Source organism: Oryctolagus cuniculus, chromosome 13, assembly GCF_964237555.1.
Source record: "Oryctolagus cuniculus chromosome 13, mOryCun1.1, whole genome shotgun sequence".
Taxonomy (NCBI): domain Eukaryota; kingdom Metazoa; phylum Chordata; class Mammalia; order Lagomorpha; family Leporidae; genus Oryctolagus; species Oryctolagus cuniculus.
In genome coordinates this window covers 85493493-85637671 of record NC_091444.1, presented here as the reverse complement: position 1 = coordinate 85637671, position 144179 = coordinate 85493493, and positions in this window count along the sequence as shown.

Genomic DNA, 144179 nt, shown 5'->3' with positions numbered 1-144179 from the left:
ATGGAACCCTTTTGCAGAGGGGAACGATAATTAATTCCCCAAATCAGTTTGCCAGCGATGTTCAGGGGAATTGAATGAGTTTTCCAAAGCCAGTCAGCTGGGAGGGGTGGATGAATCCGGAAACAGCCTGTTTCCTTGTGACTCAATCAAGCACACTATCAAAAAGGACTGTTGCATTTCTTTGGCTCTTTTCACATTTTTCTTCTTTATCATGGTTTGTAATGAATTTTCTGATGTGAGCTTTGATTGTGAGGCTGGAATATGGAGTTCAAGACACGGAAGGAATGGTCTTTTTCAATCAGGGCACAGCTGTTGGCTTGCTCCAATTCTGGCTTTCTGTCATGGTTTTGGGTGCCTCAGCCGAGTTTTGGTTTCTTGAGCGGCAATTTCCTAAAGGATTTCTGGGTCTGAGTTGGTTTTGCCTTCTTCCTTCCCAAATTTTGTATTCTGACGCAATACACACACGAGTTTAGACAGCAGATCCATTATGAAATAAAAAAAAAACAAAACCAATTAGCGTGTCATGCTTAGAATTCTAGAGGCAGCACGACCAACATGAGTTTTTGTGTTTTGGACAAAGAAATGGAAGCCTTTTGCAGAGGGGAACGATAATTCATTCCCCAAATCAGTTTGCCAGCGATTTTCAGGTGAATTGAATGAGTTTTCCAAAGCCAGTCAGCTGGGAGGGGTGGATGAATCCGGAAACAGCCTGTTTCCTTTGACTAAATCAAGCCCACTCTCAACAAGGACTCTTCCATTTCTTTGGCTCTTTTCACATTTTTCCTCTTTATCGTGGTTTCTATTGAATTTTCTGATGTGAGGTTTGATTTTGAAGCTGGAATATGGAGTTCAAGACCCAGAAGGAATGGTCTTTTTCAATCAGGGCACAGCTGTTGGCTTGCTCCAATTCTGGCTTTCTGTCATGGTTTTGGGTGCCTCAGCCGAGTTTGGGTTTCCTGAGCGGCAATTTCCTAAAGGATTTCAGGATCTGAGTTGGTTTTGTCTTCTTCCTTCCCAAATTTTGTATTCTGATGCAATACACACACGAGTTAAGACAGCAGCTCCATTATGAAATAAATAAAACAAAACCAATTCGCATGTCATGCTTTGAATTCTAGAGGCAGCACGACCAACATGAGTTTTTGTGTTTTGGACAAAGAAATGGAACCCTTTTGCAGAGGGGAACGATCATTAATTCCCCAAATCAGTTTGCCAGCGATTTTCAGGTGAATTGAATGAGTTTTCCAAAGCCAGTCAGCTGGGAGGGGTGGATGAATCCGGAAACAGCCTGTTTCCTTGGGACTAAATCAAGCACACTATCAAAAAGGACTCTTGCATTTCTTTGGCTCTTTTCACATTTTTCTTCTTTATCATGGTTTGTAATGAATTTTCTGATGTGAGCTTTGATTTTGAGGCTGGAATATGGAGATCAAGAGACGGAAGGAATGGTCTTTTTCAATCAGGTCACAGCTGTTGGCTTGCTCCAATTCTGGCTTCCTGTCATGCTTTTGGGTGCCTCAGCCGAGTTTTGGTTTCTTGAGCGGCAATTTCCTAAAGGATTTCTGGGTCTGAGTTGGTTTTGCCTTCTTCCTTCCCAAATTTTGTATTCTGACGCAATACAAACACGAGTTTAGACAGCAGATCCATTATGAAAGAAAAAGCAAACCAATTAGCGTGTCATGCTTAGAATTCTAGAGGCAGCACGACCAACATGAGTTTTTGTGTTTTGTAAAAAGAAATGGAACCCTTTTGCAGAGGGGAACGATAATTAATTCCCCAAATCAGTTTGCCAGCGATTTTCAGGTGAATTGAATGAGTTTTCCAAAGCCAGTCAGCTGGGAGGGTGGATGAATGTGGAAACAGCCTGTTTCCTTGTGACTAAATCAAGCCCACTATCAAAAAGGACTCTTCCATTTCTTTGGCTCTTTTCACATTTTTCTTCTTTATCATGGTTTGTAATGAATTGTCTGATGTGAGCTTTGATTTTGAGGCTGGAATATGGAGTTCAAGACCCGGAAGGCATGGTCTTTTCAGGGCACAGCTGTTGGCTTGATCCAATTCTGGCTTTCTGTCATGGTTTTGGGTGCCTCAGCCGAGGTTTGGTTTCTTGAGCGGCAATTTCCTAAAGGATTTCTGGGTCTGAGTTGGTTTTGCCTTCTTCCTTCCCAAATTTTGTATTCTGACGCAATACAAACACGAGTTTAGACAGCAGATCCATTATGAAATAAAAAAAAAACAAAACCAATGAGCGTGTCATGCTTAGAATTCTAGAGGCAGCACGACCAACATGAGTTTTTGTGTTTTGGACAAAGAAATGGAACCCTTTTGCAGAGGGGAACGATAATTCATTCCCCAAATCAGTTTGCCAGCGATTTTCAGGTGAATTGAATGAGTTTTCCAAAGCCAGTCAGCTGGGAGGGGTGGATGAATCCGGAAACAGCCTGTTTCCTTGGGACTAAATCAAGCACACTATCAAAAAGGACTCTTCCATTTCTTTGGCTCTTTTCACATTTTTCTTCTTTATCATGGTTTGTAATGAATTTTCTGATGTGAGCTTTGATTTTGAGGCTGGAATATGGAGTCCAAGACACGGAAGGAATGGTCTTTTTCAATCAGGGCACAGCTGTTGGCTTGCTCCAATTCTGGCTTTCTGTCATGGTTTTGGGTGCCTCAGCCGAGTTTTGGTTTCTTGAGCGGCAATTTCCTAAAGGATTTCTGGGTCTGAGTTAGTTTTGCCTTCTTCCTTCCCAAATTTTGTATTCTGACACAATACACACACGAGTTAAGACAGCAGCTCCATTATGAAATAAAAAAAAAAACAAAACCAATGAGCGTGTCATGCTTAGAATTCTAGAGGCAGCACGACCAACATGAGTTTTTGTGTTTTGTAAAAAGAAATGGAACACTTTTGCAGAGGGGAACGATAATTAATTCCCCAAATCAGTTTGCCAGCGATTTTCAGGTGAATTGAATGAGTTTTCCAAAGCCAGTCAGCTGGAAGGGGTGGATGAATGTGGAAACAGCCTGTTTCCTTGTGACTAAATCAAGCCCACTATCAAAAAGGACTCTTACATTTCTTTGGCTCTTTTCACATTTTTCTTCTTTATCATGGTTTGTAATGAATTGTCTGATGTGAGCTTTGATTTTGAGGCTGGAATATGGAGTTCAAGACCCGGAAGGCATGGTCTTTTCAGGGCACAGCTGTTGGCTTGATCCAATTCTGGCTTTCTGTCATGGTTTTGGGTGCCTCAGCCGAGGTTTGGTTTCCTGAGCGGCAATTTCCTAAAGGATTTCTGGGTCTGAGTTGGTTTTGCCTTCTTCCTTCCCAAATTTTGTATTCTGACGCAATACAAACACGAGTTTAGACAGCAGATCCATTATGAAATAAAAAAAAAACAAAACCAATGAGCGTGTCATGCTTAGAATTCTAGAGGCAGCACGACCAACATGAGTTTTTGTGTTTTGGACAAAGAAATGGAAGCCTTTTGCAGAGGGGAACGATAATTCATTCCCCAAATCAGTTTGCCAGCGATTTTCAGGTGAATTGAATGAGTTTTCCAAAGCCAGTCAGCTGGGAGGGGTGGATGAATCCGGAAACAGCCTGTTTCCTTGGGACTAAATCAAGCCCACTATCAACAAGGACTCTTCCATTTCTTTGGCTCTTTTCACATTTTTCTTCTTTATCATGGTTTGTAATGAATTTTCTGATGTGAGCTTTGATTTTGAGGCTGGAATATGGAGTCCAAGACACGGAAGGAATGGTCTTTTTCAATCAGGGCACAGCTGTTGGCTTGCTCCAATTCTGGCTTTCTGTCATGGTTTTGGGTGCCTCAGCCGAGTTTTGGTTTCTTGAGCGGCAATTTCCTAAAGGATTTCTGGGTCTGAGTTAGTTTTGCCTTCTTCCTTCCCAAATTTTGTATTCTGACACAATACACACACGAGTTAAGACAGCAGCTCCATTATGAAATAAAAAAAAAAAAACAAAACCAATGAGCGTGTCATGCTTAGAATTCTAGAGGCAGCACTACCAACATGAGTTTTTGTGTTTTGGACAAAGAAATGGAACCCTTTTGCAGAGGGGAATGATAATTAATTCCCCAAATCAGTTTGCCAGCGATTTTCAGGTGAATTGAATGAGTTTTCCAAAGCCAGTCAGCTGGGAGGGGTGGATGAATCCGGAAACAGCCTGTTTCCTTGTGACTAAATCGAGCCCACTATCAAAAAGGACTCTTCCATTTCTTTGGCTCTTTTCACATTTTTCTTCTTTATCATGGTTTGTAATGAATTTTCTGATGTGAGCTTTGATTTTGAGGCTGGAATATGGAGTTCAAGACACGGAAGGAATGGTCTTTTTCAATCAGGGCACAGCTGTTGGCTTGCTCCAATTCTGGCTTTCTGTCATGGTTTTGGGTGCCTCAGCCGAGTTTTGGTTTCTTGAGCGGCAATTTCCTAAAGGATTTCTGGGTCTGAGTTGGTTTTGCCTTCTTCCTTCCCAAATTTTGTATTCTGACGCAATAGAAACATGAGTTTAGACAGCAGATCCATTATGAAATAAAAAAAAACAAAACCAATGAGCGTGTCATGCTTAGAATTCTAGAGGCAGCACGACCAACATGAGTTTTTGTGTTTTGGACAAAGAAATGGAACCCTTTTGCAGAGGGGAACGATAATTAATTCCCCAAATCAGTTTGCCAGCGATTTTCAGGTGAATTGAATGAGTTTTCCAAAGCCAGTCAGCTGGGAGGGGTGGATGAATCCGGAAACAGCCTGTTTCCTTGTGACTAAATCAAGCCCACTATCAAAAAGGACTCTTCCATTGCTTTGGCTCTTTTCATATTTTTCTTCTTTATCATGGTTTGTAATGAATTTTCTGATGTGAGCTTTGATTTTGAGGCTGGAATATGGAATTCAAGACACGGAAGGAATGGTCTTTTTCAATCAGGGCACAGCTGTTGGCTTGCTCCAATTCTGGCTTTCTGTCATGGTTTTGGGTGCCTCAGCAGAGTTTTGGTTTCTTGAGCGCCAATTTCCTAAAGGATTTCTGGGTCTGAGTTGGTTTTGCCTTCTTCCTTTCCAAATTTTGTATTCTGATGCAATACAAACATGAGTTTAGACAGCAGATCCACCATGAAAGAAAAAACAAAACCAATTAGCGTGTCATGCTTAGAATTCTAGAGGCAGCACGACCAACATGAGTTTTTGTGTTTTGGAAAAAGAAATGGAAGCCTTTTGCAGAGGGGGACGATAATTAATTCCGCAAATCAGTTTGCCAGCGATTTTCAGGTGAATTGAATGAGTTTTCCAAAGCCAGTCAGCTGGGAGGGGTGGATGAATCCGGAAACAGCCTGTTTCCTTGTGACTCAATCAAGCCCACTATCAAAAAGGACTCTTGCATTTCTTTGGCTCTTTTCACATTTTTCTTCTTTATCATGGTTTGTAATGAATTTTCTGATGTGAGCTTTGATTTTGAGGCTGGAATATGGAGTTCAAGACACAGAAGGCATGGTCTTTTTCAATCAGGGCACAGCTGTTGGCTTGCTCCAATTCTGGCTTTCTGTCATGGTTTTGGGTGCCTCAGCCGAATTTTGGTTTCCTGAGCGGCAATTTCCTAAAGGATTTCTGGATCTCAGTTGGTTTTGCCTTCTTCCTTCCCAAATTTTATATTCTGACACAATACAAACACGAGTTAAGCAGCAGATCCATTATGAAAGAAAAAACAAAACCAATTAGCGTGTCATGCTTAGAATTCTAGAGGCAGCACGAACAACGTTTGAAGCTACAAGTAACATGACCAATGTGAGATTTTTTGTTTTGGAAAATAAAATGGAACACTTTGGCTGTGGTGACAGATAGTAATTGCCTCCGTTCAGGTTATTTCAGTCAATATTCCACAGGCAGTCAGCTGGAGGGGTGGATGAATCGGGGAATAGCCGCTTTCCTTGCGACTAAATCAAGCCCAATATCATTATGGATTCTTGAATTTTTGGCTTTTTTCTCATTTTTCTTATTTATCATGGTTTGTAATGAATTTTCTGATGTGAGCTTTGGTTTTGAAGCTGGCATATTGAGTTCAGTGCACAAGAGGGATGTTCTTTTTCAATCAGGGCACAGCTGTTGGCTTGCTCCAATTCTGGCTTCCTTTCATTGCTTTGGGTGCCTCAGCTGACCTTTGGTTTCTTGAGTGGCAATTTCCTTAATGTTTTCTGGGTCTGAATTGGTTTTGCCTTGATCCTTCCCAAATTTTGTATTCTGACACAATACAAACAAGAGTTTGGACAGAGTAGCCATTATGAAATAAAAAACACAACACATAAGCGTTTGACGCTTATACATCTACAGGTAACACGAGCAAGGTGAGTTTTTGTGTTTTGGAAAATAAAATGGAACACTTTGGCTGAGGTGACAGATATTAATTGCCTCCAAACTCAATTTCACTGCAATTTTCAGGTTAATTCAGTCAGAATTCCACAGGCAGTCAGCTGGAGGGGTGGATGAATCCGGGAACAGCCGGTTTCCTTGCGACTAAATCCAGCCCAATATCATTATGGATTCTTGCATTTCTTTGTCTTTTTTCTCTTTTTTCTTATTTATCATGGTTTGCAATGAATTTTCTGATGTGAGCTTTGGTTTTGAGGCTGCAATATGGAGTTCAGGGCACCGGAGGAACGGTCTTTTTCAAACTGGGCACAGCTGTTGGCTTGCTCCAATTCTGGCTTGCTGTCATTGGTTTGGGTGCCTCAGCTGACTTTTAGTTTCTTGAACGGCAATTTCCTAAATGTTTTCTGGGTCTGAGTTGGTTTTGCCTTCTTCCTTCCCAAATGTTGTATTCTGATGCAATACAAACAAGACTTTGGACAGAGTACCATTATGAAAGAAAAAAAAAATTGCCCTTTCAGGAGTAGAAATCTACAGGATACACAACCAAGGTGAGTTTTTGTGTCTTGGAAAATCAAATGGAACACTTTGGCTGAGGTGACAGATATTAATTTTCTCCAAACCGACTTTCACTGCGAATTTCATTTTAATTCAGTCAGAAACCACAGACACTCAGCTGGGAGGTGTGGAAAAATCTGGAAACAGACATTAACAAGGGAGTAAATCAAGCCCAATATCACTAAGAACTCCTGCATTTCTTTGGATTTTCTCTGATTTTTCTTATTTATCATGGTTTCTAATGAATTTCCTGATGTGAGGTTTGGTTTTGAGGTTGCAATATCGAGTTCAGGGCACAAGAGGAAGGTTCTTTTTCAATCAGGGCACAGCTGTTGGCTTGCTCCAATTCTGGCTTGCTTTCAAGGTTTTGCATGCCTCCGCGGCCCTTTGTTTCTTGAGCGGCAATTTCCTAAATGTTTTCTGGGTCTGAGTTGGTTTTGACTTCTTCCTTCCCAAAATTTGTATTCTGCCCAAATACAAACAAAAGTTTGGGCAGAGTAGCCATTATGAAACAAAAAACACAACAAATAGGCGTTTGAAGCTTAGAAATCTACAGGTAACACGACCAAGGTGAGTTTTTGTGTTTTGGAAAATCAAATGGAACACTTTGGCTGAGGTGGCAGATATTAATTGCCTCCAAACTGAGTTTCACTGCGATTTTCAGGTTAATTCAGTCCGAATTCCACAGGCAGTCAGCTGGAGGCGTGGATGAATCCTGGAACAGCCGGTTTCCTTGCGACTAAATCAAGCCCAATATCATTATGGATTCTTGCATTTCTTTGGCTTTTTTCTCATCTTTCTTATTTATCATGGTTTGTAATGAATTTTCTGATGTGAGCTTTGGTTTTGAGGTTGGCATATTGAGTTCAGGTCACTTTTTCCATCAGGGCACAGCTGTTTGCTTGCTCCAATTCTGGCTTACTGTCATTGTTTTGGATGTCTCAGCTGACTTCTGGTTCCTTGAGCGTCAATTTCCTAAATGTTTTCTGGTTCTGAGTTGGTTTTACCTTCTTCCTTCCCAAATTTTGTATTCTGACCCAATACAAACAAGAGTTTGGACACAGGAGCCATTAAGAAATAAAAAACACAACAAATAAGCATTTGAAGCTTATACATCTACAGGTAACACAACCAAGGTGAGTTTTTGTGTTTTGGAAAATCAAATGGAACACTTTGGCTGAGGTGACAGATATTAATTGCCTCCAAACTGAGTTTCACTGCGATTTTCAGGTTAATTCAGTCAGAATTCCACAGGCAGTCAGCTGGAGGGGTGGATGAATCCGGGAACAGCCGGTTTCCATTAGACTAAATCAAGCCCAATATCATTATAGATTCTTGCATTTCTTTGGCTTTTTTCTCATTTTTCTTATTTACCATGGTTTGTAATGAATTTTCTGATGTGAGCTTTGGTTTTGAGGCTGCAATATGGAGTTCAGGGCACCGGAGGAATGGTCTCTTTCAAACAGCCACAGCTGTTGGCCTGCTCCAATTCTGGCTTGCTGTCATTGTTTTGAGTGCCTCAGCCGATCTGTGTTTCCTTGAGCAGCAATTTCCTAAATGTTTTCTGGGTCTGATTTGGTTTTGCCTTCTTCCTTCCCAAATTTTGTATTCTGATGCAATAGAAACAAGAGTTTGGGCAGAGTTTCCATTATGAAATTAAAACACAACAAATAGGCGTTTGAAGCTTATACATCTACAGGTAACACGACCAAGGTGAGTTTTTGTGTTTTGGAAAATCAAATGGAACACTTTGGCTGAGGTGACAGATATTAATTGCCTCCAAACTGAGTTTCACTGCGATTTTCAGGTTAATTCAGTCGGAATTCTACGGGCAGTCAGCTGGAGGGGTGGATGAATCCTGGAACAGCCGGTTTCCTTGCGACTAAATCAAGCCCAATATCATTATGGATTCTTGAATTTCTTTTGCTTTTTTCTCCGTTTTGTTATTTATCATGGTTTGTAATGAGTTTTCTAATGTGAGTTTTGGTTTTGAGGCTGCAATATGGAGTTCAGGGTACCGGGGGAATGGTCTTTTTCAATCAGGGCACAGCTGTTGGCCTGCTCCAATTCTGGCTTTCTGTCATGGTTTTGGGTGCCTCAGCCGAGTTTTGGTTTACTGAGCGGCAATTTCCTAAATGATTTCTGGGTCTGAGTTGGTTTTGCCTTCTTCCTTCCCAAATTTTGTATTCTGACGGCATACATACAAAGTTTCTGCAGAGTAGCCATTATGAACTAAAAAACACAACAAATAGGCATTTGAAGCATTGAAATCTACAGGTCACACGACCTAGGTGAGTTTTTGTGTTTTGGAAAATAAATTGGAACACTTTGGCTGAGGTGACAGATAGTAATTGCCTCCAAACTGAGTTTCACTGCGATTTTCAGGTTAATTCTGTCCGAATTCCACAGGCAGTCAGCTGGGAGGTGTGGATGCATCTGGGAACAGCCGGTTTCCATGCTACTAAATCCAGCCCAATATCATTATGGATTCTTGCATTTCTTTGGCTTTTTTCTCATCTTTCTTATTTATCATGGTTTGTAATGAATTTTCTGATGTGAGCTTTGGTTTTGAGGTTGGCATATTGAGTTCAGGTCACTTTTTCCATCAGGGCACAGCTGTTTGCTTGCTCCAATTCTGGCTTGCTGTCATTGTTTTGGATGTCTCAGCTGACTTCTGGTTCCTTGAGCGTCAATTTCCTAAATGTTTTCTGGTTCTGAGTTGGTTTTACCTTCTTCCTTCCCAAATTTTGTATTCTGACCCAATACAAACAAGAGTTTGGACACAGGAGCCATTAAGAAATAAAAAACACAACAAATAAGCATTTGAAGCTTATACATCTACAGGTAACACAACCAAGGTGAGTTTTTGTGTTTTGGAAAATCAAATGGAACACTTTGGCTGAGGTGACAGATATTAATTGCTTCCAAACTGAGTTTCACTGCGATTTTCAGGTTAATTCAGTCAGAATTCCACAGGCAGTCAGTTGGAGGGGTGGATGAATCCGGGAACAGCAGGTTTCTTGTGACTAAATCCAGCCTAACATCATTATGGATTCTTGCATTTCTTTGGCTTTTTTCTCTTTTTTCTCATTTACCATGGTTTGTAATGAATTTTCAGATGTGAGCTTTGGTTTTGAGGCTGCTATATGTAGTTCAGGGAACAAGAGGAAGGTTCTTTTTCAATCAGGGCACAGCTGTTGGCCTGCTCCAATTCTGGCTTGCTGTCATTGTTTTGAGTGCCTCAGCCGATTATTGGTTTCTTGAGCGGCAATTTCTTAAATGATTTCTGGGTCTGAGTTGGTTTTGCATTCTTCCTTCCCAAATTTTGTATTCTGACGCAATACAAACAAGAGTTTGGACAGAGTAGCCATTATGAAATAAAAAACACAACAAATAGGCTTTTGAAGCTTAGAAATCTACAGGTAACATGACCAAGGTGAGTTTTTGTGTTTTGGAAAATTAAATGGAACACTTTGGCTGAGGTGACAGATATTAATTGCCTCCAAACTGAGTTTCACTGCGATATTCAGGTTAATTCAGTCAAAATTCCACAGGCAGTCAGCTGGAGGGGTGGATGAATCCGGGAACAGCCAGTTTCCTTGCGACTGAATCAAGCCCAATATCATTATGTATTCTTGCATTTCTTTGGCTTTTTTCTCATTTTTCTTATTTATCGTGGTTTCTAATTAATTTTCTGATGTGAGCTATGGTTTTGAGGCTGCAATATGGAGTTCAGGGCACAAGAGAAAGGTTCTTTCAATCAGGGCACAGCTGTTGGCTTGCTCAAATTCTGGCTTGCTGGCATTGTTTTGGGTGCCTCAGCTGACTTTTGGTTTCTTTTTTTTTTTTTTTTTTTTTTTTGACAGGCAGAGTGGACAGTGAGAGAGAGAGACAGAGAGAGAAAGGTCTTCCTTTGCCGCTGGTTCACCCTCCAATGGCCGCCGCTGCAGCCGGCGCACCGCGCTGATCCTGGCAGGAGCCAGGAGCCAGGTGCTTTTCCTGGTCTCCCATGGGGTGCAGGGCCCAAGCACCTGGGCCATCCTCCACTGCACTCCCTGGCCATAGCAGAGAGCTGGCCTGGAAGAGGGGCAACCGGGACAGAATCCGGCACCCCAACCGGGACTAGAACCCGGTGTGCCGGCGCCGCAAGGTGGAGGATTAGCCTATTGAGCCATGGCGCCGGCTCGACTTTTGGTTTCTTGAGCGGCAATTTCCTAAATGTTTTCTGGGTCTGAGTTGGTTTTGCCTTCTTCCTTCCCAAATTTTGTATTCTGACGCCATACAAACAAGAGTTTGGACAGAGTAGCCATTATGAATTAAAAAACACAACAAATAGGCGTTTGAAGCTTAGAAATCTACAGGTAACACGATGAAGGTGACTTTTTGTGTTTTGGAAAATAAAGTGGAACACTTTGGCTCAGGTTGCAGATATTAATTGCCTCCACAATGAGTTTCACTGCGATTTTCAGGTGAATTCCGTCAGAATTCCACAGGCAGTCAGCTGGAGGGGTGGATGAATCCGGGAACAGCCGGTTTCCTTGCGACTAAATCCAGCCCAATATCATTATGGATTCTTGCATTTCTTTGGCTTTTTTCTCATATTCTTATGTATCATGGTTTGTAATGAATTTTCTGATGTGAGCTTTGGTTTTGAGGCTGGCATATTGAGTTCAGGGCACCGGAGGAATGGTCTTTTTCAAACTGGGCACAACTGTTGGCCTGCTCCAATTCTGGCTTGCTGTCATGGTTTTGTGGGCCTCAGCCGATTATTCGTTTCTTGAGCGGCAATTTCCTAAATGTTTTCTGGGTCTGAGTTGGTTTTGCCTTCTTCCTTCCCAAATGTTGTATTCTGATGCAATACAAACAAGACTTTGGACAGAGTACCATTATGAAAGAAAAAAAAATTTGCCCTTTCAGGAGTAGAAATCTACAGGTAACATCACCAAGATGAGTTTCTGTGTTTTGGAAAAAGACATGGAACACTTTGGCTGAGGTGACAGATATTAATTGCCTCCAAACCGAGTTTCACTGCGAATTTCATTTTAATTCAGTCAGAAACCACAGACACTCAGCTGGGAGGTGTGGAAAAATCTGGAAACAGACATTAACAAGGGAGTAAATCAAGCCCAATATCACTAAGAACTCCTGCATTTCTTTGGATTTTTTCTGATTTTTCTTATTTATCATGGTTTGTAATGAATTTCCTGATGTGAGGTTTGGTTTTGAGGTTGCAATATCGAGTTCAGGGCACAAGAGGAAGGTTCTTTTTCAATCAGGGCATAGCTGTTGGCTTGCTCCAATTCTGTCTTGCTTTCAAGGTTTTGGATGCCTCCGCGGCCCTTTGTTTCTTGAGCGGCAATTTCCTAAATGTTTTCTGGGTCTGAGTTGGTTTTGCTTTCTTCCTTCCCAAAATTTATATTCTGCCCAAATACAAACAAGAGTTTGGGCAGAGTAGCCATTATGAAACAAAAAACACAACAAATAGGCGTTTGAAGCTTAGAAATCTACAGGTAACACAACCAAGGTGAGTTTTTGTGTTTTGGAAAATCAAATGGAACACTTTGGCTGAGGTGGCAGATATTAATTGCCTCCAAACTGAGTTTCACTGCGATTTTCAGGTTAATTCAGTCAGAATTCCACAGGAACTCAGCAGGAGGGTTGGATGAATCTGGGAATATCCGGTTTCCTTGCGACTAAATCAAGTCCAATATCATTATGGATTCTTGCGTTTCTTTGGCTTTTTTCTCATTTTTCTTATTTATCATGGTTTGTAATGAATTTTCTGATGTGAGCTTTGGTTTTGAGGCTGCAATATCGAGTTCAAGGCACAAGAGGAAGGTTCTTTTTCAATCAGGGCACAGCTGCTGGCTTGCTCCAATTCTGGCTTGCTGTCATTGTTTTCAGTGCCTCAGCCAATTTGTGGTTTCTAGTGTGGCAATTTCCTAAATGTTTTCTGAGTCTCAGTTGATTTTGCCTTCTTCCTTCCCAAATTTTGTATTCTGACCCAATACAAACAAGAGTTTGAACAGAATAGCCATTATGAAATAAAAAAAACAACAAATAGGCTTTTGAAGCTACAGGTAACATGACCAAGGTGAGATTTTTTGTTTTGGAAAATAAAATGGAACACTCTTGCTGTGGTGACAGATATTAACTGCCTCCAAACTGAGTTTCACTGCAATGTTCAGGTTAATTCAGTCAGAATTCCACAGGCAGTCAGCTGGAGGAGTGGATGCATCTGGGAACAGCCGGTTTTCTTGCGACTAAATCCAGCCCAATATCATCATGGATTCTTGCATCTCTTTGGCTTTTTTCTCATTTTTCTTATTTTTCGTGGTTTGTAATGAATTTTCTGATGTGAGCTTTGGATTTGAGGCTGCCATATGGACTTCAGGGCATAAGAGGAAGGTTCTTATTCAATCAGGGCACAGCTGTTGGCTAGCTCCAATTTTGGCTTGCTGTCATTGTTTTGGGTGCCTCAGCTGACTTTTGGGTTCTTGAACGGCAATTATCTAAACGTTTTCTGGGTCTGAGTCGGTTTTGCCTTCTTCCTTCCCAAATTTTGTATTCTCACGCAATACAAACAAGAGTTTGGACAGAGTAGCAATTATGAAATAAAAAACACAACAAATAGGCATTTGAAGCTTTGAAATCTACAGGTAACACGACCAAGTGAGTTTTTGTGTTTTGGAAAATCAAATGGAACACGTTGGCTGAGGTGACAGATATTAACTGCCTCCGTTCAGGTTAATTCAGTCAATATTCCAGAGGCAGTCAGCTGGATGGGTGGATGAATCCGGGAATAGCCGGTTTCCTTGCGACTAAATGAAGCCAAATATCATTATGGATTCTTGCATTTCTTTCTCTTTTTTCTCATATTCTTATGTATCATGGTTTGTAATGGATTTTCTGATGTGAGCTTTGGTTTTTAGGCTGCAATATGGAGTTCAAGGCACCGGGGGAATGGTCTTTTTCAAACAGGGCACAGCTGTTGGCCTGCTCCAATTCTGGCTTGCTGTCATTGTTTTGAGTGCCTCAGCTGACTTTTGGTTTGTTGAGCAGCAATTTCCTAAATGTTTTCTGGGTCTGAGTTGGTTTTGCCTTCTTCCTTCCCAAATTTTGTATTCTGCCGCAATACAAACAAGAGTTTGGGCAGAGTTTCCATTATGAAATAAAAAACACAACCAATAAGCGTTTGAAGCTTATACATCTACAGGTAACACGACCAAGGTGAGTTTTTGTGTTTTGGAAAATCAAATGGAACACTTTGGCTGAGGTGACAGATATTAATTGCCTCCAAACTGAGTTTCACTGCGATTTTCAAGTTAATTCAGTCGGAATTCCACAGGCAGTCAGCTGGAGGGGTGGATGAATCTGGGAACAGCCAGTTACCTTGCGACTAAATCAAGACCAATATCATTATAGATTCTTGCATTTCTTTGGCTTTTTTCTCATTTTTCTTATTTACCATGGTTTGTAATGAATTTTCTGATGTGAACTATGATTTTGAGGCTGCAATATGGAGTTCAGGGCACCGGAGGAATCGTCTTTTTCAAACAGCCACAGCTGTTGGCCTGCTCCAATTCTGGCTTGCTGTCATGGTTTTGAGTGCCTCAGCCGATCTTTGTTTCCTTGAGTGGTAATTTCCTAAATGTTTTCTGGGTCTGAGTTGGTTTTGCCTTCTTCCTTCCCAAATTTTGTATTCTGCCGCAATACAAACAAGAGTTTGGGCAGAGTTTCCATTATGAAATAAAAAACAAAACCAATAAGCGTTTGAAGCTTATACATCTACAGGTAACACGACCTAGGTGAGTTTTTGTGTTTTGGAAAATCAAATGGAACACTTTGGCTGAGGTGACAGATATTAATTTCCTCCAAACTGAGTTTCACTGCGATTTTCAGGTTAATTCGGTCGGAATTCTACGGGCAGTCAGCAGGAGGGGTGGATGAATCTGGGAACAGCCAGTTACCTTGCGACTAAATCAAGCCCAATATCATTATGGATTCTAGAATTTATTTGGCTTTTTTCTCTGTTTTTTTATTTATCATGGTTTGTAATGAATTTTCTAATGTGAGTTTTGGTTTTGAGGCTGCAATATGGAGTTCAGGGCACCGGGGGAATGGTCTTTTTCAATCAGGGCACAGCTGTTGGCCTGCTCCAATTCTGGCTTGCTGTCATTGTTTTGGGTGCTTCAGCTGACTTTTGGTTTCTTGAGTGGAAATTTTAAATGTTTTCTGGGTCCGAGTTGGTTTTGCCTTCTTCCTTTCCAAATTTTGTATTCTGACGCAATACAAACAAGAGTTTCTGCAGAGTAGCCATTATGAAATAAAAAACACAACAAATAGGCATTTGAAGCTTTGATATCTACAGGTAACACGACCTAGGTGAGTTTTTGTGTTTTGGAAAATCAAATGTAACAATTTGGCTGAGGTCACAGATATTAATTGCCTCCAATTAATATTTTCAGGTTAATTCTGTCCGAATTCCACAGGCAGTCAGCTGGAGGGGTGGATGAATCTGGGAACAGCAGGTTTCTTGTGACTAAATCCAGCCAAACATCATTATGGATTCTTGCATTTCTTTGGCTTTTTTCTCTTTTTTCTTATTTACCATGCTTTGTAATGAATTTTCAGATGTGAGCTTTGGTATTGAGGCTGCAATATGGAGTTCAGGGAACAAGAGGAAGGTTCTTTTTCAATCAGGGCACAGCCGTTGGCCTGCTCCAATTCTGGCTTTCTGTCATGGTTTTGAGTGCATCAGCCGATTTGTGGTTTCTTGAGCGGCAATTTCCTAAATGTTTTCTGGGTCTGAGTTGGTTTTGCCTCCTTCCTTCCCAAATTTTGTATTCTGACGCCATACAAACAAGAGTTTGGGCAGAGTAGCCTTTATGAAATAAAAAACACAACAAATAGGCGTTTGAAGCTTAGAAATCTACAGGTAACACGACCAAGGTGAGTTTTAGTGTTTTGGAAAATAAAGTGGAACACTTTGGCTCAGGTTGCAGATATTAATTACCTCCAAAATGAGTTTCACTGCGATTTTCAGGTCAATTCAGTCCGAATTCCACAGGCAGTCAGCTGGAGGGGTGGATGAATCCGGGAACAGCCGGTTTCCTTGCGAGTAAATCAAGCCCAATATCATTATGGATTCTTGCATTTCTTTGGCTTTTTTCTCATATTCTTATGTATCATGGTTTGTAATGAATTTTTTGATGTAAGCTTTGGTTTTGAGGCTGGCATATTGAGTTCAGGGCACCGGAGGAATGGTCTTTTTCAAACTGGGCACAGCTGTTGGCCTGCTCCAATTCTGGCTTGCTGTCATGGTTTTGTGGGCCTCAGCCGATTATTCGTTTCTTGAGCGGCAATTTCCTAAATGTTTTCTGGGTCTGAGTTGGTTTTGCCTTCTTCCTTCCCAAATTTTGTATTCTGACGCCATAGAAACAAGAGTTTTGGCAGAGTAGCCATTATGAAATAATAATAAAAAAAAAAAAGGCATTTGAAGCTTAGAAATCTACAGGTAACACGACCAAGGTGAGTTTTTGTGTTTTGGAAAATCAAATGGAACACTTTGGCTGAGGTGACAGATATTAATTGCCTCCAAACTGAGTTTCACTGCGATTTTCAGGTTAATTCTGTCCAAATTCCACAGGCAGTCAGCTGGAGGGGTGGATGAATCCGGGAACAGCCGGTTTCCTTGCGACTGAATCAAGCCCAATATCATTATGGATTCTTGCATTTCTTTGGCTTTTTTCTCCTTTTTCTTATTTATCATGGTTTGTAATGAATTTTCTGATGTGAGCTTTGGTTTTCAGGCTGCAATATGGAGTTCCGTGTACCGGGGGATTGGTCTTTTTCAAACAGGGCACAGCTGTTGGCCAGGTCCAATTCTGGCTTGCTCTCATTATTTTGGGTGCTTCAGCAGACTTTTGGTTTCTTGAGCAGCAATTTCCTAAATGTTTTCTGGGTCTGAGTTGGTTTTGCCTTCTTCCTTCCCAAATTTTGTATTCTGACGCAATACAAACAAGAGTTTCGGCAGAGTAGCCATTATGAAATAAAAAACACAACAAATAGGCGTTTGAAGCTTAGAAATCAACAGGTAAAACGACCAAGGTGAGTTTTTGTGTTTTGGAAAATAAAGTGGAACACTTTGGCTGATGTTGCAGATATTAATTGCCTCCAAACTGAGTTTCACTGCGATTTTCAGGTGAATTCCATCAGAATTCCACAGGCAGTCATCTGGAGGGGTGGATGAATCCGGGAAGAGCCGGTTTCCTTGTAACTAAATCAAGCCAAATATCATTATGGATTCTTGCATTTCTTTGGCATTTTTCTCCTTTTTCTTATTTATCATGGTTTGTAATGAATTTTCTGATGTGAGCTTTGGTTTTGAGGTTGGCATATTGAGTTCAGGTCACTTTTTCAATCAGGGCACAGCTGTTTGCTTGCTCCAATTCTGGCTTGCTGTCATGGTTTTGAGTGCCTTAGCTAACTTTTGTTTCTTGAGGGCAATTTCCTAAATGTTTTCTGCGTCTGAGTTGGTTTTACCTTCTTCCTTCCCAAATTTTCTATTCTGAGGCCACACAAACAAGAATTTGGGCAGAGTAGCCATTATGAAATAAAAAACACAACAAATAGGCGTTTGAAGCTTAGAAATCTACAGGTAACACGACCAACGTTAGTTTTGGAGTTTTGGAAAATCAAATGGAACACTTTGGATGAGGTGACAGATATTAATTGCCTCCAAACTGAGTTTCACTGCGATTTTCAGGTTAATTAGGTCAGAATTTCACAGGCAGTCAGCTGGAGGGGTGGATGAATCCGGGAACAGCCGGTTTCCTTGCGACTAAATCAAGCCCAATATCATTATGGATTCTTGCATTTCTTTGGCTTTTTTCTCCTTTTTCTTATTTATCATTGTTTTTAATGAATTTTCTGATGTGAGCTTTGGTTTTGAGGCTGCAATATGGAGTTCAGGGCACCGGGGGAATGGTCTTTTTCAAACAGCCACAGCTGTTGGCCTGCTCCAATTCTAGCTTGCTGTCATTGTTTTGAGTGCCTCAGCCGATCTGTGGTTCCTTGAGTGGCAATTTCCTAAATGTTTTCTGGGTCTGAGTTGGTTTTGCCTTCTTCCTTCCCAAATTTTGTATTCTGACGCAATACAAACAAGAGTTTGGGCAGAGTTTCCATTATGAAATAAAAAACACAACCAATAGGCGTTTGAAGCGTAGAAATCTACAGGATACACAACCAAGGTGAGTATTTGTGTCTTGGAAAATCAAATGGAACACTTTGGCTGAGGTGACAGATATTAATTGCCTCCAAACTGAGTTTCACTGCGATTTTCAGGTTAATTCAATCGGAATTCTATGGGCAGTCAGCTGGAGGGGTGGATGAATCCAGGAATAGCCAGTTTCCTTGCGACTAAATCAAGCCCAATATCATTATGGATTCTTGCATTTCTTTGGCTTTTTTCTCCGTTTTCTTATTTATCATGGTTTTTAATGAATTTTCTGATGTGAATTTTGGTTTTGAGGCTGCAATATGGAGTTCAGGGCACCGGAGGAATGGTCTTTTTCAAACAGGGCACAGCTGTTGGCCTGCTCCAGTTCTGGCTTGCTGTCATTGTTTTGAGTGCCTCAGCCGATTTGTGGTTTCTTTAGTGGAAATTTTAAATGTTTTCTGGATCCAAGTTGGTATTGCCTTCTTCCTTCCCAAATTTTGTATTCTGACAGCATACAAACAAGAGTTTCGGCAGAGTAGCCATTATGAAATAAAAAACACAACAAATAGGCATTTGAAGCTTTGAAATCTACAGGTAACAGGACCTAGGTGAGTTTTTGTGTTTTGGAAAATAAAGTGGAACACTTTGGCTGAGGTTACAGATATTGATTGCCTCCAAACTTAATTTCACTGTGATTTTCAGGTTAATTCTGTCCGAATTCCACAGGCAGTCAGCTGGAGGGGTGGATGAATCCGGGAACAGCCGGTTTCCTTGCGACTGAATCAAGGCCAATATCATTATGGTTTCTTGCATTTCTTTCTCTTTTTTCTCATTTTTCTTATTTATCATGGTTTGGAATGAATTTTCAGATGTAAGCTTTGGTTTTGAGGCTGCAATATGGAGTTCAGGGCACCAGGGGAATGGTCTTTTTCAAACAGGGCACAGCTGTTGGCCTGCTCCAATTCTGGCTTGCTGTCATTGTTTTGAGTGCATCAGCCGATTTGTGGTTTCTTGAGCAGCAATTTCCTAAATGTTTTCTGGGTCTGAGTTGGTTTTGCCTTCTTCCTTCCCAAATTTTATATTCTGACGCCATAGAAACAAGAGTTTGGGCAGAGTAGCCATTATGAAATAAAAAACACAACAAATAGGCTTTTGAAGCTTAGAAATCTACAGGTAACACGACCTAGGTGAGTTTTTGTGTTTTGGAAAATCAAATGGAACACTTTGGCTGAGGTGACAGATATTAATTGCCTCCAAACTGAGTTTCACTGCGATTTTCAGGTTAATTCTGTCCGAATTCCACAGGCAGTCAGCTGGAGGGGTGGATGAATCCGGGAACAGCCGGTTTCCTTGCGACTAAATGAAGCCGAATATCATTATGGATTCTTGCATTTCTTTGGCTTTTTTCTCATCTTTCTTATTTATCATGGTTTGTAATGAATTTTCTGATGTGAGCTTTGGTTTTAAGGTTGGCATATTGAGTTCAGGTCACTTTTTCCATCAGGGCACAGCTGTTTGCTTGCTCCAATTCTGGCTTGCTGTCATTATTTTGGGTGTCTCAGCTGACTTCTGGTTCCTTGAGCGTCAATTTCCTAAATGTTTTCTGGTTCTGAGTTCGTTTTACCTTCTTCCTTCCCTAATTTTGTATTCTGACCCAATACAAACAAGCGTTTGCACACAGTAGCCATTATGAAATAAAAAACACAACAAATATGCATTTGAAGGTTATACATGTACAGGTAACACAACCAAGGTGAGTTTTTGTGTTTTGGAAAATCAAATGGAACACTTTGGCTGAGGTGACAGATATTAATTGCCTCCAAACTGAGTTTCACTGCGATTATCAGGTTAATTCAGGCAGAATTCCACAGGCAGTCAGCTGGAGGGGTGGATGAATCTGGGAACAGCCAGTTACCTTGCGACTAATTCAAGCCCAATATCATTATGGATTCTAGAATTTATTTGGCATTTTTCTCCGTTTTGTTATTTATCATGGTTTGTAATGAATTTTCTAATGTGAGTTTTGGTTTTGAGGCTGCAATATGGAGTTCAGGACACCGGGGGAATGGTCTTTTTCAAACAGGGCACAGCTGTTGTCCTGCTCCAATTCTGGCTTGCTGTCATTGTTTTGGGTGCTTCAGCTGACTTTTGGTTTCTTGAGCGGAAATTTTAAATGTTTTCTGGGTCTGAGTTGGTATTGCCTTCTTCCTTTCCAAATTTTGTATTCTGACGGCATACAAACAAAGTTTCTGCAGAGTAGCCATTATGAAATAAAAAACACAACAAATAGGCATTTGAAGCTTTGAAATCTACAGGTCACACGACCTAGGTGAGTTTTTGTGTTTTGGAAAATAAATTGGAACACTTTGGCTGAGGTGACAGATAGTAATTGCCTCCAAACTGAGTTTCACTGCGATTTTCAGGTTAATTCTGTCCGAATTCCACAGGCAGTCAGCTGGAGGGGTGGATGAATCTGGGAACAGCAGGTTTCTTGTGACTAAATCCAGCCTAACATCATTATGGATTTTTGCATTTCTTTGGCTTTTTTCTCTTTTTTCTTATTTATCATGGTTTGTAATGAATTTTCTGATATGAGCTTTTGTTTTGAGGCTGGCATATGGAGTTCAGGGAACAAGAGGAAGGTTCTTTTTCAATCAGGGCACAGCGGTTGGCCTGCTCCAATTCTGGCTTGCTGTCATTGTTTTCAGTGCCTCAGCCGATTTGTGGTTTCTTGAGCGGCAATTTCCTAAATGTTTTCTGGGTCTGAGTTGGTTTTGCCTTCTTTCTTCCCAAATTTTGTATTCTCACACCATACAAACAAGAGTTTGGACAGAGTAGCCTTTATGAAATAAAAAAAACACAACAAATAGGCGTTTGAAGCTTATACATCTACAGGTAACACGACCAAGGTGAGTTTTTGTGTTTTGGAAAATCAAATGGAACACTTTGGCTGAGGTGGCAGATAGTAATTGACTCCAAACTGAGTTTCACTGCGATTTTCAGGTCAATTCAGTCCGAATTCCACAGGCAGTCAGCTGGAGGGGTGGATGAATCCGGGAATAGCCGGTTTCCTTGCAACTAAATGAAGCCGAATTTCATTATGGATTCTTGCATTTCTTTGGCTTTTTTCTCATATTCTTATGTATCATGGTTTGTAATGAATTTTGTGATGTGAGCTTTGGTTTTGAGGCTGGCATATTGAGTTCAGGGCACCGGAGGAATGGTCTTTTTCAAACTGGGCACAGCTGTTGGCCTGCTCCAATTCTGGCTTGCTGTCATGGTTTTGTGGGCCTCAGCCGATTTGTGGTTTCTTGAGCGGCAATTTCCTAAATGTTTTCTGGGTCTGAGTTGGTTTTGCCTCCTTCCTTCCCAAATTTTGTATTCTGATGCAATACAAACAAGAGTTTTGGCAGAGTAGCCATTATGAAATAAAAAACAAAACAAATAGGCGTTTGAAGCTTAGAAATCTACAGGTAACACAACCAAGGTGAGTTTTTGTGTTTTGGAAAATCAAATGGAACACTTTGGCTGAGGTGACAGATATTAATTGCCTCCAAACTGAGTTTCACTGCGATTTTCAGGTTAATTCTGTCCAAATTCCACAGGCAGTCAGCTGGAGGGGTGGATGAATCCGGGAACAGCCGGTTTCCTTGCGACTGAATCAAGCCCAATATCATTATGGATTCTTGCATTTCTTTGGCTTTTTTCTCCTTTTTCTTATTTATCATGGTTTGTAATGAATTTTCTGATGTGAGCTTTGGTTTTGAGGTTGGCATATTGAGTTCAGGTCACTTTTTCAATCAGGGCACAGCTGTTTGCTTGCTCCAATTCTGGCTTGCTGTCATGGTTTTGAGTGCCTTAGCTAACTTTTGTTTCTTGAGGATAATTTCCTAAATGTTTTCTGCGTCTGAGTTGGTTTTACCTTCTTCCTTCCCAAATTTTCTATTCTGAGGCCACACAAACAAGAATTTGGGCAGAGTAGCCATTATGAAATAAAAAACACAACAAATAGGCGTTTGAAGCTTAGAAATCTACAGGTAACACGACCAACGTTAGTTTTGGAGTTTTGGAAAATCAAATGGAACACTTTGGATGAGGTGACAGATATTAATTGCCTCCAAACTGAGTTTCACTGCGATTTTCAGGTTAATTAGGTCAGAATTTCACAGGCAGTCAGCTGGAGGGGTGGATGAATCCGGGAACAGCCGGTTTCCTTGCGACTAAATCAAGCCCAATATCATTATGGATTCTTGCATTTCTTTGGCTTTTTTCTCCTTTTTCTTATTTATCATTGTTTTTAATGAATTTTCTGATGTGAGCTTTGGTTTTGAGGCTGCAATATGGAGTTCAGGGCACCGGGGGAATGGTCTGTTTCAAACAGGGCACAGCTGTTGGCCTGCTCCAATTCTGGCTTGCTGTCATGGTTTTGAGTGCCTCAGCTGACTTTTGGTTTCTTGAGAGGCAATTTCCTAAATGTTTTCTGGGTCTGAGTTGGTTTTGCCTTCTTCCTTCCCAAATTTTGTATTCTGACGCCATACAAACAAGAGTTTGGACAGAGTAGCCATTATGAAATAAAAAACACAATAAATAGGCATTTGAAGCTTAGAAATCTACAGGTAACACGACCAAGGTGAGCTTTTGTGTTTTGGAAAATCAAATGGAACACTTTGGCTGAGGTGACAGATATTAATTGCCTCCAAACTGAGTTTCACTGCGATTTTCAGGTTAATTCAGTCAGAATTCCACAGGCAGTCAGCTGGAGGGGTGGATGAATCCGGGAACAGCCAGTTTCCTTGCGACTAAATGAAGCCCAATATCTTTATGGATTCTTGCATTTCTTTGGCTTTTTTCTCCTTTTTCTTATGTATCATGGTTTGTAATGAATTTTCTGATGTGAACTTTGGTTTTGAGGCTGCAATATGGAGTTTAGGGCACTGGAGGAATTGTCTTTTTGAAACAGGTCACAGCTTTTGGCTTGCTCCAATTCTGGCTTGCTGTATTGTTTTGGGTGCCTCAGCTGACTTTTGGTTTCTTGAGCAGCAATTTCCTACATGTTTTCTGGGTCTGAGTCGGTTTTGCATTCTTATTCTCAAATTTTGTATTCTGATTCAATACAAGCAAGATTTTGGACAGAGTAGCCATTAGGAAAGAAAAAAAAAAACACAGCAAATTGCCCTTTCGGGATTAAAAATCTACAGGCAACACGACCAAGATGAGTTTCTGTTTTTGGGAAATGACATGGAACCCTTTTCCTGAGGGGACAAATTCTAACTCCCTAAAAATTGAGTGTGAGTGTGATTTTGAGGTGAATTCACTCAGAATTCCAAAGTCAGTCTGAGGAAGGGGGCAATGAATCTGGAAACAGCCAGTTTCCTTGTGTCTAAATCCAGCCAAATATCACGAAGGACTCTTGCATTTCTTTGGCTTTTTCACATTTCCCTTATTTATCGTGGTTTGTAATGAATTTTGTGATGTGAGCTTTGGTTTTGAGGCTGGCATATTGAGTTCAGGGCACCGGAGGAATGGTCTTTTTCAAACTGGGCACAGCTGTTGGCCTGCTCCAATTCTGGCTTGCTGTCATGGTTTTGTGGGCCACAGCCGATTATTCGTTTCTTGAGCGGCAATTTCCTACATGTTTTCTGGGTCTGAGTCGGTTCTTGCCTTCTTATTCCCAAATTTTGTATTCTGATGCAATACAAACAAGAGTTTGGACAGAGTAGCCATTATGAAATAAAAAACACAACAAATAGGCGTTTGAAGCTTAGAAATCTACAGGTAACACGACCAAGGTGAGTTTTTGTGTTTTGGAAAATCAAATGGAACACTTTGGCTGAGGTGATAGATATTTATTGCCTCTAAACTGAGCTTCCCTGCGATTTTCATGTTAATTCAGTCAGAATTCCACAGGCAATCAGCCGGAGGGGTGGATGAATCCGGGAATGGCTGGTTTCCTTGCGACTAAATCAAGTCCAATATCATTATGGATTCTTGCATTTTTTTGGCTTTTTTCTCTTTTTTCTTATGTATCATGGTTTGTAATGAATTTTCTGATGTGAGCTTTGGTTTTGAGGCTGCAATATGGAGTTCAGGGCACAAGAGGAAGGTTCTTTTTCAATCAGGGCACAGCTGTTGGCTTACACCAATTCTGGGTTGCTGTCATTGTTTTGGGTGCCTCAGCCGATTTGTGGTTTCTTGAGTGGCAATTTCCTACATATTTTCTGGGCCTGAGTCGGTTTTGCCTTCTTATTCCCAAATTTTGTATTCTGATGCAATACAAGCAAGATTTTGGACAGAGTAGCCATTAGGAAAGAAGAAAAAAACACAGTAAATTGGCCTTTCAGGATTAGAAATCTACAGGCAACACGACCAAGATGAGTTTCCGTGTTTTGGAAAATGACTTGGAACCCTTCTGCTGAGGGGACAGATACTAACACCCTCCAAATTGAGTGTGAGTGCGATTTTCAGGTGAATTCAATCAGATTCCAAAATCAGTCTGTGGAAGGGGGACGAATCTGAAAACAGCCAGTTTCCTTGTGTCTAAATCCAATCAAATATTACAAAGGACTCTTGCATTTCTTTGGTTTTTTTCACATTTCCCTTATTTATCATGGTTTGTAATGAATTTTGTGATGTGAGCTTTGGTTTTGAAGCTGGAATATGGAGTTCAGGGCATGGGAGGAATGGTCTTTTTCAAACTGGGCACAGCTGTTGGCTTGCTCCAATTCTGGCTTGCTGTCCTGGTTTTGGGTGCCTCAGCTGATTTTGGTTTCTTGAGCGTCAATTTCCTAAATGTTTTCTGGGTCTGAGTTGGTTTTGCCATCTTCCTTCCCAAATTTTGTATTCTGACACAATACAAACAAGAGTTTGGACAGAGTAGCCATTATGAAATAAAAAACACAACAAATAGGCGTTTGAAGCTTAGGAATCTACAGGTAACACGACCAAGGTGAGCTTTTGTGTTTTGGAAAATCAAATGGAACACTTTGGCTGAGGTGACAGATATTAATTGCCTCCAAACTGAGTTTCACTGCGATTTTCAGGTTAATTCAGTCAGAATTCCACAGGCAGTCAGCTGGAGGGGTGGATGAATCCGGGAACAGCCAGTTTCCTTGCGACTAAGTGAAGCCCAATATCTTTATGGATTCTTGCATTTCTTTGGCTTTTTTCTCCTTTTTCTTATGTATCATGGTTTGTAATGAATTTTATGATGTGAGCTTTGGTTTTGAGGCTGCAATATGGAGTTTAGGGCACTGGAGGAATTGTCTTTTTGAAACAGGTCACAGCTTTTGGCTTGCTCCAATTCTGGCTTGCTGTATTGTTTTGGGTGCCTCAGCTGACTTTTGGTTTCTTGAGCAGCAATTTCCTACATGTTTTCTGGGTCTGAGTCGGTTTTGCATTCTTATTCTCAAATTTTGTATTCTGATTCAATACAAGCAAGATTTTGGACAGAGTAGCCATTAGGAAAGAAAAAAAAAACACAGCAAATTGCCCTTTCGGGATTAAAAATCTACAGGCAACACGACCAAGATGAGTTTCTGTTTTTGGGAAATGACATGGAACCCTTTTCCTGAGGGGACAAATTCTAACTCCCTAAAAATTGAGTGTGAGTGTGATTTTGAGGTGAATTCACTCAGAATTCCAAAGTCAGTCTGAGGAAGGGGGCAATGAATCTGGAAACAGCCAGTTTCCTTGTGTCTAAATCCAGCCAAATATCACGAAGGACTCTTGCATTTCTTTGGCTTTTTCACATTTCCCTTATTTATCATGGTTTGTAATGAATTTTGTGATGTGAGCTTTGGTTTTGAGGCTGGCATATTGAGTTCAGGGCACCGGAGGAATGGTCTTTTTCAAACTGGGCACAGCTGTTGGCCTGCTCCAATTCTGGCTTGCTGTCATGGTTTTGTGGGCCACAGCCGATTATTCGTTTCTTGAGCGGCAATTTCCTACATGTTTTCTGGGTCTGAGTCGGTTCTTGCCTTCTTATTCCCAAATTTTGTATTCTGATGCAATACAAACAAGAGTTTGGACAGAGTAGCCATTATGAAATAAAAAACACAACAAATAGGCGTTTGAAGCTTAGAAATCTACAGGTAACACGACCAAGGTGAGTTTTTGTGTTTTGGAAAATCAAATGGAACACTTTGGCTGAGGTGATAGATATTTATTGCCTCTAAACTGAGCTTCCCTGCGATTTTCATGTTAATTCAGTCAGAATTCCACAGGCAATCAGCCGGAGGGGTGGATGAATCCGGGAATGGCTGGTTTCCTTGCGACTAAATCAAGTCCAATATCATTATGGATTCTTGCATTTTTTGGCTTTTTTCTCTTTTTTCTTATGTATCATGGTTTGTAATGAATTTTCTGATGTGAGCTTTGGTTTTGAGGCTGCAATATGGAGTTCAGGGCACAAGAGGAAGGTTCTTTTTCAATCAGGGCACAGCTGTTGGCTTACACCAATTCTGGGTTGCTGTCATTGTTTTGGGTGCCTCAGCCGATTTGTGGTTTCTTGAGTGGCAATTTCCTACATATTTTCTGGGCCTGAGTCGGTTTTGCCTTCTTATTCCCAAATTTTGTATTCTGATGCAATACAAGCAAGATTTTGGACAGAGTAGCCATTAGGAAAGAAGAAAAAAACACAGTAAATTGGCCTTTCAGGATTAGAAATCTACAGGCAACACGACCAAGATGAGTTTCCGTGTTTTGGAAAATGACTTGGAACCCTTCTGCTGAGGGGACAGATACTAATACCCTCCAAATTGAGTGTGAGTGCGATTTTCAGGTGAATTCAATCAGATTCCAAAATCAGTCTGTGGAAGGGGGACGAATCTGAAAACAGCCAGTTTCCTTGTGTCTAAATCCAATCAAATATTACAAAGGACTCTTGCATTTCTTTGGTTTTTTTCACATTTCCCTTATTTATCATGGTTTGTAATGAATTTTGTGATGTGAGCTTTGGTTTTGAAGCTGGAATATGGAGTTCAGGGCATGGGAGGAATGGTCTTTTTCAAACAGGGCACAGCTGTTGGCTTGCTCCAATTCTGGCTTGCTGTCATGGTTTTGGGTGCCTCAGCTGATTTTGGTTTCTTGAGCGTCAATTTCCTAAATGTTTTCTGGGTCTGAGTTGGTTTTGCCATCTTCCTTCCCAAATTTTGTATTCTGACACAATACAAACAAGAGTTTGGACAGAGTAGCCATTATGAAATAAAAAACACAACAAATAGGCGTTTGAAGCTTAGGAATCTACAGGTAACACGACCAAGGTGAGCTTTTGTGTTTTGGAAAATCAAATGGAACACTTTGGCTGAGGTGACAGATATTAATTGCCTCCAAATTGAGTTTCACTGTGATTTTCAGGTTAATTCAGTCAGAATTCCACAGGCAGTCAGCTGGAGCGGTGGATGAATCCGGGAACGGTCGGTTTCCCTGCGACTAAATCAAGCCCAATAACATTATGGATTCTTGCATTTCTTTGGATTTTTTCTCTTTTTTCTTATGTATCATGGTTTGTAATGAATTTTCTGATGTGAGCTTTGGTTTTGAGGCGGCAATATTGAGTTCAGGGCACAAGAGTAATGGTCTTTTTCAATCAGGGCACAGGTGTTTCCTTGCTCCAATTCTGGCTTGCTGTCATTGTTTTGGGTGCCTCAGATGACTTTTGGTTTCTTGAGCGTCAATTTCCTACATGTTTTCTGGGTCTGAGTCGGTTTTGCCTTCTTCTTTCCCAAATTTTGTATTCTGATGCAATACAAGCAAGATTTTGGATAGTGTTAGCTCTGTGTCCATTCTTCTGTTTCTGCACTAGATGAATAAAAAGACAATGTAAAATGATTTGAAAAGAACTATAAGGGGTCGGCGCTGTGGTGCTGCTGCCAATTGGGGAGTGAACCAGCAGATGGAAAACACCTCTCTCTCTCTCTCTCTCTCTCTCTCTGTGCCTCTCCTTCCCTGTAACTCTGACTTCCAAATAAATAAATGAATCTTAAAGTAAGTATAAACATCAATAAAACACAAATGAAAATTGTATTCTCAAAACTGGATATTAAACCATGCCTTCTACACCTCTGTTAAAAGTTACATTCTATCATAGTCATTTATGATTTCTAGGGCCAAAGTAGTAAATAAGATTTTTCTGGAAGAGAAAGAGGTTATGAGGGAGCCAGGATTTGGGGTCAGTTAGCAGAAGTGAGTGTCACTCTTTCAGATTTGATGCAGGAAAGGAACAGCAACTGATCCCTGAGATTTTGGTGTGGGAAGGAAAGGAAGGAGGGACTTAACAAAAGCAAATGCCCTCTGGTTGTGGGCACCCACCCCTGACTGCAGCTTTTCGGAGGAACAGCTGGTGTCTCTATGAATGCTGCAGCCTGGACTCCATTTCCCAGAGTTCCCAGTAGCTCTGAGGTATTCTGCTTTCCAAATACCTGTGGGCATGCACCTGCCACTGCCAGTCCCTGGGGCTCAGAGTTGGACCAGGGGAGTTCATTCCTTGATCAGTGTCAGCCCTGGGGGCTGTGCTGCTCCTTCTCTGGCATTTACTGCAACTCCTGCTCTGCATGTGCGATCCCAGGCAGTTTCCGAGTGCTCACCCTGAGCCTGCCTCCTGCTGCTTCTTCCCTCTTCATCCACCAACTGTGGGTCCCACATGTCAGGGCCTCTCTTCCCCACACTCCCAATTTCACTCCCCGTGTGTCCGGAAGAAAGGGTACCTGCTCCAGGGACTTTCTGCTGCAGGTTTGGCATGCAGGAAGGGGCGGAGACACATGTGGGAGAAGTGTGCCAGCGATCCTGGCAGCTTCTCCCGAGGTCAGGGCTGGGACCCAGGCTGCTCTGTCTCCCACCTCTATTTCCCAGGCTCAAAGTGCCCAGACTCTCTCCTGCAGAACCTCACCTAAACTGTCCCTAATGCACTTTATTTAGTGGTTACAGGAGAGAGGGGGCAGCGTTCTGGGAACCTGCACTCACAGGGAAGGAAGGCAGAAAGACTCCTGATCTCCACAGTTAAATAAGCCAGGTTCCCACTGTGGGTGGTCTCAGAATGCAGTCTGGCCTGGTCTCTTGATGTTTCCTGGGCTGGTTCCTGCAGGGTGGGGCTGGATGGCCCTCAGGAGGGAGCCTGGGGCAGCAGAGGGGTGGGCAGGAGGATCTGTCTAGGATCTGCCCCACTGCTCTCATCCTGCACCTCATCTTCCTGGTGGGGATCAGTGTGAAGCGTGAATAGCTGCTTTGTGTGTTGATCCCTCTCAAGTATTAATTATCAAATTTTTCCAATGTGGAATTTGAAGCTGTTCCAGAAACCTGGGGTGGGAAAACTCCCTTCTTTCAAACAGGCACAAAGACAGTGGAAGATCCAAGGAGTTTCTATTAATGGACCTAGGCTCAGCTGGAATGATTTCCTGAGAACTGAGCATCAAATTCAAGTTTCTTAGCTGTTACAGCATTGGTGGGTTTAAATGGCAGCCTACATGATTAGAACCACATTTCCAATGGTCAATGGGTCCAGTATGTTTGTAAAAGAGATTTGGAATCTTACCCAAAACTGTTGTCTATGCTTATGTTTTATAGTTTCTCATATGTTTACTTAGTTTCTGGTTTTATATTTAGACTTTTAATTCACCTTGAGTTGCTTTTACATAGTGTATGAGGTTTTGGGTATATTTTCAGGCTTCTACATATGGATTTATTAGGACAGATTTATGACTGGAGTTTACAAAAGCAGAACTTAGGACATCTTCCCTCCCTAGACAAGATTTCAGTGGGCAGCTGTTTCACTCATTAATTGTGAGCATCCACTTTTAAAGGTTTGTGTTGGATGGGGTCCACTTCTCTTTCTTTGATGATGTATTTGGCTGCTTTTCATTTTCTGTCTTCAGCTATCACTTCTCCTGTTAGCAAGGCTGTCAACTGTTTTGACCTGCCACTGATCCCTTTGCAAAGTGAGAAGGGAACCAAAATTAATGCAAGTCTACTGTGTTGTCAATAACTGGAGCTACTTTTTTAAAGATTTATTTATTCATTTGAAAGAGTTACACAGAGAGAGGAGAGAGAGAGAGAGAGAAAGAGAGAGAGGTCTTCCATCCGATGGTTCATTCCCCAATTGGCAGCAATAGCTGGAGGTATGCCAATTTGAAGCCAGTAGCCAGGAGCTCCTTCTGAGATGAAGCTGTTTTTTTAAATAATTATTTATTTATTTGAAAGGCAGAACTTTGTCCAGGTCTCATAGGTGGGTGCAGGAATTGAGGGATTTGGGCCAACTTCTACTGTTTTCCCAGTCCACAGCAGAGAGCTGGATGGGAAGTGCAGCAGCCAGGATCCCAACCGGCACCCATATAGGATGATGACAAGGCAGGCAGTAGCTTTACCCACTATGCAATAGTGCTGCCCACTAACGGGAGCTCTTTTAATCTGAGTTTGCATAAAGAGAAGAATTACAGCATCATAAATACAGATAAGAAACAGTTTTTCTCTGCCCAGCACTTTACATTACCCAGTGCTCCACTGAGAATCTTACATTTCACACTGTGTAATGAAGAAGGCCAGTTACTTATCTTATTTTGGGTTCTGTGTTTAAACCCATGACACTTTTGACATGGGAGGATATTAGTTCTACAATTTCATAGAGACTGGTCTTTGGAAGCATCGATAGAAGTTATAACTGTGAGAGTGGTAAGAAAGAAGAGGGGAAGAAATAAGTGCCCCTTACCCCCCACAGAGATGTCCACAAGTGCAGTAGAAGATATGGCCTTATGGTTGACTTTCTGGGACAAACTGTGTTTGAGTGCTTCACATGTTCTGATAGAAAGGTGTTGCCACCAGGTTATTAGTATATTTATTTAGTTAGTTTTTAAAGATTTATTTATTTATTTGAAAATCAGAACTACACAGAGAGAGAAGGAGAGGCAGAGAGAGAGAGAGAGAGAGAGAGAGAGAGAGAGAGGTCTTCCATCAGGTTCATTTCCCCAATGGCTTCATCATTGTGAACTTTGCTCAGTTCCTGACCTATACCTTTCCTTTAACCTAGTACTTTGCCATGAAGTAGCCCATGAAAACTGCAGACTGCATAAATGAATGAATACTTGGAGGGTTGTGATTTCTTAGAGGAACATCATGAGACAGAAGGAATAAAACAAAACAAAAGTATCCTCCATATATAGAAGGTACACTGTTTTTACAAGCCACAGAGAAGAGGAAGAAGCAGGGAAGTAGTGAGACTGGAAAGTTTGTGGCAAAGGTAATAGGCACTGGTCAAGAATTTAACAAGCCCATTAGGAAAACATTAAGGTTTCCTTACTTCCATGTAGACTCTGCCCTCTAATGGTGAACAGGGTCCTCTAAACCCACTTGTTGCACAAATGAAAACCCAAGCATTGTCTTCTCCTACAGATGGAGTCTGCTATTGGTTTTGATTTACATTTCCCTAATGGCTAGTGATATTGGGCATGTTCATATATGTCTTGACCATTGAGATTTCTTCTTCTGAGAAACATCTGTTTTGATCCTTGCCCATTTCTTAGCTGTACATTTTGCTTCTTATTTGGAGATTTTCCCAGTTCTATATATGTATGTTCTGGCTATCAATCTTTTGTCATAATCAGAGTTTTCAATGTTTCCTGCCATTCTGTCCATTGTATGTTCACTCTGTTGATTACTTTGTAGTGAAGATGTATCTTAATATGATATGCTCAAATTTCTATATTTTATTTTTTTTACTTGTGATTTGGAATCTTATCCAAAACTGTTGTCTATGCTTATGTTTTATAGTTTCTCATATGTTTACTTAGTTTTTGGTTTTATATTTAGACTTTTAATTCACCTTGAGTTGCTTTTACATAGTGTATGAGGTTTTGGGTATATTTTCAGGCTTATACATATGTATAATCACTTTCCTTTAAACCATTTGCTAAAGGGGTTCTTCTTTCTCCTGTTTGTTTTCTTTCCTTTGTTATATAGGAGTTGCCTGTAGAAAAGTCGGTTTATTTCAGCTGCCTATACTTTTACATTGAACTATGAGTCTGTTTTCCAACAGTGCTAACATTGTTTCTATATTTTAAAGATTTATTTATTTATTGGAAAGGCCAGATGCTTCTTCCAAGTCTCTCATGTGGGTGCCAGCACCGTAGAACACAATCCATCTTCCACCAATTTCCCAGGTGCATTAGTAGGGAGCTGGATTGGAAGTGGAGCACCTGGTCTCCTAGCAGCAACATATGGGACGCATGCACAGCAGATCAAGGCTTTAACCCACTACACCACAGAACCAAACCCTTCCTTATTTACTTCTGCTGTGATCTTTCATTATTCACTTTTTTCTACTGCCCTGCATCTTGACTCCTTCCTGTTTTTTTTCTGGGTCCTGGAGGATGGTAGTAGGTTGCTTCTGGGATATCTTTTTGTGTTAGTAGATACTTGGTAATCTAAAATCACAGTTTTTAGTTTCTATATTTCTCTGCTAATCACTAGGACCTTCTGGATGACAATAGAAAATGCTGGCAGAAATGAGGATATATTAATTTGCTAAGAAAATACCACAGAGAATATGATTTAAATCATGGAATTTTACTTCTCAGAGTTGTAGAGCTTGAAAATATCAGATCAAGGTGCTTAAATAGGCTCGATTTTTCCAGAAGCCTTTCTCCGATGTGACAGACACATCTACCATTTGATCTACTTAAAAGCACTTTCTTCAGGTAGAGTCATGTTGGTGGTTAGCACTTCCGTGTTAGAGTTTTAGGGAGGCACATTTCAGTCCATAACAGCAAAAGGGACCCTGTGGTCTACTTCAATGACAGCCATCTCTGTGGAGGACACAAAGTTTGGAATCAGCGTTAGGATTTCTCACAGTATTAGTGTCAGTGCTATCTCCATCAAATGTGCATTCATGTACACACAAATCTACCTGTACTCATAAACACATTCAACAGTGGAAATGCCTGATGGTTGTGTACGGGTAACATCAATATAATAATCCATAAGATGGCCTATTAGCAGACATTAAAAAGAGAATTAGAAAGAATGACAACAAAATCTGCAGTTACCTATATTTATGTCTATATGTATGATATTCAGTATTTATAGTTGCTAAAAGATGAATACTGATGTGTGGGAATAAAAGCTAAACCTTACCTTGCAATATTGCAGCCTAGTCTACATGAAAGCTGTCTTCCTAAAACCATTCTCTGGGCCCACTCTGTGGCATAGTAGATTAAGCATCCACCTGCAGCACCAGCATCCCACATGGGCACCAGTTTGAGTCCCTGCTCCTGCACTTCCAATCCAGCTCTTTACTAATGGCCTAGGAAAGTAGTGCAATATGCCCTGAGTGCTTGGGCCCCTGCACCCATGTGAGAGACCTGCAGGAAGCTGCTGACTCCTGGATTCTGGCACCTGGCTTCAGATCGGCCCAGCTCCAGCCATTCTGGCCATTTAGGGGTGAACCAGTCGATAGAAGACCTCTCTTTCTCTTCCTCTCTATATCTGTAACTCTGCCTCACAATAAAGAAATACATTTTTTAAAAACCTTTCACATGTTAAATTTCTTAATTGTTTTAAAGATTTATTTATTTATGTACAAGTCGAGTTACAGAGAGGAGAGCCAGAGAGAAAGAGAGAGGTCTTCCATCTGATGTTCACTCCCTAATTGATTGCAACTGCCAGAGCTGTGCTGATCCGAAGCCAGGAGCCAGGAGCTAGTTCCCAGTCTCCCAGATGGGTACAGGGGCCCAAAGACTTGGGCCATCTTGTACTACTTTGCCAGGCCATAGCAGAGAGCAGGATCAGAAGTGGAGCAGCTGAGTATTGAACCGGCCCCCATATGGGATGCTGGCGCTTCAGACCAGGGAGTTAACCTGCTCCACCACAGCACCAGTCCAGCATTTTAAATTTCTGATACTCTAAAGTAGTACAGGACTGCATTACATCTAGGAAAGATGCATTTAAAAATTATAAATCTAGTGCATTTTAGCAGAAGTTTTAACAAATACTTCTGATTTTCTCAGCATTATATATAAATAAATGACATAATGAGTCATTGTCAGATTTTTAGCTTTTGACAGCCACTTATAATATTTCACAGCTTTTTGAAATGTATTGCTAGTGTGTTTTTCTCAACACATGCACTGGATTTTACCTATAAGGTTGCCTCTTATAGGATTTGCATTTTAATGGGTTTTCATGGCACATGTAATCAACATCTGCAAAGCCTCTAAAACACATAAATAATAACATGAATCAGGCTTTTTTCTTAAATATTAATTTATTTATTTGAAAGAGTTGCACAAATAGAGGAGAGGTAGAGAGAGAGAGACAGACAGACAGAGACAGAGAGGTCTTCCATCTGCTGGTTTACTCCCAGTTGGCCGCAATGGGTGGTCTGTGTCAATCTGAAGCCAGGAGCTTCTTCAGGGTCTTTCACATGTGTGCAAGGCCCCAAGGACTTGGGCCACCTTCTACTGCTTTCCCAGGCCATAGCAGAGAGCTGGTTCAGAAGTGGAGCAGCCACAACTTGAACTGGCACCCATATGGCTTGCCAGCACTGCAGGCAACAACTTTATCTGCTATGCCACAGCGCCAGCCCCACATTGCATCTTTTTAAGATGATATGGATTTAAGTTCATGAGAAATTATTAGCATCGTGGGAACTGATAGATATGGATGAAGCAGGATGGACTTGTTAGGAATGGTGATGTTAATTTTTTTATAAAATAAATAAGAAATTAAATATGGTCAGACATAAATGAAGACTAAATTTTATTAGTGGTAATCCAGAAAACACTGATCTCTGGTCTTTTTCTTCCAGTGTTAAGTTTATATTTTTAAATGCATATTAAGTGAACAAATTTCATGTAATTTATATATACAGATTGAAGAGCAAACTGATAACATCCTATCCTATCTTCCCTTGTTCTCATATTTCCAGCTCCCTCCTTCTTGTTTTATTTTCTTTTAATTTTGACAGCTGCATGCTTTGATTTTATTTTAGAATCACAAGCTTTAACCCTCTACAAAATAAAGAATTCAGCAAGTAGTAGCAGAAATATCAATGAGTATATGTTGTGTACTCTATCAAAGAGTACAGAAAAGTGCTATGAACAATACTCAAATCTCAAAATGTCAATTTAACTCATATGCTGCTTTTTGTTGTCTATATATTAATTACCACCAGTCAGAGAAAACATATGGTGTGGGGAGCAACTTGGACTAGACTAAGTTACTGGAATTAAGACTTATTCTATGCATCTGCTCTCCCACAATATGGCGCTGGGAGAGGAGAAAACAGCTTCTACACAGCTGCCTCCAGTTCAGCCAATAAACTGTAGGACTTGCTCCTGATTGGAGGAGAGCAGCGTACTCGGCGTGTGGGCAGCCGAGTTAGGATTGGCGGAGGAGGACTATAAAGGAGGAGAGAGATGGCATGCACCAGGAACATCTAAGGGGAACATCTAAGGGGAACACCTGTGCAGCCCCCGAGAGAGCCGGCCGGTGGTGTGCCACTCCCCCACGGAAGTGGGGAAGGTGGCAGGGGGAACCGCCCTTCCACGGAGGTGGAAGGGACAGTAGCCAACCCGGGAAGAACCAGCAGCAAACCCGGGGAGGGCCGAGCAGACGAAAGAACAGCGCAGGGTACTGTGTCGTTCCTCCACGAAGACGGGGAGCGACATAATGGTGCCGTGACTCGGATATGAAGCCTAGGCAGGACTTAGTGTCGTTCCTCCATGAAGAGGGGGAGCGACAATATGGTATTTGTCTTTTGGGGACTGGCTTCTTTCATGGAGCATACTTGTTTCCAGTTCATCCATTTAGTTACAGAAGATGGGATTTCATTCTCAATTATGGCTGAATAGTATTTTACACTGTATATATAGCTCATATTTTTGTTCCAGTCACCAGCTGATGGACATCTGGGTTGATTCCATGTTAGCTATTGTGAATTGAGCTGTAATAAACATGAGGGTACAGATAACTCATGCCTGTGCATATTCTATTTCATTTCATGCGGATAAATTCCCAGTAGTCAGATGGCAGGATCACATGGTATGTTTGTTTTCAGATTTCTGAGGAACTTTGATACTGCCTTCCATAATGGTTGCACTAGCTTCATTCCCACCAACAGTGGGTTAGGGTACCTTTTTCTCTCCCTCTCCACCAGCCTTTATTGTTTGTTGACCTTTTCAAAAGAATTATTTATTTGAAAGATTGAGTTACAGAGATGGAGAGGCAGAGGCAGAGAGACATAAGTATTTTATCTGCTTGTTTATGCTCCATATGGCCCAAGAGGTAGTGCTGGTCCAATCGGAAGCCAGAGTCAGGAGCATCTCCCTGGTCACCCATGCGGGTGCAGGGACCCAGGCACTTGGGCCATCCTCCACTGCCCTCCCAGTCCAGTGCAGAAAGCTGGACTGGAAGAGGAGCAACCGGGACCAGAACTGGCACCCATATGGAATGCCGTCTCCACGGGTGGAGGATCAACCCAGTGTGCTATGGCACTGGCCCCCATCAGGGATATTTTTCTATAGTACTCTCTCTCAACTGTATCTTTTTCTAGTTGAAGAATTAAGGTGATGCAGGATTAATCGAAGGAGTTTGAGAGGATTGTCTCTCTTTCAATTGTGTTGAATAGTTTGAGAAGCATTAGTTCTTTAAAAGTCCTGTAGAATTCAATAGTGAGGCTGTCTGATCCTGGACTTTTCCTTGTTGGGAGGGTCTTTATTACTCATCCAATCTCTGTCTTGGTTTTTGATTTGTTTAGCTTTTCTATGTGTCTTCATGACTCAATTTTGGTATATTGTGTATGTCCAGGAATCTGTTGACTTTTCCTCTAGGATTTCCAATTTGTTAGCAGTCACAACAGATGCCCACATCCTATATTGCAGTGCTAATCTGAGTTTTGGGTACTACACTTCCAAATCAGCTTCATGTTAATATCCCTGGAAAGCAATGTATAATAGCTCAAATTCTTTCATTCCTGTCGTCAAATTGGAGAACTGTAACCTATATGGGGACTTGAGAACCTGGTCTTGCACAGTGGTAGCCATATAGAAAGTGAACCAGCAGATGGGCGATCTCTCTGCTTCTCTTTCCTTCTCTCTTTGTCTCTGTGTCTCTCTGCCTTTTTTATCATATTAAAATATTTAATTACTTACTTGAAAGAGTTACAGAGAGAGGGAGAGACAGAAATTTTCCACCACCTAATTCATTTATGAGATGACTTTAATAGCCAGAGTGTGGCCAGGTTGAAGCCAGGAGCTTTCCCTCCGATGTGCATGGCAGCAAGGAGCTTTTCCTGCAATGTGCGTGGCAGCATCCCAGGCACTTGGGCCATCTTCCCCTGCTTTTTCAGTCCATTGGTAAGGAGCTGGATCAGAAATGGAATAGCTGGTACTTGAACTGGTGCACATACAGGATGCCAATGTAACAGATAGCAACTTTGTCCACTGCACCACAACCACCAGCTCTTCTATCTGCCTTTCCAATAAATAAATCTTTTGAAAAAGAACTGAAGGTAGTAAAAGTCATCATGACTGAGCAATGGCAAATTTATTGAAGTGATCTATTTTCTTAAAGATCCTTTTATGAATTTGAAAGGCAGCACTAGAAAGAGAGAGTGGGAGAGATGGATCTTCCTCCTGGTTTGTTCACTCCTCAAATGGCTGCAATGGCTGCGGCTAGGCCAGACTGATATCAGGAGCCAGGGGCTTCTTCCAGGTCTCTCACAAGGGTGCAGGAGCCCCAATATTTGTGTCACCCTGTGCTGCTTTTCCAGACACATTAGCAGAGAACTGGATCTGTTTGGAGCATTAATGTCTATGATACTCTCCTTGCAGTTGAAGGATTTAGAATCCATTTTGATTATGGGTGGGCCAAGTACAATGTCTTCCAATTGTCCAAGGTTTGGATTAGATGGGTTCTGAGAAATTTTGTTAAAATAGTTATTAATCATAACTCTCAGTTTAAGCTTTTCTTACCAAATTTTCATGTTTGCTGATGTTTATATCTATGGGAAAATTGGGTCTCTGGATTGCAACCAATGAAAGCATCCAGACTAACAGTAATAAGGTCAACAGTCAGCAGAATGATGTCCAGCTGAACTGAAATAGCTTTTCTTATTTGGTAGAGGGGTTACCTCCTGCATTATGCTGACATACTGACATAGACAGTAGATATTGGAGCCTTTCCCTTCTGCCAAATGGAGAATACCATATTTTGGTCCATCATATATATATTTATATATTATAATATATATTATATTATATATTTCTATACATAATATAGAATTACATATAATAATTATAAATATATAATTGTATATAATTATTATATATGAATTTGTTATTTATATATAAATAATTATTTCTGATCCAGCTCCTTACCAATGGATTGAAAAAGCAGTGAAAGATGCTCCAAGTACCTGGGTTCCTGGGACACACATCAGAGGAAAAGCTCCTGGTTTCAACCTGGCCACACTCAATAATATATATATATATATTATATATATATATATTTTATATATATAATACATATAATAAATTATATAATATTATCTGTTTATAATTACATATTATATAATATATTGTATGATAAATTATAATATATTTATATATTTTATATATGAATATATTTATATACATAAATATATAAATAAATGTAAATATATATATAAAGAATTTATTTATGTAGTTGACAGGTTTACTTACAGAGAGTGAGAAGAAGAGACACAGAAAGGTCTTCCATATGCTCATTTACTCCCCTAATGACTGCAATGTCTGCAGCTGGGCCAATCTGAGCTAGGAGCTTCCAGGTCTCCCATATTTTGGCAGGGACCAAAGCACTTGGAACAGCTTCTACTGCTTTCCCAGGCTATTGCAGAGAGCTGGATGGGAAAAGGAGAAATGGGGACTAGAACTGGTGCTCATATGGGGTGCCAGCACTGCAGGTAAAGGATTACACCACTGCACCACAGTGCTGGCCCCAGTCTATCCTTTATTAAGGAGATCTCAGTAATCATGTTCAGGTATTGCTGTCCTATATTCATGGCCAAAGTCCTAGCAGGCAACATGGTTTGGAGAATCATAAGCACAAGGTGTGTAGGAGACTTCATTTCTCATACAGCACAGTTAATAACAAGGTTCCAAGAGGGGAAATTACTTGCATCATAGTCTTTGAGAACTAATGGACATCACAGGTGATCTAAAGAATTTAGAAGGTTTGTGAGCCCCTAGAGTGAAAAAGTCACTGGGAGCACAAGGACAGTGCCTAGAGTTTATTTTGATGGATTTTAGCCCCTTTCATTGGAGGGAGGCCCAAAGAAGCTGGACTGATTTGTAAACCTCAGAAGTGTCTTTTCAAGGTGAAGGCAAACTTAAGACTGAGGGGTTTTTGGAAAAACTTGGAGCAAAATGCATTTGCACACTTGGTTAAGACACAGCATTTATCTATTGATTTTCATCAGATCTGTTAACATTAAATATAAGGTACAGGGGACATGGTGGATTTCATATAGCAATATGATTTTAGTAACATATCATGAGGTGCTTTTTTCTTTTAATGGATTTAGCAGGTAAAATTGGGCTACCTAATGGGATATAGCTGGAATAATCACCTTTTTGTTAAATAAATCTGAGGTAATAAATGTTAGTATATGAATACATTGAGTTTTCTTTTATTGGGCCTTCTTGGCTATTTTAATCTGGGATCTGCGAATTCTCATTTTCTCTAGGCAAGTTGTAACTGAAAATCTTTATTTTATTCTTCATCATGTTGGACCAACTGTGCTGCTTCTGGGATTTTTTTAGTACACCGGACAATTGGAAATTTAGACAATAGTATAGTTAATATGAGATGTACCAAGTAAAGTACTTATTTTTATTCAGATAACATATTTTTGAACTCTTCTAAAATTCCTATTGAGTATCCTTGTTAAATTTAGTTGCATCCCAGGTTAAGACTTATTGGAGACAGGTGCCATGGCTCAATAGGCTAATCCTCCACCTGCGGTGTAGGCACACCGAGTTCTAGTCCTGGTGGGAGCACCAGATTCTGTCCCAGTTGCTCCTCTTCCAGTCCAGCTCTCTGCTATGGCCCAGGAGTGCAGTGGAGGATGGCCCAAGTGCTTGGGCCCTGCACCTGCATGGGAGATCAGGAGGAAGCACCCCGCTCCTGCTTTTGGATCAGCGCATTGTGCCGGCCGCAGCACACTGGCCGCAGCGGCCACTGGGGGGTAAACCAACAGAAAAAGGAAGACCTTTCTCTCTGTCTCTCTCTCTCACTGTCTCTCTGCCTGTCAAACTAAAAAATAATTTTTATAAAAAGACTTATTGGAGCCACTCTAGTGATTATACCCATGAAACTTTGTTAATTAATGCAAATAGAACCTGGGAAAATTCATGTATATCTTATGCTGTAGAGACTTAAGATTGAACATCATTTTTTATCTTTTTTAATTATATAATTTAAAAACAAATTTGAGATTTTTTTTTTCACTTTACTAAGCCACAGCTCTGGCCCCATTAATATGTCTTAACAATGTTTTTTCCTCTCAGACTTATCTCTATTGGTTCAGTTAACTGCATGCCTTTTCTTTAGATTCAGATTCTCTCAGCTGTCAAAGCTTATTCATCTTAATTCTGTTGTTCCTATTTCCCTCCATTTTATTCTGTCCCTAGGCTAATTGAGGTCATGATTCTCCATTCCTTCTGTGTGGTGTCACAGTAGCCTTGAAGTGTTCTTTTTCTCTTCTGATTTCTAAAGAAAGAAATTATGTATTCACCCAGTTTAGATATTTTAATAATTCATTCCAAAACAAAGGTTAAATGTTCTTAATTTGACAAGAATTTTCAGGGCCAGTGGTGTGGCATAGTGGGTAGAGCCACCACTTGTAGTGCTGGCAGCTCATATGCATCCCGTTCTCTGCTAAAGTCTGGGAAAGCAGTAGAAGATGGCCCAAGTCCTTGGCCCCTGCACCCATGTGGGAGACCTGGAAGAAGCTCCTTGCTCCTGGCTTTGGATCGGCGCAACTCTAGCCATTGCAGCCAACTGGGGAGTGAACCAGTGGATGGAAGACCCCTCTCTCTTCTCTGCCTCTCTCTGTGTAACTCTGACTTTCAAATAAATAAATAAATCTTTAAAAAAAGAAGTTTTTCTAATTTTAGATTTGTTCTAATTCATTGCCACTTCATTGTATGTGTAAAGAGTGCATATCCAGTTTTTCTATTTTAGATTTTGGGAATTTTGTATTAGCTCTGCTGTGTATTCATTTTTCTTGAGCATTGGTGATATCTTCTCCTTAGTTGTATTAAGAGAGAGAGCAATAGCCCTCATGTCTTTTTAGGTAAGTAAGACATATTAAAAACAGAGCATTCAGTATACATTCATAGTAGTTTGACTTGTTCAATTGATTTTCCTGAACTCCCTTGGATATTCTTGGTTTTTGCTGTACAAGTTTGTATACTCATTAATTCTTTGATATTCCCAAATCCAGGAAATAAATGACTCAACAGCTGTGTTCCTGTATTTGCTGGGACTCAGGGTAAGAAGCAAAGTGGAGGTGTTCAGGAATCTAAAGTTACATGCTACATAGCAAAGCACATCATTTCCTATACAAAGTGACTGGGAAATCCAGAATCTTTTGCACACATATTGGATCCTGAACTATTACTGGACATTAAGATTTTAATGTATTTATTTTCTGTGTGTGTGTTTGTATTTCTAAATAAACTCTGCTGCGCTACTTAACATTAACATGTATTGCAGAATTCTTTCATCAGTTTTTACTTTTAAAAAGTTTCTCTTTCAGTTTTATGGGAGAGGGTAGAAGTTTTCTGCTATGTAACTGAAAATTCATTCATTCATTAAACTTAAAATATTTGTTTGAAATGGGTGGAATACTATTAATTCTTGTGTGATTTACATGAAACTAAATACATTCTCTATTTTGTTTTGCTTAAAATTTCTGCATGTGTGGACTTCTTTTTTCCTTCTTGCCCCAAATCCCTTTGTGTATTGGGATGGCAAATGGGTTTTACACTGGAGAAAACATGTTATTTTGGCAAAGAAGTACTTAGCCTTTCTGCTTCAAGTATTCAAATATTACATGAGAAATCAGTATATTTGTTTACTGTACAAATGTCCTTCATACAATTTTGTAATCTTCTGGGATGGGAGAGGGAGCAGGAAATAGGAGGGTTATGGGTGGGGGGGAAGTTATGATTGTCAGTATAAATTATTGCCCTACACTTTTTATAGACACTCTTCAAAGCATATCCTCAAACTAATTCAATTAATTTAAAGGATTTATTAAATGATAGACTACATGAAATTTATCGATGTATTTTATCAAGCAATCATCCAATGTAAATGATTACCATATGTTTGCACTTCAGGGAATCATTCTATTGTGAATATTTTGGCATCAATATAATTTTGTTTAAAATTTCTTTATGAAAAAATATCTGGACTAGAATTCAATTGAATGCATTGCATGGTTTTGTTACCTAATGACAAATTGCCTTCACTGAGGTTTATAATTATTTATTCTTTCAACACTAATGTTATGTGTTTACCAAATACAGTAATGTTAATATACATTTGGGGTTGGCACTGTGGCATAGCAGGTAAAGCTGCAGCCTGGCAGTGCTAGCATCCCAAATGGATGCCAGTTTGAGTCCCAGCTGCTCCATTTCTAAGCCACCTCTCTGCTAAGGCCTGGGAAAGCACTGGAAGATGGTCCAAGTCCATGAGCCCCAGAACTCGCATGGGGGACCCAGAAGATGCTCCTGGCTCCTGGCTTTGGGTCGGTGCAGCTCTAGTCATTGCAGCCAATTGGGGAGTGAACCAGCAGATGGAAGACCTCCCTCTCTCCTTTCTGCCTCTTCTCTCTCTGTGTAACTCTGGCTTTCAAATAAATAAGTAAATAGATAAATAATTTTTAAAAAGATACATTTGTTTGCAAACAATATGTGACATCAATACAACTACTTAAATTTTCTCATACAAGTAGTTTAATTTGGAGGCCTGAATTATGGCTGATTGGTTCTGTAGTCTAATGATATCTTTGAACCCAACTATTTTCCCCTTCTTTATGAATTTCAGTGTTGTATATTACTAGAATTCTGAAAAAAATTCACAGAAACTTTAGGCATCATCTAAACATCATAATCTCCAAAGAGCAAAAATCATTGCAAACTATGATTTTCTAGAATTATTTCTTTGGATAATGCTACAATTTTATTGTAGCTTTAAATTGAGCACACACACACACACACACACACACCCATGTACCATACATACATTCACAAATGTACATACACAATCAGCAAGTCTCCAATGCATTTACCAAAGTGCATCAATGTGCTAGTTTCAGATTACTGCCAAAGAATAGTCCCTTTCTTTAAATACCAATTTACTCTATTGATTTATTTTTGACCAAAAATGATGCAGTTTAGTTACTGTTTTGACAAAGAGGCAGGTATCATCGCAAAGCACAAATGAGTGAATAAGTTACATTATCCAGGGAATTAGATAAGAAATGGCTCACTCATCAAATTAAAAGGAATTGAATCTAGTTTGAGTTACCATGTCAAGCAAAATATGAAGTTTTACAAAACTTGAATGTATATAATTTCAAATAAATTTTGAGTTGTATCTAAATGTGTACACTACAACATTAAGCATAAAGGCACAGATATTTAAATACCTTTATTTAGGAAAATGTGAATAGATAATAATAATAATTGCTAACATTTATTTTATACCAGGTGATGTTTCCTGAATTTTATGTTTCCAGAAAAATGGAGGTAGCTCCTGTTATTTTAACTTTAAAGAAAATGCAACTGAGGCATGAAGAGGTAAGTAACTGGTTTGCCCAAGGATATATAATCATGAAGTGGCAAAGCCTTAGACTTGGCATGATCTGAATGGCAGCCATTTTTTTTTCACAAATTCAATGTTTGATCTATTTCATATATTCACTAAAAGGATTTACTATCAAATGATACTTTCTGATAAAACCTATGAAAACTGCAGATGAGTATTGCTCCAAAGCAAATACTTGAGGCTAGCATTACGTGTAGCAGGTAAAGCCATTGTCTTTAAATTTAGCAAAGATATGCCTTGTTAGATGAGTGTACTTTGTGTAATTCTTCTTGTCAGTGTATACACTTTAGAAATTGATTACAGGGGCCAGTGCTGTGGCACAGCATGTTAAAACCCCAACCTAGGGTGCCAGCATCCCATATGGGTGCTGGTTTGAGTTCCAGTTGCTCCACTTCTGATCTGGCTCCTTGCTAATGCACCTGGGAAAGCATCAGAGGATGGCTCAAGTCCTTGGGCCCCTGCACCTGTGTGGGAGACCTGAGAAAAGCTCCTGGCTCCGGGCTTCAGATCAGCTCAGCTCCGGCTTTTGCAGTCAATTGGGAAGTGAACCAGCAGATTGAAGACTTTTCTCTCTGTCTCTACCTCTCTATATAACTCTGTCTTTCAAATAAATAAAAATAAATCTAGAAAAAAAGAAATTGATTACATCAGGCAACACATATGAACTTTTTTATAGAAAGATTGACCTTTAGAAAAATTTTAGACCTACAGAAAAAAAATGTGGTACAAATGTGAACTTTTGAATAAAAATCTATTTTTCATGAAAGCATGGTGTTATAAAACAGAGCAATACCTCACTGAGAACCAAAAATAAATTGGACTATCTCATTCTGTGATTTGAAATCTAGGGACAAATGTCCTTTATTTTTCTTACAGAGAATGTAAATAGTGTTGTGATATCAAACTCATTCTAAGTTTAGGTACCCCATGGAAAGTTTGATCTAATGAAAACAAATCTGTTGGATCATTTACCTCATACATTCCACTACCATGAAAATAATATATCTGTCATGATACATCAAGAAGAAAACATATTTATGCCTAAAAATACAAATTCAACTATTACAAGCTGTTCAGCAAAATTTAAATTGTATGTTTTCAATATTCTAAAATGGAACATTTTTCTTTGCTTCTCAATAAAAATGTGATACACTTTAACATCTTCAGAATAAGAACTGAGAGTGTACAAGGCAAAATTTATTTATTTATTTATTTATTTATTTTTTGCCAGACAGAGTTAGACAGTGAGAGAGACAGAGAGAAAGGTCTTCCTTCCATTGGTTCACCCACCAAATGGCCACCATGGCCTCCTGATCTCCCATGTGGGTGCAGGGCCCAAGCACTTGGGCCATCCTCCATTGCTCTCCTGGGCCACAGCAGAGAGATGGACTGGAAGAGGAGCAACCGGGACTAGAACCTGGGGTGCCAGCACTGCAGGCGGAGGATTAGCCTTGTGAGCCACGTACCCAGTGAAATATAGTTTAAGGAGAGAATTTATAACATTCATTTTTAAAGTAACAAAAACATTTTTCACTTCTTGGTTTGCATTTTAAATTTGTACATATATATATATATATATATATATATATTAGCCATCCTTACTGGTTATTGCAAATTACCACATCCCAAAATTAATTGCTTCTCAACATTTACAATTTGTTTCTTCACTTTAAAGAAAAATATTTGTGTCTCTTGAGTAAACAAGTAAATATAATGATTTGGCATCATTTTATAAAACTCAAATCTGTAAGAACTCAAAAACCACTGCAGAAATATTCTATAAGAATGTACTCATGCATATTGTTCTTACAATAGATTCACCCATGTCATAGGAGAGCAACTCCTTGCTCAACATTCAAAATGTTCACAGTCTTCGAAATATTCCTTTTAGCATAGTGACCACAGTTGGACACAAGAGAGTCTTTAAAATTAAAAGAAACAATTTGGGTATGCTGACTTTCCTAGTCTTCTTGTTTTCCTGGGACAGAGTATCTTTTTTGAATGTAGGCTGACAAGGATACAACCCCCTCCACAAAGTAAAATGCCTAAACATTAGAGCACTGCTCCTGACCCCTGCTCACTTGTTCCTCTATGTGGGATTTATGAATGACTTGCATGAATGGAGAGATGAAAGAGGCAATGAGCTACCACCCCCCTGCTGCACAAGGGCCCAGTGTGCCTCCAGCACCCTCCTACCAAACGCTTCCCCCTGTCTGCCCATGCAGACCACATAGATGCTGCGTCAGTGAGCAAATTAGCACCACACACTTGGTTTTCCTGCTGAGACTCAGCCTTCATTGCTTCCCCAACTGCAGCACATGCTGCAAGCCTCAGCCAGCAGGGCTGGTGGGAGAGGTGGGCAGTTGCACTCACCAGGTCTCTCTCTTCTTCTCTTGTCCCTCCTGACTCTCGGGCCACCACCTGCATTCTAGCCACAAGGTACAAAATGGGACGGCCAAGAACCTAACACCACCCACATCACCCACACACACCACAACTACTAGCTGCCCACCAATGACCACCGCCTTTATAGCCAGCCTATCATGGGGTGGGTCTTGCAGCTCTAGTCCTGCCCCAGGGCAGCAATGATTGGCCTGATGCCCCCTGCTGGGCTGAGCCTGAGCTGCCCTGCAGCAGATTCTGGAAGCAAGAGAGCTGCTGATGGCTGTGGCCCTGGCTCAGAGCACACTTAGGGAGAACCCATGACCGGCAAGGGCGCTGGGGCTCTGGACTTTCCTAGGGTGGAGGCTGGCTCAGCCCTTCTTCCCCCAGCCCTGCCCGCAGGTGGAGTGGGGTTCCCACGGGGGCATCATCCCTCGTGGGAGAACGGGTGAACCCCAAATGCCGCAACTGTGAGTGCTGGGTGCTGGCCTACACCCTTCCGGGAGGGAGTAGAAGACAGTGACTTTGTGGGGAAGTGACACTTGAGCTGGGCCTGTATTTTGGGTTAGCTCTGGACACACATTCCAGTCTGCAGGTCTGTTGCAGGCTTCCTGGAGGCTCTGGGAGCCGAATTCCTGGTGGGGAGGGCAGGAGGGCAGGAAGTCGAGGCGCTGAGCTCCCGCTGGGTGCACCAGGCACTTTGGAGCTGTTCAGAGTAAGGAGTCAAGGTCACCTCCTGAACCACTGCTGGTCCCAAACTGCTGGTTTGGGATTTGCCAGAACCCTGAAGTAGGGGTGTGGTGGGGGTGGTAGTGGTTGGCTTCAATGCACTGTATTTGTGAATTCTTCAAACACAGCTTCTCCCTACTCCTGCAGGCTTTCAGGTGATTGACGAGAACAGAGTCCCGCTGCTGCAAAGTGACTGAAGTTTGGAAACTACGTCCAGAACTTCAGTGTGTATTCAGCTGGTCATCCTTCAGGCATGCAAGTGGACAGCAAGAGCAACAGTAAGATATTTATTACTGTAGATACACTCCTTTCTTTCCGGTAGGCCCACCAAAAGAGAATGGGAGATGAGTACTTGAACATTGGAACCAGTCAGTTTACTAGGGTGAGCTGCCAGTACTGGGAGCTCAGGAGTGGACATGGAGAGCAAAACATGCACTGTTACTAAAGAGGACAGTTAGGTATTTTATTGTGAAAAGGGAACTCATTTAGATGTGAACAAGACACCTTAAGAAAAGGTCTGTATAGTTATTTTTGTTTATTTGCAAGGCAGAGAGAGCCCTTCCATTTACTGCTCATTCCTCAAATGTCTGCACCAACCAGAGCTGGTTCAAGCTAAAGCCAGGAACTCAGTGTGGGTCTCCCACACAGGTGGCAGAGACTCAAGTACTTGAGCCATCAGCTGCTGCCTCCCAGGGTTCTGTTAGCAGGAAGCCAGAAGCAGAAGCAGGGCTAGGGCTTGAGGCCTGGGCATTCTGACTGGGATGTGGAAGGCTTTACCACTATGCCAAACACATGCTCCAGTAAGGTGTTTCAACACGTTTGCAAAATGTAAGAATGTGGTTTTAAATATATGCTCTTTATCTTAAAAATTTGCATAATCTTATATTCAGTTTCATGTGATTCAATACTTATTATTAAATACAAGTAACATTTAGACACATGCTTTCCTCACCAATACAAACCTCAGTAATTTTTTCACTTAGAACCTTGAATATTAGCATTCATTCAGACTGAAGTTCACTCACAGGCTGGGAATTCTGACAGAGACAGTAGGGAAAAAAAATCTAGATGTGTATCTGATACCTAATAAGATTCTGAACCTGACTGACAGAATCTGAGTAACTGTTCAGAGAGTGACTTCATACCTCTCCCCTCTGTAATGAGAAGACTGTGTCCTTTGGCCACTTTCACACGATGTTATGTAAATCTTACCTGAAAAGCCTTTTATAAATTCTGAAGTACCATACAGAAGCATATTATGCATTTCCATATGAGTGAAAAAAAGCAATGTCAAAGGCATAGCTTTTCCAGAGAGAAGTTAGGAGGATTAGCTCAGTTTGTAAGTGTGTAAGTACCATTAAATATCTACATATTTGAAATAGATTTATAGAGTGTGGAGTTCATGATAGATATTGAATAAATGCACTCTGGATAATAAGCAAATATCAGAAATAATGCCACACCCATCAGTGTTTAAACTCTTCAGACAGCTCCATGCCAGGGAAGTGCAGTGATCCCTGTAAATTAACAAAAATCAATCTGTGTATATCCATGGAAGCCACTGGTTTATATGCAGCCTATATTAGAGGTTTTTGTGTTTAGTAAAATAACTTGATTTTTTAATGAATGCTTTCAGACTGATACCTGATGCTGAGTGGCAGACAATTTTTTCTGAAAAGTATGTGGTTGAGAAATATAAATATAAATCAGTTTATAATTTTTGTGTCTGAATATTTTTATGCATTGAGACAATACCCTGCAATAATCAGAAGACTTTTCCTCAACAAGTTGCTATATTGATGCATCTTCATTTATGTATGTAATGTATGCTTAGGTAAAGGGAATAGAGAGAGAGATCTCTATCTTCCATCTGCTGGCTCACTTCCAGATGGCCACAAAAGCTGGGGCTGAGCCAGGCTGAAGCCAGGACCCTGGAACTCTGTCCCAGTCCCCCATGTGGGTGCAGGAACCCAAACTCTTGGGCAATCTTTGCTGCTTTCCCAAGCAAAGAGCTGGATGAGAAGTGAAGGTGGTGAGTCTCAAAGCAGTGCCATAAGGCATGCTGCTGTTGCAGTTGGCAACTTACCTCTTTGTACCACAATGCTGTCCCTGGATTGATGACATATTGAAGTGCTGCCACTGGCTTTTGGCTAAATAGGATGACTTAACATGTTTTCCACTCTGTGGAAGAGGAACAAATAAGGCAGTTGGTTGTAAAAGTTGCCCATGGAAACCACAGCCTGAGAAAGATGAATCAACTCACCTTGCATTTTCCACCTTGCATCTACACCACCCTTTTCTGGACAAACATCTGATTGTATGCCCTTGTGATGGAGGTTCTCAGGGTGCTGGAACATTTTGTAATTTTTTAAAAATATAGATTAAGAAGAAGGCAAATAAACAAAAAATTACAAACTGCTGCCAATACCAAGAAGAGATTATTGAGAGTAAAAGGTCACCTGTTGGAGCCAGCACTGTGGCACATCAGGTTAAAGCCCTGGCCTGAAATACAGGCATCCCATATGAGTGCTGGTAGAGTTCCGGCTGCTCCACTTCCAGTCCAGCCTCCTGCTAATGCACCTGGGAAAGCAGTAGAGGATGGCCCAAGTCCTTGGGCCCTTTTGCTCATGTGGGAGACCCAGAAGAAGCTCCTGGCTCCTGGCTTCAGAGCAGCTCAGCTCTGTCCATTGTAGCCATTTGGGCAGTGAACCAGCAGACAGAATATTCTCTCTCTCTTTCTCTCTCTCTCTCTCTACATCTCTATATAACATTTTCAAATAAATAAAATATTTTTTCTAATAAAAAGGTATCCTGCCATACTTCTTTCATCCCTGTGAATTCCTAGGAATTAAAAATTGTCGGGGCCAGCACTGTGGCAAAAATGGGTTATACCAACAGCTGCAGCACTAGCATCCTCTATGGGCACCAATTGCATGTTCTACTTCTGATCCAGCTCCCTGCTAACATACCTGGGAAAGCAGCAGAATATGGTACAAATCCTTGGGTCCTGCACCCAAGCGAGGGACCTGGATGAAATTTCCCTGACTCCTGGCTTTTTTTTTTTAAAGATTTGTTTATTTATTTGAAAGAGTTACAGACACACACACACACACACACACACACAGAGAGAGAGAGAGAGAGAGAGAGAGGTCTTCCATCTGATGGTTTACCCCCAACTGGTTGCAATGGCTGGAGCTGTGCTGTTCTGAAGCCAGGAACCAGGAGCTTCTTCCAGGTCTCCCACTTAGGCTTGGGCCCAAGGACTTGGGCCATCTCCTACTGCTTTCCCAGACCATAAGCTGTAAGCTTGATCAGAAGTGGAGCAGCCCCGTCTTTCACCAGCACCCTTATGGGAGCCAGTGCTTCAAGCTAAGGTTGTAAATCTGCTGTGCCATAGCATTGACCCCTACTCCTGGCTTTGCCCTGGCCCAGCCCCAGGTTTTCAGTAAGTTGGGGAGTGAAGCCACAGATGGAAGACCTTTCTCAAGTAAATAAAACAATTCTTAAAAATATATAAATATATTTATGTAATAATCATGTTCATGGTTTAGAAATTTAGGGATCAAAATATATGCTTTTGAAAACCCACTCAGTATCATTCTGTATATTGCTCTTTGCTTTGCTTTTTTCACTCATGAAGATGGTTTAGGTCCTGAATTTATCAGTGCTGTATACTTCTTTCTTGTATACCTTTGAAAGCTTAAATGGTTTTCGTTTTTATTTTTTAAAGGAAGATTGATGCATATATTTGAAAATGTAGCAGAGTGGAAGAGACAGATTATCTATCTGCTGGTGTACTCCTCAGGTGGCTGCAGTGGCCTGGGCTGGGCCAGACTGAAGACAGGAACTTCATCTGGGTGTCCCATTGGGTGGCAGGGCCCCAGTTATCTTCTGTTGCTTTTCTGGGACCATTAGCAGGAAGCCGGATTGGAAGGGGAGCTGCTGGGACTCAGCTAGCACCCATATGGGATACCCACATTGCAGGCAGTGTCTTACCTCATGCTACAGCACTGGCACCAAGTGGTCACATTTTACCTAGGGAAAAGAAAAATTAAAACCTAGGAAATTAAATGCCATGGGCAAAGGATGTGGTGAGTGGAAAAACTGAAAACTTTTAGTACCTAGTTGTTGGTCATATGAAAGAAGTGGGACACTTACCTATATTATTTCCTTTAGTCCAGTTTGAGTGTCTTTAATTTTTTTTTACTTAATTAGGAGGCAGAGGGAGAGAGAATGAAAATGCACTCTGATTCTCTGCTTTACTCCCCAAAATGCCTGCAACAGCCAGAACTGGGTCAGGCTGAAGCCAGGAGTGTGAACTCAATTTTTTTGATTATTTGACAGGTAGAGATAAAGACAGTGAGAGAAACAGAAAGAAAGGCCTTCCATCTGCTGGTTCATTCCCCAAATGGCCACTACAGCTGGCATTATGCCAATTCAAAGCCCGGAGCCAGGTGCTTCTTCCTGGTTTTCCATGAAGGTGCAGGAGCCCAAGCACTTGGGCCATCCTCCACTGCCCTCCCATGCCACAGCAGAGAGCTGGACTGGAAGAAGAATAACCAGGACTAGAACACGGCACACAAATGGAATGCTGGTGCTGCAGGCAGAGGATTTACCAAGTGAGCCATTGCGCCAGCCCATGAACTCATTCTTAATCTCCCATGTGTGGGCAGAAACCTGAATACTTGAGCCATCAGTGCTGCCTTATAGGATCAGTATTTGCATGAAGCTGGAGTTAGGAACCAGAGCTAGGCACTGAAGCCCAGTACTCTGATGTAAGACTTGGACATCTTTTTTTTTCCCAAAGATTGATTTATTTATTTGAAAGGCAGAGTTGCATAGAGAGAGAGAAGTCTTCCATCTGCTGGTTCACTTTCCAGTTGGCTGCAACAGCTGGAGCTGGGCTCATCCGAAGCCAAGAGCCAGGAGCTTCAAGGTCTCCCATGCATGTGCATGGGCCCAAGCACTTGGGCCATTTTCTACTGCTTTCCCAGGCCATAGCAAGGAGCTGCATTAGAAGTGCAGCAGCAAGGACTCCAACCAGTGCCCATATGGGATGCCCATAATGTTTTCTTTAATTGGAGAAATGTTCCTTTGATAGAATGAGCGTATGACCCCACAATATTCTCTACTTACTCATAATAGGGTCTGAGATGTAAAAGTCATGATTAATTTCTTAGAAGAAAATTTACATACCCACAAGCAAAGAGTGAAAATTAACCTTTTGTTTTTCTCATGAATGAATCAGAGTTTCAAAACTAATACTTAACTTGTATTTTAGAGGAGTTAATGACTTAACCAACTCTTCTATTAGAAATACTACATTGTGGCCAGTGCTGTGGCACAGTGGGTTAAAGCACTGGCCTGAAGTTTCAGCATCCCATATGGGCTCTGGCTCTAGTCCCGGCTGCTCCTCTTCTGATCCAGCTCTCTGCTATGGCCTGGGAAAGCAGTAGAAGATGGCCCAAGTCTTTGGGCTGTTCTGAGGCTCTTAGCATAGTGAAGATATTTTAGATTCTCATTAGTGAAATCTTTAGAAATTTCATAAAGCATCAACTTTCTTTAATGATCTGAAACAGAGATGAGATCCATAAGGGCAGAACTGCTCAGCAGCCACAATGCAGGAATATGTATCTTTCTGATGATATCTTCATCTGCTTCTTGCAGTTGCAGCCAGTCTATGAGCTCTTGGTCAGTTTTCTGCCCTTGGGAGGACCTAGGGTGCTCTATATTATCTGTAAGGATTCAAAATTTGTTGTATATTAGTGTCTAATCATAAAATTTCCAAAGTGACAAGCTGGATATAATAAACTATGCCAGACTGCCAAAAAAAAAATACAAACATGGTGTACTGTCTATAAAGTACAGCGGTAAATCTCTATTATAGAGATACACATCTCTACACTATTCTCTCTTTCTTTCAATTTGAAAGTCTACATTCAGCTCTCGATGTTATGATTACTTAGGAAGAGATTTTTTATACTTACTTTCATAATCAGTGAACTCCGAAATATTAGTGTAGTATTGAGGATTGTACTGACTAAAACACTATGTTTATTCCATGTTAAATAACATCATCCTATCTTTGGATTCCATTTGTTCTGCTACTGATGTATTCACAGGAGAGGGGAGGTGGGAGGAAAACCCAAGATCCATCAGGGTGGAGGAGGAATGTCAGAGGCTGTGGTTCTATTGTACTGCAGCTTGGGTTCTGGAAGAACACATGAATGGACCCAGATGGTTTGAAGCTAACTGAGGGCCTATGTTCTGTACACTTGTCTGTGGTACTGCATTTTCATTTATGTAAAATTTATTTTCTTCAAGCAATATATTAATTTGGATGAAAATGAAGATGTTAAGGAATTTTCAGAATGGGTCTGTTTAACCCTCATTGGCTTTGTTTTTAGGCACTTAACTCAGAAAAGAAAAGATAGAAAAATACATTTTGGGTTCTCTTCATCTGTACCATGGAACTCTTTGGTTAAGATTTGTCATTTTGTCATATTTGATTCTCTAGACTCCCTGAAAAATCCCCTACTTCATTAGATGGAGTCCGTGTCTCACCATGGCAGTGAAAAGTTTAAAATGTCCCAGCTGTGCATTTAGCTAGGTCATGGACACATGCCATGGCACTTGCCAGCCAATTGTGTCAGGGGCATCATCTGAATCAGAATTACTTGCATGAAAACAAGGAGTTGCAGATTCTTGCAGTGAAAGTGGAGAGGAGCAGGAGCTGCAGAACATTGCCAGGGGTGAGTGTGCCATGGGATGCCATGTGGTGGCTGGTGTCTGGGGTGCTGGTTCTGCAGAAGATAGGGCTTATGGGGGCTGGTGCTGTGGTGTAGCAGGTAAGGCTGCCTCCTGCAGTGCCAGCATCCCATATGGTCACTGGTTCAAGTCCCAGCTTCTCCTCTTATGATCCAGCTGTGCTATGGCCTGAGAAAGCAAAATAAGATGACCCACGTCTTTGCACCCCTGAACCCACATGGGAGACCTGGAAGAAACTCCTAGCTCCTGGCTTTGGATCAGCTCAGCTCTGGCCATTGCATCCAATTGGGGAGTAAACCAGCAGATGGAAGATTCTCTCTCTCTCTTTCTCTCTCTCTCTCTGTGCCTCTCCTCTCTCTGTGTAACTCTGACTTTCAAATAAATAAATCTTTTTTTAAAAGAGCTTATGCTGATGGATAGTGGTCATGGAAAATGTATGGGACATTTTTCAGCAAGATTTTGGATGAATTTTCCAACCCCTGAACCTCCTAGAGATTAGAATAGACTTCTAATGCGTAACTTCCTCTTATGCTTAATTAGGTTTTTGTTTTGAATTGTTTTTGATGAAACAGCAAGGAATTCTGAGTTATAGACTTCCTATTTCAGGAGAACACTGATGCCTGCATTATAATTAAATAATGCCTATCACCCTTTCTTAAGCAACAAATGATCACAGATTCCCTCTTTGCTGCTAAGTAATGAGCATGGTGATTCTTCCCTCCGTAACCACCTCCCCACCTACACTCCCTCCCCTCTTCCTCCTTCCTCTCCTATTGACATGGAGTGCCATACATAGCTAGGGTGAACATTTATCCCGCTTGGCCCTAGGTGTTCATACACTTCAACTGTGTGTAATTATTCATATTCCCTTTTTATGACCAAGCTTATGTCAGAACGACAAATTATATATTCACCTAATACTGAGAATCATCAAATTGATTTCTATTTTCTTCTCTCTTAGGCAGTTCTTGAGGGGCAGAAATATTTATTTTGTATATCATGTATTTATTCAACTAAAAGACTGACTGTCAAGATGCTGAGTTTTAGTGTCAAAGCAAATATGTTTCTAGACCCCATGAAGTTTACAGTCTGGCAAGAAAGAGCCATCTACCCCAAGAATATTGTTTAACATAGTAAATACTGATGTGAAGTCAGTGGATAAAGATTGAAGCATTCTTAATCTAGCACTAACTCTAATCCCATGATCTCTAATTGAGAGAAGTAATCAGAAACACATAACTCCATGTTACCCAGTTATCTCTTTGAATTTCTGCTTAAAAATAAAACATATCAAACAACACACAAATACCTAGGAGTGCATAATATTTATATACTATCTTGATATTAAAAATAAGAAAAAATAACCATGAAATAATAGCAACTTTGAATCTCCTTTGTTTTCTAGACAAGTTATAATCCTATATGGTTCTTTACAGCAAATTATTACAGTAAATTACAGTACATCATTACAGTAAATAATTACAGTAAATAATTACAGTAAATTATTTTTGTCGGTATACTTCATCTCTCTCACATTTTTTCCCTTTGAGAAATCAGATTTTAAAAACTGAGACACAAGACAAAAGAAAGATTTTTATGCTAGTGTTATATGTTGATTGGCTCTCTAAAAAAGATTTATTTATTTATTTGAAAGTCAGAGTTACACAGAGTAGAAAGGGAGAGAGAGAGAGAGAGAGACATCTTCCATCTTTTGGTTCACCCACCAATTGGTTACAATGGCTGGAGCTGTACAGCTCCAATGCCAGCAGCCAGGAGCTTCTTCTGGGTCTCTCACACAGGTGCAGCTGCCCAAGGACTTGGGCCATCTTCCACTGCTTTCCCTGGCCATAGCAGAGAGTTGGATTGAAAGCAGAGTAGCCGGGCTCAACCTCCACCCATATGGAATGTCCATGCTGGCAGTAGCTTTACCTGCTATTTCACAGTGCTGGCCCCTTGATTGGCCTTTTTAATGATATTAAAAAACACCGTATTTTTCTAAGCTCTTTCCATTCAGTTTCTACTTTGTAAACTCCAGATAATACTGTCCCCAGAATTAATCTAAGGTATAAATGATATGATATGAGGCATTTAACCCCTTAACCTGTCTCCTTGAATACTCAGCTATGTTAGCTCTGTGTCCATTCTTCTGTCTCTGTACTAGATGAATAAAAAGACAGTGTAAAATGATTTGAAAAGAACTATAAGGAGTCGGTGCTGTGGTGCTGCTGCCAATTGGGGAGTGAACCAGCCAATGGAAAACACCCCCCTCTCTCTCTCTCTCTGTCTCTGCCTCTCCTTCTCTGTAACTCTGACTTCCAAATAAATCAATAAATCTTAAAAGAACTATAAACATCAATAAAATACAAATGAAAATTGTATTCTCAAAACTGGATATTAACCCATGCCTTCCACACCTCTGTTAAAAGTTACATTCTATCATAGTCATTTATGATTTCTAGGGCCAAAGTAGTAAATAAGATTTTTCTGGAAGAGACAGAGGTTATGAGGGAGCCAGGATTTGGGGTCAGTTAGCAGCAGTGAGTGTCACTCTTTCAGATTTGATTCAGGAAAGGAAGAATAGCAACTGATCCCTGAGATTTTGGGTTGGGAAGGAAAGGAAGGAGGGACTTAACAAAAGCAAAGGCCCTCTGGTTGTGGGCACCCACCCCCGACTGCAGCCTTTGGGGAGGCCCAGCTGGTGTCTCTAGGGATGCTGCAGCCTGGACTCCATTTCCCAGAGTTCCCAGGAGCTCCAATCTATTCTGCCTTCCAAATGCCTGTGCCCATGTGCCTGCTAACAGCCAGTCCCTGGGGGTCTGAGTTGGACCAGAGGGAGTTCATTCCCTGATCAGGGTCAGCCCTAGGGGCTGTGCTGCTCCTTCTCTGGCATTTACTGCAACTCCTGCTCTGCACGTGCAATCCCAGGCAGTTTCCAAGTGTTCATCAGAGCCTGCCTCCTGCTGCTTCTTCCCTCTTCATCTTCTGCCTGTGGGTCCCATGTACCAGGGACTCTCTTCCCCACACTGCCCGCTTCACTCCCCATGTTTCTGGAAGAAAGCGTACCTGCTCCAGGGACTTTCTGCTGCAGATTTGACATGCAGTAAGGGGTGGGGACATGTGTGGGAGAAGGGTGGGTGCCAGGGCACCAGTGATCCTGGCAATTTCCCCTGAGGTCAGGGCTGGGACCTGGGCTGTTCTGTCTCCCACCTCTGCTTCTCAGGCTCCCAGTGCCTGGACTCTCTCCTGCAGAACCTCATCCAAACTGTCCCTAATGTGCTTTATTTAGTGGTTACAGGAGAGAGAGGGCAGCGTTCTGGGAACCTGCATATGCAGGGAAGAAAGGCAGAAAGACTCCCACTCTCTACAGTTAAATAAGCTGGGTTCCCACTGTGGGTGTTTTCAGAATGCAGTCTGGCCTGGTCTCTTGATGTTTCCTGGGCTGGTTCCTGCAGGGTGGGGCTGGATGGTCTTCAGCAGGGAGTCTGGGGCAGCAGAGGGGTGGGAAGGAGGATCTGACAAGGATCTGCCCCACTGCTCTCATCCTGCACCTCATCTTCCTGGTGGGGAGCAGTGTGAAGCGTGAATAGCTGCTTTGTGCATTGATCCCTCTCAAGTATTAATTATCAGATTTTTCCAATGTGGAATTTGAAGCTGTTCCAGAAACCTGGGGTGGGAAAACTCTCTTCTTTCAAACAGGCACAGAGACAGTGGAGGATCCAAGGAGTTTCTATTAATGGCCCTAGGCTCAGCTGGAATGATTTCCTGAGAACTGAGCATCAAATTCAAGTTTCTTAGCTGTTACGGCATTGGTGGGTTTAAATGGCAGCCTACATGACTTAGGACCACAATTTCCAATGGTCAGTGGGTCCAGTATGTTTGTAAAAGAGATGCCAGGGACAGATTTATTAGGACAGATTTATGACTGGAGTTTACAGAAGCAGAACTTAGGATATCTTCCCTCCCTAGACAAGATTTCAGTGGGCAGCTGTTTCACTCGTTAATTGTGAGCATCCACTTTTAAAGGTTTGTGTTGGATGGGGTCCACTTCTCTTTCTTTGATGATGTATTTGGCTGCTTTTCATATTCTGTCTTCAGCTATCTCTTCTCCTGTTAGCAAGGCTGTCAACTGTTTTGACCTGCCACTGATCCCTTTGCAAAGTGAGAAGGGAACTAAAATTAATGCAAGTCTACTGTGTTGTCAATAACTGGAGCTACATTTTTAAAGATTTATTTATTCATTTGAAAGAGTTACACAGAGAGAGGAGAGAGACAGAGAGAGAGAGAGAGAGAGACGTCTTCCGTCCGATGGTTCACTCCCCAATTGGCAGCAACAGCTGGAGCTGTGCCAGTCTGAAGCCTGTAGCCAGGAGCTTCTTCTGGGATGAAGCTGCTTTTTGAAATAATTATTTATTTAATTGAAAGGCCGAGTTACAGAGTGGCAGAAACAGAGATCAATGGCTGGAGCTGTTTGGATCCAAAACCAGAAGAGAGGAGCTTTGTCCAGGTCTCATAGGTGGGTGCAGGAGATGAGGGATTTGGGCCATCTTCTACTGTTTTCCCAGGCCACAGCAGAGAGCTGGATGGTAAGTGCAGCAGCCAGGATCCCAACCGGCACCCATATAGGATGCTGACACTGCAGGCAGTAGCTTTACCCACTAAGCAACAGTGCTGCCCACTAACGGGAGCTCATTTAATCTGAGTATGCATAAAGTGGAGAATTACAGCATCATAAATACAGATAAGTTACAGTTTTTCTCTGCGCAGTACTTTACAGTTACCCAGTGATCCACTGAGAATCTTACTTTCCACACTGTGTAAATAAGAAGGTCAGTTACTTGTCTTATTTTGGGTTCTGTGTTTAAACCCATGACACTTTTGACATGGGAGGATATTAGTTCTACAATTTCATAGAGACTGGTCTGTGGAAGCATCGATAGAAGTTATAACTGTGAGAGTGGTAAGAAAGAAGAAGGGAAGAAATAAGTGCCCCTTACGCCACACAGAGGTGTCCACAAATGGAGTAGAAGACGTGCCCTTGAAAACTATGGCTGACTTTCTGGGACAAACTGTGTTTGAGTGCTTCACATGTTCTGATAGAAAGGTGTTGCCACCAGGTTATTAGTATATTTATTTAGTTAGTTTTTAAAGATTTATTTATTTATTTGAAAATCAGAGCTACACAGAGAGAGAAGGAGAGGCAGAGAGAGAGAGAGAGAGAGAGAGGTCTTCCATCAGGTTCATTTCCCCAATGGCTTCATCATTGTGAACTTTGCTCAGTTCCTGACCTATACCTTTCCTTTAACCTAGTACTTTGCCATGTAGTAGCCCATGAAAACTGCAGACTGCATAAATGAATGAATACTTGGAGGGTTGTGATTTCTTAGAGGAACATCATGAGACAGAAGGAATAAAACAAAACAAAAGTATCCTCCGTATATAGAAGGTATACTGTTTTTGCAAGCCACAGCGAAGAGGAAGAAGCAGGAAAGTAGTGAGACTGGAAAGTTTGTGGCAAAGGTAATAGGCACTGGTCAAGAATTTAACAAGCCCATTAGGAAAACATTAAGGTTTCCTTACTTCCATGTAGACTCTGCCCTCTTATGGTGAACAGGGTCCTCTAAACCCACTTGTTGCACAAATGAAAACCCAAGCATTGTCTTCTCCCACAGATGGAGTCTGCTATTGGTTTTGATTTACATTTCCCTAATGGCTAGTGATATTGGGCATGTTCATATATGTCTTGACCATTGAGATTTCTTCTTCTGAGAAACATCTATTCTGATCATTGCCCATTTCTTAGCTGTACATTTTGCTTCTTATTTGGAGATTTTCCAGTTCTATATATGTATGTTCTGGCTATCAATCTTTTGTCATAGTCAGAGTTTTCAATGTTTCCTGCCATTCTGTCCATTGTATCTTCACTCTGTTGAATACTTTGTTGTGAAGATGTATCTTAATTTGATATGCTCAAATTTCTATATTTTATTTTTGTTACTTGTGCTTTTGGAATCTTACGCAAACTGTTGTCTCTGCTAATGTTTTACAGTTTCTCATATGTTCACTTAGTTTTTGGTTTTATATTTAGACTTTTAATTCACCATGAGTTGCTTTTACATATTGTATGAGGTGTTGGGTATATTTTCAGGCTTATACATATGGATAATCACTTTCCTTTAAACCATTTGCTAAAGGGATTCTTCTTTTTCCTGTTTGTTTTCTTTCCTTTGTTAAATAGGAGTTGCCTGTAGAAAAGTCGGTAAATTTCAGCTGCCTATTCTTTTCCATTGAACTATGTGTCTGTTTTCCAATAGTGCTAACACTGCTTCTATTTTTTTTAAGATTTATTTATTTATTTGCAAGGCCAGATGCTTCTTCCAAGTCTCTCATGTGGGTGCCAGCACCGTAGAACACGGTCCATCTTCCACCAATTTCCGAGGTGCATTAGTAGGGAGCTGGATTGGAAGTGGAGCACCTGGTCTCCTAGCAGCAACATATGGGATGCATGCACAGCAGGTCAAGGCTTTAACCCACTACACCACATAAACAAACCCTTCCTTATTTACTTCTGCTGTGATCTTTCATTATTCACTTTTTTTCTACTGCCCTGCATCTTGACTCATTCCTTTTTTTTTTTTTTTCTGGGTCCTGGAGGATGGTAGTAGGTTGCTTCTGGGATATCTTTTTTGTGTTAGTAGATAATTGGTAATCAAAAATCATAGTTATTAGTTTCTATATTTCTCTGCTAATCACGAGGACCTTCTACATGACAGCAGAAAATGCTGGCAGAAATGAGGATATATTAATTTGCTAAGAAAATACCACAGAGAATATGATTTACATCATAGTTGTAGAGGTTGAAAATATCAGATCAAGGTGCTAATAGGCTCGAGTTTTCCAGAAGCCTTTCTCCGATGTGACAGACACATCTATCATTTGATCTGATTAAAACTACTTTCTTCAGGTAAAGTCATGTTGGTGATTAGCACTTCAGTGTTTGAGTTTTAGGGAGGCACATTTCAGTTCACAACAGCAAAAGGGGCCCTGTGGTCTACTTCAATGACAGCCATCTCTGCGGAGGACAGAAAGTTTGAAATCAGCGTTAGGAATTCTCACAGTATTACTGTCAGTGCTATCGCCATCAAATGTGCATTCATGTACACACAAAAAAAACTACCTGTACACATAAACACATTCAACAGCGGAAATGCCTGATGGTTGTGTACGGGTAACATCAATATAATAATCCATAAGATGGCCTATTAGCAGACATTAAAAAGAGAATTAGAAAGAATGACAACAAAATCTGCAGTTACCTATATTTATGTCTATATGTATGATATTCAGTATTTATAGTTGCTAAAAGATGAATACTGATGTGTGGGAATAAAAGCTAAACCTTACCTTGCAATATTGCAGCCTAGTCTACATGAAAGATGTCTTCCTAAAACCTTTCCCTGGGCCCACTCTGTGGCATAGTAGATTAAGCATCCACCTGCAGCACCAGCATCCCACATGGGCACCAGTTGGAGTCCCTGCTCCTGCACTTCCAATCCAGCTCTTTACTAATGGCCTAGGAAAGCAGTGCAATATGCCCTGAGTGCTTGGGCCCCTGCACCCATGTGAGAGACCTGGAGGAAGCTGCTGACTCCTGGCTTTTGGCACCTGGCTTCAGATCGGCCCAGCTCCAGCCATTCTGGCCAGTTAGGGGTGAACCAGTCGATAGAAGACCTCTCTTTCTCTTCCTCTCTATATCTGTAACTCTGCCTCACAATAAATAAATACATTTTTAAAAACCTTTCACATTTTAAATTTCTTAATTGTTTTAAAGATTTATTTATTTATTTATTTACAAGTCGAGTTACAGACAGAGAGGAGAGCCAGAGAGAAAGAGAGAGGTCTTCCATCTGATGTTCACTCCCTAATTGATTGCAACTGCCAGAGCTGTGCTGATCCGAAGCCAGGAGCCAGGAGCTAGTTCCAGGTCTCCCAGATCGGTACAGGGGCCCAAGAACTTGGGCCACCTTCTACTACTTTCCCAGTCCATAGCAGAGAGCAGGATCAGAAGTGGAGCAGCTGAGTATTGAACCGGCCCCCATATGGGATGCTGGTGCTTCAGGCCAGGGAGTTAACCTGCTCCACCCCAGCACAAGTCCAGCATTTTAAATTTCTGATACTCTAAAGTAGTACAGGACTGCATTACATCTAGGAAAGATGCATTTAAAAATTATAAATCTAGTGCATTTCAGCAGTTTTAACAAATACTTCTGATTTTCTCAGCATTATGTATAAATAAATGACATAATGAGTCATTGTCAGATTTTTAGCTTTTGACAGCCACTTATAATATTTCACAGCTTTTTGAAATTTATTGCTAGTGTGTTTTTCTCAACACACACTGGATTTTATCAGTTTAGTGCACATGGAGTTGCCTCTTATAGGATTTGCATTTTGATGGGTTTTCATGGCACATGTAATCAACATCTGCAAAGCCTCTAAAACACATAAATAATGACATGATTCAGGCTTTTTTCTTAAAGATTTATTTATTTGAAAGAGTTGCACAAATAGGGGAGAGGTAGAGAGAGAGAGAGACAGACAGAAACAGAGAGGTCTTCCATCTGCTGGTTTACTCCCAGTTGGCCGCAATGGGTGGTCTGTGTCGATCCGAAGCCAGGAGCTACTTCCAGATCTCTCATGTGTGCAAGGCCCCAAGGACTTGGGCCACCTTCTACTGCTTTCCAAGGCCATAGCAGAGAGATGGTTCAGAAGTGGAGCAGCCACGTCTTGAACTGGCACCCACATGGCTTGCCAGCATTGCAGGAAGCAACTTTATCTGCTATGCCACAGCGCCTGCCCCACATTACATCACTTTAAGATGATATGGATTTAAGTTCATGAGAAATTATTAGCATAGTGGGAACTGATAGACATGGATGAAGCAGGATGGACTTGTTAGGAATGGTGATGTTAATTTTCTTATAAAATAAATAAATAAGAAATTAAATATGATCAGACATAAATGAAGACTAAATTTTTTTAATGGTGATCCAGAAAACACTGATCTCAGGTCTTTTTCTTCCAGTCTTAAGTTTATATTTTTAAATGCATATTAAGTGAACAAACTTCATGTAATTTATATATACAGATTGAAGAGCTAACTGATAACATCCTACCCTAACTTCCCTTGGTCTCATATTTCCAACTCCCTCCTTCTCGTTTTATTTTCTTTTAATTTTGACAGCTGCATGCTTTGATTTTATTTTAGAATCACAAGCTTTAACCCTCTACAAAATAAAGAATTCAGCAAGTAGTAGCAGAAATATCAATGAGTATATGTTGTATACTCTATCAAAGAGTTCAGAAAAGTGCTATGAACAATACTCAAATCTCAAAATATCAATTTAACTCATATACTACTTTTTGTTGTCTATATCTTAATTACCACGAGTCAGAGAAAACATATGGTATTTGTCTTTTGGGGGCTGGCTTCTTTCATGAAGCATACTTGTTTCCAGTTCATCCATTTAGTTACAGAAGATGGGATTTCATTCACAATTATGGCTGAATAGTATTTTACACTCTATATATAGCTCATATTCTTTTTCCAGTCACCAGTTGATGGACTTCTGGGTTGATTCCATGTTAGCTATTATGAATTGAGCTGTAATAAACATGAGGGTACAGATAACTCATGCCTATGCATATTCTATTTCATTTCATGTGGATAAATTCCTAGGAGTCAGATGGCAGGATCATATGGTATGTTTGTTTTCAGATTTCTGAGGAACTTTGATACTGCCTTCCATAATGGCTTCATTCCCACCAACAGTGGGTTAGGGTACCTTTTTCTCTCCCTCTCCACCAGCCTTTATTGTTTGTTGACTTTTTCCAAAGAATTATTTATTTGAAAGGTGGAGTTAATTATAGGGAGAGGCAGTGGCAGAGAGACATAAGTATTTTATCTGCTTGTTTATTCTCCATATGGCACAACAGGTGGTGCTGGTCCAATCGGAAGCCAGAGTTAGGAGCATCTCCCTGGTCACCCAAGTGGGTGCAGGGACCCAGGCACTTGGGCCATCCTCCACTGCCCTCCCAGTGCAGAGCAGAAAGCTGGACTGGAAGAGGAGCAACCAGGACCAGAACTGGCACCCATATGGGATGCCGTCTCCATGGGTGGAGGATCAACCCAGTGTGCCACAGCACTGGCTCCCATCAGGGATATTTTTCTATAGTACTCTCTATCCACTGTATCTTTTTCTAGTTGAAGAATTAGGGTGATGCAGGATTAATCGAAGGAGTTTGAGAGGATTGTCTCTCTTTCAATTGTGTTGAATAGTTTGAGAAGCATTAGTTCTTTAAAAGTCCTGTAGAATTCAATAGTGAGGCTGTCTGATCCTGGACTTTTCCTTGTTGGGAGGGTCTTTATTACTCATCCAATCTCTGTCTTGGTTTTTGATTTGTTTAGCTTTTCTATGTGTCTTCATGACTCAATTTTGGTATATTGTGTATGTCCAGGAATCTGTTGATTTTTCCTCTAGGATTTCCAATTTGTTAGCCATCACAACCAATGCCCACATCCTATATTGCAGTGCTAATCTGAGTTTTGGGTACTCCACTTCCAAACCAATTTCATGTTAATACCCCTAGGAAGCAATGGATAATACCTCAAATTCTTTCCTTCTTGTCATCTAATTTGGAGAACTGTAACCTCAATGGGGACTTGAAACCTGGTCTTGCACAGTTGTAGCCATATAGAAAGTGAACCAGCAGATGGGATATCTCTCTGCTTCTCTTTCCTTCTTTCTTTATCTATGTGTCTCTCTGCCTTTTTTTTAATCATATTAAAATATTTAATTACTTATTTGAAAGAGTTACAGAGAGAGGGATAGACAGAAATCTTCCACCACCTAATTCATTTTTGAGATGACTTTAATAGCCAGAGTGTGGCCAGGTTGAAGCCAGGAGCTTTTCCTCTGATGTGTGTGGCAGCATCCCAGGCACTTGGGCCATCTTCCCCTGCTTTTTCAGTCCATTGGTAAGGAGCTGGATCAAATATGGAATAGCTGGTACTTTAACTGGTGCACGGAGAGAATGGCAATGTAACAGATAGCAGCTTTGTCCACTGCACCACAACCACCAGCTCCTCTATCTGCCTTTCCAATAAATAAATCTTTTGAAAAAGAACTGAAGGTAGTAAAAGTCATCATGACTGAGCAATGGCAAATTTATTGAAGTGATCTATTTTCTTAAAGATCTATTTATGAATTTGAAAGGCAGCACTAGAAAGAGAGAGTGGGAGAGATGGATCTTCCTCCTGGTTTGTTCACTCCTCAAATGGCTGCAATGACTGTGGCTAGGACAGACTGATATCAGGAGCCAGGGGCTTCTTCCAGGTCTCTCACATGGGTGCAGGAGCCCCAATATTTGAGTCACCCTGTGCTGCTTTTCCAGACACATTAGCAGGGAACTGGATCCATTTGGAGCATCAATGTCTATGATACTCTCCTTGCAGTTGAAGGATTTAGAATCCATTTCAATTATGGGTGGGCCAAGTACAATGTCTTCCAATTGTCCTAGGTTTGGATTAGATGGGTTCTGATAAATTTTGTTAAAATAGTTATTAAAAAATATATATTATATATAATACTTATAATAAATTATATAATATTATCTGTTTTTAACTAACATATATAATATATTATATGCTAAATTATAATATATTTTATATATGAATATATTTATATACATAAATATATATGAATAAATGTAAATATATATATAAAGAATTTATTTATGTATTTGACAGGTGTACTTACAGAGAGTGAGAAGAAGAGACACAGAAAGGTCTTCCATATGCTCATTTACTCCCCTAATGACTGCAATGTCTGCAGCTGGGCCAATCTGAGCTAGGAGCTTCCAGGTCTCCCATATTTTGGCAGGGACCAAAGCACTTGGAACAGCTTCTACTGCTTTCCCAGGCTATTGCAGAGAGCTGGATGGGAAAAGGAGAAATGGGGACTAGAACTGGTGCTCATATGGGGTGCCAGCACTGCAGGTAAAGGATTACACCACTGCACCACAGTGCTGGCCCCAGTCTATCCTTTATTAAGGAGATCTCAGTAATCATGTTCAGGTATTGCTGTCCTATATTCATGGCCAAAGTCCTAGCAGGCAACATGGTTTGGAGAATCATAAGCACAAGGTGTGTAGGAGACTTCATTTCTCATACAGCACAGTTAATAACAAGGTTCCAAGAGGGGAAATTACTTGCATCATAGTCTTTGAGAACTAATGGACATCACAGGTGATCTAAAGAATTTAGAAGGTTTGTGAGCCCCTAGAGTGAAAAAGTCACTGGGAGCACAAGGACAGTGCCTAGAGTTTATTTTGATGGATTTTAGCCCCTTGCATTGGAGGGAGGCCCGAAGAAGCTAGACTGATTTGTAAACCTCAAAAGTGTCTTTTCAAGGTGAAGGCAAACTGAGACTCTGGATTTTTGGAAAAACTTTGAACAAAACGCATTTGCCACACTTGGTTAAGACACATCATTTATCTATTGATTTTCATCAGATCTGTTAACATTAGGTATAAGGTTCAGTGGACATTGTGGATGGTATATAGCAGTATGATTTTAGTAATATATCATGAGGTGCTTTTTTTTTAATTGGATTTAGCAGCTAAAATTGGGTTACCTAATGGGATATAGCTGGAATAATCACCTTTTTGTTAAACACATCTGAGGTAATAAATGTTAGTGTATGAAGACATTGAGTTTTATTTTATTGGGTTTTCTTGGTTATTTTAATCTGGGATCTGAGAATTCTCATTTTCTCTAGGTAAGTTGTAACTGAAAAACTTAATTGTATTCCTCATCATGTCGGACCAACTCTGCTGCTTCTGGGATTTTTTTAGTACATCTGACAATTGGAAATTTGGACAATAGTATAGTTAAAAAGAGATGTACCAAGTAAAGTATTTATTTTTATTCTGATACATATTTTTGAATTCTTCTAAAATTCCTATTGAGTATCCTTGTTAAATTTAGTTGCATCTCAGGTTAAGAGTTATTGGAGGCTGGCGCCATGGCTCAATAGGCTAATCCTCCACCTGCAGCACAGGCACACCGAGTTCTAGTCCTGCTGGGAGTGCCAGATTCTGTCCCAGTTGCTCCTCTTCAAGTCCAGCAAACTGGCTGCAGCAGCCACTGGGGGGTAAACCAACAGAAAAAGGAAGACCTTTCTCTCTGTCTCTGTCACTATCCATTCTGCCTGTCAAAATAAAAAATAATTTTTATCAAAAGACTTATTGGAGTCACTGTAGTGATTATACCCATGTAACTTTGTTAATAAATGCAAATAGAACCTGGGAAAATTGATGTATATCTTATGCTATAGAGACTTAAGATTGAACATCTTTTTTTTAATCTTTTTTAATTATATAATTTAAAAACAAATTTTAGATTTTTTTTGACTTTACTAAGCCACAGCTCTGGCCCCATTAATATGTCTTAACAATGTTTTTTCCTCTCAGACTTATCTCTATTGGTTCAGTTAACTGCATGTCTTTTCTTTAGATTCAGATTCTCTCAGCTGTCAAAGCTTATTCATCTTAATTCTGTTGTTCCTATTTCCCTCCATTTTATTCTGTCCCTAGGCTAATTGAGGTCATGATTCTCCATTCCTTCTGTGTGGTGTCACAGTAGGCTTGAAGTGTTCTTTTTCTCTTCTGATTTCTAAAGAAAGAAATTATGTATTCACCCAGTTTAGATATTTTAATAATTCATTCCAAAACAAAGGTTAAATGTTCTTAATTTGACAAGAATTTTTAGGGCCAGTGGTGTGGCGTAGTGGGTAGAGCCACCACTTGCAGTGCTGGCATCTCATATGGATCCAGATCTCTGCTATAGCCTGGGAAAGCAGTAGAAGATGGCCCAAGTCCTGGGCCCCTGCACCCATGTGGGAGACCTGGAAGAAGCTCCTTGCTCCTGGCTTTGGATTGGCACAACTCTGGCCATTGCAGCCAACTGGGCAGTAAACCAGTGAATGGAAGACCCCTCTCTCTTCTCTGCCTCTCTCTGTGTAACTCTGACTTTCAAATAAATAAATAAATCTTTAAAAAAAGAAGTTTTTCTAATTTTAGATTTGTTCTACTTCATTGTCACTTCAGGGTGTGTGTAAAGAGTGTATATCCAGTTTTTCTATTTTAGATTTTTGGGATTTTGTATTAGCTCTGCTGTCTATTAATTTTTTCTGGAGCATTGGTGATATCTTCTCCTTAGTTGTATTAAGAGAGAGAGAGCAATAGCCCTCATGTCTTTTTAGGTAAGTAAGACATATTAAACACAGAGCATTCAGTATACATTCATAGTAGTTTGACTTGTTCAATTGATTTTCCTGAACTCCCTTGGATATTTGGTCTCTGCTGTACAATTTTCTATACTGATTAATTCTTTGATATTTCCAAATCCAGAAAATGAATGATTCAACAGCTGTGTTCCTGTATTTGCTAGGACTCAGGGTAAGAAGCAAAGTGGAGGTGTTCAGGAATCTACAGGTATATGCTACATAGCAAAGCACATCATTTCCTATACAAAGTGACTGGGAAATCCAGAATCTTTTGCACACTATATTGGATCCTGAACTATTACTGGAGTATTCAGTAAGATTTTAATGTATTTATTTTCTGTGTGTGTGTTTGTATTTCTAAATAAACTCTGCTGGGCTACTTAACATTAACATGTATTGCAGAATTCTTTCATCAGCTTTTACTTTTAAAAAGTTTCTCTTTCAGTTTTATGGGAGAGGGTAGAAGTTTTCTGCTATGTAACTGAAAATTCATTCATTCATTAAACTTAAAAATATTTGTTGGAAATGAGTGGAATACTATTAATTCTTGTGTGATTTTCATGAAACTAAATACATTCTCTATTTTGTTTTGCTTAAAATTTCTGCATGTGTGGACTTCTTTTTTCCTTCTTGCCCCAAATCCCTTTGTGTATTGGGATGGCAAATGGGTTTTACACTGGAGGAAACATGTTATTTTGGCAAAGAAGTACTTAGCCTTCCTGCTTCAAGTATTCAAATATTACATTAGAAATCAGTAAATTTGTTTACTGTACAAATGTCTTTTATACAATTTTGTAATCTTCTGGGATATGAGAGGGAGCAGGAAATAGGAGGGTTATGGGTGGGAGGGAAGTTATGGGGTAGGGGAACCTACTGTAATCCAAAAGCTGTACTTTGGAAATTTATATTTATTAAACAATTTTATAATATTCATCTTCCTTTTTATTTCGTCCTTTTTTTAAAAAAAGATTCATTTATTTTCCTTGAAAGTCAGTGTTACACACACAGAGAAGGAGAGAGAGAGAGAGAGCAGTCTTCCAACCACTAGTTCACTCCCCATTTGGCCACAATGGCTGGAGCTGTGCCGATCCATAGCCAGGAGCTAGCAGCATCTTTTGGGTCCCCTATGCAGATGCAGGAGCCCAAGGGCCTGGGCCATCCTCTACTGCTGGATAGTAAGTCTTACTTGCATAAAAAGATGGATAGTAATTTGAGTAGCCAGGACTTGAACTGGCACCCATGTGGGATGTCAGCACTGCAAGCCACAGCTTTACTTGCTACACCACAGCATCGGATCCTTTATTCTTATGACTATTGCTACACTATTGGAATTTATAATTGATAATGCTGAACAATTGAAACTGTCTTATTTACAATTGTAGGACTGGATATGGCAATTTTACTTGAAGTACAGTATGTAGCCTGCTTATTGTATGATTTTTGGAAAAGCATGTATTTATATATAACAGCAGATCTGTTAATCATTTAAAAGTGAATTATCATGATTACCCAGATGTAAAGAATGCAATATGTGCTAATGAGTTAGCAGTCACAGACATTTAGAATTAGAGGGATTTTGGAACCTTTTCAATACTGCAGTTTTTATGAAAAACTAATAATTTTTTTTATTTGACAGGTAGAGTTATAGACAGTGAGAAAGACAGAAAGGTCTTCCTTCCGTTGGTTCACTCCCCAAATGGCTGCCACAGTTGGAGCTGTGCCCATCCAAAGCCAGGAGTCAGGTGCTTTCTCCTGGTCTCCCATCTGGGTGCAGGGCCCAAGCACTTGGGCCATCCTCCACTGCCTTCCTGGGCCATAGCAGAGAGCTGGACTGAAAGAGGAGCAACCAGGACTAGAACACTTTGCCCATATGGGATACCCACACTACAGGCGGAGAATTAACCAAGTGAGCCATGGTGCTGGCCTCCGATAAATTTACTTTTAACAAAATATCAAAATATCTTATTCAGTATAAAGTTAGTAGTGAAAAAGAGACTACCTTGTTGAACACAGAAATTTGAGATTATATTTCTTGGTATTAATTTGCATCTTAAGGCTTATTGCCTAGTTTATTTCAACATTTTAATCTAATATTACTAATAATATCTTGTACTTAGTGGTTCACTGTGTGCCAGACAATATTCTTTTGATTTTTTAAAGGATTTATTTATTTATTTATTTATTTGGAAGTCAGAGTTACACAGATAGTGAACAAGAGGAAGAGAGAGAGAGAGGTCCTCCATCTGCTGGTTCACTCCCCAGATGGCCTAAAAGGTCAGAGATATGCCAATCTGAAGCCAGGAGCCAGGATCTCTTCAGGGTCTCCCATGCAGATTCAGGGGCCCAAGGACTTGGGCCAACTTCCTACTGCTCTCCCAGGCTATAGCAGAGAGCTGGATGGAAAGTGGAGCAGCTGGGACTTGAACCAGCCTCCATATGGGATGCCCCCACTGCATGCAGTGGCTTTACTGGCTACACCACAGCACTGGCCTCAAGACAATGCTCTAAAATGATGCATTAATTATTCCCAAATATTGAAAAGTGGCATGGTACACATTTGAATGTGTTGTTTTGTACTAGTTGTAGAAACAGTTTAAAATATATTTAGATTTAAAAATGTAAGCTTTGATCTAAAGGTTTACTTTCCCCTAAGGTGCCTGTTCGGAAACTGAGAGATCGTTGAAGTCTCAAGATAGAGTACAACTGATCTTATCCAAGCCTTCTTTATCACATGAGGATGCTAAATGCCAAGGCCCAGAGAAGTAAAGTGAATTGTTCAAGGTCACATAGGTAAGTTGTAGCAGGGATAATTCTGTATTAGCATTAGGTATCCTAATACATAGGCCACTGTTCTGTCAATTTTGTACTCCTTCTGGAGTTAAAGATTCTAAGTTGTGGAAAATTAAGTTTGGAAATTTAGTGGTTGCTATGTTGTTATGGTGAGAAATTTCTGTGTATAGCTATGAGTTGCTTAAATTTTATTCAATATATTTTTCTAGTATGTTTGCTATTTATTTGAAATGTATAACAAGTAGCTTCATCTATTTGCCAAAAGAATTTTTTAAAGATTTATTTATATTATTTGAAAATCAGAATTACACAGAGAGAGAAGGAGAGGCAGAGAGAGTGGTCTTCCATTCACTGGTTCACTCCACAGTTGGCCTCCATGGCTGGAGCTGTGCCAACTGGAAGGCAGGAGCCAGGAGCCTCTTCCTGGTCTCCTATGCAGGTGCAGGGGCCCAAGGATTTGGATCATTTTATAGTGCTTTCCCAGGCCGTAGCAGAGAGCTGGATAGGAAGTGGAGCAGCCAGGTCTTGAACTGATGCCCCTATGGAATACCAGCACTGCAGGTGGCAGCCTCACCCACTATGCCACAGTGCCAGCCCTTGCCAAAAGAATTTATAGAAGCTATTCCATATATACACTTCACAATTATTTAGTTACTTGACACGAACTATCCCTGCATATTTGAAAATTTTGAATGGTATCACTTGGGTTTTAAGAATTTTATATTTTAGGTCTCTTAATATTTTTAGTGATGATGTTTTAAAGGCCCTTTCTGTTTTATGAAAAATGATAAGGATTTTGTTTTACAATGGCCATAGTATTACCACTTAAAGCAATAGATTAAATAACACTTTTAAACAAAGTCATTTAATACTGAATTCTAAAACACTGGTATATTTTAAGTGAGAAGCCGGATTTCTTTCAGATATTCTAAATAAGAATGATAATCAAAATTGAAGACATCTACAGTTTTTAATCACTTCTTTTAAATATTAGTCATAATGGTCCAATTTAGAGTTTTAATTTTCATTAGCTTTTAAAAGATTCAGCACGGTTTATAGAAAAAATTAAGAGAACATAATTATATACTCAACCTCCCTCCCTTCTTTTTCCTTCTTTGTCATTTTTTTTTAGCTTATGATATGACATTTTCCATTTACATTACGTTAAAAAAGGGTGTTGAATCAAGGGACAAGTTTAACAGGCAAAAAGCAGAAAGATCGTAATTTAGAGGGAATACAGACAATGGCTCTAAACAATATTTGAATATCACATCTAAACAATATTTGAAGAAATTGATAAAATAAATATTTTAATTTCTCCTACTAAAATGCTCAGAGAAAGTCTTTCATTATTTATCAAATATTAGTGCAAATATATGGATTTAAATGATCCCAAAAAGTGGTAATTTTTGTGTAATAAAGTCCAATTTTTGTCAAGGCTTTTTGACAGTCTCACAGAAAACTTGTGTTTGTGAATGGGAAGAATAATATCAAAATGTCCATACTACCAAAAGCAATTTGCAAATTCAATGCAATTCCAATCAACATACCAACGATGTTCTCAGAGCTAGAAAAAATGATGCTAAAATTCATATAGAAACATGAGAGATGCTTAACATCTAAAGAAATGTTATAAAACAAAAAAAAAGCTGGAGACATCACACCATATTTTAAGACATATTACAGGGGTCAGCACTATGACAAAGCAGGTAAAGTCACCGTCTGCAGTGCCGGCATCTCATATGGGTGCCAGTATGTTTCCCAGCTGCTCCACTTCTTATACCCCTCTCTGGTATAGCCTGAGAAAAAAGTAGAAAATGGCCAAAGTCTTTGGGCCCCTGCACCTGCATAGAGACCTGGAAGAAGCTCCTGACACTTGGATTCAGATCAACGGAGCTCTGGCCATTGTGGCCATTTGGGGAGTAAACCAGTGGATGGAAGACCTCTCTCTCTCTCTGCCTCTACCTCTCTGTGACCCTGCCTTTCAAATAAATAAATAAACTGCAAAAAAAAAAAAACACAAAAAGAAGAAGTGTTAGCACTGATATAATAACAGACACATAGTTCAATGGAAAAGACTAGGTAGCATAGAAATAAACCCAAATTTCTACCAGCAACTCATATTTAACAAAGGAACTAAAATGAACTGGAGAAAGAAGAATCTCTTTCACAAGTGGTGCAGAGGAACTTGATGATCCAAATGTAGAAGCCTGAAAATAAACTCCAACATCACTTACACTATGTGAAAGTGAACTCACAGTGAATGAAAAATCTAATCATAAGACCCAAACCCAAGTAAGCATAGGGAAACTCTAAATATTGTCAACACACAATAGCTTTTCGGTAAGATTCCAATAGCAATAGTCACAAAAATAAAAACAGAGACATCTGAGTATATCCAACTAAGATACTTCTTCACAACAAAGTAAACATCAAAGTGTAGATACAATGAACAGATGGCAGGAAAAATTAAAACTCTGAATGTTTACAGATTTCCAGAACATTTACATGAATTGGAAAAACTCCAAAAAATACAGTGAAGAAACAGGCAAGGATCTGAATAGACATTTCTCAGAAGAAATGTAAATGGTCAAAACATGTGAATATGCCCGATGTCACTAGCCATTATGTAAATATAAATCAGAACACCATATCAGTCTCCAACACCTGTGGGAGAATACAACACTCAGGTGTTTGTGTGTGCAGCAAGTGGGTTTAGAGGACCCTGTTCACCTCTGGAGAGCAGAGTCTACGGGGAGACAAAGAAACCTTACTGCTTTCCTAATGGGCTTATTAAATTCTTGACCAGTGCCTGTTAGTCTTGCCACAAACTTTCTAGTCTCACTACTTTCCTTCTTCTTCCTCTTCTCTGTGACTTGTAAAATAGTATACATTCTGTATGCTGTGGATACTTTAGATTTATTTTATTCCTTCGGTCTCCTATGAAGTTCCTCCACAAAAACACAGCCCTCAAAATATTCATTCATTTATGCAGTCTGCAGATTTCATGAGCTACTAAATTCCAAATAGTATATTAAAGGCAAGATCTAGGCCTAAGAGAAAAGTGGTCTGAATTCTGTGCCTAGAAGAGGATTTGGGACATAGTAGAATTTCGGTGAAGTGCTATGTGAATGACATGCACTCAGTAAATGAGTAATCTAAAGCATACACTGCATTCAAGCAACACAGCAGCCCTACTCACCTCAGGTAGAGCAATTGAGAGGAATAATGTGAACAAAAATAAGACATCAATAAGTTGAATAATAACAGAGAAAAAACAAAATGAGATAGATGCCAACATTACTGACCTATTTTTGAGGAATTAAATTGATAGAGGGGCTGGCATTGTGGCTAAGTGGGGTAAGCTGCAATCTGTGAGGCCAGCATATCATGTGAGTTCCACTTTGAGCTTAGGAATCTCCACTTCCAATTTAGCTCACTGCTAAACACCTGGGAAACCAGCAGAAGATGGACGAAGGACTTGGGTCCTTGCCACTGATGTGGGAGACTTGGATGAAGCTCCTGACTTCAGCATGCCCCAGGCTCAACTGTTGAAACTCTCTGGGGTGTGAGCCAGCAGATGAAAGCTATCTCTGTCTTTCCCCCTCTCTCTAAATCCACTTTTCAAATAAACAAAGATTTAATAAACAAATTAACTGATTTCAAAATACACAAAAACATGAACAATACTATATCATCTTGATGCCAAACTGATAAAAAATAACAAATGCTAGAGAGCACATGGGAAAAGAAAACCGTCATATATGGTGGGTGAAAACACAAGTTAGTACAGATGTTATGCAGAACAGTATGGCCATTCCTTAAAAAGGATAAAAATTGGGCCGGCGCTGTTGTGCAGCGCCTGAGGGGCCAGCATCCCATTTGGGTGCCAGTTCTAGTTCCAGCTGCTCTTCTTCCAATACAGCTCTCTGCTATCTCCTGGGATAGCAGTAGAAGATGGCCCAAGTCCTTGGGCCCATGCACCCATGTGGGAGACCCAGAGGAAGCTCCTGTCTCCAGGTTTCAGAATGGCATAACTCTGGCCTTTGTAGTCATCTGTAGAGCGAACCAGCTAATGGAGGACCTCTCTGTGTCCCTATCTCTATTGTAACTCTTTCAAATAAATAACAAAAATTTAAAATAAGATAAAAATTGACCTACCATGTGAGAGTTATCTTGCTCTTGGCTATATATAATAAGGAAATTTTATTAGAAGGAAAGGAGAAGAGCATATCAAAGATACAGCAATTTTCCCATAACACAGCCACTATAACACAGTTCACTGCAGCCAGGATTTGAAACCAATCTAGCTATCCATCAATGAAAAAAATGGACAGGGGAACTTCATTTAGATACAAAAAAGAACAAAATATTATTAAATTAATTGAAATAAGCCAGAAGCAGGAACACAAATGTCACCTGGTCCTTGTCACATGTGGAAGTGAAAGAAAATAATGGATCTGAACACAGAACTGTGATTACTAGAGGCTGAGAAGGGAAGCAGCTAGGGATAGAGGGGGATTGGATAATAGGTAACAAAATACAAAGAGGCAGAAAGAACTTCTGGTGTCCCATAATATAATGAGATGACTACATTCAACCATATTAGGTTCTGTGTAAAGAACTGAAAGAGAGGAGCTGGTAGTCTCAAATCATGGAGAAGAATTAGAAACTGTACTTGCTTGGGGGCCAGCATTATGGCACAGTGGGCTAACGCCCTGGCCTGAAGCACCAGCATCCCCTGTGGGTACCAGTTCTAGTCCTGGCTGCTCCTCTTCTGATCCAACTCTCTGCTATGGCCTGGGAAAGCAGTAGAAGATGGCCCAAGTCCTTGGGTCCCTGCACCCAAGTGGGAGATCTGGAAGAAGCTCCTGGTTCCTGGCATCAGATTGGCAGAGCTCCGGCCATTGCGGCCACCTGGGGAGTGAACCAGCAGAGGAAGACCTCTCTCTCTCTCTGCTGCTACTTCTCTCTGTAACTCTGTCTTTCAAATAAATAACTCTTTAAAAAATTAATAAAACTGTAGTTGCTTAGCTTGATCACTTTTTACTGCATAAATGTGTGCAAATATTGCACTACACCCTGTAATAATGCATGACTAGGACACATTAATCACAAATTATTTCAATGAAATTTTAAAAATTAGAAGCATTTCTTTATATTAACAATGAACTATTTGAAAATGAAATTAGAGAAACATTTCCATGCATAGCAGCATAAGAACCAGGAACCAATGTCTTCAATGTTATCAGTGATGAATCAGATTCACAGACCCCAGCACTCAGTTTTTGCCATAGACCTTACCATGGCAATTGTGGGCATATAGTAGTAAATCAATGGACACGAATCCTTTGTCTCTATATCTGTTAAATAAATAAACAAGGAATTCATCAAAGAAAAAGAGATATCAATTTGGATGCCAGGTCACAAAAACACATGCACTTGAGCTATCCTCCAGTTTGTGATGCCAACAAATCTTTCAGACATGTTACATTTTCAGAGACTTTTCTGTAATCTTGCTAAGCTTTCTGGAAATCTGCCTTATAGCAAAGCGATTCCCAATTCCATTACACTCATGATTTTTCTTTTGTGTGAGTTATTAGTTTACCATCTAGAGATAATTTATGGTACAAAACTTTTCTATGCATGCATGTTTTCTCATTTGTGAGTCTATTCATGGGAATTGAAGACTGATTTATAGCAGAAATACATTTTCCAAATTCATTGCATAGACTTTTGTTCCTTATGAATTCTCTGAAGTCTGTTGATGTCTAATTTCTGGCTAAAGGTTTTATCGTATTTACAGCATGCAAAGAGTACCACCTTTTGTGAATTCTGTATCTATACAAGCCTGAAACAAAGAAAATGTTTTTATACAATCAGTATACTCCTAAGAAACCACCTGTGTCAATTCTCTGATGTACCATTGACTTCTGACTCTAATAATATTTATAAGCTTTCTCCTTTACATGAGTCTCTGTTGGATAGGATGTGATTTCCAGCAAAAGGTTTTGTCACAATACTTACATGAATTTTGGAGAAAAGCTCTTCCACATTCATTATATTGTTAAGGTCTCTCCCTTGTTCAAATTCCATGATGGATTATGAGGCATTACCTATGTGAAATGACTTTCTCACATTTATTTCATTCATTAGATATATATGTTGTGCATTCTGATATAAGGAGAGATTTGGGCAGAGCTTTCCAACACTCATTACACCCATAAGGTTTCTCTCCCACGTGAATTCCCTGTTGTCGTATGAGGTATGGCTTCTAATTAAAGGGATTTTACTTTCAAAGGAGTTTTTCCCTATATGAATTTGATGATGTACAATGAGGGCTGAATTATGGTAAAAGGCTCTGAGTCATTACATTCATAAAATTGCTCCCCATGAGAATTCTTTTATGTTTGATGAGGTCTGATTTGCACCACAAAGGCTTATTCACATGTATTACATTCATGCATTTCTCCCCTTGGTGAATTCTCTAATATTTCATGAGATATAACTTGCACAAAAAGGTCATGTAGAAAATTCCTTGTGTGGATTCTCTGATATCTTATGAGTTATGAAGTAGAGCAAAGAGGCTTTCCACCATCCTTCGATCCATAAAACCTACCTAAATTGAGCAACAAAGATATAGAAAACGTAAACACACACATAACCGGATGGAAATGATATCAGTAATAAAGACCCTCACCGCCAAGAAAACCCCAGGACTGGATGGCTTCACTGCTGAATTCTAACAGACATTTAAAGCACTAACTGCAATTCTTCTCAAGTTATTCAAAACAATTGAGAGAGAGGCGATTCTCCCAAATTCTTTCTATGAAGCCAGCATCACCTTCATTCCTAAACCTGAAAAAAGTGCAACAAAGAAAGTAATTATAGACCAACTTCCCTGATGAACATACATGCAAAGATCTGCAACAGAATTCTGGCCAATTGAATCCAACAATGCATCAGAAAGATCATCCACCCAGACCAAGTGGGATTTATCCTTGGTATGCAAGGATGGGACCAAAGGCATTTCCACAGTCATTTCCTTTATAAGCTTTCTCCATGGTGTGAAGGCTCTGATACTTTCTGAGGTTTGACTTCTCAGCAAAGGTTTTTCCACAGTCATTGCACTCATAAGGTTTCCCCCAGTACAAATTGTCTGATGCTTTGTGAGCTTTGACTTCTCAGCAAAGGCATTTCCACAATGATTGCATTCATAAGGTTTCTCCCCTGTGTGACTTCTCTGATGCATTTTGAGTTGTGATTTCTGGCCAAAGCTTTTTCCGCAGGCATTGCATTCATAATGCTTGTCTTCTGTGTGAATTCTCTGATGCTTTCTGAGGTTTGAATTCTGGCCTAAGGTTTTTCCACAGTCATTGCATTCATAAGCTTTCTCCCCTGTGTGAATTCTCTGATGCTTTCTGAGGTTTGCCTTCTGGCCAAAGGCTTTTCCACAGTCATTGCATTCATAAGGCATATCCCCTGTGTGAATTATCTGATGATTTATGAGGTGTGGCTTCTGGCCAAAGAGTTTTACATAGTCATTGCACTCATAAACGCTTATCCCCTGTGTGACTTCTCTGATGATTTATGAGGTTTGACTTCTGGCCCAAGGTTTTTCCACAGTCATTGCATTCATAAGGTTTCTCCCCTGTGTGACTTCTCTGATGATTTGTGAGTGTTGATTTCTGGCCAAAAGCTTTTCCACAATGATTACACTCATAAGGTTTCTCCCCTGTGTGAATTCTCTGATGATTTAGGAGGTTTGCCTTCTGGCCAAAGGATTTTCCACAGTCATTACATTCATAAGGTTTCTCACCTGTGTGAATTCTCTGATGATTTATGAGGTGTTTCTTCTGGCCAAAGAACTTCCCACAGTCATTACATTTATAAGATTTCAACCCTGTGTGAATTCTCTGATGTCTAATGAGATCTGACTTCTGGTGAGTGGTTTCTCCACAATCATTACACACATGAGGGTTTTCCACTTATATGAGTGCTGTGATGGAGGGTATGGCAGAATTTAATACTGAATGACTTCCCACAAGGTTTACATGCATAGGATTTCTTCCCTATATTTGGTCTATGATTCAGTCTAACATGTGATTGGTAAATAACAGGTTCCACAGGCCCAATATACTTATAAACGTTCTCTCTTTTGGGACTTTGTTGATGTATACTGAGGTTAGAATTCTTATGGAAATCTTGTACTATTTGAGTTGTCTTGCCAATAGTGGCAATTGACTTATTACAGGTTTCTACCATAAAAAGCTTCTCAGATTCACAGAATATATTCTTGCTTTTGAAGACTTTCCCTTGTCCAATTTGTTCAAGTGCCTGCTCCATGGTCTGAATATTGTGCTGTTGATTAAGAGGTTCACAGAACTGGAGAGTGTTCCCAGGTACCTTAGTAGCACAAAATTTCTCTCCAGCTTGTAGTTGATCAGGCCCACAATGGGGACACATATTGTGACATATACTGCATTCTTCAGGTTTTATTCCTGAATAGTTTCTCTTTTTGATGCTCAGTTTTGGAATATGGCTTATACTTAAATTAAGTGTTTTTCTGAATTCATGTTAGTCATAACATCCTGATTCAGATTTTTCTCCAGACTGTTCTGGTTGGTCTTAATCAGTTCATCCAGTTTCATGGCAACTGAAGTGAGGAAAAAAATGATGTCACTACATCAAATATAATTGTTTCTTCTAGCATACTCGTGTAAAAGGAATGAAGTTACTTGTATTTAAGAGGGATAAGATGTTAGGAAAAGTTCTGCATTTGTGCCTCCTCACACAGGGCACCAAAATGTTAGGAAAAGAGTTGTAGAATAGAGGAGAAAGTGTATGAATTTACAGCCAGACAGAATTTATTCAGAGAAAATTAATCTACAGAGGTGGGTGACCAACTGCCTGTCTGTACAAGATGGAGCATGAAGGCCCCAATTCCCAGGGGCCAGACCTTTTTGAGGAGGGCTAAGGCTGGGCATGAGGGTAGGGGGCAGCAGTGGAGGGGAATTCCAGGAACTGGGTGGGGGCCTTAGGAACCTGGAAAATAATGCAGGGTGGGGTATGAAGGCAATAGGCTGTGAGACCCAATTGAGTTTCAAGGGCAAGGAATACATTCCAAAGTTTATCTACTTTGGGCAATGAGGGAGAATGGCTCAGGCTTATATCCTCATTCCATCATAAGATTTTCAAAAAATGATTAGAAGATACATATTTATGAATATACAGGTTTTCTCCATTATACATTAATATATTAAATTGTATCCATAGATTTTCCAATGTTCATCCATGATCCTGTTTACTACCAGAATTTTTTCCAAGTATGATTGAATGGTTTTTGTGGTAAGATGTCTTAAGTCACTGCTTGGGATGCCTGTATCTCAAAACAGTGCCAGTTTAAGCCGAGGCTACTCTGCTTCCAATACAGCTCTGAGATAATAGATACTGGAAAGCAGCAGATAATGGTTCATGTGCTTGGGACCCTGTGATAGAGATGAGTAGGTGAAATTCCAGGCTTCTGGCTTCAGATTAGTCATAACTGTTGATAGTATTTGGGGAGAGAGTTAATAGAAAATCTATTCCTCACTGTTTCTCTCTCACTTTCTACTTTCACAAAAATGAATAAGGCTTCACAGAATGGACTAATATTTGATAAATATATTCACCTGTAATCTAGAAACCAATTTTTCCCTGCCACTTCTTCAGTTCATTTTTTAATGTATTTTTATTTCTTTATTTGTGAGAGTTAGACTGTGAGAGACAGAGACAAAGATCTTCCTTCCATTGGCTCACCCCTCAAATGGCAAATACATTTGGATCTATGCCAATCCAAATCCAGGAGCCAGGTGCTTCCTCCTTATCTCCATTGTAGGTGCAGGGGCCCAAGCATTTGGGCCATCCTCCACTGCCCTCCCGGGCCACAGCAGAGAGCTGGACTGGAAGAGGAGCAACCAGGACTAGAACCTGGGGCCCATATGGGATGCTGGTGCTGCAGGGGGAGGATTAACCATGTGAGCCACGGCGCCAGCCCCTTTTTCAATTCATTTTTAAAAAATTGTGGGTTTTGTACTTCTGTGATATTTCAACCATAAATATGGGGAAGTTTTACTAGATCATTTCCTTGAAGGTAAAGAGTGAAATGTGTCTATACTCTAAGCAGGATCACATTCATGGGACAAGATTTGAATATGTGGTTGTCTTGTGTTCTGTCTTCCCAGGCAAACAGCATTTGTGGGATTTTTCTAATGAAAATCTCTGTTTTATCTGCACTATTATAGTTTCCCCATATTTCTAAGGAAACCTGACATCCTAATCTTCTTAGAACTACAACAGTTACAGAAAGTTCCAATATACCACCTTGGCTATACATTCCCACCAGTTGAAATAATTTATTCCTGCAACCCAGAGTCTGCTCAATTATTGAAAATTGATTTCTAACTCATTGTGAAGACGTCAGCCCTGGTTACCTCCTCTTGTTTCTTTCTATAAACACTCCTCTATGATAATTTGAGTTTCTGGAGGTTTGTTGATTTTCACAGAAAACTTCATTTCCTTTGCCTTTACCAGAGATACTGATCTCCATAGATACTGTAGAATGTCTGTGTCTGAATCACAGGACCAGCTGTCTTCAGGAGTAAGACTTGGGAAAAACTCGTGGAAAGAACACCAGTCAATATCTGTTGCACTGCTTCTGCTTTGGCCTCCCTGCCCGTTATGTACACACTGATATGGAAGGCTCTGATGTAGGCATTCTTCCCCCATCCATGGCTCTGCTCCTTGCTCCAACTTGAAGATCAAGTCAGGTTTGGTCCTGCAGTGCCCTACTAATGGAAACAATATAGACTTTGTGAAATCACTATCTTGGGTTAATGAAAGGAGTACAGCTTGGTCCAGGAGCTATGCAACAAATGTTCCAATGTGAAATCCTTCCCAGGTGGTAGATATTCAGATTCTTCATGGACTCAAATTCTATACCTGTCCCTCATTCAACTTTATGAATAGTGCTCACTTAGTTGTCAAATAGCAAGAAAATGTTACCATTGGGCATGTGATGAGTGTCACTCACCCAGGGAGAACAGGCTGCTGTAGGTCTCCAGCATCACATCCCTGTACAGGATTTTCTGAGCTTGGTTCATGTTCTGCCATTCCTCCCAGGTAAAGTACACAGCCAGGTCTTCAAATGCTATCATCCCCTGTGACAGAACACTCCTGGTCAACATGTCAACTCTGTCACCTAACAAACAATGGCAGTTGTATATCTTCTACATGGGTATGGATGAAGAAGCAAGAATGCCATTTCATTTCAGATTTGTGAGCATTTGGGCAGCCACACAGAAGCATTCAACAGGGGATCAAACCTATGGTATAAAGGCTGTGAAAATTGTCCAAGCTGGAGGGAAACAGGAATTTCTGTTCACAAAGGCCAGACTATGTCAAGGGCAATTGCACAGTAGGCTGAAAGGGGGACAAGAGTCACTCTGGAATGAGCAGTGTTCAGAAGAATGTAGAAGTATTCAGGAAAAAAGACAAGAAACCATCAGGGAAGTTATGAAGGGATTGAACAGCGAAGAATTTCCAGAAAAACACTGTACACAGTCAATGCAATTATGGCAGAGAAAAAAATTTTTAAAAGAGACAGTAGGCATTTAACTTAGTGTTTATGATGCCAGCTCAGATACTCTCTCTCTGCATCAAATTTCCAAAGTTGGATTTCAGTGCCAGCTCCAGTTTCCAGCTCCCAGCTAATGCAGACCAGGGGAAGCAATGGTGATGCCAACCAAGAGGGAGGCCTAGATTCCATTCCTGACTCTTGGCTTCAGTTGTGCCCCACCTCTGCTTGATATTTTTATTTAGGCAGTGAAGAAGTGCATGGGAGCTTTCTAGCTTTCTCTCACTCCATCAATTTCTTTCTCTATCAGGCTCATAAATATTTTAAGTAAGGGAGGAGATTCAAGAAAGAATAGAAAGTAGCTTTTGCTTTTTCTATAATTATTCTACTCATAAACATTTAAAGAACTGAAATAACATGATAACAAATTAAAGTAAAAGCTATGGAGTTATTTACCCAAGAACAGAACCTGAGAAATTCTGTACTGTAATCTGCATTTGTGACTGAGGGAAATACAGAGAGCTTTGAGAACCTGCAGTAGGCACCAGCATTGTGGTACAGCAGGTAAGTCTCCACCTGCAATTCAGGCATCCCATGTGGACAGACAATTTGAGTCCTTAGTGCTCCACTTCCAATTGAGTTCCCTGCTAAAGTGGCTGAAAGAGCAGTGAAAGATGGCCTGAGTATTTGGGCCAATTCCACAAATATGGGAGACCCAGATAGAGTTCCAGACTCCTGGCTTTGGCCTGGCCAACCATTGTGGCCATTTGTTGAATGAACCAGCAGATGGAAGATATCTCTTTCTCACTACCCATCTCTCCCTATCTCTATTACTCTGCCTTTCAAATAAGTTAATAAATAAACCTTGGGGCTGGCACTGTGGCACAGTGGGTTAATGCCCTGGCCTAAAGCACCAGCATCCCATATGGGCACCGTTTCAAGACCCAGCTGCTCTAATTTTGATCCAGCTCTCTGCTATGACCTGGGAAAGCAGTAGAAGAAGGCCCACGGATTTGGGCCTTTGTAGCTGTGTGGGAGACCCAGAAAAACCTCCTGGCTTTAGATGGGTGCAGACCGGCCAGTGCAGCCAATTGGAGAGTGAAATGTTGAATGAAAGATCTCTCCTCTGTCTCTTTCTCTCTGCCTCTCCTCTCTCTGTGTAACTCTTTTAAATAAATAAATAAATTGTTAAATACAATCTTAAAACCTGAAAGAACATGCAGTAGATTATTTTCCCCACTGTGTTCTTACTCTAGCTGGGAATCAAGTTCATCTCCTCAAACTATTAAGGACTGCATTACTCTAACAATTAAAAAAATAAATGCAGCCAGCTCCGTGGCTCACTAGGCTAATCCTCCGCCTTGTGGCGCTGGCACACTTCATTCTAGTCCCAGTCAGGTTGCCAGATTCTGTCCCAGTTGCCCCTCTTCCAGGCCAGCTCTCTGCTGTGACCAGGGAGTGCAGTGGAGGATGGCCCAAGTCCTTGGGCCCTGCACCCCATGGGAGACCAGGATAAGTACCTGGTTCCTGCCATCAGATCAGCACAGTGGGCCGGCTGCAGTGCACCAGCCATGGTGGCCATTGGAGGGTGAACCAACGGCAAAGGAAGACCTTTCTCTCTGTCTCTCTCTCTCTCACTGTCCACTCTGCCTGTCAAAAAAAATAATAAATGTCACTGATTTGTGGTTTAGCCCTAGGTAAGTAATTCTCTTGCAGAATGCTAAGTGTTTATTTCCAGGGTGGAACTAAAACACTGCCCACTACATCATCTGTATAACACTAAAGAATGTGTTGGACATTATGACCCCAAAATTTAGAATATTGTCCTTGACTTCAATTGAAATCATATAACAAATATATATTTTGCTATGGCAACAGAAAATGAGACATGACATTGCCTTTTCTTGGATAAATGCAATGATTGATAGTCATGACAAATTCATCATACATCTTGTTTCTATATATTCCCTGAGAATAAAATTTACCTTCCTACATCCATTTTCATTAATAAATTATTATAAATCTAAAAACAAAACAGACAGAAAGCTGGGAATAATTAAGAAAACCACTTACAGGGGCCAGTGCTATCGCACGGTGGGTTAAAGCCACAGTCCGCAGAACCACCACCAGATATTAATTCCCACCAAATCAGGTGTGAGTGCGATTTTCAGGTGAATTCAATCAGAATTCCACAGCCATTCAGCTGGGAGGGGTGGATGAATCCAGAAACAGCCAGTTTACATGGGACTAAATCAAGCCTAATATCACAAAGGACTCTTGCATTTCTTTGGCTTTTTTCACATTTGTCTTATTTATCATGATTTGTAATGAATTTTCTGATGTGAGCTTTAGTTTTCAGACTGGAATATGGAGCCCAGGGCACGGGAGGAATGGTCTTTTTCATTCAGGGCACAGATGTTGGCTTGCTCCAATTCTGGCTTGCTGTCATTGTTTTGGTTGCCTCAGCCAATTTTTGGTTTTGAGCAGCAATTTTCTAAATGTTTTCTTGGTCTGAGTTTCTTTTGCCTTCTTCCATCCCAAATTTTGTATTCTGACGCAGTACAAACAAGAAGTTAGACAGAGGATCCATTATGAAATAAAAAAAAAAAACACAATAAATTGGCTTTTCAGGCTTAGAAATCTAAAGGCAGGATGACTAAGATGAATTTTTGTGTTTTGGAAAATGAAATGGAACCAATTTGCTGTGGGGACAGATATTAATTCCCTCCAAATCGAGTTTGACTGTGATTTTCAGGAATATTCAATCAGAATTCCACAGCAAGTCAGCTGGGAGGGGTGGATGTATCCAGAAACAGCCGGTTTCCTTGTGACTAAATCAAGCCCAATATCACTAAGGACTCTTGCATTTCTTTGGCTTTTTTCACAGTTTTCTTATTTATCATGGTTTGTAATGAATTTTATGATGTTAGCTTTGGTTTGGAGGCTGGAATAAGGAGTTCAGGGTACAGCAGGAATCGTCTTTTTGAATCAGGGCATAGCTGTTGGCTTGCTCCAATTCTGGCTTTCTGTCACTGTTTTGTGTGCCTCTGCTAATTTTGGTACTTAAGCAGCAATTTTCTAAATGTTTTCTGGGTCTGAGTTGGTTTTGCCTTCTTCCTCCCAAAATTTTGTATTCTGATGCAATACAAACAAGAGTTCAGACAGAGTAGCTATTATGAAATAAAAAAAAAATTGGTGTTTCATGCTTAGAAATTTACAGGCAACGCAACCAACATGAGTTTTTGTGGTTTGGAAAAAGAAATGGAACCCTTTTACTTAGGGGACAGATATTAATTCCCTCCAAATCAAGTGGGAGTGGGATTTTCAGGTGAATTCAATCAGAATTCCACAGCCAGTCAGCTGGGAGGGGTGGATGAATCCAGAAACAGCCGGTTTCCTTGTGACTAAATCAAGCTGCTGCTCCCTGTGGACTTGTCCTCCTCAGCCTCTGACTAGAGCACAGCCACCTCTCCAATGTTGACATCCTCTGACACATGTTTCACTCTTCTGTTCTCTCTAAACTGCAGACTCTTGGGCAACATATGTAACTCTAATGCATCAACTTGCATAGAAGCACACACCTGAGCACTCCAGAGTCTTGGATTTCAGGTTGTAATTAACTTTCCTTTTCAGAGGACTGGTGAAAAAACAAGTCTGGGAGCCAGGGTGTAGCCTTGTGGTTCAAATGCCTATGTCTCATATTGGAGTTTCTTGGTTTGATTCCTGGTTCCAGTACCTGCCTCCAAATTCCTGATAATGTAGACCCTGGGAGCTAGCAAGAAATGGCTCAGATGATTGGGTTCCCTACTCCTGGGACAGCCCTGGCCACTGGGGACATTTCAGCAGTGAACTAGAGGGTGAATACTACTTCTCTGTCTACTTGTTCATTTCTTTGCATCTCCAATTAAAAAACAAAAAAAGTATGTTTGTATCATCCATTAAAATAACTTCCTCAATGGAAAAAAAGAGTTTCATTGTTAAATTGGGGAAAAATAATGCTTCTTGGTTGTGATATTAGAATAATGCATAACTGTACATCGGACATCCATTGTGGACAAGGAAGAGAAAGATGGAAGCAATAATTTTTATTTCTGGCTTTGGTACTTGTCATGTAACCTTGAAAAATTCATTTAAACTCATGGTGCCTGAGTGTCCTTAAAATTACAGGCTCATCTAGTTGAGGCAGGTGGTGTAAGGGGAGGTGGCAGGAAGCTGAGAGCTTTCCTTGTTTCTGTGCCAACAGAGCTAAGTGACATTAGCAAGTCATTTGACCCCTCTGGATCTTCCTCCCTTGTGAGATAAGATTGTCTTTATAGTTAAAGGATTTATTCTACACAGTCCTATCTTATGGTTAGGCTCACATGACTGTGAAGTGTTTTATAAACTGGCAGTGTAATAATCAAGTTGGCACTGAAGATGAAATGCTAAACAGCATAGAACTTCTAAGGCTTGTAGTTCTATGAGGAGCTACACAGAAACATTCAAGTTCATGGGCATTTTTAAATTTAAAAACAGAAACATTGAATCACTGTTCAGAATCAGTATAGTTGCTAAAATTCTTATTTATAATCACTGAGATTGGCAGTGTAATTACTGATAGCATACTCCTAGTGTTGTATATTTTAGTTTATACAATACTTAGACTATATAAAATATAGGTAGCATGGGAAGTGCGATACACAGCAGTCTTGTAGAATGGCAGATGTCCTAAACAGCACTCTGGCCTCAGAATCAGCCCTTAAGGCACTCAGATCTAGCTGAAGAGCCCATGAGAGTATTTTAGGTATGGAAAGCCACTCTGGCAAAAAAGAAAAAAAAGGACCTAAATAAAAGATCTCTGTGAGTGAGATCCCAGTAGAAAGAACGGGCCATCAAAGAAGGAGGTACCTTTCTCTGAAGGGAGGAGAGAACTTCCACTTTGACTATGACCTTGTCTAAATAAGATGGAAGTCAGTGAACTCAAGAGGCTTCCATAGCCTTGGCAACTCATGACTAGAGCCCAGGGAGATTTCTGATGCCATAAACAAGAGTGTCAGATTGTTCAGTCAACAACAGGAATCACTGTGTGCTTACTCCTTTTGTGGGATCTCTGTCCTTAATGTGTTGTCCAATGTGAAGTAATGCTATAACTAGTACTCAAACAGTATTTTACACTTTATGTTCTGTGTGCTGCAAACTGATGAAAACTTAATATAAACTAAATCGATCTTCTTTGTATAAAGATGATTGAAAAAGAATCTTGATGTAAATGGAATGGGAGAGGGAGTGGGAGATGGGCGGGGTGCTGGTGGGAGGGGAGTTATGGGGGGAAGCCTTTGTAATCCATACACTGTACTTTGGAAAATTATATTCACTAAATAAAAGTTTAAAAATATTAAAAAATAAAAATATAGGTAGCAATATTTAATGCTTCTCTTACTGTTCCTGGATTGGATTATAGCATACATTAATAAACCTTTTTTAAAGATTTATTTATTTATTTATTTGAAAGACAGCATTATAGAGAGTGACACATAAATAGAGATGATCTGTCTGCTGTTTTAATCCACACGTGGCTGCAAGCAGCTGGAGCTGGGCTAATCCAAAGCCAGGTGCTTCTTCCAGCTCTCTCACATGGATTCAGGCACCCAAGTATTTGGGCCACCTCCTGCTGCTTTCCCAGGCACATTAGCAGGGAGCTAGATTAGAAGCAGAGCAGCTGAGACATGAACTAGTGCCCATAGGGAATGCCAGCACTGCAGGTGGTGGCTTTACCTTATATGCCACAGCACCATCTACAGCCTATTCATTTTAAATTAATAACTAAAGATTATCTGCTGTTCAGCCTCAAGGCTTTGGCTTGGCCCAGCCTCTGCTGTTGTGGACATTTGGGGAGTGAAACAGAGGTTGAAAGATCTCTCTTCTTATGTCTCTCCCTCTCTAACCTTGCCTTTCAAATAAATAAATGAGTCTTTGAAATAAAAATACATGCATAAATACACACACACACATACACACACACACACGGTACCAACACAGTGGGTAAAGCCATGGCCTGCTGTGCCAGCATTCCATATGGGTGCTGATTCAACTCCCAGCTGCTCCACTTCCAATCTAGCTCCCTGCTAATGTGCCTGGGAAAGCATCAGAAGGTGGCCCAAGTGCTTGAACCACTGCATTCATGTGGGAGGCCTGGCAGAAGCGCCTGGCTTTAGATTGGCTCAGCTGAGGCCAATTTGGGAAGTGAACCAGCAGATGGAAGATCTGTCTCTACCCCTTCTCTATAACTCTGCCTTTCAAATAAATAATAGATTTTTAAAATGGGGGAAAAGGGCAGTTTTGTTGCCTTCCCTTTACCTAGAGTAACATAATCAAAATCTGTTAGGCAAAGAATAAGGGAAATTCTGAGATCATGTATTGACCATAGAAGAGAATGGATTCCTTGTGCATTTTCTGGAAGCCCATGCTAGTTGGAACCAAGGGAAGGATAACAAAAAAGGGGAGGCCTATATCCCTCTTATTTGTCTTCTTTGTTCATTGGAGCAGTGGAGAGTTGAGTAATGTAATATTGGTGTTTGTCTCCATACAGTTCATGTCTATTTAGCTGGTTCTTTTTATTTGCATTTCTTTTTTATTTATTTTAAGAGATTTATTTGAAAGGCATAGAGACAGGGGTCTTCGATCTGCTGGTTTGATTCCCCAGTGTTTGGGTGAGGCTGAAGGCCCATGAGCCCCCTCCCATCTCCATGTCGTGTGGGGTCCAAGCACCTGTCCATCACCACTGCACTCGTTGGCTGGAGTTGGAGAGGAAGTAGGGCGTCAGGGAATGGAACTGGTGCCCATGATGTGGGCCATGCAGGCTGTGGTTGCACCCCCATGCCATGAGTCCGTCCTCGATGAACCTTTCTTTAAAGTGGAATTAGGGGTAAAAATTGTCTGAGGTGCATGCACGTTTCTGTTGTGAGAGAGGCTGAGGCCCCGTGGGTGCCTGGGGGCCAACAGAAACACCTGAAGCCTTGGCCCCCAGGTCCCGGTTTCTCCCCTCTGCTTCTGCCCTGCCTGCAGGCCTGGCCCCGGGCTCCAGTGGTGCCTCAGGGATTTCGGCACCAAACTGGTCACTTTAGGTCACTTTGTGATGCCTGACTTCTGCCCAAAGAAGGAAGCAAGAAGGGGCCCAGCAGGCTTCCCCCGACCTCTGGAGCCCCGAGCCATGGTGCCGGCCCATGACCCAGGGAGCCCGTGATGATTCTGGACCAGACATTGGGACCCACGACCCCTGACCCCAGGCTCCAACCCCTTCGAGGTCACCACCGCAGCCTCCTATTTAGCTGGTTCTTAATCCTCAAGAAGGGATTTAGGTCAATGTTCTATTCTCATCAAAGACCTTAATGTTTAATTAAAGATTCTGTTAGTAATTTTAACCCTGGGTCGTTCTAAAGATGTGCTGTGACTTAGGTTTAGAAAAGAGCATCTTCCTTGCCACCCTCATCTCAGCTCTGGGGGCTGTCAGTTCTCCCTGCACAGATTCAGTAATGCATGCTTCTTCTCTACTACAAAGATCTTATGTTGGTCATATTTCCAGTTACCAAAATCAAATCAACTCACACCTGGACTCTGAGTATTCAATGACATTAGTTATCAAAATAAATGTATTCAAATATTCGAAGACCACTTCAAAGCTTAACTGCCTTCAAGAGTGTTTGGCACTTGGAACAGCCACTGTGGTTTTCTACACATGAGCACTCACTATTTTATATACCATTTAACAATTCAAACATCACTTCAGCTTCAGCAATACACAACAATAGAATGGATGATTCTACATAATAAACATGTTACATTAGTTTGGACTTAAAACCTAGAATTAAAACCATGTGGTAATATGGATGGATTTAAGGAAAGATGTATAGCTAGGTAGCTAAGGCTACAGAATCCCAGACCTATTGATTTTAAGTGAGTCTGGAACAACAGCATTCCATTGCATTATCTTCCATCTCAGAGTCCTGCTTTTCCAGTGAGACCCACCCCACTCAGACCACGTATTTCCTGCCTGTGTCTTCACGGTGGTGGAAGCTGTTCTCATACAGGCATCTCCTGGACAGTCACCAGCTTCCTGATTTACTACCTGAACTGGAATCCCCAGTTGCGAGGTATATTTCCCAAACACCCAGGCTGAACTGAATGTTCGTCTCTGGCAGTCAAAAACTTCTGCCTTAGGAAACAGAACATGTCCTCTACTCTGGGGCTCCTTTTTCTTCTCATGGGGTTCTGTGGTGATCTGTGGTTTTCAACACAAGTCTGGGAGCATTCTGACTCAAAAGAAAGACCAGGGATAAGAGTTCTTTCTGGGGGCTGGTGTTGTGGCATAGCAAGTTACACTGCTGCCTGCAGCACTAACAACCCACATGGATGCCGGTTTGACTCCCAGCTGCTCTACTTCTTCCACAACTCCTTGCTGGGTAAAGCAGCAGAGAATGGCCCAAGCGCTTGGTCCTCTGCCCCCACATGGGAGACCTGGAGGAAGCTGCTGGCTTCAGCCTGACCCAGCCCTGGCCATTGTGGCCATTTAGGGAGTGAGCCAGCAGATGGACCGCTGTCTTTCCCTCTCTTTTTCTCTCTGTAACTCTGCCTTGCAAAAAAATACAACTTCAGAAAGTTATTCTCCATCAAGCAATACACCCTTTTCCAGGCAGTTGTAAAGCTGGGAGTCATAGCTTCTCTTATATTTTGGATAATAAGAGTTTTGTTTTGAAAGCATGTTCATCTGAAACAAAGATCACTCATTGTCCTTTGTTAGAGAAGGGGACTCTGCTCTTTGAAAGTGAAAATCAGAAGCTGTAATGTGTGATGAGCTCCACCTGCCAGGTCTGGGGAGACTTATTTGAAAGACAGGGCATCAGGAGAGGAAGCTTTTCAGATTCCCTGGCCCTTGCTTTAGTCTTATGTCTTTACTTCTTTTGTTGCTTCTTGATGTCAAGAGTGTACACTTTATGCTGAAATGAGGAATTGTGTCTAACCTCTTTTGGGCCTTTTTCTAAGAAGAGTGTATATATTTTTCTTGCATATAAGGATAGCTTCTGGGGTGGGTGGATTTTTTTGGAAGTTTTCACAAGCTAGCCAGTAGCCTATATTTTCTTCACAGAATTCAGTTTTTAAAAAAGCTTCCAATACAGCCAGACCATTGTAGGTAGGGAAGAGCAGGCAGAAAAATAAAAAGAAACATGAGGAATATGAGGAAGCTAATGATCAAACATTCCCTTGTGCTTTTCTAGTACTAGGATTAGCTATTCTCTTCTTTTTACTCAATCCTGTAATCCTGCGGATTTAGCTCTTTAAAGACAAAGATGCCTGTAGGCAAAATACTTAAGTTGGTTCCATACTACTAAAACAGAAATACTTCAGTTTGTTTTAGTGCCAAAAATGTATTTACAGGAGAGGCATAAATCCTCAGGGAACTAAGTCTCTTGCAAACACTGCATGCAATGAAAAGCATCCTCAGCCTCAACCAAGAGCACTGCCATTACAGAGCTTAAGGCTGATTTATCTTCCCCACCTGGTGTGAATATGTTGAGAAATAAGCGGAGATAAACAGACCTTCTAGGTTAAGTCAAATTCTCCTTGGTGAGCTGCTCATTTGAGGACACAGCCTTTCTGCACTCTTGTGATATTTGCAATGGATTCAATTCAAGCCTAATTCACAATTGCTGGCCAGCAGCTCCTGGAATGCTTCTGACCACAACAGTGCTTCCTTCGGGGAAGGTCTGCAAGAGCAGTTCTCTAATGAGTTGTGCTCAGAGCAGTTCCCCTCCCAGCTCAGCAGTGAGCTCTTCAGATTGCAAACACAGGAATCTCAACTTACTTGATGAAAGCTTGCTACCTGCTTTTCTTGCCAATTGTGGCCTTCCCAGGAATGGTGGAGTTTTGCCATAGGTAGCTCAACCCAGTCTTCAATACTCTTATTCTTCCAAAAAAAAAAAAAAAAAAAGACAATTCACTAAGTGGTCATCCTTGAATACACTACTGAGCCTGAATGCATTTTTACCAAATAAAGTTGCCCAATAGCTATAAACCAAAAGCCAACAACAGGCTTGCCCACCTAATATTACACTCAGCCCCGAAGTACTGAGCAGTTTCATCAGTTCCTCAGAATGTAACTACGCTGTGAGGACTACAGATAGGGATACCCAAATTTTAATTATCAATACACTGCACAGCTAATAAAGCAGATGCTGTCTCTTGCCCACAAAAGGAGACAGTTTCTCTGCAAGGTTAACCGCAATGGGGAGACATTTTGCACCTGATGGAACCCGCAGCGGGACTGCTTTGAGCCAGCTCCTCTCCTTCCCTTTCCACCTTCGGTCCTGGATGGGACAGAGACCATGCACAGGAGGTGCCACCAGTCACCCGTTTCCCCCTGTCCACCTGCAATGCTCCTGGGAGGCAGATGCCACAAAACAGTGATTTGTTCCATGATTGTCACTGTGTGAGATCAGCCCATCATGAGAAAATGACCATGGATTCCAATGAGATATGAACTGCAGAAGCACTGTCCCCAGCATCAGTACAGGAGGGTGGATGATGGAAGGCACAGCATGGCCAGGATCTCTAGGGACCCCGCAGGACTCTGCTGCCCTGGATGCCTACAGCAGGCAGCAGCACAAAGGCCCAGTGCACCTCCAGCACCCTTCTACCAAACCCTTCCCCCTGTCTGCCCATGCAGACCACACAGATGCTGTGTCAGTGAGTAAATCAGCACCACACACTTGGTTTTCCTGATGAGACTTGGCCTTCATTGCTTCCCCAAGTGCAGCACGTGCTGCAAGCCTCAGCCAGCAGGGCTGGCAGGAGAGGTGGGCAGTCGCACTCACCAGGTCTGTCTCTTCTTCTCCTGCCCCTCCTGACTCAGGGGCCACCGCCGGCATTTTAGCCCCAAGGCACGAAACGGGACGGCCAAGAACCTAACACCACCCATGTCATGCGCACACACTGCAAATACCAGCTGCCCACCAATGTCCACCAACTTTATAGCCAGCCTAACATGGGGCGGGTCTGGCAGCACTGGTCCTGCCTCAGGGCAGCAACGATTGTCCTGTGGCCCCCTGCTGGACTGAGCCTGAACTGCCCTGCAGCAGATTCTGGAAGCAAGAGAGCTGCTGATGGCTGAGGCCCTGGCTCAGAGTACACTTAGAGAGACCCTATGCCTGGCAAGGGCACTGGGGCCCTGGACTTTCCCAGGCTGCAGTCCTAGGGTGGAGGCTGGCTTGGCCTTTCCTCCCCCAGCCCTGCCGCAGGTGGAGCGGGGTTCTCACGGGGGCATCTTCCTTCGAGGGAGAGCGGGTGAACCCCAAATGCCATGACTCCCGGTGCCGGGTGCTGGCCTGCAGCCTTCCGGGAGGGAGTAGGTGACAGTGACTTTGTGGGGAGGTGACACTTAAGCTGGGCCTGTATTTTGGGTTAGTTCTGGATGCACATCCCAGTGCACCTGGACCTGCGGGTCTGCTGCAGGCCTCCTGGAGGCTCTGGGAGCTGGGCATCATGGTGGCAAGGGCAGGAGGGTGGGAGTTCGAGGTGCTGAGCTCCCGCTGGGTGCACCAGACACTTTGGAGCTGTTCAGAGTAAGGAGTCGAGGTCACCTCCTGAACCACTGCTGGTCCCAAACTCCTGGTTTGGGATTTGCCAGAACCCTGAAGTAGGGGTGTGGTGGGGGTGGTAGTGGTTGGCTTCAATGCACTGTATTTGTGAATTCTTCAAACACAGCTTCTCCCTACTCCTGCAGGCTTTCAAGTGATTGACGAGGACAGAGTCCCTCAGCTGCAAAGTGACTGAAGTTTGAAAACTACGTCCAGAACTTCACAGTGTGTATTCAGGTGGTCATCCTTCAGGCCTGCAGGTGGACACCAAGAGCCACAGTAAGATATTAATTACTGTAGATACTCTCCTTTCTTTCCGGTAGACCCACCAAAAGAGAATGGGAGATGAGTACTTGAACATTGGAACCAGTCAGCATGCTAGGTTGAGCTGCCAGTACTTGGAGCTCAGGAGTGGACATGGAGAGCAAAACATGCATTGTTACTAAAGAGGACAGTTAGGCATTTTACTGTGAAAAGGGAAATCATTTAGATGTGAACAAGACACCTTAAGAAAAGGTCTGTATAGTTATTTTTGTTTATTTGCAAGGCAGAGAGAGCCCTTCCATTTACTGCTCATTCCTCAAATGTCTGCACCAACCAGAGCTGGGTCAGGCTGAAGCCAGGAACTCAATGTGGGTCTCCCACACAGGTGGCAGGGACTCAAGTACTTGAGCCATCAGCTGCTGCCTCCCAGGGTTCTGTTAGCAGGAAGCCAGAAGCAGAAGCAGGGCTAGGGCTTGAGGCCTGGGCATTCTGACTGGGATGTGGAAGGCTTTACCACTATGCCAAACACATGCTCCAGTAAGGTGTTTCAACACATTTGCAAAATGTAAGAATGTGGTTTTAAATATATGCTCTTCATCTTAAAAATTTGCATAATCTTATATTCAGTTTCATATGATTCAATACTTATTATTAAATACAAGTAACATTTAGACACATGCTTTCCTCACCAATACAAACCTCAGTAATTTTTTCACTTAGAACCTTGAATATTAGCATTCATTCAGACTGAAGTTCACTCATAGGCTGGGAATTCTGACAGAGACAGTAGGGAAAAAAATCTAGATGTGTATCTGATACCTAATAAGATTCTGAACCTGACTGATAGAATCTCAGTAACTGTTCAGAGAGTCACTTCATACTTCTCCCCTCTGTAATGAGAAGACTGTGTCCTTTGGCCACTTTCACATGATGTTATGTAAATCTAACCTGAAAAGCCTTTTATAAATTCTGAAGTACCATACAGAAGCATATTATGCATTTCCATATGTGTGAAAAAAGGCAATGTCAAAGGCATAGCTATTCCAGAGAGAAGTTAGGAGGATTAGCTCAGTTTGTAAATGTGTAAGTACCATTAAATATCTACATATTTGAAATAGATTTATAGAGTGTGGAGTTCATGATAGATATTGAATAAATGCACTCTGGATAATAAGCAAATATCAGAAATAATGCCACACCCATCAGTGTTTAAACTCTTCAGACAGCTCCATGCCAGGGAAGTGCAGTGATCCCTGTAAATTAACAAAAATCAATCTGTGTATACCCATGGAAGCCACTGGTTTATATGCAGTCTATACTAGAGGTTTTTGTGTTTAGTAAAATTACTTGATTTTTTAATGAATGCTTTCAGACTGATACCTGATGCTGAGTGGCAGACAATTTTTTCTGAAAAGTATGTGGTTGAGAAATATAAATATAAATCAGTTTATAATTTTTGTGTCTGAATATTTTTCTGCATTGAAACAAAACCTGCAATAATCAGAAGACTTTTCCTCAACAAGTTGCTATATTGATGCATCTTCATTTATGTATGTAATGTATGCTTAGGTAAAAGGAATAGAGAGAGAGATCTCTATCTTCCATCTGCTGGCTCACTTCCAGATGGCCACAAAAGCTGGGGCTGAGCCAGGCTGAAGCCAGGACCCTGGAACTCTGTCCCAGTCCCCCATGTTGGTGCAGGAACCCAAACTCTTGGGCAATCTTTGCTGCTTTCCCAAGCAAAGAGCTGGATGAGAAGTGAAGGTGGTGAGTCTCAAAGCAGTGCCATAAGGCATGCTGCTGTTGCAGTTGGCAACTTACCTCTTTGTACCACAATGCTGTCCCTGGATTGATGACATATTGAAGTGCTGCCACTGGCTTTTGGCTAAATAGGATGACTTAACATGTTTTCCACTCTGTGGAAGAGGAACAAATAAGGCAGTTGGTTGTAAAAGTTGCCCATGGAAACCACAGCCTGAGAAAGATGAATCAACTCACCTTGCATTTTCCACCTTGCATCTACACCACCCTTTTCTGGACAAACATCTGATTGTATGCCCTTGTGATGGAGGTTCTCAGGGTGCTGGAACTTTTTGTAATTTTTTAAAAATATAGATTAAGAAGAAGGCAAATAAACAAAAAATTACAAACTGCTGCCAATACCAAGAAGAGATTATTGAGAGTAAAAGGTCACCTGTTGGAGCCAGCACTGTGGCACATCAGGTTAAAGCCCTGGCCTGAAATACAGGCATCCCATATGAGTGCTGGTAGAGTTCCGGCTGCACCACTTCCAGTCCAGCCTTCTGCTAATGCACCTGGGAAAGCAGTAGAGGATGGCCCAAGTCCTTGAGACCTTTTGCACATGTGGGAGACCCAGAAGAAACTCCTGGCTCCTGGCTTCAGTTCAGCTCAGCTCTGTCCATTGTAGCCATTTGGGCAGTGAACCAGCAGATAGAAGATTCTCTCTCTCTCTCTCTCTCTCTCTCTCTCTCTCCCTATCTATATAACTTTTTCAAATAAATAAAATAATTTTTCTAAAAAAAGGTATCCTGCCATACTTCTTTCTTCCCTGTTAATTACTAGGAATTATAAATTGTTATGGGGCCAGCACTGTGGCAAAATGGGTTATACCAACAACTGCAGCACTAGCATCCTCTATGGGCACCAATTGCATGTTCTACTTCTGATCCAGCTCCCTGCTAACATACCTGGGAAAGCAGCAGAATATGGTACAAATCCTTGGGTCCTGCACCCAAGCTGGGACCTGGATGAAATTTCCCTGACTCCTGGCTTTTTTTTTAAAGATTTGTTTATTTATTTGAAAGAGTTACACACACACAGAGAGAGAGAGAGAGAAAGAGAGAGAGAGGGAGGGAAGACTTCCATCTGATGGTTTACTCCCCAACTGGTTGTAATGGCTGGAGCTGCACTGATCTGAAGCCAGGAACGAGGAACTTCTTCCACGTCTCCCACTTAGGCTTGGGCCCAAGGACTTGGGCCTTCTCCTACTGCTTTCCCAGGCCATAAGCTGAAAGCTTGATCAGAAGTTGAGCAGCCCGGTCTTGAACCAGCGCCCTTATGGGATGCCAGTGCTTCAGGCCAGGGTGTTAATCTGCTGGGCCATAGCTCTGGCCTCCCATGCATGTGCATGGGCCCAAGCACTTGGGGCATTTTCTACTGCTTTCCCAGGCCATAGCAAGTAGCTGGATCAGAAGTGGAGCAGCAAGGAGCAAGGACTCAAACCAGTTCCCAAATGGGATGCCCATAATGTTTTCTTTAATTGGAGAAATGTTCCTTTGATAGAATGAGCATATGACCCCACAATATTCTCTACTTACTCATAATAGGGTCTGTGATGTAAAAGTCATGATTAATTTCTTAGAAGAAAATTTACATACCCAGAAGCAAAGAGAGAAAATTAACCTTTTGTTTTTCTCATGATTGAATCAGAGTTTCAAAACTAATACTTAACTTGTATTTTAGAGGAGTTAATGACTTAACCATCTCTTCTATTAGAAATAATATGTTGTGGCCAGTGCTGTGGCACAGTAGGTTAAAGCACTGGCCTGAAGTGCCAGCATCCCATATGGGCTCCGGTTCTAGTCCCGGCTGCTACTCTTCTGATCCAGCTCTCTGCTATGGCCTGGGAAAGCAGTAGAAGATGGCCCAAGTCTTTGGGCTGTTCTGAGGCTCTTAGCGTAGTGAAGATATCTTAGATTCTCATCAGTGAAATCTTTAGAAATGTCAGAAAGCATGTAACTTTCTTTAACGATCTGAAACAGAGATGAGATCCATAAGGGCAGAACTGCTCAGCAGCCACAATGCAGGAATATGTATCTTTCTGACGATATCTTCATCTGCTTCTTGCAGTTGCAGCCAATCTGTGAGCTTTGGTCTGTTTTCTGCCCTTGGGAGGACCTAGGGTGCTCTATATTATCTGTAAGGATTCAAAATTTGTTGTATATTAGTGTCTAATCATAAAATTTCCAAAGTGACAAGCTGCATGTAATAAAATATGCAGGACTACAAAAAAAATACAAACATGGTGTACTGTCTATAAATTACAGCGGTAAATCTCTATTATAGAGATACACATCTCTACACAATTCTCTCTTTCTTTCCCTCTGAAAGTCTACATTCAGCTCTCGATGGTGTGATTACTTAGGAATAGATTTCATATACTTACTTTCATAATCAGTGAACTCGGAATTATTATTGTAGTATTGAGGATTGTACTGACTAAAACACTATGTTTATTCCATGTTAAATAACATCATCCTATCTTTGGATTCCATTTGTCCTGCTACTGATGTATTCACAGGAGAGGGGAGGTGGGAGGAAAACCCAAGATCCATCAGGGTAGAGGAGGAATGTCAGAGGCTGTGGTTCTATTGTACTGCAGCTTGGGTTCTGGAAGAACACATGAATGGACCCAGATGGTTTGAAGCTAACTGAGGGCCTATGTTCTGTACACTTGTCTGTGGTACTGCATTTTCATTTATGTAAAATTTATTTTCTTCAAGCAATATATTAATTTGGATGAAAATGAAGATGTTAAGGAATTTTCAGAATGGGTCTGTTTAACCCTCATTGGCTTTGTTTTTAGGCACTTAACTCAGAAAAGAAAAGATAGAAAAATACATTTTGGGTTCTCTTCATCTATACCACGGCACTCTTTGGTTAAGATTTATCATTTTGTCATATTTGATTCTCTAGACTCCCTGAAAAATCCCCTACTTCATTAGATGGCGTCCGTGTCTCACCATGGCAGTGAAAAGTTTAAAATGTTCCAGCTGTGCATTTAGCTAGGCCATGGACACCTGCCATGGCACTTGCCAGCCAATTGTGTCAGGGGCATCATCTGAATCAGAATTACTTGCATGAAAACAAGGAGTTGCAGATTCTTGCAGTGAAAGTGGAGAGGAGCAGGAGCTGCAGAACATTGCCAGGGGTGAGTGTGCCATGGGATGCCATGTGGTGGCTGGTGTCTGGGGTGCTGGTTCTGCAGAAGATAGGGCTTATGGGGGCTGGTGCTGTGGTGTAGCAGGTAAGTCTGCCGCCTGCAGTGCCAGCATCCCATATGGTCACTGGTTCAAGTCCCGCTGCTCCATTTCTGATCCAGCTCTACTATGGCCTGAGACAGCATTAGAAGATTGCCCACATCCTTGGACTCCTGAACCCACATGGGAGACCTGGAAGAAGCTCCTAACTCCTGGGTTTGGATCAGCTCAGCTCTGGCCATTGCATCCAATTGGGGAGTAAACCAGCAGATGGAAGATTCTCTCTCTCTCTCTCTCTCTCTCTCTCTGCCTCTCCTCTCTCTGTGTAACTCTGACTTTCAAATAAATAAATCTTTCCTTTTTTTTAAAATAGCTTATGCTGATGGATAGTGGTCATGGAAAATGTATGGGACATTTTGCAGCAAGATTTTGGATGAATTTTCCAACCCCTGAACCTCCTAGAGATTGGAATAGACTTCTAATGCGTAACTTCCTCTTATGCTTAATTAGGTTTTTGTTTTGAATTGTTTTTGATGAAACAGCAAGGAATTCTGAGTTATAGACTTCCTATTTCAGAGAGGAAAACACTGATGCCTGCATTTTAATTAAAGAATGCCTATCACCCTTTCTTAAGCAACAAATGATCACAGATTCTCTCTTTGCTGCTAAGTAATGAGCATGGTGATTCTTCCCTCCATAACCACCTTCCCACCTACACTCCCTCCCCTCTTCCTCCTTCCTCTCCTATTGACATGGAATGCCTTACATAGCTAGGGTGAACATTTAATCCGCTGGCCCTAGGTGTTCATATACTTCAACTGTGTGTAATTATTCATATTCCCTTTTTATGACCAAGCTTATGTCAGAACGACAAATTATATATTCACCTAATACTGAGAGTCATCAAATTGATTTCTATTTTCTTCTCTCTTAGGCAGTTCTTGAGGGGCAGAAATATTTATTTTGTATATCATGTATTTATTCAACTAAAAGACTGACTGTCAAGATGCTGAGTTTTAGTGTCAAAGCAAATATGTTTCTAGACCCCATGAAGTTTACAGTCTGACAAGAAAGAGCAATCTACCCAAAGAATATTGTTTAACATAGTAAATGCTGGTGTGAAGCCAGTGGATAAAGATTGAAGCATTCTTAATCTAGCACCAACTCTAATCCCATGATCTCTAATTGAGAGAAGTAATCAGAAACACAGAACTCCATGTTACCCAGTTATCTCTTTGAATTTCTGATTAAAAAATAAAACATATCAAACAACACACAAATACCCAGGAGTGCATAATATTTATATACTATCTTGATATTAAAAATAAGAAAAACTAACCATTAAATAATAGCAACTTTGAATCTCCTTTGTTTTCTAGACAAGTTATAATCCTATGTGGTTCTTTACAGTAAATTATTACAGTAAATTACAGTACATATTACAGTAAATTATTACAGTATATAACTATAGTAAATTATTTTTGTAGGTACACTTCATCTCTCTCACATTTTTCCATTTGATAAATCAGATTATAAAAACTGAGACCCAAGAGAAAAGAAAGATTTTTAAGCTAGTGTTATATGTTGATTGGCTCTCTAAAAAAGATTTATTTATTTATTTGAAAGTCAGAGTTACACAGAGTAGAAGGCGAGAGAGAGATATCTTCCATCTTTTGGCTCACTCAGCAGTTGGTCACAATGGCTGGAGCTGTACTGCTGCAATGCCAGCAGCCAGGAGCTTCTTCTGGGTCTCCCACACAGGTGCAGCTTCCCAAGGACTTCGGCCATCTTCCACCACTTTCCCTGGCCATAGCAGAGAGTTGGATCAAAAGCAGAGTAGCCCGGACTCAACCTCCACCCATATGGAATGTCCATGCTGGCAGTAGCTTTACCTGCTATGCCACAGTGCTGGACCCTTGATTAGACTTTATCTTAGACTTTTTAATGATATTAAAAAACACCATGCTTTTCTAAGCTCTTTCCATTCAGTTTCTACTTTGTAAATTCCAGATAATACTGTCCCCAGAATTAATCTAAGGTATAAATGCTATGATATAAGGCATTGAACCCCTTAACCTGTCTCCTTGAATACTCAGCTATGTTAGCTCTGTGTCCATTCTTCTGTCTCTGTACTAGATGAATAAAAAGACAGTGTAAAATGATTTGAAAAGAACTATAAGGGGTCAGCGCTGTGGTGCTGCTGCCAATTGGGGAGTGAACCAGCAGATGGAAAACACCTCTCTCTCTCTCTCTCTGTCTCTGCCTCTCCTTCTCTGTAACTCTGACTTCCAAATAAATCAATAAATCTTAAAAGAACTATAAACATCAATAAAACACAAATGAAAATTGTATTCTCAAAACTGGATATTAAACCATGCCTTCTACACCTCTGTTAAAAGTTACATTCTATCATAGTCATTTATGATTTCTAGGGCCAAAGTAGTAAATAAGATTTTTCTGGAAGAGACAGAGGTTATGAGGGAGCCAGGATTTGGGGTCAGTTAGCAGCAGTGAGTGTCACTCTTTCAGATTTGATTCAGGAAAGGAAGAACAGCAACTGATCCCTGAGATTTTGGGTTGGGAAGGAAAGGAAGGAGGGACTGAATAAAAGAAAAGGCCCTCTGGTTGTGGGCACCCACCCCCGACTGCAGCCTTTGGGGAGGCCCAGCTGGTGTCTCTAGGGATGCTGCGGACTGGACTCCATTTCCCAGAGTTCCCAGGAGCTCCAACATATTCTGCTTCCCAAATGCCTGTGCACATGTGTGTAAAACTGCCAGACCCTGGGGCTCTGAGTTGGACCAGAGGGAGTTCATTCCCTGATCAGGGTCAGCCCTGGGGGCTGTGGTGCTCCTTCTCTCTCATTTACTGCATCACCTGCTCTGCACGTGCAATCCCAGGCAGTTTCCAAGTGCTCACCCGAGCCTGCCTCCTGCTGCTTCTTCCCTCTTCATTGTCCACCTGTGGGACCCAGTTACCAGGGACTCTGTTCCCCACACTCCCTGCTTTGCTCCCCGTGTTTCTGGAAGAAAGCGTACCTGCTCTGGGACTTTCTGCTGCAGGTTTGGCATGCAGGAAGGGGTGGGGACATGTGTGGGAGAAGGGTGGGTGCCAGGGCACCAGCGATCCTGGCAGTTTCCCCCGAGGTCAGGGCTGGGACCTGGGCTGTTCTGTCTCCCACCTCTGCTTCTCAGGCTCCCAGTGCCTGGACTCTCTCCTGCAGAACCTCACCCAAACTGTCCCTAATGTGCTTAATTTAGTGGTTACAGGAGAGAGAGGGCAGCGTTCTGGGAACCTGCACACGCAGAGAAGGAAGGCGGAAAGACTCCCACTCTCCACAGTTAAATAAGCTGGGTTCCCACTGTGGGTGGTCTCAGAATACAGTTGGGCTGGGCCTCTTGATGTTTCCTGGGCTCCTTTCTGCAGGGTGGGGCTGGATGGCCTTCAGCAGGGAGCCTGGGGCAGCAGAGGGGTGGGAAGAAGGATCTGACAAGGATCTGCCCCACTGCTCTCATCCTGCATCTCATCTTCCTGGTGGGGAGCAGTGTGAAGCGTGAATAGTTGCTTTGTGTGTTTATCCCTCTCATATTAATTATCAGATTTTTCCAATGTGGAATTTGAAGCTGTTCCAGAAACCTGGGGTGGGAAAACTCTCTTCTTTCAAACAGGCACAGAGACAGTGGAGGATCCAAGGAGTTTCTATTAATGGCCCTAGGCTCAGCTGGAATGATTTCCTGAGAACTGAGCATCAAATTCAAGTTTCTTAGCTGTTACAGCATTGGTGGGTTTAAATGGCAGCCTACATGACTTAGGACCACAATTTCCAATGGTCAGTGGGTCCAGTATGTTTGTAAAAGAGATGCTGGGGACAGATTTATTAGGACAGATTTATGACTGGAGTTTACAGAAGCAGAACTTAGGACATCTTCCCTCCCTAGATAAGATTTCAGTGGGCAGCTGTTTCACTCGTCAATTGTGAGCATCCACTTTTAAAGGTTTGTGTTGGATGAGGTCCACTTCTCTTTCTTTGATGATGTATTTGGCTGCTTTTCATTTTCTGTCTTCAGCTATCTCTTCTCCTGTTAGCAAGGCTGTCAACTGTTTTGACCTGCCACTGATCCCTTTGCAAAGTGAGAAGGGAACTAAAATTAATGCAAGTCTACTGTGTTGTCAATAACTGGAGCTACTATTTTAAAGATTTATTTATTCATTTGAAAGAGTTACACAGAGAGAGGAGAGAGACAGAGAGAGAGAGAGAGAGAGAGAGAGAGAGACATCTTCCATCCGATTGTTCCCTCCCCAATTGGTAGCAACAGCTGGAGCTGTGCCAGTCTGAAGCCTGTAGCCAGGAGCTTCTTCTGGGATGAAGCTGTTTTTTGAAATAATTATTTATTTATTTGAAAGGCAGAGTTACAGAGTTTCAGAAACAGAGATCAATGGCTGGAGCTGTTTGGATCCAAAACCAGAAGAGAGGAGCTTTGTCCAGGTCTCATAGGCGGGTGCAGGAGATGAGGGTTTTGGGCCATCTTCTACTGTTTTCCCAGGCCACAGCAGAGAGCTGGATGGGAAGTGCAGCAGCCAGGATCATAACCAGCACCCATATAGGATGCTGACACTGCAGGCAGTAGCTTTACCCACTATGCAACAGTGCTGCCCACTAACGGGAGCTCATTTAATCTGAGTATGCATAAAGTGGAGAATTACAGCATCATAAATACAGATAAGTTACAGTTTTTCTCTGCGCAGTACTTTACAGTTACCCAGTGATCCACTGAGAATCTTACTTTCCACACTGTGTAAATAAGAAGGTCAGTTACTTGTCTTATTTTGGGTTCTGTGTTTAAACCCATGACATTTTTGACATGGGAGGATATTAGTTCTACAATTTCATAGAGACTGGTCTGTGGAAGCATCGATAGAAGTTATAACTGTGAGAGTGGTAAGAAAGAAGAAGGGAAGAAATAAGTGCCCCTTACGCCACACAGAGGTGTCCACAAATGGAGTAGAAGACGTGCCCTTGAAAACTATGGCTGACTTTCTGGGACAAACTGTGTTTGAGTGCTTCACATGTTCTGATAGAAAGGTGTTGCCACCAGGTTATTAGTATATTTATTTAGTTAGTTTTTAAAGATTTATTTATTTATTTGAAAATCAGAGCTACACAGAGAGAGAAGGAGGGCAGAGAGAGAGAGAGAGAGAGAGAGAGAGGTCTTCCATCAGGATCATTTCCCCAATGGCTTCATCATTGTGAACTTTGCTCAGTTCCTGACCTATACCTTTCCTTTAACCTAGTACTTTGCCATGTAGTAGCCCATGAAAACTGCAGACTGCATAAATGAATGAATACTTGGAGGGTTGTGATTTCTTAGAGGAACATCATGAGACAGAAGGAATAAAACAAAACAAAAGTATCCTCCGTATATAGAAGGTATACTGTTTTTGCAAGCCACAGCGAAGAGGAAGAAGCAGGAAAGTAGTGAGACTGGAAAGTTTGTGGCAAAGGTAATAGGCACTGGTCAAGAATTTAACAAGCCCATTAGGAAAACATTAAGGTTTCCTTACTTCCATGTAGACTCTGCCCTCTTATGGTGAACAGGGTCCTCTAAACCCACTTGTTGCACAAATGAAAACCCAAGCATTGTCTTCTCCCACAGATGGAGTCTGCTATTGGTTTTGATTTACATTTCCCTAATGGCTAGTGATATTGGGCATGTTCATATATGTCTTGACCATTGAGATTTCTTCTTCTGAGAAACATCTATTCTGATCATTGCCCATTTCTTAGCTGTACATTTTGCTTCTTATTTGGAGATTTTCCAGTTCTATATATGTATGTTCTGGCTATCAATCTTTTGTCATAGTCAGAGTTTTCAATGTTTCCTGCCATTCTGTCCATTGTATCTTCACTCTGTTGAATACTTTGTTGTGAAGATGTATCTTAATTTGATATGCTCAAATTTGTATATTTTATTTTGTTACTTGTGCTTTTGGAATCTGACCCAAAACTGTTGTCTATGCTAATATTTTACAGTTTCTCATATGTTTACTTAGTTTTTGGTTTTATATTTAGACTTTTAATTCACCTTGAGTTGCTTTTATATAGTGTATAAGGTGTTGGGGTATCTTTTCAGGCTTCTACATATGGATAATCACTTTCCTTTAAACCATTTGCTAAAGGGATTCTTCTTTCTCCTGTTTGTTTTCTTTCCATTGTTAAATAGGAGTTACCTGTAGAAAAGTCGGTTTATTTCAGCTGCCTATTCTTTACCATTGAACTATGTGTCTGTTTTTGCAACAGGGCTAACACTGCTTCTATTTTTTTAAGATTTATTTATTTATTGGAAAGGCCAGATGCTTCTTCCAAGTCTCTCATGTGGGTGCCAGCACCGTAGAACACAGTCCATCTTCCACCAATTTCCGAGGTGCATTAGTAGGGAGCTGGATTGGAAGTGGAGCACCTGGTCTCCTAGCAGCAACATATGGGATGCATGCACAGCAGGTCAAGGCTTTAACCCACTACACCACAGCACCAAACCCTTCCTTATTTACTTCTGCTGTGATCTTTCATTATTCACTTTTTTCTACTGCCCTGCATCTTGACTCATTCCTGTTTCTTTCTGGGTCCTGGAGGATGGTAGTAGGTTGCTTCTGGGATATCTTTTTTGTGTTAGTAGATACTTGGTAATCTAAAATCACAGTTTTTAGTTTCTATATTTCTCTGCTATCACAAGGACCTTCTAGATGACAGCAGAAAATGCTGGCAGAAATGAGGATATATTAATTTGCTAAGAAAATACCACAGAGAATATGATGTAAATCATGGAATTTTACTTCTCAGAGTTGTAGAGGTTGAAAATGTGGATCAAGGGGCTTAAATAGGCTTGATTCTTCCAGAAGCCTTTCTCCGATGTGACAGACACATCTATCATTTTATCTACTTAAAAGCACTTTCTTCAGGTAGAGTCATGTTGGTGGTTAGCACTTCAGTGTTTGAGTTTTAGGGAGGCACATTTCAGTCCACAACAGCAAAAGGGTCCCTGTGGTCTACTTCAATGACAGCCATCTCTGCGGAGGACAGAAAGTTTAAAATCAGCGTTAGGAATTCTCACAGTATTAATGTCTGCTATCTCCATCAAATGTGCATTCATGTACACACAAACAAAACTACCTGTACACATAAACACATTCAACAGCGGAAATGCCTGATGGTTATGTACAGGTAACATCAATATAATAATCCATAAGATGGCCTATTAGCAGACATTAAAAAAAGAATTAGAAAGAATGACAACAAAATCTGCAATTACCTATATTTATGGCTATATGTATGATATTCAGTATTTATAGTTGCTAAAAGATGAATACTGATGTGTGGGAATTAAAGATAAACCTTACCTTGCAATATTGCAGCCTAGTCTACATGAAAGATGTCTTCCTAAAACCTTTCCCTGGGCCCACTCTGTGGCATAGTAGATTAAGCATCCACCTGCAGCACCAGCATCCCACATGGGCACCAGTTTGAGTCCCTGCTCCTGCACTTCCAATCCAGCTCTTTGCTAATGGCCTAGGAAAACAGTGGAATATGCCCTGAGTGCTTGGGCCCCTGCACCCATGTGAGAGACCTGGAGGAAGCTGCTGACTCCTGGCTTCTGGCACCTGGCTTCAGATCAGCCCAGCTCCAGCCATTCTGGCCATTTAGGGGTGAACCAGTCGATAGAAGACCTCTTCTTCTCTTCCTCTCTATATCTGTAACTCTAACTCACAATAAAGAAATACATTTTTTAAAAACCTTTCACATTTTAAATTTCTTAATTGTTTTAAAGATTCATTTATTTATTTATTTACAAGTCGAGTTACAGACAGAGAGGAGAGCCAGAGAGAAAGAGAGAGGTCTTCCATCTGATGTTCACTCCCTAATTGATTGCAACTGCCAGAGCTGTGCTGATCTGAAGCCAGGAGCCAGGAGCTAGTTCCAGGTCTCCCAGATGGGTACAGGGGCCCAAGGCCCAAGGCCATCTTCTACTACTTCGCCAGGCAATAGCAGAGAGCAGGATCAGAAGTGGAGCAGCTGAGTATTGAACCGGCCCCCATATGGGATGCTGGCACTTCAGTCCAGGGTGTTAACCTGCTCCACCACAGCACCAGTCCAACATTTTAAATTTCTGATACTCTAAAATAGCACAGGACTGCATTATATCTAGGAAAGATGCATTTAAAAATTATAAATCTAGTGCATTTCAGCAGTTTTAACAAATACTTCTGATTTTCTCAGCATTATGTACTAAATAAATGACATAATGAGTCATTGTCAGATTTTTAGCTTTTGACAGCCACTTATAATATTTCACAGCTTTTTGAAATGTATTGCTAGTGTGTTTTTCTCAACACATGCACTGGATTTTACCTATAAGGTTGCCTCTTATAGGATTTGCATTTTAATGGGTTTTCATGGCACATGTAATCAACATCTGGAAAGCCTCTAAAACACATAAATAATAACATGAATCAGGCTTTTTTCTTAAAGATTTATTTATTTATTTGAAAGTGCTGCACAAATAGAGGAGAGGTAGAGAGAGAGACAGACAGACAGACAGAGACAGAGAGGTCTTCCATCTGCTGGTTTACTTCCAGTTAGCCGCAATGGCTGGTCTGTGTCAATCCTTAGCCAGGAGCTACTTCCGGATCTCTCATGTGTGCAAGACCCCAAGGACTTGGGCCACCTTCTACTGCTTTCCCAGGCCATAGCAGAGAGCTGGTTCAGAAGTGGAGCAGCCACAACTTGAACTGGCACCCATATGGCTTGCCAGCACTGCAGGCAGCAACTTTATCTGCTATGCCACAGCGCCTGCCCCACATTGCATCTCTTTAAGATGATATGGATTTAAGTTCATGAGAAATTATTAGCATTGTGGGAACTGATAGATATGGATGAAGCAGGATGGACTTGTTAGGAAGGGTGATGTTAATTTTCTTATAAAATAAATAAATAAGAAATTAAATATGGTCAGACATAAATGAAGACTAAATTTTATTAGTGGTGATCCAGAAAACACAGATCTCAGGTCTTTTTCTTCCAGTGTTAAGTTTACATTTTTAAATGCATATTAAGTGAACAAATTTCATGTAATTTATATATACAGATTGAAGAGCAAACTGATAACATCCTATCCTATCTTCCCTTGGTCTCATATTTCCAACTTGCTCCTTCTCGTTTTATTTTCTTTTAATTTTGACAGCTGCATGCTTTGATTTTATTTTAGAATCACAAGCTTTAACCCTCTACAAAATAAAGAATTCAGCAAGTAGTAGAAGAAATATCAATGAGTATATGTTGTTTACTCTATCAAAGAGTACAGAAAAGTGCTATGAACAATACTCAAATCTCAAAATGTCATATTAACTCATGCTACTTTTCGTTGTCTATATATTAATTACCACGAGTCAGAGAAAACATATGGTATTTGTCTTTTGGGGGCTAGCTTTTTTCATGAAGCATACTTGTTTCCAGTTCATCCATTTAGTTACAAAAGATAGGATTTCATTCACAATTATGGCTGAATAGTATTTTACACTGTATTTATAGCTCATATTCTTTTTCCAGTCACCAGTTGATGGACTTCTGGGTTGATTCCATGTTAGCTATTGTGAATTGAGTTGTAATAAACATGAGGTACAGATAACTCATGCCTATGCATATTCTATTTCATTTCATGTGGATAAATTCCTAGGAGTCAGATGGCAGGATCATATGGTATGTTTGTTTTCAGATTTCTGAGGAACTTTGATACTGCCTTCCATAATGGCTGTACTAGCTTCATTCCCACCAACAGTGGGTTAGGGTACCTTTTTCTCTCCCTCTCCACCAGCCTTTATTGTTTGTTGACTTTTTCAAAAGAATTATTTATTTGAAAGGTGGAGTTAATTATAGGGAGAGGCAGTGGCAGAGAGACAGAAGTATTTTATCTGCCTGTTTATTCTCCATATGGCACAACAGGTGGTGCTGGTCCAATCGGAAGCCAGAGTTAGGAGCATCTCCCTGGTCACCCAAGTGGGTGCAGGGACCCAGGCACTTGGGCCATCCTCCACTGCCCTCCCAGTGCAGAGCAGAAAGCTGGACTGGAAGAGGAGCAACCGGGACCAGAACTGGCACCCATATGGAATGCCGTCTCCACGGGTGGAGGATCAACCCAGTGTGCCACGGCACTGGCCCCCATCAGGGATATTTTTCTATAGTACTCTCTATCCACTGTATCTTTTTCTAGTTGAAGAATTAAGGTGATGCAGGATTAATCGAATGAGTTTGAGAGGATTGTCTCTCTTTCAATTCTTTTGAATAGTTTGAGAAGTATTGGAATTAGTTCTTTAAAAGTCCTGTAGAATTCAATAGTGAGGCTGTCTGATCCTGGACTTTTCCTTGTTGGGAGGGTCTTTATTACTCATCCAATCTCTGTCTTGGTTTTTGATTTGTTTAGCTTTTCTATGTGTCTTCATGACTCAATTTTGGTATATTGTGTATGTCCAGGAATCTGTTGATTTTTCCTCTAGGATTTCCAATTTGTTAGCCATCACAACCGATGCCCACATCCTATATTGCAGTGCTAATCTGAGTTTTGGGTACTCCACTTCCAAACCAATTTCATGTTAATACCCCTAGGAAGCAATGGATAATACCTCAAATTCTTTCCTTCTTGTCATCTAATTTGGAGAACTGTAACCTCAATGGGGACTTGAGAACCTGGTCTTGCACAGTTGTAGCCATATAGAAAGTGAACCAGCAGATGGGAGACCTCTCTGCTTCTCTTTCCTTCTCTCTTTGTCTCTGTGTCTCTCTGCCTTTTTTATGATATTAAAATATTTAATTACTTACTTGAAAGAGTTACAGAGAGAGGGAGAGACAGAAATCTTCCACCACCTAATTCATTTTTGAGATGACTTTAATAGCCAGAGTGTGGCCAGGTTGAAGCCAGGAGCTTTTCCTCCGATGTGTGTGGCAGCATCCCAGGCATTTGGGCCATCTTTCCCTGCTTTTTCAGTCCATTGGTAAGGAGCTGGATCAGAAATGGAATAGCTGGTACTTGAACTGGTGCACATACAGGATGCCAATGTAACAGATAGCAACTTTGTCCACTGCACCACAACCACCAGCTCCTCTTTCTGCCTTTCCAATAAATAAATCTTTTGAAAAAGAACTTAAGGTAGTAAAAGTCATCATGACTGAGCAATGGCAAATTTATTGAAGTGATCTATTTTCTTAAAGATCTATTTATGAATTTGAAAGGCAGCACTAGAAAGAGAGAGTGGGAGAGATGGATCTTCCTCCTGGTTTGTTCACTCCTCAAATGGCTGCAATGACTGTGGCTAGGCAAGACTGATATCAGGAGCCAGGGGCTTCTTCCAGGTCTCTCACATGGGTGCAGGAGCCCCAATATTTGAGTCACCCTGTGCTGCTTTTCCAGACACATTAGCAGGGAACTGGATCCATTTGGAGATTAATGTCTATGATACTCTCCTTGCAGTTGAAGGATTTAGAATCCATTTTGATTATGGGTGGGCCAAGTACAACAGCTTCCAATTGTCCAAGGTTTGGATTAGATGGGATCTGAGAAATTTTGTTAAAATAGTTATTAATCATAAATCTGAGCTTAAGCATTTCTTACCAAATTTTCGTGTTTGCTGATGTTTATATCTATGGGAAAATTGGGTCTCTGGATTGCAACCAATGAAAGCATCCAGACTAACAGTAATAATGTCAACAGTCAGCAGAATGATGTCCAGCTGAACTGAAATAGCTTTTCTTATTTGGTAGAGGGGTTACCTCCTGCATTATGCTGACATACTGACATAGACAGTAGATGTTGGAGCCTGTCCCTTCTGCCAAATGGAGAATACTACATTTTGGTCCATCATATATATATGTATATATTATAATATATATTATATTATATATTTCTATACATAATATAGAATTACATATAATTATTATAAATATATAATTATATATGAATTTATTATTTATATATAAATCTATAATTATTTCTGATCCAGCTCCTTACCAATGGATTGAAAAAGCCGTGAAAGATGGTTCAAGTGCCTGGGTTGCTGTGACAAAGAGCGGAGGAGAAGCTCCTGGTTTCAAACTGGCCACACGCTGGCTTTTGAAGTCATCTCAATAATATATATGTATATTATATATAATATTAATAATAAATTATATAATATCTGTTTATAATTATTATATATTATATAATATATTGTATGTTAAACTATAATATATTTTATATTGAATATATTTATATACATAAATATATAAATAAATGTATATATATAAATTATTTATTTATGTATTTGACAGGTGTACTTACAGACAGTGAGAGGAAGAGACAGAGAAAGGTCTTCCATATGCTCATTTACTCCCCTAATGACTGCTGGGAGCACAAGGACAGTGCCTAGAGTTTATTTTGATGGATTTTAGCCCCTTTCATTGGAGGGAGGCCCAATGAAGCTGGACTGATTTGTAAACCTCAGAAGTGTCTTTTCAAGGTGAAGGCAAACTGAGACTGAGGGGTTTTTGGAAAAACTTGGAACAAAATGCATTTGCCACACTTGGTTAAGACACATCATTTATTTATTGATTTCATCAGATCTGTTAACATTGAGTATAAGGTACAGGGGACATGGTGGATGGCATATAGCAATATGATTTTAGTAATATATCATGAGGTGCTTTTTCTTTTAATGGATTTAGCAGGTAAAATTGGGCTACCTAATGGGATATAGCTGGAATAATCACCTTTTTACTAAATAAATCTGAGGTAATAAATATTAGTATATGATGACATTGAGTTTTCTTTTATTGGGCCTTCTTGGTTATTTTAATCTGGGATTTGTGAATTCTCATTTTCTCTAGGCAAGTTTTAACTGAAAAATTTTATTTTATTCTTCATCATGTTGGACCAACTCTGCTGCTTCGGGGATTTTTTTAGTACATCTGACAATTGGAAATTTAGACAATAGTATAGTTAAAAAGAGATGTACCAAGTAAAGTACTTATTTTTATTCAGATACATATTTTCTAAAATTCCTATTGAGTATCCTTGTTAAATTTAGTTGCATCCCAGGTTAAGACTTATTGGAGACAGGTGCCATGGCTCAATAGGCTAATCCTCCACCTGCGGCACAGGCACACTGAGTTCTAGTCCTGCTGGGAGAGCCAGATTCTGTCCCAGTTGCTCCTCTTCCAGTCCAGCTCTCTGCTATGGCCCAGGAGTGCAGTGGAGGATGCACAAGTGCTTGGGCCCTGCACCTGCATGGGAGATCAGGAGGAAGCACCTGGCTCCTGCTTTTGGATCAGCGCAGTGTGCCAGCCGCAGCACACTGGCCGCAGCGGCCACTGGGGGTAAACCAACAGAAAAAGGAAGACCTTTCTCTGTCTCTCTCTCTCACTGTCCACTCTGCCTGTCAAAATAAAAAATAATTTTTATAAAAAAGACTTATTGGAGCCACTCTAGTGATTATACCCATGAAACTTTGTTAATTAATGCAAATAGAACCTGGGAAAATTGATGTATATCTTATGCTGTAGAGACTTAAGATTGAACATCTTTTTTTTAATCTTTTTTAATTATATAATTTAAAAACAAATTTTAGATTTTTTTTGACTTTACTAAGCCACAGCTCTGGCCCCATTAATATGACTTAACAATGTTTTTTCCTCTCAGACTTATCTCTATTGGTTCAGTTAACTGCATGTCTTTTCTTTAGATTCAGATTCTCTCAGCTGTCAAAGCTTATTCATCTTAATTCTGTTGTTCCTATTTCCCTCCCTTTTATTCTGTCCCTAGGCTAATTGAGGTCATGATTCTCCATTCCTTCTGTGTGGTGTCACAGTAGGCTTGAAGTGTTCTTTTTCTCTTCTGATTTCTAAAGAAAGAAATTATGTATTCCCCCAGTTTAGATATTTTAATAATTCATTCTAAAACAAAGGTTAAATGTTCTTAATTTGACAAGAATTTTCAGGGCCAGTGGTGTGGCATAGTGGGTAGAGCCACCACTTGTAGTGCTGGCAGCTCATATGGATCCAGATCTCTGCTAAAGCCTGGGAAAGCAGTAGAAGATGGCCCAAGTCCTGGGCCCCTGCACCCATGTGGGAGACCTGGAAGAAGCTCCTTGCTCCTGGCTTTGGATTGGCACAACTCTGGCCATTGCAGCCAAGTGGGGAGTGAACCAGTCGATGGAAGACCCCTCTCTCTTCTCTGCCTCTCTCTGTGTAACTCTGACTTTCAAATAAATAAATAAATCTTTAAAAAAAGAAGTTTTTCTAATTTTAGATTTGTTCTCCTTCATTGTCACTTCAGGGTGTGTGTAAAGAGTGCATATCCAGTTTTTCTATTTTGGATTTTTGGGATTTTGTATTAGCTCTGCTGTGTATTCATTTTTCTCGAGCATTGGTGATATCTTCTCCTTAGTTGTATTAAGAGAGAGAGCAATAGCCCTCATGTCTTTTTAGGTAAGTAAGACATATTAAAAACAGAGCATTCAGTATACATTCATAGTAGTTTGACTTGTTCAATTGATTTACGTGACCTCCCTTGGACATTCTTGGTCTCTGCTGTACAACTTTCTATACTCATTAATTCTTTGATATTCCCAAATCCAGAAAATGAATGACTCAACAGCTGTGTTCCTGTATTTGCTGGGACTCAGGGTAAGAAGCAAAGTGGAGGTGTTCAGGAATCTAAAGGTACATGCTACATAGCAAAGCACATCATTTCCTATACAAAGTGACTGGGAAATCCAGAATCTTTTGCACACATATTGGATCCTGAACTATTACTGGACTATTCAGTAAGATTTTAATGTATTTATTTTCTGTGTGTGTGTTTGTATTTCTAAATAAACTCTGCTGGGCTACTTAACATTAACATGTATTGCAGAATTCTTTCATCAGCTTTTACTTTTAAAAAGTTTCTCTTTCAGTTTTATGGGAGAGGGTAGAAGCTTTCCGCTATGTAACTGAAAATTCATTGATTCATTAAAGTTAAAAATATTTGTTGGAAATGGGTGGAATACTATTAATTCTTGTGTGATTTTCATGAAACTAAATACATTCTCTATTTTGTTTTGCTTAAAATTTCTGCATGTGTGGACTTCTTTTTTCCTTCTTGCCCCAAATCCCTTTGTGTATTGGGATGGCAAATGGGTTTTACACTGGAGAAAACATGTTATTTTGGCAAAGAAGTACTTAGCCTTCCTGCTTCAAGTATTCAAATATTGCATTAGAAATCAGTATATTTGTTTACTGTACAAATGTCCTTCATACAATTTTGTAATCTTCTGGGATGGGAGAGGGAGCAGGAAATAGGAGGGTTATGGGTGGGTGGGGGAAGTTATGATTGTCAGTATAAATTATTGCCCTACACTTTTTATAGACACTCTTCAAAGCATATCCTCAAACTAATTCAATTAATTTAAAGGATTTATTAAATGATAGACTACATGAAATTTATCGATGTATTTTATCAAGCAATCATCCAATGTAAATGATTACCATATGTTTGCACTTCAGTGAATCATTCTATTGTGAATATTTTGGCATCAATATAATTTTGTTTAAAATTTCTTTATGAAAAAATATCTGGACTAGAATTCAATTGAATGCATTGCATGGTTTTGTTACCTAATGACAAATTGCCTTCACTGAGGTTTATAATTATTTATTCTTTCAACACTAATGTTATGTGTTTACCAAATACAGTAATATTAATATACATTTGGGGTTGGCACTGTGGCATAGCGGGTGAAGCTGCAGCCTGGCAGTGCTATCATCCCAAATGGATGCCGGTTTGAGTCCCAGCTGCTCCATTTCTAAGCCACCTCTCTGCTAAGGCCTGGGAAAGCAATGGAAGATGGTCTAAGTCCATGAGCCCCAGAACTCACATGGGGGACCCAGAAGATGCTCCTGGCTCCTGGCTTTGGGTCAGTGCAGCTCTAGTCATTGCAGCCAATTGGGGAGTGAACCAGCAGATGGAAGACCTATCTCTCTTCTTTCTGCCTCTTCTTCTCTCTCTGTGTAACTCTGGCTTTCAAATAAATAAGTAAATAGATAAATAATTTTTAAAAAGATACATTTGTTTGCAAACAATATGTGACATCAATACAACTACTTAAATTTTCTCATACAAGTAGTTTAATTTGGAGGCCTGAATTATGGCTGATTGGTTCTGTAGTCTAATGATATCTTTGAACCCAACTATTTTCCCCTTCTTTATGAATTTCAGTGTTGTATATTACTAGAATTCTGAAAAAAATTCACAGAAACTTTAGGCATCATCTAAACATCATAATCTCCAAAGAGCAAAAATCATTGCAAACTATGATTTTCTAGAATTATTTCTTTGGATAATGCTACAATTTTATTGTAGCTTTAAATTGAGCACACACACACACACACACACACACACCCATGTACCATACATACATTCACAAATGTACATACACAATCAGCAAGTCTCCAATGCATTTACCAAAGTGCATCAATGTGCTAGTTTAAGATTACTGCCAAAGAATAGTCCCTTTCTTTAAATACCAATTTACTCTATTGATTTATTTTTGACCAAAAATGATGCAGTTTAGTTACTGTTTTGACAAAGAGGCAGGTATCATCGCAAAGCACAAATGAGTGAATAAGTTACATTATCCAGATAAGAAATGGCTCACTCATCAAATTAAAAGGAATTGAATCTAGTTTGAGTTACCATGTCAAGCAAAATATGAAGTTTTACAAAACTTGAATGTATATAATTTCAAATAAATTTTGAGTTGTATCTAAATGTGTACACTACAACATTAAGCATAAAGGCACAGATATTTAAATACCTTTATTTAGGAAAATGTGAATAGATAATAATAATAATTGCTAACATTTATTTTATACCAGGTGATGTTTCCTGAATTTTATGTTTCCAGAAAAATGGAGGTAGCTCCTGTTATTTTAACTTTAAAGAAAATGCAACTGAGGCATGAAGAGGTAAGTAACTGGTTTGCCCAAGGATATATAATCATGAAGTGGCAAAGCCTTAGACTTGGCATGATCTGAATGGCAGCCATTTTTTTTTCACAAATTCAATGTTTGATCTATTTCATATATTCACTAAAAGGATTTACTATCAAATGATACTTTCTGATAAAACCTATGAAAACTGCAGATGAGTATTGCTCCAAAGCAAATACTTGAGGCTAGCATTACGTGTAGCAGGTAAAGCCATTGTCTTTAAATTTAGCAAAGATATGCCTTGTTAGATGAGTGTACTTTGTGTAATTCTTCTTGTCAGTGTATACACTTTAGAAATTGATTACAGGGGCCAGTGCTGTGGCACAGCATGTTAAAACCCCAACCTAGGGTGCCAGCATCCCATATGGGTGCTGGTTTGAGTTCCAGTTGCTCCACTTCTGATCTGGCTCCTTGCTAATGCACCTGGGAAAGCATCAGAGGATGGCTCAAGTCCTTGGGCTCCTGCACCTGTGTGGGAGACCTGAGAAAAGCTCCTGGCTCCGGGCTTCAGATCAGCTCAGCTCCGGCTTTTGCAGCCAATTGGGAAGAGAACCAGCAGATTGAAGACTTTTCTCTCTGTCTCTACCTCTCTATATAACTCTGTCTTTCAAATAAATAAAAATAAATCTAGAAAAAAAGAAATTGATTACATCAGGCAACACATATGAACTTTTTTATAGAAAGATTGACCTTTAGAAAAATTTTAGACCTACAGAAAAAAAAAATGTGGTACAAATGTGAACTTTTGAATAAAAATCTATTTTTCATGAAAGCATGGTGTTATAAAACAGAGCAATACCTCACTGAGAACCAAAAATAAATTGGACTATCTCATTCTGTGATTTGAAATCTAGGGACAAATGTCCTTTATTTTTCTTACAGAGAATGTAAATAGTGTTGTGATATCAAACTCATTCTAAGTTTAGGTACCCCATGGAAAGTTTGATCTAATGAAAACAAATCTGTTGGATCATTTACCTCATACATTCCACTACCATGAAAATAATATATCTGTCATGATACATCAAGAAGAAAACATATTTATGCCTAAAAATACAAATTCAACTATTACAAGCTGTTCAGCAAAATTTAAATTGTATGTTTTTAATATTCTAAAATGGAACATTTTTCTTTGCTTCTCAATAAAAATGTGATACACTTTAACATCTTCAGAATAAGAACTGAGAGTGTACAAGGCAAAATTTATTTATTTACTTATTTATTTTTTGCCAGACAGAGTTAGACAGTGAGAGAGACAGAGAGAAAGGTCTTCCTTCCATTGGTTCACCCACCAAATGGCCACCATGGCCTCCCGATCTCCCATGTGGGTGCAGGGCCCAAGCACTTGGGCCATCCTCCATTGCTCTCCTGGGCCACAGCAGAGAGATGGACTGGAAGAGGAGCAACCGGGACTAGAACCTGGGGTGCCAGCACTGCAGGCGGAGGATTAGCCTTGTGAGCCACGTACCCGGTGAAATATAGTTTAAAGAGAGAATTTATAACGTTCATTTTTAAAGTAACAAAAACATTTTTCACTTCTTGGTTTGCATTTTAAATTTGTACATATATATATATATATATATATATATTAGCCATCCTTACTGGTTATTGCAAATTACCACATCCCAAAATTAATTGCTTCTCAACATTTACAATTTGTTTCTTCACTTTAAAGAAAAATATTTGTGTCTCTTGAGTAAACAAGTAAATATAATGATTTGGCATCATTTTATAAAACTCAAATCTGTAAGAACTCAAAAACCACTGCAGAAATATTCTATAAGAATGTACTCATGCATATTGTTCTTACAATAGATTCACCCATGTCATAGGAGAGCAACTCCTTGCTCAACATTCAAAATGTTCACAGTCTTCGAAATATTCCTTTTAGCATAGTGACCACAGTTGGACACAAGAGAGTCTTTAAAATTAAAAGAAACAATTTGGGTATGCTGACTTTCCTAGTCTTCTTGTTTTCCTGGGACAGAGTATCTTTTTTGAATGTAGGCTGACAAGGATACAACCCCCACCACAAAGTAAAATGCCTAAACATTAGAGCACTGCTCCTGACCCCTGCTCACTTGTTCCTCTATGTGGGATTTATGAATGACTTGCATGAATGGAGAGATGAAAGAGGCAATGAGCTACCACCCCCCTTTTCTTTATTTAGCACTTTTCTAGGATGCCTATGAGAACATGGGTTCTTGTCTGCCCTTTTTTATACTGTAAATTTAGCAAAAAACCTGTGCTCTGTAAGTGACTAGGTAAGGATGCAATGTAATGTACTAGGGCAATGGAAAGGAATTTTTGTTGCTAAGCACCAAGACCAACAACTCTGTGGGCTAGAAAGCTTACATTTTGACTTCTTTCCATGTCCAGCTTGAACCATTCAGAATTCAGAGAAAGTAGGAATGTAAGTTATGAACACACTTCACTGCCACAAATGTTATGATACTCATCAGTTTGTAATCAGGAATGACTTAAAATTTAACCAAAAATACCACAGTAAACTATGGCAGATTCATCAACACCTACACTTATAACTAACATCCACATTTATAATTGTATCTTTCTATGAAGGATCTGACAGGAATTATTATCTGGGATGGATAATTAACAACTCCTTAAACAATTTTTATAATGTACCAAAAAAGTGAACTTTGAATCCTTTGGGAATTGGATAAGCTAAATATATTTGTATTTGATGAATTCAGGCTGAGAACTTGTAAGTATAATACCAACCATAATACCTACGAAAAATTAAATACCTTGGAATAAATTTAAGAATTTGAAAGATCTTCACAATTAAAATTACAAAACATTAAAGGAAGAAATAGAAGAACACACACAAAAATGGAAAAATATTTCATGTTTGTGCACTGGAAAAAATAATATCATCAAAATGTTCATACTACCCAAAGCGATTTATAGATTCAATGAGACCCCAATCAAAACTCCAAGAACATTCTTCTAAGATCTAGAAAAAAAGAATGCTTAAATTTGTGTAGAAACACAAGAGACCCCCAAATAACTAAAGCAACATTAAACAAGAAAAAGTTGGAAGTATCAGAAGACCAGATTTCAAGACATACTACAGGGCAGTTACAAACAAAACAGCCTGGGACTGGAACAGAAAAAGACATGTATACCAATGAAACAAAATATAAACCAAAAAAATTAATCCATGCAGCTACAACCAACTAGTCTTTGACAAATGAGCTAAAATCAATCCCTGGAGAAAGGACAGTCTCTTCAACAAATAGTGTTGGGAAAATTGGATCTCAACATGCAGACATATGAAACAAAACCTATACTTACACCCATACAAAAATCAACTCACAACTGATCATGACTCTAAATCTATGGCCTGATATCAACAAATTACTAGAGGAAAATATTGGGAAAACTGCAAGACATTAGCATAGGAAAGACTTCTTGGAAAAGACCCCAGAAGCACAGGCAATGAAAGCAGAAAGAGACAAAAGGGATTACATCAAGCTTAGAAGATTTGTGCTGCAAAGGAAACACTAAGCAAAGTGAAGAGTGGTAGAAAATATTTGCAAACTATATAACTGATAAAGGGTTAATATCTTGAAGTAACACCTTGACAGTAGGGACTCCACACCATGAGACTCTGGTCTGAGACTATGATCTAAAACAGTTGAATAATAGCAGTCCACTACATCACACTTGGCAGAGCACAGAAACCCCATAGTATGATCGCTCAAGCTTGGAAGTGAATAGACTACACCTGGGTTAATGATAAAAATGTAATTTGTCTATGTCCTATGTATGATTAAAACCAATACCTGGATTAATGTCAACATTATAATTGGAATTGTTAAGATTGTAACTGGTATTGTCAATATTATAATTGATACTAGCTTATTGATACTAGCTTATTGATAGTAGATTATAATTGATACTAGTTTCACATAGGTTTTAGGTCAGTAACCAGTAACCAGTAACCATGTATTCCCCCCTATTCCTAGCAACCATGAATTCCCCTCCCAATTTTGTGGTTTTTGCCTTTATAAACCCTGTTGCTTTCAGCTTCAGGGTCGAGAGTTCTTTAGGGCATGAGCACACTCTCCACCACCTGCAATAAAGGACCACCAAATTTTATCAATCTGTGGAGCTCTTTTGTTCGCACTCACTCAGGTACAAACAGCAATCTGATGTTTATAAAGATCTTAAGAGACTCAACTTCAACAAAATAATGCAGTTAAGAAATGGGCAAAGGACATGCACAGAAAATTTTCAAAGGATGCAATCAATACAAATGGCCTACAGACAAATGAAAACATACTCAGCATCACTAACCATCAGGGAAATGCAAAGAAAACCATAAAGTTTCATCTCATCCCAGTTAGAATGTCTATCATCCAAAAATGAAAAAATAATAAATGCTGGTAAGGATGTTGGAGAAAAGGCACACTTATACGCTATTCCTAGGAATGTAAAGTAGTACAACCATTATGGAAGACAGTAAGGATATTCCTCAGAAATCTGAAAATAGATCTACTATATGACCCAGCCATCCCACCCATGGGAATTTACCCAAACAAGATGAAATCAGGCTTTGAAAGAGTTACTTATAACCCCCATGTTTACTGCACCTCAATTGGCAATAATTAAGATAAGCAATCAAATCAGATTCCCATTAACTGATGTCTGGAAAAAGAAAATGAGTAGTATGGAATACTGCTCAGTCATAAAAAAGAATGAAACCCTGTCTTTGCAATACATGAATGCAACTGGAAACCATTATGCTTATTGAAATGAGCAATTCAAGAAAGATAAATGTCATTTCTTCCCTGATAAGTTCTGATTAATATAGGATACAAGAGTAGATAAGAATGAAATGGACTTATGATTTGATTATTGTTTTAAGCCCTTGTGGATACTCTAGTCAAACTGTGGTTTTGGATTTTTTTTATTTGTTGAATAGTATGGTTAGTGGTGCACTAAACCCAAGGTTCAAAAGAAAATTGTGAAATTATGTTTTTTTGAATTTATGTTTTTTGCAAAAATTATAGAGAAAAAGGAAAGGTGAATGGGGATTGATGGAGGGAGTGAGGGGACTATGGATATCTTCTTAGCATTGTATTTATAAAATACATGATATCTGTTCTCTTTATATTAATAAAAAAATTTTGGAGAGCCTAAAGGTAAACATCTCCTACGAGCTGATCTTCAACAGAAATGCTAAGAATATTCACTGCAGAAAGGACAGTCTTTTCAATGAATGGTGCTTTGAATATTGAATATTCACACATAGAAGATTTAAACTTTATCTCTCATCATATACAAAACTGAACTCAAAGGTGTTCATTTACCCTAGGCATTAAGATGTCAGTTAAGATGCTAGTGTCTCATATCAAAGTACCTAGTAGATACCCAGCTCTGACTCCTGACTCCAGTTTCCTGCTAATGCAGATACTGGGAGGGAGTAGGGATAACTCAAGTACTGGGTTCCTTCCACCATGCAGGAAAGCTGGGTTGAATTCCACACTATTGGCTTCTGTTTGGCCCAGTCCTGTCCTTTGTGGGCATTTGTGGAGTCAATCAACATGAGAGCTCTCTCTTTTTGTTTATCTGCTCTCAAATAAATAATTTTACACTCAATTCAAAATTATTTAAAGACTTAAATGTAAGACCTGAAACTACTGGAAAAAAAATGCTTCAGGACATTGGATTGAGTAAGTATTTGAAGGATACGACAACAAAGCACTAGAAGAAAAAAAGCAAAAATATTCAAATGGACTTTTTTTATTTATTTAACAGGTAGAGTTATAGACAGTGAGAGACAGAGACAAAGAGAAAGGTCTCCCTTCCATTGGTTCACTCCAGAAATGGCCACTATGGCTGGCGCTGTGCCGATGCAAAGCCAGGAGCAAGGTGCTTCCTTGTGGTCTCCCATATGGGTGCAGGGCCCAAGCACTTGGGCCATCCTCCACTGCCATTCTGGGATGCAGCAGAGAGCTGGACTGGAAGAGGAGCCACTGGGACTAGAACCCAGCGCCCATATGGAATGCTGGCACTGCAGCAAGTGAGCCATGGCACTGGCCCTGGAATTTTACCAAATTAAAAAACTTCTGCAAAGAAACAAAATAATCAACATAACAAAGAGACAATATGAAATTGGAGAAAATACTTAGAAAATATACACCTACTAAGGTGTATACACCCTTTAAGACATTTTAAAAACTCAATGAAAAATGAACAGATTTTAAAATTGGCATTAGATCTAAATGCTCATTTTTTAAAGAAAGGCATACAAATGGCCAAGAAGTACATGAAAAATGTTCAGCATCACTAATTAACAGGGAAATACAAATACAAATCAAAACCACAATTAGACACCAAGTTACTCCAGTTAGAATGCTTATTATCAAAGACAAAACAGTGGCTGGCATTGTCACACAGCAGGTTAAGCCATGCTCTGTGACACTGGCATCCCATATGAGCACTAGTTCAACTCCACATCCCATCCAGCTCCCTGCTAATGTGTCTGGGGAAGCAGCAGAAGGTGACCCAAGTGCTTGGGCCCCTGTCATCCACATGGGAGACCCAGATGGAGTTCCAGGCTTCTGGCTTCAGTCTGGCACAGACCAGCCATTGTGGTCATTTGTAGAGTGAACCAGTGATGAAAGATCTGTCTCTGTCTCACTATGTGTCTCTCTCTTTGTAACTGTTCCTTTCAAATAAATAAATTAATCTTATAAAAAAGAAAAATACACACTTGAAGGAATTGTATGCAAATTTAACAAAAACTTGGAGAACTCAGTAACAGGAAAATAAATGCCTTCAAATTTAACTACTGCCAGAATACATAGAGACACACGTAAAATGCATAATAAAATAAACATATACGGGGCTGGCACCATGGCTCACTTGGTTAATCCTCCACTTGTAGTGCTGGCATCCCATATGGGCACAGGGTTCTAGTCCCAGTTGCTCCTCTTCCAGTCCAGCTCTCTGTTGTGGCCTGGGAGTGCAGTGGAGGATGGCCCAAGTGCTTGGGCTCTGCACCCACGTCAGAGACCAGGAGGAAGCACCTGGCTCCTGGCTTCGGATCAGCATAGTTCCAGCCATAGTGGCCATTGGGGGGTGCACCAATGGAAGGAAGACCTTTCTCTCTGTCCCTCTCTTTCTTTCTCACTGTCTAACTCTATCTGTCAAATAAATAAAAAAGCATATAAACCAATCTGAATATTAGAGAATTCTGAGAAAAAGAAATGTACTGTACATAAAGGAAGAGCACATTTAGACAGCAACAAGATGGATACACTGTGTATCAGGATGGTTACACTTAAAAACACACATTACAAATGCTTTCAGGATAGAGTAGCAGAACATGTCATTCATTCCTGGTGAGAATGCATCATGGGGCAGATGCTTTATCAGACATCTTGGCATGTTATTAGGAATCCAACACCGTGTCATACACCATACATGTTCTAATATATTTACAGAGCTGGTGTGAAAATGTATGGCTTGATAAAAACTGACATGAAAATGTATATAGCAGCTTTATTCACAATGGCTAAAGCTCATAGAAAACCACATTGTTCCTCAACAGTTAACCACATAACCAAACCTTCAAAGTGCGTGGAGACCCTGGGAAGAGAACAGGAGATGAAGACACATGAGATGCTTAGGGTATAGGCATTTAGCATGGGGACACAAGAGAAAAGCCGAGGCTGAAGTCATAGGGGATCTAGAAGCCTAAGGAAGACAACAACTTCAAGCAAAGGGCAGAGAGGTATCTGAAGACTGCCATGAGCTGAAGTCACAGGCAATGAAGTCACTCTAGGGTAGCAGGATAATACTCCAGAGTAGAGATGCAGATAACTGATGGGAGATCACGGCTTCATGCAGTGGGGCTGGAGGACCTGACAGCTGGCTTGGGATGCAGGCACAGATGGACACTCAAGGAAAGATGTGATGGAGGGTCTGGCATTGTGGTGCAGTGGGTTACACCACTGCCTATAATGTTGGCATTCCATATGGGTGCTGGTTTGTATGCTGGCTGTTCCCGTTCAGATCCAGCTCCCTGCCAAAGACCTGGGAAAGCAGTGGAAGATGGCCTTACTGTTTTGTCCTCTGCCACCCACGTAGGAGACCCAGAAGAAGCTCCAAAGGCCTGGCTCCTGGCTTCAGATGGGCCCAACCCTGGCCATTGCAACCAATTGGGGAGTGAGCCAGAGGATGGAAGCTCTTTCTGTCTCTCTATGCCTCTGTCTCTCCCTCTATGTGATAAGGAAATAACTTGAGATATTAAATTTCATGGGTTTTTTTTGGACAGAGTTAGGCAATGAGAGAGAGATAAAGATCTTCCTTCCATTGATTCACACCCCAAATGGTTACCATGGCCAGTGCATAGTGGCAATCCAAAGCCAGGAGCCAGGTGTTCCCTCCTGGTCTCCATGCGGGTGCAGGGTCCAAGTAGTTGAACCATCCTCCACTGCCTTCCCGGGCCACAGCAGAGAACTGGACTGGAAGAGGAGCAACCAGGACTAGAACCTAGTGTGCCAGTGCCACAGCCAGAGGATTAGCCTAGTGAGCCATGGCACTGGCCCTCTATATAATTTTCAAATAAATCTTTTTTAAAAAGAGGTGCTGGAGACACAGGGGATGGAGACTTATGAAGGCACATGGAATAAGACTGTGTCTAGGGAGGCTGTTCATGCATCAGAATTCTGCTTCTCCACTGTCTGTCATGATAAAGCCTCCATTGAGCAACCACCATTTAAAGATGCCACGTGACAGACTCCTTGTCTCTGAGGCTAATATGTGTCTGTAAAGCCTACTTTAGAAGTAAGAAGTACAGATAATCATAACAAAAATTTGTGACTGCCTCTGGAAGACTGAGGGACAAGGGGGTGTGGAAAAACACAAAATTGGGGCCAGTGCCATGGCTCACTTGGTTAATCCTCCACATGTAGTGCCAGCATCCTATATGGGTACTGGGTTCTAGTCCTGGCTACTCCTCTTGCAGTCCAGCTCTCCGCTGTGGCCCAGGAAGGCAGTGGAAGATGGCCCAACTGCTTGGGCCCTGCACCCACATGGGAGGCCATGAGGAGGTACCTGGCAGCTGGATTTGGATCAGTGCTGCACACCGGCCGTAGCAGCCATTTGGGTGGTGAACCAATGGAAGGAAGATTTTTCTCTATATCTCTCTCTCACCGTCTAACTTTGCCAAAAAATAAAAATAAAAAACACAAAATTTAATATCTCAATTTATTTCCTATGAATTCTTTTTTTAAAAATTTTCACAGCAATGTCTTGCAATCACTTGGAAACAGGTAACAACATAGGGACCTAACATATAGACTGAAAGGATTGCAGACTCAAAACGCAAACCTGGTTATTCACATCGAATGCACCTTTGCTCTAGAGTGACACTGACTGCTGACTGTGAGTTTCCAGCAGTTCTTAGGATGCCAAGTCTTCTGAAAACACTTTGAAACCTGTCTTCCCAGACTGAGAACCCATGGATAACAGGACTGGAGAGAGCAGTGCTCTAAGACTAGCTCAGTATCTGCTTCCACCCTTGGCAGTGAAGTGTCAGGGTCACCCCACACTGAGGGGGAGTAGCTGCATTCTCTGTGCCCTCCAGCAGGCGTGTGTACCAGGGTTCACTCCCAGCCCTGGGGCCTCCAGAAACCCTGCAGCCAGCCTTCCTCCACAGCCATGTGGTGGGGTCGTGGGTGGGCTCCCACAGGGTGTACGGGGCACCTGGTGGCCCTTACCCCCCACCATTCCCTGACCTCTGGTCTGGTGCCCCCACCTCCGGGTTGGAAAAATCCCAGAATCAGTTGAGAGCCACAGATAAGAAGGGAGGATTGGCACAGCACTGGCTGGGAGAGACCCAGAGGGGCCCAGTGGCACCCACGGGGTTGGCCTCAAGGTCCCAGGGTGGCTGCAGCAGGGCCTGCACAGGTCACCCCTGCACTCTCCCCAGACCCAGCTATCTGGAGTTCGCAAGTACAGAGATCCTGCATCCTTCAGTGCTGGGAGCACACTTCCTCAGGGTCTCCCACAGCCAGAAGTTCACAAAGGGCCACCACTTCCTCCTGTGCATCCATTTCCTCACTCCTGAGTCAGCACCATCCATTTATGCTGAGTCATCATGAAATTTCTGCTGACTCATCATTACCACCTACCTGGTCCCCACATGTTCTCTTTAGAGACCTGAGCCCTGTCAAGGGGTCCTGAGAGATAGGGTGGTCCCCAGCAACTCCATCCTGGTCTCTAGCAGGTATACATTGCCCCATCTGGGTCCCCAGGGCTCCATTCAGTCTCTAGGGCCTTCATACAGATCTGGTCTCCATCTGGGTCTCCAGGCCTCCAGCCAGGTCCCCAGGTCCTCCATCCAGGCACCGGGGCCTCCATCCAGGTCTCTAGGGCTCCATCCGGGTCTCTAGCAGGTGCACAGGGATCCATACAGTCTCTAGGAGCCTCATCTGGGTTTCCATGGCTCCATCTGGTTCTCCAGTGCTCCATCTGGGTCTCCAGAGCTCAATTTGGGTCCCCAGGGGCTCCATCCTGGTTTCCAGCAGGTGCATGGGGTCCTCAGGACCTCCATCCAGTCCCAGCAGGTGCAAGGGGCCCCTCCTTCCTTCCTTGCAACCTTGGGTTAGATTTAGGGGTAGAAGCATGACTCAGCTGGCCTGGTGCCATGACTCAGCAGGTTAGGTTTGATGTCAAGGTTAGGGTGGGGATGGGATTCAGGTTAGGGTTCATGTTTGAAGCATGACTCACCAAGTTTAGAAGCACGACTCAGGAGGTCTGGAAGCATGATTCGGCAATTTTAGAAGTGCGACTCACTGGCCTAAGAGTATGACTTGGCAGGTGTAGTTGTCTACCTTTGTGGGTAAGGATGCCTGGTAGGTAATGATGACTCAGCAGGTATAAAATGGTGACTCAGCAGAAGTTTCTCAATGACTCACCAGGTCTGGGATAATGAGGATTAAGTGGGTATGTATAATGATGGCTCACGAGGTGTGTGCTAGTGATGATTCAGCAGAATTTCCTGATGACTCAGCAGGAGTCTCAGCATGACTCATCCCTTCCTTCCTTCCCTCCCCTCTTTGCATTCATTTCTGGTCCACTTTCAATTTCCTAAACCCACTTCTGGTCATTCTAGACCCACTTCCAGTCCACTTCTGCATTCCCAGAGTCAATTCCAGTCAACTTCCCGATTCCTACAGTCACTAACTTCCAGCTAATTTATGTCACTTCGGGGTTCTCAGACTCACTTTAGTCTACTTCTGGGTTCCTAAGTCACTTCCGGTCCACTTCCGGCCATTGTATACCCATTTTCAGTCACTTTGGTTCTGTTTATACCCATTTTTGGGTACTTCTGGTGTACTTCCAGGTTCTTATAGTCACTTCCCAGAGGGTCTCTGTTGGTCCCTGGGGGTCTCTGTGGGTCCCAGTTGTCTCTGGGGTTCTCTCAGTGTCTTTCAGCATCTCTGGGGGTCTCTGAGGGTCTCTGGGGTCTCAGGTTTTCTGGGGGTTCTGGGGTTCTCTGAGAATCTCTGGGGGTCCCAGGGCTCTTGGTGGGGACACCTGTCCATCACCCATCACCCTTGTCCTTCACTAAGATACCTGTCCATCACTCAGAATAGACTTGTCACTCAGGAAAACATTTTAATTCTCATACAAGTTTCTGTCAGGAAATTGGTCCTGGGTCCAAAAGACACCTTTTCTTACAGGGACTCCCTTGAGGTTTTGTCAGAGAAATTTTGTCAGGATCCAATATGGCTATAGCTCCTGTCAAAACAATTGCCAGAATCCAAGATGGCCACCACTGACATCAGAAAACACACTGCCAGACTCCAACATGGCTGCCACTCCTGTCAGAAAAATTTACCAGCCTCCAAGATGCCTGTCATTCCTGTCATAATGAGAATTTGCCAGGATCCAACATTCTGCTGCTGACATCAGAACGAGAATTTGCCAGACTCCAATATGGCTGCCATCAGAAAATCTAAAAATACATTTCTTAAAAATTTCATTTAAAAATTTATTAAAAATTCATTAAAATTAAAAATTAATCCCATCCCATATGGCCACTGTTTGTGTCTCAGCTGCTGTACTTCCCATCTAGCTCTCTGCCAATACATCTGAGAAAGCAGCAGACAACACAAGTTCTTGAGTCCTTGCTGTCGCTCCCCCTCTTCATGGAGGAACGACACTGAACCCTGCCTAGGCTTCATATCCGAGTCACGGCACCATTATGTCGCTCCCCCTCTTCGTGGAGGAACGACACTGAACCCTGCCTAGGCTTCATATCCGAGTCACGGCACCATTATGTCGCTCCCCCTCTTCGTGGAGGAACGACACAGGACCCTGCGCTGTTCTTTGGTCTGCTCGGCCCTCCCCGGGTTTGCTGCTGGTTCTTCCCGGGTTGGCTACTGTCCCTTCCACCTCCGTGGAAGGGCAGTTCCCCCTGGCCACATTCCCCACTTCCGTGGGGGAGCGGCACACCGCCGGCCGGCTCTCTCGGGGGCTGCACAGGTGTTCCCCTTAGATGTTCCCCTTAGATGTTCCTGGTGCATGCCGTCTCTCTCCTCCTTTATAGTCCTCCTCTGCCAATCCCAACTCGGCTGCCCACACGCCGAGTACGCTGCTCTCCTCCAATCAGGAGCAAGTCCTGCTGTTTATTGGTTGAACTGGAGGCAGCTGGGTAGAAGCTGTTTTCTCCTCTCCCAGCGCCTTATTGTGGGAGAGCAGATGCATAGAATAAGTCTTAATTCCAGTAACTTAGTCTAGTCCGAGCTGCTCCCCACACTTGCCACCCATGAGGGAGACTTGGGTGGAGTTCCAGATCCTGGCTTTGATCTGACCCAGACCCAGCCATTGTGAGCATTTGGTGGGTTGACCTGCAGATGGAAGATCTCTCCCTCCCCCTCCCTGTCTCTCCTTCTTTATAACTCTGCCTTCTAGATAAATAAATCCTTTTCCCATATTTATTTTTCAACAATTTTTCTACTTACTTGCTAGTATAGCTTTCTCCCTTGGTGCTGCTGCTCCCTGTGGACTTGTCCTCCTCAGCCTCTGACTAGAGCACAGCCACCTCTCCAATGCTGACATCCTCTGACACATATTTCACTCTTCTGTTCTCTCTAAACTGCAGACTCTTGGGAAACATAAGTAACTATCATGGATAAACGTGCATAGATACACACACCTGAGGACTCCAGAGTCTTGGATTTCAGGTTGTAATTAACTTTCCTTTTCAGAGGACTGGTGAAAAAACAAGTCTGGAAGCCAGGGTGTAGACTTGTGGTTCAGATGCCTGTGTCCCACATGGGAGATTTTGGGTTTGGTTCCAGTCCCTGCCTCCAACTTCCTGATAATGCAGACCATGGAGCTAGTAACTGATGGCTCAGATGATTGGGTTCCCTGCTCCTGGGACAGCCCTGACCACTGTGGATATTTCAGCAGTGAACTAGAGGGTGAATACCACTTCTCTGTCTCCTTGTTCATTTCTTTGCATCTCCAATTAAAAAACAAATCAAGTATGTTTGTATCATCCATTAAAATAACTTCCTCAATGGAAAAAAAGAGTTTCATTGTTAAATTTGGGGAAAAATAATGCTTCTTGGTTGTAAATGATATATGAATAATGCATAACTGTACATCAGACTTCCATTGTGGACAAGGAAGAGAAAGATGGAAGCAATAATTTTTACTTCTGGCTTTGGTACTTGTCATGTAACCTTGAAAAATTCATTTAAACTCATGGTGCCTGAGTGTCCTTCAAATTACAGGCTCATCTAGTTGAGGCAGGTGGTGTAAGGGGAGGTGGCAGGAAGCTGAGAGCTTTCCTTGTTTCTGTGCCAACAGAGCTAAGTGACATTAGCAAGTCATTTGACCCCTCTGGATCTTCCTCCCTTGTGAGATAAGATTGTCTTTATAGTTAAAGGATTTATTCTACATAGTCCTATCTTATGGTAAGGTTCACATGACTGTGAAGTGTTTTATAAACTGGCAGTGCAATAATCAAGTTGGCACTGAAGATGAAATGCTAAACAGCATAGAACTTCTAAGGCTTGTAGTTCTATGAGGAGCTACACAGAAACATTCAAGTTCAGGGGCATTTTTAAATTTAAAAACAGAAACATTGAATCACTGTTCAGAATCAGTATAGTTGCTAAAATTCTTATTTATAATCACTGAGATTGGTAGTATAATTACTGATAGTATACTCCTAGTGTTGTATATTTTAGTTTATACAATACTTAGACTATATAAAATATAGGTAGCATGGGAAGTGCGATACACAGCAGTCTTGTAGAATGGCAGATGTCCTAAACAGCACTCTGGCCTCAGAATCAGCCCTTAAGGCCCTCAGATCTGGCTGAAGAGCCCATGAGAGTATTTTCGGTATGGAAAGCCACTCTGGCAAAAAAGAAAAAAAAAAGGACCTAAATAAAAGATCTCTGTAAGTGAGATCCCAGTAGAAAGAACGGGCCATCAAAGAAGGAGGTACCTTTCTCTGAAGGGAGGAGAGAACTTCCCCTTTGACTATGACCTTATCTAAGTAAGATCGAACTCAGTGAACTCAAGAGGCTTCCATAGCCTTGGCAACTCATGACTAGAGCCCAGGGATATTTCTGATGCCATAAACAAGAGTGTCAGATTGTTCAGTCAACAACAGGAATCACTGTGTGCTTACTCCTTATGTGGGATCTCTGTCCTTAATGTGTTTTCCAATGTGAAGTAATGCTATAACTAGTACTCAAACAGTATTTTACACTTTATGTTCTGTGTGCTGCAAACTGATGAAATCTTTACTTAATATATACTAAATCAATCTTCTGTGTATAAAGATAATTGAAAATTAATCTTGATGTGAATGGAGTGGGAGAGGGAGTGGGAGATGGGAGGGGTGCTGGTGGGAGGGAAGTTAAGGGGGGAAGCCTTTGTAATCCATAAACTGTACTTTGGAAAATTATATTTACTAAATAAAAGTTTAAAAAAATTAAAACATAAAAAATAAATAATAATATAGGTAGTAATATTTAGTACTTCTCTTACTTTTACTGGATTGGATTATAGTATACGTTAATAAACCCTTTTTAAAGATTTATTTTTTTATTTGAAAGACAGAATTATAGAGAGAGACACATAAATAAACAGAGATGTTCTGTCTGCTGTTTTACTCCCCACGTGGCTGCAAGCAGCTGGAGTTGGGCTAATCCAAAGCCAGGTGCTTCTTCCAGGTCTCCCACATGGATTCAGGCACCCAAGTATTTGGGCCATCTCCTGCTGCTTTCCCAGGCACATTAGCAGGGAGTTAGATTAGAAGCAGTGCAGCTGGGACATGAACCAGTGCCCATAATGTTTGCCAGCACTGCATGTGGTGGCTTTACCTTATATGCCACAGCACCAGCTACAGCCTATTCATTTTAAATTAATAACTAAAGATTATCTGCTGTTCAGCCTCAAGGCTTTGGCTTGGCCCAGCCTCTGCTGTTGTGGACATTTGGGGAGTGAACCAGAGGTTGAAAGATCTCTCTTCTTATGTCTCTCCCTCTCTAACCTTGCCTTTCAAATAAATAAATGTGTCTTTGCAATAAAAATACATACATACACAGACACACGCACAAACACGGTACCAACACAGTGGGTAAAGCCATGGCCTGCTGTGCCAGCATCCCATATGGGTGCTGATTCAAGTCCCAGCTGCTCCACTTCCAATCTAGCTCCCTGCTAATGTGCCTGGGAAAGCATCAGAAGGTGGCCCAAGTGCTTGAACCACTGCATTCATGTGGGAGGCCTGGCAGAAGCGCCTGGCTTTAGATTGGCTCAGCTGAGGCCAATTTGGGAAGTGAACCAGCAGATGGAATATCTGTCTCTACCCCTTCTCTATAACTCTGCCTTTCAAATAAATAATAGATTTTAAAAATGGGGGAAAAGGGCAGTTTTGTTGCCTTCCCTTTACCTAGAGCAACATAATCAAAATCTGTTAGGCAAATGAATAAGGGAAATTCTGAGATCATGTATTGACCACAGCAGAGATTGTATTCCCTGTACATTTTCTGGAAGCCCATGCTAGTTGGAACCAAGGGTAGGATAACAAAAAAGGGGAGGCCTATATCCCTCTTATTTGTCTTCTTTGTTCATTGGAGCAGTGGAGAGTTGAGTAATGTAATATTGGTGTTTGTCTCCATACAGTTCACTTGTATTTAGCTGGCTCTTTGTTTTTTGGCATTTCTTTTTTATTTATTTTAAGAGATTTATTTGAAAGGCATAGAGTCCTCCATCTGCTGGTTTGATCCCCCAATGTTTGGTGCATGTGCGGTTCCATTATGAGAGCAGCTGAGGCCCTGCGGGTGCCTGGGGGCCAACAGAAACACCTGCAGCCTTGGCCCACTGGTCCTGGGCATCTCCCATCTGCTTGTGCCCCGCCCGCATCCCAGCCCAGGCCCCAGTGGCACCTCTGGGATTTCTGCCTCGAACTGGTCACTTTAGGTCACTTTGTGATCCCTGACCTCTGCCCAAGGAAGGAAGCAGGAAGTGGTCTTTCCCTCTCTTTTTCTCTCTGTAACTCTGCCTTGCAAATAAATACAACTTCAAAAAGTTATTCTCCATCAAGCAATACACCATTTTCCAGGCAAGTGTAAAGCTGGGAGTCATGGCTTCTTGTATATTTTGGATAATAAGAGTTTTGGTTTGAAAGCATGTTCATCTGAAACAAAGATCACTCATTATCCTTTGTTAGAGAAGGGGGCTCTGCTCTTGGAAAGTGAAAATCAGAAGTGGTAATGTGTGATGAGCTCCACCTGCCAGGTCTGGGGAGACTTATTTGAAAGACAGGACACCAGGAGAGGAAGCTTTTCAGATTCCCTGGCCCTTGCTTTAGTCTTATGTCTTTACTTCTTTTGTTGCTTCTTGATGTCAAGAGTGTACACTTTATGCTGAAATGAGGAATTGTGTCTAACCTCTTTTGGGCCTTTTTCTAAGAAGAGTGCATATATTTATCTTGGATATAAGGATAGCTTCTGGGGTGGGTGGATTTTTTTTTTTTGGAAGTTTTCACAAGCCATCCAGTAGCCTATATTTTCTTCTTCACAGAATTCAGTTTTTAGAAAAGCCTCCAATACAGCCAGAGCATCTGTAGGTAGGGAAGAGAAGGTAGAAAAATAAAAAGAAACATGAGGAATATGAGGAAGCTAATGATCAAATAATCCCTTGTGCTTTTCTAGTACTAGGATTAGCTATTCTCGTTTTTACTCAATCCTGTAATCCTGCGGATTTAGCTCTTTAAAGACAAAGATGCCTGTAGGCAAAATACTTAAGTTGGTTCCATACTACTAAAACAGAAACACTTCAGTTTGTTTTAATGCCAAAAATGTATTTACAGGAGAGGCATAAATCCTCAGGGAACTAAGTCTCTTGCAAACACTGCATGCAATGAAAAGCATCCTCAGCCTCAACCAAGAGCACTGCCATTACAGAGCTTAAGGCTGATTTATCTTCCCCACCTGGTGTGAATATGCTGAGAAATAAACAGAGATAGGGAATAGTGAGGGCGCACACCGATAGTCCGGGAAAATTTAGTTTAATAAAAGGGGAGTTACGGTAGCCGCAGAAAAAAGAACCAGGAAAAAATTGCACGGGAATCGTGAATCGGAGGACCTACTGGGAGAACAAGGTCGCCCACCGTGCGGAAGCCAAGTCGCGGGACGGAGCCGCAGAAGCCCCAGTGCTCCAAGGGGAGTGCATGCCACACAGACAACAGCGGGGAGACTTGGGACGCTCCACACATCGGCGCTGGAAGGGGAGGTGAGCTCAATAACCCGAGACATTGGTGGGGAAACGGGGGTCAGAATCTAGAGGGGGGCCGGAAAGTGCAGCAAACTCACTACCGGAAAGAAGGAAAAAAAAAGCTTCGGGGTTTCTCTTCCCCCTAACCTTGCAAAGGTTACAAGGCGGCAAGGCTAGAATCCCCAAGAGACAAAGAGCAGGCCTGCGCTCTGGTTTTACATATCAATGGGGGAGAGCTAAGGAACTGAGTCACTACAATTCAGTAGCCTAGGCAACCCAGTGGGAGTCCAGAGGAGCCAAAGACTGGAAGCTAAATACCATCAATTCTGCACATCCGTGCCCTGGGGTGTTACTTACCCCCTGAATAAATAAAATAAATAAATAAATAAAAAGAGAGAGATTTACCACACATAACCTGAGGGTGTCACCTTTGCACACCCTTATCCTGGAAGAACCAGGCAGAGCTCTCAGGCCGCACCCATCTCAAGCCTCCAAGGCTCCTCCAACAGCAGGCAGTCCACTTAACACGGACACAGTATAAATAAAAAAAAAAAAAAAAGAAAAAAAAAACGCACAGTGAAGCAAGAAGAATTAACTATGCCGAGTAACAAACACAGAAATAGAGGGAGCAAGATCAACGATGACACTATGATGCCTCCAAATAAGCAAAACACCCCAAGCCAAGAGTATGAAGATGATGAGATAGAAGAAATGCAAGATACGGATTTCAAAAAATTTATGATAAGAACATTTAGAAGTTTTCAAAAGCAAATCCTTGAACTACAGAAATCCTTAATGGACAAGATTGAAAATCTCTCTCGTGAAAACGAAATTTTAAGGAAGAGTCAAAATGAAACTCAGAAACTAGTAGAACAGGAAAGTGTTATAGTGAAGAGAAATCAAAATGAAATAAAGAGCTCAATAGATCAAATGACAAACACATTAGAAAACCTTAAAAACAGAATGGGTGAAGCAGAAGAGAGAATATCGGACTTAGAAGATAGAGCACAGGAAAACATACAGTCAAACCAAAGAAAAGAAGAGGAAATTAGAAACCTAAAAAATATTGTTGGGAATCTACAGGATACTATCAAAAAAACCAACATTCGAGTTCTAGGAGTTCCTGAAGGCATGGAGAGAGAGAAAGGATTGGAAGGCCTTTTTAGTGAGATACTAGCAGAGAACTTTCCAGGTTTGGAGAAGGACAGAGATATCCTAGTACAGGAAGCTCATAGAACCCCCAATAAACATGACCAAAAGAGATCCTCACCACGACACGTGGTAATTAAACTTACCACAGTGAAACATAAAGAAAAGATCCTAAAATGTGCAAGAGAGAAACGTCAGATTACTCTCAGAGGATCTCCAATCAGACTCACAGCTGACTTCTCATCAGAAACCCTACAAGCTAGGAGGGAATGGCGAGACATAGCACAGGTGCTAAGAGAGAAAAATTGCCAGCCCAGAATATTATATCCTGCCAAGCTCTCATTTGTGAATGAAGGTGAAATAAAGACCTTTCATAGCAAACAGAAATTGAAAGACTTTGTGGCCACTCCTCCGGCCCTGCAAAAGATACTTAAAGATGTGCTACACTCAGAAACACAGAAACACGGCCATCAATATGAAAGAAAGAAGGGAAAGGAAGAACACCTACCAGTAAAAGAGCATGGGAAGCTCAAAGCATATACTAGAAAATATTTCCGGGAAAATGGCAGGGCAAAGTCACTACGTATCAATAGTCACATTGAACATTAATGGTCTGAATTCTTCAGTTAAAAGACACCGTTTAGCTGACTGGCTCACAGAACACAACCCAACTATTTGTTGCCTACAAGAAACACATCTCTCTAACAAAGAGGCATGCAGACTGAAAGTGAAAGGTTGGAAAAAGATATTCCATGCCAACAGAAATCAAAAAAAAGCAGGTGTAGCCATATTAATATCAGACAAAATAAACTTTAATACAAAAACTGTTAAGAGAGACAAAGAGGGACACTATATAATGATTAAGGGTTCAATTCAACAGGAAGATGTAACTATTATAAATGTATATGCACCTAATTACAGGGCACCGGTCTATTTAAAAGATATGTTAAGGGACTTAAAGGGAGATTTAGATTCCAATACAATAGTACTGGGGGACTTCAATACTCCACTCTCAGAAATAGACAGATCATCCGGACAGAAGATCAACAAGGAAACAGCAGATTTAAATGACACTATAGCCCAAATGGATCTAACAGATATATACAGAACTTTCAACCCTACATCTACAGACTTCACATTCTTCTCAGCAGCGCATGGAACCTTCTCTAGGATTGACCACATACTAGGCCATAAAGCAAGTCTCAGCAAATTTAAAAGAATTAGAATCATACCATGCAGCTTCTCAGACCACAGCGGGATGAAGCTGGAAATTAGCAACTCAGGAAACCCCAGAAAGTATGCAAACACATGGAGACTGAACAACATGCTCCTGAATGAACACTGGGTCATTCAAGAAATCAAAAGAGAAATCAAAAACTTTCTGGAAGTAAATGAAGACAACAACACAACATATCAAAACTTATGGGATACAGCAAAAGCAGTATTGAGAGGCAAATTTATAGCAGTAGGTGCCTATACCAAGAAATTGGAAAGGTACCAAATAAATGAGCTTTCAGCGCACCTCAAGGACCTAGAAAAACTGCAGCAAACCAAACCCAAATCTAGTAGGAGAAGAGAAATAATTAAAACCAGAGAAGAAATTAATAGGATTGAATCCAAAAAAACATTACAAAAAATCAGCCAAGCGAGAAGCTGGTTTTTTGAAAAAATAAACAAAATTGACACCCCATTGGCCCAACTAACTAAAAAAAGAAGAGAAAAGACCCAAATCAATAAAATCAGAGATGAAAAAGGAAACGTAACAACAGACACCACAGAAATAAAAAGAATCATCAGAAATTACTACAAGGACCTGTACGCCAGCAAACAGGAAAACCTATCAGAAATGGATAGATTCCTGGACACATGCAACCTACCTAAATTGAACCATGAAGACATCGAAAACCTAAATAGACCCATAACTGAAACAGAAATTGAAACAGTAATAAAGGCCCTCCCAACAAAGAAAAGCCCAGGACCAGATGGATTCACCGCTGAATTCTACCAGACATTTAAAGAAGAACTAATCCCATTTCTTCTCAAACTATTCAGAACAATCGAAAAAGAGGGAATCCTCCCAAATTCTTTCTATGAAGCCAGCATCACCTTAATCCCTAAGCCAGAGAAAGATGCAGCACTGAAAGAAAATTACAGACCAATATCCCTGATGAACATAGACGCAAAAATCCTCAATAAAATTCTGGCCAATAGAATACAACAACACATCAGGAAAATCATCCACCCAGACCAAGTGGGATTCATCCCTGGTATGCAGGGATGGTTCAACATTCGCAAATCAATCAATGTGATTCACCACATTAACAGACTGCAGAAGAAAAACCATATGATTATCTCAATTGATGCAGAGAAAGCATTTGATAAAATTCAACACCCTTTCATGATGAAAACTCTAAGCAAATTGGGTATAGAAGGAACATTCCTCAATATAATCAAAGCAATTTATAAAAAACCCACAGCCAGCATCCTATTGAATGGGGAAAAGTTGGAAGCATTTCCACTGAAATCTGGCACCAGGCAGGGATGCCCACTCTCACCACTGCTATTTAACATAGTTCTGGAAGTTTTAGCCAGAGCCATCAGACAAGAAAAAGAAATCAAAGGAATACAAATCAAGAAGGAAGAAGTCAAACTATCCCTCTTTGCAGACGATATGATTCTGTACTTAGAGGATCCAAAGAACTCTACTAAGAGACTATTGGAACTCATAGAGGAGTTTGGCAAAGTGGCAGGATATAAAATCAATGCACAAAAATCAACAGCCTTTGTATACACAAGCAATGCCATGACTGAGAAAGAGCTGCTAAGGTCAATCCCATTCACAATAGCTACAAAAACAATCAAATACCTTGGAATAAACTTAACCAAGGACGTTAAAGATCTCTACGATGAAAATTACAAAACCTTAAAGAAAGAAATAGAAGAGGATACCAAAAAATGGAAAAATCTTCCATGCTCATGGATTGGAAGAATCAACATCATCAAAATGTCCATTCTCCCAAAAGCAATTTATAGATTCAATGCAATCCCAATCAAGATACCAAAGACATTCTTCGCAGATCTAGAAAAAATTATGCTGAAATTCATATGGAGGCACAAGAGACCTCGAATAGCTAAAGCAATCTTGTACAACAAAAACAAAGCTGGAGGCATCACAATACCAGACTTCAGGACATACTACAGGGCAGTTGTAATCAAAACAGCATGGTACTGGTACAGAAACAGATGGATAGACCAATGGAACAGAATTGAAACACCAGAAATCAACCCAAACATCTACAGCCAACTTATATTTGATCAAGGATCTAAAACTAATTCCTGGAGCAAGGACAGTCTATTCAATAAATGGTGCTGGGAAAACTGGATTTCCACGTGCAGAATCATGAAGCAAGACCCCTACCTTACACCTTACACAAAAATCCACTCAACGTGGATTAAAGACCTAAATCTTCGTCCTGACACCATTAAGTTATTAGAGAACATTGGAGAAACCCTTCAAGATATTGGCACAGGCAAAGAATTTCTGGAAAAGACCCGGGAGGCACAGACAGTCAAAGCCAAAATCAACTATTGGGATTGCATCAAATTGAGAAGTTTCTGTACTGCAAAAGAAACAGTCAGGAGAGTGAAGAGACAACCGACAGAATGGGAAAAAATATTTGCAAACTATGCAACAGATAAAGGGTTAATAACCAGAATCTACAAAGAGATCAAGAAACTCCACAAAAACAAAACCAACAACCCACTTAAGAGATGGGCCAAGGACTTCAATAGACATTTTTCAAAAGAGGAAATCCAAATGGCCAACAGGCACATGAAAAAATGTTCAAGGTCACTAGCAATCAGGGAAATGCAAATCAAAACCACAATGAGGTTTCACCTCACCCCGGTTAGAATGGCTCACATACAGAAATCTACCAACAACAGATGCTGGCGAGGATGTGGGGAAAAAGGGACACTAACCCACTGTTGGTGGGAATGCAAACTGGTCAAGCCACTATGGAAATCAGTCTGGAGATTCCTCAGAAACCTGAATATAACCCTACCATTCGACCCAGCCATCCCACTCCTTGGAATTTACCCAAAGGAGTTTAAATTGATAAACAAAAAAGCGGTCTGCACCCTAATGTTTATTGCAGCACAATTCACAATAGCCAAGACCTGGAACCAACCTAAATGCCCATCAACGGTAGACTGGATAAAGAAATTATGGGATATGTATTCTTTAGAGTACTATACCGCAGTAAGAAACAACGAAATCCAGTCATTTGCAACAAAATGGAGGAATCTGGAACACATCATGCTGAGTGAAGTAAGCCAGTCCCAACGGGACAAATACCATATGTTCTCCCTGATCGGTGACAACTGACTCAACACCAAAAAGGAAACCTCCTGAAGTGAAATGGACACTATGAGAAATGGTGACTTGATCAGCATAGCTCTGACTGCTAATGGACAACTTAATACATTATCCCTCATAGTATTTTTTTTGTCTGTTCTACTTAATATGACTGGTTTAATTCTGTAATTATCACACAGTTATTCTTAAGTGTTGAAAATTAACTGAAATGTGATCCCTGTTAAACATAAGAGTGGGAATAAGAGAGGGAAGAGATGTATAATTTGGGACATGCTCGGGCTGACTTGCCCCAATTGGTAGAGTTGGAAACATACCAGGGGATTCCAATTCAATCCCATCAAGGTGGCATGTGCCAATGCCATCTCACTACTCCAAGTGATCAATTTCAGTTCACAATTGATCATAATGAAAGGACTAAGAGTCAAAGGGAGCACATAAACAAGTCTAGTATCTGCTAACACCAACCGATAGAATAAATAAAGGGGAGAGTGATCCAACATGGGAAGTGAGATACTCAGCAGACTCATAGAATGGCGGATGTCCTAAATAGCACTCTGGCCTCAGAATCAGCCTTAAAGGCACTCGGATCTGGCTGAAAAGCCCATGAGAGTATTTCAGGCATGGAAAGCCAAGACACTCTGGCAAAAAGATCTCTGTGAGTGAGATCCCAGTGGAAAGAACAGGTCTTCAAAGAGGGAGGTGCCTTTCTCTGAAGGGAGGAGAGAACCTCCACTTTTACTATGACCGTGTCTAAACAAGATAAGAGTCGGAGAACTCAAGGGGCTTCCATAGCCTTGGAAACTCATAACTGGTGCATAGGGAGATTACTGATGCCATAAACAGGAGTGTCAATTGGTAAAGTCAACAACAGGAGTCACTGTGCACTTACTCCTCATGTAGGATCTCGGTCCTTAACGTGCTGTACACTGAGGCTTAATGCTACAACGAGTACTCAAACAGTATATTTCACTTTGTGTTTCTATGGGGGTGCAAACGACTGAAATCTTTACTTAATGTACACTAAACTGATCTTCTGTAAAAAAAAAAAAAAAAAAAAAAAAGAAAGAAATTTTCAATTCGCAACTTGACTCTCACTGGGATTAAACATGACAATAGGTCTGATCTGATTTCATCATCATTTAAAAAAAATCATCTATTATTTTTCACTTTATGTTTCTGAGTGGGAGCAAACTGTTGAAATACTTACTTAAGGTATACTAAGCTGATCTTCTGTATATTAAGATAATCGAAAATGAATCTTGATGTGAATGGAAGGGGAGAGGGAGTGGGAAAGGGGAGGGTTGTTGGTGGGAGGGACGGTATGGGAGGGGAAGCCATTGTAACCCATGTGTCGTACTTTGGAAATTTATATTCATTAAATAAAAGATAAAAAAAAATTAAAAAAATAAAAAATAAAAAAAATCATCTATTATTTTTCACTTTATGTTTCTGTGTGAGAGCAAACTGTTGAAATCCTTACTTAATGTATACTAAGCTGATCTTCTGTATATTAAGATAATCGAAAATGAATCTTGATGTGAATGGAAGGGGAGAGGGAGTGGGAAAGGGGAGGGTAGTGGGTGGGAGGGACGGTATGTGGGGGAACCCATTGTAATCCATAAATCGTACTTTGGAAATTTATATTCATTAAATAAAAGTTAAAAAAAAAAAAGAAATAAACAGAGATAAACAGACCTTCTAGGTTAAGTCAAATTCTGTCTGGTGAGCTGCTGATTTGAGGACACAGCCTTTCTGCACTCTTGTGATACTTGCAATGGATTCAATTCAAGCCTAATTCACAATTGCTGGCCAGCAGCTCCTGGAATGCTTCTGACCACAACAGTGCTTCCTTCGGGGAAGGTCTGCAAGAGCAGTTCTCTAATGAGTTGTGCTCAGAGCAGTTCCCCTCCCAGCTCAGCAGTGAGCTCTTCAGATTGCAAACACAGGAATCTCAACTTACTTGATGAAAGCTTGCTACCTGCTTTTCTTGCCAATTGTGGCCTTCCCAGGAATGGTGGAGTTTTGCCATAGGTAGCTCAACCCAGTCTTCAATACTCTTATTCTTCCAAAAAAAAAAAAAAAAGACAATTCACTAAGTGGTCATCCTTGAATACACTACTGAGCCAGAATGCATTTTTACCAAATAAAGTTGCCCAATAGCTATAAACCAAAAGCCAACAACAGGCTTGCCCATCTAATATTACACTCAGCCCCGAAGTACTGAGCAGTTTCATCAGTTCCTCAGAATGTAACTATGCTGTGAGGACTATAGAGAGGGATGCCCAAATTTTAATTATCAATACACTGCACAGCTAATAAAGCAGATGCTGTCTCTTGCCCACAAAAGGAGACAGTTTCTCTGCAAGGTTAACCGCAATCGGGAGACATTTTGCTCCTGATGGAACCCGCAGCGGGACTGCTTTGAGCCAGCTCCTCTCCTTCCCTTTCCACCTTCGGTCCAGGATGGGACAGAGACCATGCACAGGAGGTGCCACCAGTCACCCGTTTCCCCCTGTCCACCTGCAATGCTCCTGGGAGGCAGATGCCACAGAACAGTGATTTGTTCCATGATTGTCACTGTGTGAGATCAGCCCATCATGAGAAAATGACCATGGATTCCAATGAGATATGAACCGCAGAAGCACTGTCCCCAGCATCAGTGCAGGAGGGTGGATGATGGAGGCACAGCATGGCCAGGATCTCTAGGGACCCCGCAGGACTCTGCTGCCCTGGATGCCTACAGCAGGCAGCTGCATGAGGGCCCAGTGCATCTCCAGCACCCTCCTACCAAACCCTTCCTTCTGACTGCCAATGCAGACCACCTAGATGCTGCATCAGTGAGCAAATAAGCACTGTGCACTAGGTTGTCCTGCTGAGACTCGGCCTTCATTGCTTCCCCAATTGCAGCACGTGCTGCAAGCCTCAGCTGGCGCGAGAGGTGGAAGGTCGCACTCACCAGGTCTGTCTCTTCTTCTCCTGCCCCTCCTGACTCTCGGGCCATCACCTGCATTCTAGCCCCAAGGTACAAAATGGACAAGAACCTAACAGCACACACGTCAACCGCACACACTGCAACTACAAGCTGCCCACCAATGACCACCACCTTTATAATCAGCCCAGCGTTTGGTGTTCTGGCAGCGCTGGTCCTGCCCCAGGGAAGCGAGGATTGGCCCGAAGCCCTCCAATTGGCTGAGCCTGAGCTGCCCTGCAGCAGATTCTGGAAGCAAGGGAGCTGCTGACGGCTGAGGCCCTGGCTCAGAGCACACTTAGGGAGACTCCATGCTCGGCAAGGGTGCTGGGGCCCTGGACTTTCCCAGGCTGCAGTCCTAGGGTGGAGGCTGGCTCAGCCTTCTTCCCCAGCCCTGCTCACAGGTGGAGTGGGGTTCCCACAGGGGCACCTTCCTTCATGGGAGAGCAGGTTTACCGCAAATGCGGTGATTCCCAGTGCCAGGTGCTGGCCTGCGCCCTTCTGGGAGGGAGTAGGAGACAGAGACTTTGTGGGGAGGTGACACTTGAGCTGGGCCTGTATTTTGGGTTAGCTCTGGATGCACAACCCAGTGCGCCTGAACCTGCGGGTCTGCTGCAGGCCTCCTGGAGGCTCTGGGAGCTGGGCATCCTGGTGGCAAGGGCAGGAGGATGGGAGGTCAAGGCGCTGAGCTCCCGCTGGGTGCACCAGGCACTTTGGAGCTGTTCAGAGTAAGGAGTCGAGGTCACCTCCTGAACCACTGCTGGTCCCAAACTCCTGGTTTGGGATTTGCCAGAACCCTGAAGTAGGGGTGTGGTGGGGGTGGTAGTGGTTGGCTTCAATGCACTGTATTTGTGAATTCTTCAAACACAGCTTCTCCCAGCCCTGGGGCCTCCAGAAACCCTGCAGCCAGCCTTCCTCCACAGCCATGTGGTGGGGTCATGGGTTGGCTCCCACAGGGTGCACGGGGCACCTGGTGGCCCTCACCCCCCACCATTCCCTGACCTCTGGTCTGGTGCCCCCACCTCCGGGTTGGAAAAATCCCAGAATCAGTTGAGAGCCAGAGATAAGAAGGGAGGATTGGCACAGCACTGGCTGGGAGAGACCCTGAGGGGCCCTGTGGCACCCATGGGTTGGCCTCAAGGTCCCAGGGTGGCTGCAGCAGGGCCTGCACAGGTCACCCCTGCACTCTCCCCAGACCCAGCTATCTGGAGTTCGCAAGTACAGAGATCCTGCATCCTTCAGTGCTGGGAGCACACTTCCTCAGGGTCTCCCACAGCCAGAAGTTCACAAAGGGCCACCACTTCCTCCTGTGCATCCATTTCCTCACTCCTG